Source organism: Anopheles funestus, chromosome 3RL (genome assembly GCF_943734845.2).
Source record: "Anopheles funestus chromosome 3RL, idAnoFuneDA-416_04, whole genome shotgun sequence".
Taxonomy (NCBI): domain Eukaryota; kingdom Metazoa; phylum Arthropoda; class Insecta; order Diptera; family Culicidae; genus Anopheles; species Anopheles funestus.
In genome coordinates this window covers 67628287-67769727 of record NC_064599.1, presented here as the reverse complement: position 1 = coordinate 67769727, position 141441 = coordinate 67628287, and the positions used below count along the sequence as shown (strand labels likewise).

The window sequence follows — 141441 nt, the reverse complement described above, 5'->3', positions numbered from 1 at the left end:
AACGTCGTCTGCCGAACGCCTGCTCCGTAAGAAAACTGTCCATAAAATAGGGTCACCGGCCATCGCCAGATGGAATGGCGGAGGAGGGAGGCGGGCGGGATGAAGAACACGGGAAGAAAATAACTTCAAATAGTGCTGACAAAAAAAAAGCTCAAAAGAGAATGACGCACCAGCAGGAGCTGATATGGAAAAAGCGGGTATTTTCCTTCCAATAAAGGTGCAACACCATTTGTTACCCGCACGCGGCTATTTTACATCCGAAACGGAAATGTTTGCCAGACAGACGGCATACCTTACTTGGGCGTCGTCCGTACACCCACCCACCAAACATCCTGCCAAGGGGTTTGTCCTTTTTTTTTGCTTTTGCTAGGAAGATTTTAATCCATTCATGCACAGTCAGCTCCTTACTGGTTCGCTGTGTTTACTGGTGCCAGCTGTGAAAGCAGTTGTGGCTGCCGGCTAAAGAAAAGAACCACTTTCCTATCCGACCGTGGCATATGCATCGGAAACAGCAGCAGTAACAGCAACAGCATCCTCTTACGGAAGCAAAATGTTGCTTGCCCCTTCCCCCTCCACCACCCATCCCCCATGTCCCCCCCTAACCATCCAGTACAACAGAAGGCAGTACCGACGGCATGCTGGTGCCGTTTGCTATCTTTCCATACGCGACACTGCAGCATCCGGGTGGGTGGCAATAAAAAAGTTTAAGATGTATATAAAATGTCGGCTTTTGTGATGCCAAATGTGAACTGCTTCAAAAACCATTCCCAAAGCACCTATATTGGTCCCTGTTTTTTTTTAGTGTGTATGTGCAGTAAGAACGATGAAAATAGTCCCTTGGAGTGGGATTCCATTTTTTTTTTCTTTGGTACATTCGGCACCATTTTCTTCCGCAGAGCAACACTCTCCGGCAACCACTTGAGCTTGTTGCCCTTTGCCAGAATGTAAGCCAAACGGTACAAATGGGCATGGGGATCTAAAACGTACTACACTGCGACAGTGGTGACTGGGTGAAATTTTCGAGTGGTGAATGTTTATTTCTTTTTGGTCAATGGTGAAAAACGTAATATTGTGCTTCGTTGAATTTATTGACGAATGGTGCAACGGGAGCGCTAAGGAATGAAGCGGTCCCGTGAAGTTCGGAACGTACACGGACAGCAATGAGCAACATGCTTTGCATAAGAATGGATTCCTAAATATGCCCTTCCATTCTAGTTCTACGTATGAAAATGCCAATAACAGCTCAGCGCGTTCCAAACATCCCATTCGCCGGGGCTCTTCAGTACCGAACCGAACCGCACCGCAGTGAAATCGTAAATATTTTGACATTTTCCACGGCACGATCGATCGAACGTGAAACTGCTGGCATGAACGTGAGCGGGATAAGCGTTTCTTTTGCATCCCAAAAAAAAAAAACTTGAGCATAGTTACAATTCAAAGGTCTGTTTTGTATGGGTACTTTAGGCAGCAATCGAACCATTGTTAATAACACGTACGTTACAAAAGTCAAATGCAGGTTAAGGGAGGATTATTTAACATGTTTATAGCCAAAGCATTGCAGTGTCGGTTTCAGGTGGGAAACATAGAGGAAAATGAGTTTTATGTGAAGCTTTAAATTATAATCACTATGGTCATCGGGATAAGTTCAGATATTTACATTACAAATTCAGCCCTGGTCGGTTGGCATTATGTTCATGACATAACTAAGTCATATTCATGATAAAGAAAGTTTTATTCGATTTGAGATTATGAGTCCTCGAAAGAACTGATTGACTCCAACATTGTGAGCTTCCGCTAGTAAATATCTTCAAACAAAATGGTCGTTAGAGAAAGTGTGAATTTTACCTTCAATGAGCATTCTCACAACGGAAGACACCGTCTGGAACTGTATATGCATCCGTGATTGCTGTAAACTCTCTTAAAATCGATATCACCCCTAAACGGAGGTGACAGTCGTAGAATGAAGCTGAATCCGGACTATATCTCTTGCAACGAGCAAGGAGCGACCCTCACCGGAAGGAGAAAGAGATAAGAGCCGCTGGCTTGAACTATAAAAAGCGAGAGTTAGAAATGGTAATGATGGAATGATCACTCTCAGGACCTTTTGCACCCACCAAGATTTTGTATGGGATACGATGGACTAGCTTATCTACTCTTCAACCTAGCGCTAGAAAGGGCCATCCGCGACTCAGAGTTTCGGAGTGGAAGTTTTCAGGACCATTTTCTATTAGTCAATCCAGATGCAGGCTTACACTGATGATACAGACATCTTTTGTTTACGGATCTCGGCTATATGGCAGACTATGGTAGACAAAGGAAGAAAACCTCGTGTTGGAGATTAATAAGGGAAACCCCTAACTGATGGTGACACCACCTGCGGCCCTACACATGGGTAGTAACCGAAGGCGCATTGTTCTGGGAAATCGAGCCAACTACGGGCTCCTACGACAAACACGAAATGCACGAAGTATCACACACTGATACGTCCGGGAGTCCTCTACGGGTACGTGTCCTGGAATCTGCTAACGGAGGGCGTTAATGCACTCGCTATTTTCGAACGACGGCTACTAAGAACTATCTTTGGCGGTTTGTGCGAGCAGGGCATGTGGAGAAGGAGAATCAACCACGAGCTAGCTGAGCTGTTTGGCAATGCAGATATCCTGACGGTTGTCAGGAAAAAGCCGGAAGGATATGATGGAGGAGACACGTGATGAGGATGCCGGACTCATGCCTCATCAAGAAGGTGCTCGTCAGCGATCCGTTCGGCGCGAGACGTGGAGAAGAACAGAGAGCTCGTTGGCTGGATTAGGTGGAGTCAAACCTGTCGGAGATCGGATGCAGCCGTGGATGGCGAACTGCAGCTCTAGACCGTGTTTCCTGAACATTGGCCATGTCCTCGCGACGTGCTCGACAATGACCAGGCCAGGGAAGGAGAAGAATACAGGGGTGGCATACAAATTTGTACAATTTGTACAAATACAAATATAAAAAACTTACATAGTTCCAGTACTCATATACGTCTTTGAGACATGGAAAAATTAACGAAAACCTCTAAGCCGCGTTCGATAGGACGAAGCTCACAAGAATTCTAGGTCTCGTGTAAGTGTTTAAGAATAATGAAGGAATTGCTATACTGACGAGCTCTATGAACTGTACGATGAACTCACAATTGTACAGCGAATTAGTGTTCCCAGGCTCCGGTGGTCTGGTCATGTCATTCGAATCGCACCGGACTACTAACTCCGTATAGTCCTTTAGGATCACCCACATCGACAAAGGAGACTTGGTAGACCAAAACAGAGATGCAGTGATGGGGTTAAATATGGTGTCAAACGACCGTAAGCGGCTTAGAGCACTTCTGTATCAATGGATAAAATCCAAAACGATGAAATCCAAATTTGCGGATTGTAAACCAATTCTTCATTCTTTAAAACTCTCACGAAAACGATAATTCATCCAATATGTTAGTGTTTCTTGCTGTGCAAGATATTCCCTCGTTTAAATGTAAAACATGCTCAATATGTAATTAATTTATCAACCATACTGCCTTCATCGCACCGAGTATACGCATCTATAAGTGTTATTCTATGCACGTGTATCACAAAATCCTTAACATTCTTCCCCGGGCCTCGAAATCGAAATCATATGCTTATGGGTTAAAACCATAGCTATCATGGAAAACATAATCATACCACTCACGGAACACACCCATTAAAACACACCCCATACGGCTCACATTCTACGTGTGCCACAAAACCCGGGCAAAAATCACATACCCGGTAATCCTGCCACTTTTTATTGCCCGTACACAATCATAATTGCTCCCGCGCTGACATAAAGCCCACTCGAACATGCCTAATCCTTCAGGCTGGGAATGTTCGTTTTCCCCGCTCCCCGTTTAGTACCTTGTACCAACAAACGAGGGTATCAAAATCTAAATAACGAGATTTAAATGATGTGCTGCCGTACGTACAACGGCACACGTACAACAAACATCTCACCACGATAAGCATCTTGAACACATGGGTAATGGTAAGAAGGTGATCACCTTTCGGGGTGTGGCGCGTAATAGCACAATCGGCATTAGAATAAAAATGATCGGCGACACATATTTCGGCACAAACCTTCGCGTACATCATCGAACCCAATGCTTTTTTTGGGGGACTTTCCTCAATCATTTGGTATTGCGTTTTATTTGCAGCAAGGGTGTAGCTCTGTTTTAACCACGTTCATATCTTCACACCTGTGGTTCGACTTAAATCCCCAGGCACAGGGAAAAAAGATTTTTGTTGGGCTTCTGGCGCACCCCATTCCTGTGCGTAAATCCACTTATGTGTGAGCCTTGTTTACGGTGCCCAATACGACCTTATTTGCAAAATCACGATCCCTCCAAGAAAACCGATATTTACTTTAGATGGCATAGATGTGGGATTGGATGCCAGGTCATAACTGTCGGCCCACCACCAGCCACAGGAGTTGTCCCTTTTTTTCATTTTTTCCCTCTCTCATGGTGCTGCAAATATTGTGCTTGCTTGAGCAAAATGAAGGAAAAAAAACATCCTCTAACTTTCAACACACGGTTGGTGGAAACGAAAATTTATCGCCCCAAATAAAATCGATCCACAATCCGATCTGTGGTGGAAGACGTTTAGTACTAACGGGTCAAACCTTTTATTGCTGGGGCGTCGCATCATTCGTCTTAATGTAAACAATGCCACATAACAATGGTGCTGTCCCCCAAAAAGCCGCATGCCTCGATGGACCAGATGGGAAGCCCTTCCGGAAATTGATACCTTACACGATACTTACATCAAAGATTGTCTCTGTTGAGGAAAAGGGAGATAAATTTGCCTACACCTACACCCAAACGGTTGATGGCCGATGACGAAAGGTGTTATAACGTTATTCCGATCACAAATACGCAACCACGCTGCCCCTTGTTGGAAGTTTTGGGCGGTGGACATAAATATTGGACCGCTTATTTTCCATCCGAAGAATGGATGGGATCTATTTTAACATCTCTCTTTGCGTTAGGCTCCACACGCAAAAGGATGTTGGATAAACATAACAACGGCCAAAAAATATATCTACGGGAAGATAAATCTCACCAGCATCCCCCATCCCGTACATCGGTGTCCGGCTGTTCGAATGTAATATATTCGATCATTCCACCATCTTGAGAATGGGAAGAAGTAAGCAAATGGGAAAAATATGGCAACAGACACGCATCACACGTTGGAAGCATTTGGAAACGACTAAAGACACCCCAGAAACACACGCACCAGGCCAAAGAAATGCCAGAAATCGTAAATCCAGCCAGAAAGTACTTTCGTTTCATTTGCACAACATGATTTGCATACAGATGGTGCGGTATAAATTTCGCCATCGATTGCTTCTGGTGAAAAACAAATTGATTGTCTATTTTGCTCTTCAGAACCAATTTCGTGCTTAAGACATACGCACAAACCATTAGGAGGTACAAAACAAAAAGTTCGAGCAAAACCAAAAACACGTTGGCGAATAAATGGAACGAACAGAACAATGGCCGCTTAAGGATGGTTTCGATGGGAAGCATTTTATTTTATTTTTTTGTTGTCCCCTGTTGTGACACGCAACAGCAATACCGCAATAAAGCAACAAGACAAATTACACTAAACAGGGGAAAGTAATAAATGGAAAGCGAATCAGCGTACCTCTTCACACACTAATTGACAGTTCTTGTTGTCTTTCGTTTTTGTTGAATGGAGCAAAGAGGCGGTTTAGCTGAAAAATTGTGCTTCCAAACGGTCGTTGCGATAGCGATTTAATATTCCAAACAGGATAGAACACATTGACAGTTTTAAGAAGTGATTGCCGGGGACAAATTTATGGTCCGTAATTAGTTTAACGTCTTAAATCGGACGTGTGCTGTGAAACGATTGAGATATTGGTCTGAAATTGAAAATGAATGCGTTTTACGATGCTTTCCGAAGCAACGATTTGATGTTGCGATTCAAGTATTAAAACATTACTGTTCAATAAATCACTACTTCAATAAATTTGATGTGAACTTTCCCGATACGGCCACTGTATGATGTATTGAGACACATTGTATGCTCTCAATGTTTTTGAATTATTTTATTTCTATAGCAATTATTCCTTTATCATTTTAATATCGACAACTATTAACTCTGGAATAAATGTCTAGTTTAAAAAGCAGTTATTTGGTTATTGCAAAAGAAAATGAAATTTCAAAAAAGATTAATTTTTATAGACAGCATTAGTAGGACAAGGTTATGTTTGAATTTGATAAATTCCCAATGATTGGGGCGGGCTGGTGGTGTATGTGATAAACGGAGCCGGTCCAAACGTCAGGGCAGGGTATCAAATCCCATCCGGACCATAGCTAGGACTGACTATCCGGGTTTCTAGTAAAACAAGTCTAGATAAAAAAATGGCCGACATGACCGTAGCGGTCGTTAAGCCAAGAAAGAATAAGAAGAAAAATTATTCGATATTAATCAGAACCATTCCTATGGGTCAGATTGGATTGGATACATTATTCGAACTCAGTGCACTCTTCATTAGTAATGGTTAGGCCTAAGTAATGGTGACGACCTAACGAACAGTCCCGTATTCTGTAAAGTGAACGTATTATTCATAAGCGATTCATATTTCTCAAACTACTTTTCCATCTTATACGAAGCTTGCCAAACTCATTTTATCGATCGCATAAAATTCATTATCTCCTTCTCCTTTTTTCCTGGGTCTGCTCATGGTCAAGCAAGTCGCGAAAACATGACCTGGTCGCCAATGTTCAGGAAACTCGGTCTAGAGCTGCAGTCCTCCATTAACGGCTGCATCCGATCTCCGACAGGTTCAACTCCACCTGATCCAGCCAATGAACTCGCTGTGCTCCTCTCCGCCTTGTGCCGAACGGATCGCTGATGTACAACTTCCTGGCGTTGCATGACTCCGGCATCCTCATCACGTGCCCAAGCCATCGTAACCTTCCGGCTTTGACCACCGTCAGGATATCTGCATTGCCAATAATTTATTTTAAGTATAATTTTGGGCTGGCGGTGAAGTTTGTCGCAATTGTAATACGTTCGGATTAAGTGATCTTACACCGTTAGCTTTCCCTTTGCTACCGTTTATTCTATCGTCCTAATTGTTAATTACAAATTGTTCATGTTGAGTTCATTTTTAGTTCGAGTAGCTATAACCCTTTAATTAATTTGCCCTACATTTGTGTTGTCTACATATATAAAACTATACTTGTCAAGAATTCTACATATAAACAAGCAAAACAAAACAAAACAAATTCGTGAAACGTTAAATTAATCCACGAAACCTAACAGAGTCTTTAAACGGTTGTCTGTTTTACATACTTATTCATTTCAATAAAATAAATTGAACTATCAATAATTAGACATGCAAATAATGAGACAAAACCCCTTCCCAACTTAGTTCAATCAAACACAATTGAAACTCCGAATCAATCGTCTAAATTTTGCACATTTGTCCATTCTCTTGCCATTAAAATTTGAAATTCATGTGTTGTTTACATGTTTATCTGTTGCACCCTGTTCCTTTTGCGTTCTATCCTATGTTTTGCTTCTGTTATGTGTCTTTTTGTTTCAAAGTTATTCCTTGCTACAATCCTTTGGACAATCGGCTTGTTCGCAGACGTCACAAGCATCTTTGCTATCAACTTCGTACGATTTAATGGCATTCAAATCTAATCAAATAAAAAATATAAATAGAAAATAAATTTCGTTGACGGAATGTTACGATAACAAGTATCATAAATACTCACTGGGATCGTAGTAATCATACACGACCACATATGCTGGACGCTTCAGAGCCACCTTCAACCGTCTGTAAGCCGTCACGGTGAAGCAGTTCCGTTCGATGCCCATACTGTTGTAATACACAACAACGGATGTGCCGCCGTACCTAATCTCGGTGTGCTGTAAATGGTTGCATTGGTTAGAAGGGTTTTCTTACATATTTAAAAATGTATAATTATCTCACCTGTATCGGATTGAAGGAAGTCTGCTCGCTGATCGGATTCTGATCGACAACGAACCCGCTAGGGAAGGTCACCTCGATCAACGCCAAGTGGGAACGTTCATTGGACCCTTTCGTAATGAAGTTAGCACAAACCGTTAGTCGAAGTTCGTCGTCAGAGGTCGTTTTCTGTTTCTCCAGATCCAGGTTGAAACGGTTCTCGAAGTTCACGAGATTTAAACTGTACTGATAGATCACCTGCAAAAATCCGGTCCCGACACCTTCGACGTTGGTCTCTATTAACTTTGTGTCCCCCGGTATGTCCTCGAAGTTGACAATTTTGTTGTCTTCGGAGTTTACGTGGAGTTTTTGGGTTTCGTTGCTGAATTTCAAGTGTATGGTGTAGTTGTTCCGCGAGGGAGAGATTTTTTCCGCCAACTTTGTCAGTGCCGTCAATCCCACGAAGGTGTCCTGAGCATGTGCAAAGCTTCCGGTAATGTAGCGTTGATTCATCAGCCATCGCATTACCGAAATACCTTCATAGTAATGTTGCGCCGTTACAAATGACAACAAAGCGTAAGCGGTTGTCTCTATACTGTTGTTCGTGTTCCAGTTCTGTACACGATATATATCGTTACCGTAATTTCTGCGAGTAGAAAGATCGATGAGTTTTTCTAACGCTGTAGTCTTCTTTTCATGTCCGTACAACATTAACGCGTAGGTCGCAATGGACAGATCGTAAGGATTTTGGATGTCTTCCAAGTTCGAACTTAGATAATTCATTGCCTTTTGGATCACTGCCGTGTGCTTTTCTCCAGCTTTCTCGTGTTCTAGAAGCGCTGTTACCACAAAAGATGTCAGTGAAATGCCATTTCGCAGACCGCCTTGCATTTCTTGATGAATCACAGCACCAACCTCATCGAATCTTCCCGAGCTGTGCTGCTTCGAAGCAAGCCAATCATAAGCTTTCTCGACCATAGCCACATCAACCTCGCTTATATATTTCGACGCAGTTTGCATCGATTTAGCGACGAAAGCGGTAAGGAAGACGCTGCCACCCTTTTCTTGCCATACACCAAATGATCCATCTGTCTGACGATAACGCATCTGATTTTGGTACCCTTGGCGCAACAAACTGGTAGCTTTATCGATGATATTCTGTTCCTTCGAACAAATAGCATGTAAGTAGTCGAGCACAACGATGTTTGGGGCAAGTTTAATCATGTTTTCCACTCCATTACCAACCGGGACAGTAAGCAGATCATCCAAGATTTTAATAGTAAATATTTCAAACAGATTTGCTAGAAGTACAACAAATATTTCAATGCCATCAATAGAAAAAACAATTTCTTTATGCTTTCTGCTACTCACGATTTAGTCGGAACTCAACCTTTTTCGAATCCATGTCAGCTTTTTTGACGATGTTTAAATAAATGCGGAAGGTTTCATTGCTGTATGTGTCGAAGTGGAAGAACCGCGATTCCATCTTTCGTTGTACCAAACTTTCTGGCGTAACTCGAATTACTTTCTCTAGCCCTTCCCTTTCGTGAATGGATTTGATCGTAGCTTCAATCCGTACAGTTATCTCTCCGAGCGATCGTGCCTTCACCAGAAATGAGATCGGTACACCAATCTTTGGAGGAACGCTCACGGATTTCGTGAAGCTTTCATCTGTAGACAGGAGACTGTTATGTACTGAAATGGAATAGATTACTTCAAGAGAATAAAGACACTTACCTTCCAGAGGACGTCCAATCAATTCCATCTGATTGAACACATTATACAGGGTGACATCAGCGTTGTACTCTCTTTCAAGATTGTTAAACAGTGTAAACTGCAACTCGACGACTTCACCTCGTTTGATGGAGTACGGAAGATTCTCCACGATGTAGAATGGTTGGATCGTTGTGAACTGAATGGGCTTTTTGATGATGCCCAAACCATACTCCGGATCAATCGAGAATCCCGTCAAGTACCAAGATGTGATTGTATCCGGTACTGCCTCGATCATCGTGTTCGTTCCAGACCCTCCAATGGTCACATTCTTCCATAACCACGATTCTGGAAAGTTTGTCCGGTACGAGGCTAATTTGGCTATGGAATTGTATGTATACAATCCTGTTCGTGCCGAAATATCGTGGACTTCATTAAACTTGATGTCACCCAACGTCTTCGCGAAAAGTCCTGTGCTCTGTAAAGTGAACATACTAATAATATGTTTTCACGTTTCCGAAATAACTTCAAAACCTTACATGAAACTTGTCAAACTCATTCTCTTCGATCGCATGAAATCCTTCAAACAACTGCATGACGTCCTCCCAGAATATATCATGGTTCGCGTTGTAGTACAGCAAACTTTTGTCGTATGCAGCCAATCCCACGTACGCTCCCGGTCGTCCAGACATTCGGAGTTCGATTTGCTGTCCCGGCTTAACATGCTGCTTATCTATGCTCAACTCGAACTATTTTTTAAGAGAAACAATTAAGAGTCTGCGTACTTTGTTGGTAAAAAGTATAATAGATTGAAGTTTTACTTACACTGTTACGTAACCCTACGAAATCCATGTCCAAAAAGTCGTACACCAATATGCGGTTCACTACAGTCGCTACGATAACTTTCGCCTTCGGCAGCATCATCTCCGTGGCGTTCAATTGTAAGACGTATTTGTTCGGATTTTGCATCCTCAAGAAACCGGAATCAATGATGTTGCCCTTCGACACAATGTAGTACACGAAGAATTCAACACGATTGCTACATGTAACCAGAAATTGCAACATACTATGCAAATGTATACTGCAGGTGAAAGAGCAAAAGATGTTACTCATAATCATTTGATTTTATAACGACTTCTTTAAACACGTGGTACTCACGGAGATTTTAGTTCTAGTTTGATGAACGCATTTGTGTCGAATCTCGCCTTGCTCACTTGTTCGTTAAAGAAAACATCATGTACATCGTTAGAAAACTGTAAAATTCGTTAAAACATCACGGAGTTTTTCATTTCATGACCATTAATACACTCTGCTTCACTGTTTTCGAAACCACTTACGCTTATGTCCATTCCGTCGATACTGTCGATTGGATTCAGCTCCAATTTGATCAAACCTTCATCATCACTTGTGGCAGTTGTTTCGTATCCGATCTCCATCACTTCCACCTTACCGGTGATACCTTTAGCAGGGGTTCCATCGTGATAACGGAACTGAAGCGCACACTTGAAGGGAAGTCCCGGTTGAAAGTAAGGAATATCTTTTAACAATTCCATTCGGTACGGATATTTGTACACAGTGACTTGAGTTTCTTTCACCACAGTCCGATCTACACCAGAGATAATAGAGAATCATTAGCAATTCCAAAACCCAATGTTGTACACATTCCTTACTTGTGTCCTGCTCGATGAAGGTCGTCTTTACAAGTACATCTTGTTGATCGTTGAACAGTTCCAGTTCTTCATTGAAACGGAGAGTCACCTGTCCTATCCCGGACATTTCGAACTCTTTCACCTGATCTCGCTTATCGTCCTCCAAATACAGCTCCACCTTGACATGCCCTTTCACTGGTTTTCCAAAGTGATAGTTGGCTGCTATCGTCAGACTCAAGCTTTGGTGCTCCTCCAGAGGAATAACGGTTGGTACCACCTCTACGTCAAACGAGGACAACACATACTCCTTCACCTCGAATGTCTTGGACACGAGTACTTCTCCGTCGACCAATACCGAGATGTTCCATATACCGAGCATTGGAGTTGGGGCGATTTGAAGGTTATTCTCAAACACTCCGGCGTACAATCTTGCCGAGGACCACTGCCGAACCACATTGTTTTGAGGATCGCGGATCGTCACTTGAACTGTTTCGATCCGTGTAGAAGGTTTCAGCTCAGTGTCTAGCACTATTACACGAAATTGAACCGTATCGCCTGGTTTGAACACGGGCTTATTGATCTGTATTAAACCAGATTCGGAGTTCCCTAAATACACCAATTCCGCTTCCTGGTGAAAGCTGAAGCCACGCAGTCCGTCAATGGTAATTTTGTAGTTTGCATCGGATAAGTTCTCTGGCATCTACGATATATCACATGTTAGACTTACATATACTCACTGGTCTGTTCGAATGCGTTTGTGCTTACCTTGAATGTAACTAACCGGTTCATGCTTTGCCGCACGTCAAAATTCTTCGATATATTAAGAACGTTCATACCGTCCTCTGCAACGCCTTCGATCCGTAACATCAGGTCTACCTTGCCCTGGTTGGTGTTAACATTGCTGAACGCAACCGAGTAGTCTTGATTGGGCCGAATGAATTTAGGACCCACAACCAACATGCTTAAAAAGTTACAATACATTCGATGTGTTAATCACCAAAATACATAATATGCCAAAGCGTTAGTTCCTACCCATGAGCAGCACCGATGGCTATTATCAACGTTAATATTTGCGATCTCACGAACTGCAACATTGCGCGTTGTGCGATTTTACGTCCACTCAAGATGGGGTCTACGATTGAACTGAATCATAAGCAGCTGGCATTCCTATCGGGACAGCTGTTTTGCAGATAGGGAATTCCGACTAAGGTTACTTTAAATAAACATGCTGCAACAATACCGGGTAATGATAAGAACTAACCGTGATGTTAGGGTGACCTCAACTCCACTATCAAATAGCATTGAAAGTATGATACAATACGATTGCACATCTTCCAGTACTATTTCTAACTTTCTTAAAGGTCAAGCCAAGTTGTGATCAGTAACATTGATGGATTCATTTATTTTATTTATACCAACAAATGAGAATAGTGCACTGAAAGTGTGTAGGGATCATTCGCTACTATGCACCGTGAATCAGTTACTTTGTAAGAACCATTACGAACCGAGTGAGACAACTGCTTTCCTATGATTTGTTTGAACTATCCATACCACTTTGTAACTAGGTCATTGTAGTTCGTGTCGGTTATGTATAGTTGTTCCTTCTTTCTTGGCCTGCTCGCGGTCAAGTTCGTCGCAAGGACACGGCCTGGTCGTCAATCCGTTTCCAGGAAACTCGGTCTAGGGCTGCAGTTCGCCATCCACCGCTGCATCTGATTTAAGAACAGGTTCGACACCAACCAACGAGATCACTGTTCTCCTCTACGTCTCGTGCCGAACGGCGTTGCATGAGTCCGGCATCCTCATCACGTGCCCCAGCCATTCTATCCTTCCGGCTTTGACCACCGTCAGGATATCTGCATTGCCAAACAGCTCAGCTAGCTCGTGATTCTTTCTTCTTCTCCACACGCTATTCGAAAACGGTTGCTGGAGTCTTCTGGATTGCAATAGTTGGTCGCAGGAGCCCGTAGTAAGCACGATGAGTCTTGATGCGCCTTCGTATTTCGCCGCTCGCGAAGTTACGATCGTACCAAGGAAGCAGAACTCCTCTACCACGTCGAGATCGTCGCCGTCAACTGATACTATGCTTTCGGGTCGGGCTCTATCACGGTCAGAGCTTCTGGCAAGCAGGTACTTTGTCTTCGTCGCATTGATCCTCAATCCAATGCTATCGGCCTCGCGTTTCAGTCGGGTGTACACGTCGCAGACCGCCGCAGATGCCCGTCCGATGTTGTCGATGTCATCCGCGATGCCTAGAAATTGGAGACAACGGGTGAAAATCGTGCCGATTTTCCTGAGCGGAAGACAGTATAACTTCTTTTACGGAGTATGACAGATCTCCGATATCTTAGAGATCCTGATTTCTGTCTTGAATGGTCTATTACGTTCTTGCTTTCTTTACTTCAAGCCTTAAGGTATAGTTACTTGTGGCATTGTGGTACAGTCTAGCTGTGTTAATTTCTATTCAATTTGTTTAAAAATTTAAGCCTAATTAAAACAATCTGGCGAGCAACAATGCAACCATAGTCGGGCTATTTATTAGATTCCTGCTATTTGTCTGCCTTCGGTTCCGGTATAATTCATCAGCCAATTTTGCAGGCCGGTTTTATTGTTCCGTTCTAGCGGCGGGTCGATTTGCTTGCAACTAAATTATTATACTTCCCCGCCTTCCCACAATTTTTCCATTCCAATTCACAAAGCGCTCCGAATCACAACCACCGCCAAAGTAAGTACTCGAGTTTCGCATTTCTAGCCCAAAATCCTCACCACATACCGTACGATGTTTCCAAACCCGAAACATGAAAACCAAGTCTCGCATTGAACTGGTTTTTGCCAGATTGTTTTCTATGGGTATTATACACTTTACGAAAACTTCACTTTGGAAGAATCCAGTTGCAGCGGGAACGCGAGCAGAAAAACCACGACGTTCATGCTAACCTGCCTCCCAACAATACCACGTAATTTTCACTGTGCTGTGTTTCCATATCGGGAATGGTGGGATGGAAGATGGTAAATGGTATGGCATTCTACGCTGCCATAACTTCGACACCCGGCCATAACAGAAAAAAAATACCAAAGCCAACAACTTTCTATCCATTATGTCCGCAAATACCCGGACCCGCACCACTTGAGGATATTTATGTTTCGGACTGCAAAAGTTTTGAATAATATGCTGTTGCAAAACCCGCAGAACAACTGTTTCCCCGGCCAACCGGGAGGGGCTGCGTCCGAACTTTTTCCGGTACGGTTCTTTGAGTTGTTAATTTTTCTTTCTATTTTTTGTTGTTGTGCTAAATAACCAATCCTAGCATTAGCAGCAAATATGAGACTGGAACGTTCATCAAGCAAAAAATATTTGATCCCAAATTTGTTCACATCAATTGGCTAGCATTAAATTGCAAATCTGATTTTAAGTGTAATGTAACACACTAAAGCACAACTTGCAGCAAGCATAACATCAACTATTTATCGTCGATTTTATTAATTCAAATTGCTAACATGATCAATTACGAAGCAACACACGTAACAGGATTAGCCGTGGTTGTAAAATTCAAATATTTCGTCCCATTTTTAACACAATACCCTCACACTTCCACACGTTGCGTTCGTGTGCGGTGTAGGGCGGTAGCGCATCAACAAAAAGTGTTTATTGCTTCCGGCGTTCGGTGCACGTGTTAGCGTTGTTGCCCGCGTAATAAAACAGTTTGTTCGAAGCAAAATTTGCTCTTCAACGCAGATTGTTTCGAATTTCGTTGGTGTAACGTAAAAGCAACAGCAGCAAAAGAAAGGTAAAATAAAAAATTACAACAACCAAACAAGGATTGCGTGAGCTGTACGGGTAAGGGAAAAGCGCTTTTACTAGTTTTACTTGCACGAACTTGTGCTCAGTGCCGTTGGATAAGCTTTCGCTCTCTATTAACGCTGGTTCACACTAAACCAAACATCAGGAATTGCCCCGGCACAACCATTTCCCAGAGCATTTTCCCTAACGAACTCGCGTCTTTCTATCACATTTTTCTCTGTTCGGAAATTTTCCACACTTGCAAAAACGCACCCGGAAAAGGATAAACTTTTTCTTTTGCCAGAAACACCGAAGCGCTTCAGTGAGTTTAAGCGCACACTTGCCCACTCGGCTAAATGCTGAATGTGGCCGATGTTCTCCTTTCTAATAAGCCGTTCTTCTCAAACATCCGAAAACCCCGAAAAACCCCGTTTTCCTTGGTCCTACGCAGCACTCCAGTTGCGAGTTGTTATTTTAAGTGAGTTCACTTTTTTTCCTCCTCTCTTCTATCGGTACACACACAGAGCTGCCGCAGGTTCAAAGCCTTAAAGTAACTGGACCTGAAGCTTTACGCTGTGGTCGCTCTTGTTTTTTTTCCACCCCACACAGCACACGAGCATTTTCTACGAACGGCCAAAACTACGCCACTGTGCTAATTGCCTTTCGCCACTCAAAAACCAAGACCCCAAGACCTGCAGCGAGTGTGGGGAGAGTGTGAGAATATTTTCCAAAACTTTTGCCAGAAACCAGCCAAGCCAATCGTAAGCTCGCACCCGTACCAACCGGAACCTTTTGTGACTCGAAAGCTCTAGCGCAAACCCTTGTACTACGGACGACCTTACAACACAAGCACACTCCAAACAGGTACGAAGACGCTCAGGTAGGTTTTGGGGAGTTGGGAGCTCATTTTGTATCCCTCTTGGCACACCTCCACACCCCATACACCTTCCTTCCCTGTAATACAGGGGGAAGGAATTTAATTTATACTTTCGATTTGCCTAGTGCTGGTGTAGCTCACAGACTAGGGGAAGATTTGCTGCAGGCGCAACCCAACGAGTTGGTTACGCTCTTCAACGCCTCCCATTAGGTTGAAATGAATTTTGATGATGTCGATACGCGGGGATGCGTAACCGGGCTTTTCGTATGGTGGAACTTCCCAAACTCACGCCACTTGATACGGATAGACACGCTAGTTAATGAATTTGGAACAAGTGACAGTCTGTCAATACTCCATGAGCCAGATCAAAATTGGTACGATGTGGGAGGGGTATGCACGTAAGAAGCTCACGTTCGATTACTTGTGCATCGTTTCCACGAGTCTTCGATAAGGGTTGCAAAGTGTGCAGAAGTGCGCTAGATGATACCGAGGCGGCTGGCGTTACCAACGTAATGTGAGTGTAATTTCGTACGTTGAGCAAAAGATCTTTTGAGGTAATGCGCACTTAATACGACAAATTGTGGAGTGTTGTTAACATGGCAAGTTTCACGAACTTAGAAGTTTTCTTCTTGTATAAGATATCGATGGATTTAAACGGGAAAATTTTAGTTTATTGTACTAAAAAATTTAATTGTATTTATGCTTTGTTTTTAGAACAAAAGAAAATGTAATTAATACTGCCAAAGTTCCATAAAAGGATTAAATTTTGTAATTTTTGTGTTAGTCACTCTGTAGTTTTTACAGAGTAAGTGTAAGAGTGTATTTTTTTCACATAAAAAATTTAAATTTAAATTTGATAGTTCAACCTTATGTTAAATTATTTTCTAATCTTAATCAGTTCGTTAAAGAGGGTTGCTGTAGAAGTATATAAACTGTTTATAACCATAAAGTACTACAAAACCATATTCTGGAGTTGTACTCCCAATGAAGTCTCATATTTGCCTGTGGACCTTCGATTCAGAACTGCGAAAAAGAAATTAATAAAGTTTTTTATACTATCCATCTGTGGATTCCATCTTGGCTAACATTTAAAAGATTCTTCTGCAAGTAGTAAAATATGAACAACTGTGTTATATAACCTCAACGCAAGGTGTCCAGTATCAGCCTGGAAAACATGGCTACTCAAACCAGCAAAACCTCGAGATACGATTATTATTATTCTGATAACCAGCAAACTCAAGCTTCCTTTTTCAATGAAATTTTTCCAGATTTCATTAGAATTTTTGCAAACTAACTGCCAAGTGCACTGCATCAAGCAATTTGCTGATGGGTAATGATATTTTATTTACCTGATGGATTTCTTCAGAAAAAAGGCAAAAGTATCTTTGCCTGCTTGGTGTAACGACCTCGTAGCTCACGCCAGCCATTTCCCGGCTTACTTTACTGGTGTTTACCACTAAGCCAGATAGTCGGCATTTGTTACGGTGAAGACGGTCCGGATTTGATATATGGAATTGAAACAAAGAATATTTTATGAACGTTCAATTCTTAGTAAAATGTCTTGATGTCTTGATCAACAGCCTTGTTGAGAGCACACATTAGTCTTGATTTTAGTTGCTAAGTGCAACGAGCATAAGATAAGTATTTCTAAAGAAATTAGTATTCTTCAGAAAATGTTTGTTCACTCCACAACGATCGTAGAAAAAAATTCTTCTTTTGCCATTTTGTAACCTGTTTTAATAAAGAAAATTTCTTCCAATGCACAATATTTTGTTTGTACAATAAAAGAATTGTACTGAAAAAACATATAACTAAACCTGGCAGTTATATAACTTCATTCTTAACCTAAAAAATGGACTGTTGTAGAAACATTTTCATTCCACTTTCAACCAAGTTACGTATGCCAATCATCGAATAGGTAGAAAGTAATATCATTCTCTATGACTTTGTTCACTGATAAATTAAACACATAAACATTCAAAGGAATGTACAGAGCATGGGTAGGGCCGATGCATGGTTTGCCTAGTCTGCCTTTATGTCTAGCAATAGAAGTTGCCATTTTTCAACAACTTTCTAGTTACGAACTGTATAAAAATGTTCACCAACCTCCACCGCTTTCTGTCTCTTGTGAGCTTTTAACTACTTGTTTTTATTCTCCTTTTTTTTTGGTGGTGAAAAACTCTTTCCAACGCTTTTGCCAGCTTACTCCGCTTTTTATCATTTCAATATGCTGCGAAATTTGTGTAACTGGCTGGGTGCAAGATAAGGGCAAGTATCACACACACACCAACAAAAAAAATGAATTACTAGACGTACTTGCGCCGAGCCAGCTTTCATCGGTGGGAACTTTTTCAATTTGGTTCAATTTTTGGTCCTTGTTTGGTACCGCCATTGGTTCATCGCCGCACTCGTCTGTCAGCACTCCACCACCGGCACCATCATCATCATCATCATCGTCGTCCACGACTGACGTCGTCACCGTGGCCGCAATCAAACGAACTCACATAAAAGTGTACGGTTATGAACATCAACATATTCCTACCGCCGGCCATTGTTGTCAGTTAATTTTGGTGCCCGTGTTCATACTTCTATTGCTGCTTTATTGCAGCGTGCTGGTTTGGATGGCTAGAGAGAAAAAGAGAGAAAGAGAATGGGAGAAAAGAGAAAGGGAGCTTTCACGTTCTCTTTCCAGAAAAACTGGATACCTTTCAATAGCGAAACTCCCAACGGTGCTATAGTCCAGGCTTTTTGGGGGGGCCTTCACAATACCCGGGAAGCAGCGATGCGGATGAGACTCGGCTTGGAAACTCAGTTATCTAAGGTGTCTTCTTTGCACACACACACGTGCCACCACCGCGACTCTCTCTCACCCTCTTTCATGTTCCCGAAACCGAAAAAGGCAACAAAACTTCCTGCACCGCATAACGATGGAAAACTTTTGTTGAGGTTCGTAACCGGATCCGAAATCTTTCCGATTGCAGCAATCGAATTGGGTGTTCCATACCCGTTCCCTAATCTCCACCACCCGCACCACTTTTCCCTCTCGACCACTCAGTTGAGTGAACAAACAGAAAAAGAAAGGCTACCAGAAGCAGAGCGATCCAAAGCTCGGCACCACGGAAGGACTTCGGCGACGACCGTGGCCGAAGTTCGGTAAAAGGGCGTAGCTGTTACCCGCTCAATAACAATCTAATTTTATGTTTAATGTTGCTATAAACGTTTTCATTTTATTCAATTTCTGTCTGCCCGAAACGATGATGCCAGTGGATGGTCTCGTACGGCATTTGGCTCGCTTCCAGCAGCGAGGTTCATAACGCGCCGTCAACCGTTCCGTTACCCCTTTACGCTTTCGCACAAATGGCCGGGAACTGGTTGGTAGGGGCACGGTGGCTTGGGTGAAATTTTTCGCCTCACCCTTGTCTTCCCGCTGGGAAAAACCCCCCTAAGGTACTCGAGTGCTTTCGCTACTTTCGATTGCTTCGCTTAACGATTTATGATTTCAATCGATTAAACAACTACATTCTCCTTCGTTAGGGTGGTTGGCAGCAGCAGAAAAGGGGTAAAACCTTTCATCATGCTTTAGCGCCTTCAACCGGTATGGGAACCGGTTCGCACTAAACTGGGGCAAACTGTACTTCAACCAGTCGGATAAGTGCTTAACGTTTAAAGGCTTTATGTACGTACGTACTGTGAAGAAAAGATGAAACGAACACATTTTTCATCCTGGGGACGTTTAGTGGATGGCAGTAGTGGGAGAATAATGGTAAGAAGAAAGGGAAAGGGAAGGGAATAAATGGACAGATTGTCCTTTAATCCAGTCCGTAGTAAATTACCGCACTTCCTGTATTTTCTCCGCTTTTTTAACTACAATTATAAGGCATCATTATAAAGCTGCTTCAACCTTTTGCCCTTTAGTTACACAACTGCTTCACAACATTTTTTTATTCTTTATCCACATTTGTTCATTTGTCGTCGAGTTTGCTCTTTAGCCGCTTTTTAAAACTATGCTCAAAAGTATAGCAGATCAAGAGGGACAGCAAATTTGCATATACATCGGGTGTACTTAATTATGCCAAGGTCACACTGGTGTTCGAACCAACGCTTTTCTACGATGCAAACCACTCTACTTAAGCCAAAGTATTTAAATCATCTATTTTTTTTAATGTAAATTAATAAGATTAATTTTTCAGTTTGAAATTTATTTTAAATTTATTTTTAAAATGTATAATTATAGTTGGTATAATTACACTATATGTGAATATAGTGTAACGGCATATTCGACTGAAGAACTGTGTCCACCTGACCTCTACGGACTATAATCCTGACATCTATGGACTTCTAGGCTCGTCCGAAAACGCTCTCTTTAGCCGCTTTTTAAAACTATGCTCAAAAGTATAGCAGATCAAGAGGGACAGCAAATTTGCATATACATCGGGTGTACTTAATTATGCCAAGGTCACACTGGTGTTCGAACCAACGCTTTTCTACGATGCAAACCACTCTACTTAAGCCAAAGTATTTAAATCATCTATTTTTTTTAATGTAAATTAATAAGATTAATTTTTCAGTTTGAAATTTATTTTAAATTTATTTTTAAAATGTATAATTATAGTTGGTATAATTACACTATATGTGAATATAGTGTAACGGCATATTCGACTGAAGAACTGTGTCCACCTGACCTCTACGGACTATAATCCTGACATCTATGGACTTCTAGGCTCGTCCGAAAACGCTCTCTTTAGCCGCTTTTTAAAACTATGCTCAAAAGTATAGCAGATCAAGAGGGACAGCAAATTTGCATATACATCGGGTGTACTTAATTATGCCAAGGTCACACTGGTGTTCGAACCAACGCTTTTCTACGATGCAAACCACTCTACTTAAGCCAAAGTATTTAAATCATCTATTTTTTTTAATGTAAATTAATAAGATTAATTTTTCAGTTTGAAATTTATTTTAAATTTATTTTTAAAATGTATAATTATAGTTGGTATAATTACACTATATGTGAATATAGTGTAACGGCATATTCGACTGAAGAACTGTGTCCACCTGACCTCTACGGACTATAATCCTGACATCTATGGACTTCTAGGCTCGTCCGAAAACGCTCTCTTTAACTCCAGAACTGATGAAATAAAGACGTGTTAAGTATCACGGGAGAACCAGGATTTCTTATTAATGTATAATATTTTTTGTTTTGCTTTTAACATGATACCTCAATTTTTTGCTTATAACATGATACCTCAACAATAAAAATAAATTACTTAATGATAAGTTTAAGTCACTGGTGGCCCGGTGGTGTATGTGATAAACGGCGCCAGTCCACACGGCGGGACCGAGTTCAAATCCCATCCGGACCGTCCTCCCGTAGCAAGGACTGACTATCCGGCTACGTGGTAAAATAAGTCTAGTAAGCCAAAAATGGCCGGCGTGACCTATAAGGTCGTTAAGCCAAGAAGAAGAAGAAGAAGTTTAAGTCATTAAACTTATCATTATGTCATGAAACAAGAAAACAAAAACCACTGTTCTATTTCTCTTCTTAAACATCGAACAGCAAATACTTAAAACCGAAACATTTTAAAATAAAAAGTAACTCGAATGCTAAAACTGATGCGCATTTATCGCTTGTTAATGTTTATACAAAAATATTCTATATTAAATAATTAATTAATTACAGTAATAGCCCACGGCTTATAAAGCTTAAGAAACTCTAGCCCCAATTTGTACGCCTAAATGTATGCAATCAAATGTAAGGGAAACTGTTTCGTGCTTTTAAATGTTCTATGAAAATAAAATGTGTTTCTATCAAACTTCTGTAAAACGAACGAACGATAAGATACTAGTGTGACAAAGGTTTAATTTTAAATCTCTCTCACTTTTAATTACTAGCTAGCGGACGACTTAAACGACCATCATTTTGTACACCATTGTACATAAATTAATGATGGAACAAAAAAAAAACTCAGCGTGAAAACAGAAATTAAAGGACAAAAGGTTTCGCAAGGGTTGAAATGGAAAATCCACATAAGCATCAAATAATTTAAAACAAACCAAAAAAAGGAAAAAAACGCTTCACCAAGTGCACACATTTGTACACCATTTCCGCCATTTCGAGCTGTAATTTGTCTCGCCTGCAAACCACAAAATTGTATTTAGCGCGCTTGCCCGGTTACTGCTTGCCTTACGGTCACTGCACGGCAATTGCATTTTACTGCACGAGATGCAATTCTCGCACACACACACACACACACAGTCTGGCACGTGGAAGCGGGACTGCTCCGAAGTGCAGCGGAACATCAAACGGAAAATGCCACCACACTACAACACCACCATCACGCGGGCACTACAACAAAGCACAGTCCAAACGGCCAAACGAAGTAATTCAAACAATTAAAAGGCATTGCTTTCATCTCTCGTTAGCGACACTCTCTCTTTTTTCCCCCGTCTAGCACTTCCTCGCACTACTTTCCCTTTTCCATGTTCTTCCCCTTTTCCCTTACCCATTCATCTCATGTACCATTTCAATCAAGCAATCGGAAGCAAGGGAAATGTGCTTAAGCGCTTGGGGTTTGTGTGTTGTGTCCTTTTTTTTCGCTTTCCTTTTACCACTTTTTGTCCCTTCAATTTCCCTTGATCACAAACACAGATACACACCCAGCCATACAAACACACGCGTCGCCTGGGCCTAACACCGAAAGCTCTCTTTTGTTTCGCTAACAAAAAATCCAGCCACTTGAGCTTTCGTTTTACTTCCCACCTCTCCGACACAACCATTTTCTAACGCTTGCAATTTAAAAACTTTTTTTTCTCCCGAAACCATTTTCTTCTACATTGTGATTTCCTTCTTTTTTTTGTATGTTGCTTTGCGTGCCTGCCGGCTGTGATTCGTTAGCTACCTTTGTTTTTTGTTTTTTTTTTATTTGTCGTGGTAAGCAAAGATTTACGGTACGGCTTCGGGAAAGTATGTAAGAAAACACGACAGCAATTAACGTTTACGGTGAGCCTGCTCAAAAAGGCGTGTTGTGAAAGTGGTTCGTGATTAGGAAAGTTAAAAGTCAATACAATAGCGCAGCGGTAAGACAGGTTTGGGAAAAAGGTACGCTGGCCGGGGGTGGGGGCTTTAAATTCAGCTAATTTTTGTAAGAAACAATTTAAAAACTTTGAAGTTTTCGCTTTGAAGCTGTGCCGGAACAATCTACTTAAATGAATCAAAGGAATTAATTATCGTTTGTAGCATTTTTATTTCATTGCAGCAAATCTATTCATTATTTATTTGAATTAATAAACATTTTTACTTTAATAACTAAGAGAGAGTTAAAATGGAAAAATAACTAAACCTATACAGTGTTTTTAGATGATAGGATAACGCAGACACCTATTTTAATAATCAAAGTCAACCCTCAACGCGTTTATAGTCGCGATCGTACTTAGTACGATAGTAAGATCGTACTTTACCGATGCCTTCATACTGAAGTTATCATAAAATGCGCATGACTTATAATATCATGTGCTTCCATTTCATTATAGCCAATGCCACTTCCTTGTCATCTAATGCCCTTTGTATGCCATGTTCTGCGATTATTGTAACAGTCGCTTGGATTATCCTGTCATCTAAAAAAACCCTTGTAAAAAGCAAACGACCTTGTACCTCGCAATCAATTAGATAATGCTCGACTTGGTGTAGCAAAAAACAAAACAATTCATCAGACTTGCAAGAAACCGTGTGAAGTGGAAAATGAAGCACATTCTTATTTAACGTTCGTCTCAATCGTCATTAATTGCTATCCTTGGAAAAACGCTTCATTTCCGACCCCGGGTAACAGAAAGCAGCGGGTAGTCACCGAACTCCACAACCACTCGAACCCGAATCAGGTTCATCTAAAAGCAATTAGAAACTCATCGCGGTTCACCACCGCACGACCGTACGAGTGCTGCTACAACAAATTAATCGCTTGTACTCTCCGGTGTCCCATCGATACTATTCCACTTAAGGTCCCATTAATCATCGGGAAAATTAGTGCCCGGACCGTGTCGGCCGGTGTCGTTTCGCCCTACCCAAAACGTTGCGGCATTTTGTTTTGCATACCGATTCTTGATGAGTAGGTGCCGATGTTATCCTTAGCGTTCCCGAGGGGCAATGAGCCCCAAACTTCGATTGCTATCTGATTAACACGATTCTCTTGAAATTCGATACCATTTGCTTTGTGGCTGCCCATTCGACCTGGAATGGGACACATCTGTTACCGGTGAGTTGTGGCTGTCGTCTAGCGGTTTGTCGATTTTTATCAGCAAACCCATATCGATGGATTCGATCACATTACGTGTACAATTAATTATTTACGTTAGGGTATGTTAGTTGCGGAGAGGTGGTATGAAACGGGCCCTCAAGTGGAAGAAATCTGATCAATCGTTGTTTGCAGTGTTGAGATGGAAAATGTGACACCTGGCCACAATTTGTGCCAATCGGTGGAAAATGCGCCAAGGCAAAATTAAATACGTGTCATTAATATGTGATACATGATAAGAAAACAAGCACATGAAAAAAAAATAAAGTAGAATCATGCAAAAAAATTGCTTGAAATTTTATTGAATCATTAAAAAGAATATGTTTTAAAAATAATCTTTTAGAATTCTTCTACAATTCCGATTAATTTGGTAACAAATGCTCCTTTTTCTTAATTTATGATTTCTTTTCTTCTCTTATCGATTGATTGATTGATTTTGTGTTTATTTTTTCATTATTCTTATAGTATTTTCGACACTGTTTTAGTTTTCACATTGTTGATTGAAATCTTTTATCTGTTTTTTTATTTTTCGTAGATTTTATTATGTTCTAATTCATTTTTTTTTCATTTTTTAAATTTATTTTTTTTAAATTATTTTATCAAGAATTGTCATGTCAGCAAGCAAATTTGAAACAATTCCATGTGAAGATATCAAATAAAAATAAATAAATAAAATATTTATATATGTGGCATAAAATAAATGAATTACACAAATTAAAGTTCCTTTTCCAGATGGTTTAAATCACGTTTTAACTAACCCAAACTTAATCGAATATTTAGTCAAGTAGTAAGACAGACTGGAAATATTCGATTTTTACAAACATTTAAAGTTCAGCTTACTTATATCAAACTTATAGAGACAGATCTTCAAAACTCGGTTTGAAGAAAACGTATAATGTTATGAATTTTAATAAAAAATGTTTGAAATATTTGAAGAAAAAAATAAATTAAAGTGTTTTGCTAAAGATAGAAATTAAAAGTTGAGGTAAAATAAAACAAAATCTCCCACAGTCTGGAAAATGGGCACTCAAAATGACAATGAGATAAATGAAGAAACAAATAGAACTAAACATGTTTAACTAGTTGATTCAATCACAAAGTGAACATGAGCAAACCAGTTAGACATTACCAGTTTGTACCAGAGCGTTCAGTTCTCGACAGCTACTCCCCTTTTTTTGCACAACCATTTCAAGCTAATGGACGTTCGCCTTTTGTACGTTTGCAAATTGCCGTACGCCATTCTCATGCTGCTTCTGCTCATCCATGCCGTAGGAGAAAGGAACACGATGGAAAGTTATACAATTGTCATTAAAACTTGCATAAGATTAGCCGTACGCATCGCGTTTCTTCTCACCGCTGGTTCACCATTCCCCCGGTCCGAAACGGTACCCATGCACGTTATTATCAAAGGCGACAATAATGTGTCGGAACGGGTGAAGATACATCATTGGCTTATTAGCATTCCGAAGCGCACCAACTGCTTCAACAGTAGTCAGCAGCGGTGAACGTCAGCAGCATTGGTTGCGTTTAATATTTCCTACAATGTTATCGAATGGAAATGGTGATAGTGGTGAAGATTGTCCCCCCCTCGATAAAATGAGAGTTTGTTCCCTCGTTGCACTCGCACTTGCGCTGAGCGATTGCAGCATACAAGATGAGCAAGTTTTTAATGCAATTGAGCGAGCGCTACCAGTCGCACCCGACGCCATTGTGCGGCATTCAAATTGAGTGCCTTCACAGTGGAAGACCTCCTTTGGATGGATTTTCCAGCACACAGTACGAGTTACGGAGTGGATTGGAAGCTGCCAGCTTACGACGATTCATCTGGATGGGAGTGCTTATTCACGGCCATTTGTGTATACACCACCAAGGACACACTTCGGAGCAGTCTTCAGTGCTACACACTCACGCCACACTTGACACTTTCGTTGCGAGAGCTCTAACAACAAAACACAACGTGTCCGTGTTGTTGGTCGAGATTTCCCACAGTTACACTATCTTGCTCTACTAGCCGGTGATGTTCCTTTCTCCACCCTACGACCACCGATGGCAAACCCTTATCGACCACCATCAACCGTCCGTGGCCACGGATAAAAGGGACAAAGGAAAAGGGGTCTCACACACACCGAACGGGTACAACGGGCTTCACGAGTACATTATGTTATCACTGCTAAGGGAAAGGGATAAGATTTATTTGCATAATTTAACATTAAATGTTTTGTACACCGAAGAATAATGGCGAACATGACTTTTCGGTTACATTTAAGTGGTAGTGGTGGGGATCACCATCACAGCCCACCGCCACATGCCGGGTTTTTGGCTGAAATCGGGTTTTCCGCCAAAGGTTTGACACACTTTCGTACCCGTTTGGACCAGCCGGACATGTTCGACAACGTGTCCGGTGGTGGTGGTGGTGGTGGTAGTTGAGCTACCCCCATCGTGGCCATTTCGGTTGCCTTGTGGTGGTTTCGCTATCATCGCTCCGAGGTTAATGCAAATGCACTGTTGACAGGCAAATGGTGATCCACCGTTTCCACCCTATTTCCACGAAGGAAAAACATCCCATGTCGAAGCGTTAGTGGTAGTCAGCTCACTCCCACTATCATTAATTGTAGTGTGAGAACATCGGGGATGAGGGTGGAAACCAATCCTACATTACTTTGTGTTTTGTCCCACATACAACTGATCGCCTTGAACTCTTCTGTCCTTTATGGGGTGTCCCATTATCGGAAGACAAACACTTCTGCTGATGAGCACTGGCCCCGATCGCCTATGGACCGTGTACGTGTGTGTGTGATAGCATTGAATTTGCTTCATAAATATGTACATGTGCTTGAAGATGTGCTCAAGAAGCAGCTCCATTTTTTTTGCTTCTTCTTCTGCCATCTTCTTTAACAAAACCAAAAATATTCTGCACAAAAGTGGACAAAGAACAAGGTGCTGTCGTACGGAAGTGCAGCTCTATCTTCGATGCAACCGGTTAAGGATGCGCCACTATTCTTACTTTGCATACACTCAAACGATAACCCTCGAACCCCCCGGGGGGAGGGCAAGAAGGATTCGAATGTGTCACATATTTGCAAATCGTTAGAAACGATGGTACCATGAAAAATTCATGGCTAAATTGCACCACACGTCAGTGCAGCTAGGAGGAGATCGAAAGAGAGGGAGCGGAAGAGGGAGAGGGAGAGAGAGAGAGAGTGAGAGTGAGAGAAAGTGGAAACACTTATCCTTTTCCTCCTTACGATGGTTCTGTTCGAAAAACCTATCGGACAAAAAACCCCATTTTCTCACCCATCTCCACCCATCAACATGCCCATTATGCTTTAGAAATGGGGACAAAGCGATCAAAAAGATGGTTCCCGAAATTCTCACGAGTAAAATTTCTTCAAACAATGACACTTCACAGATCTGCATATGTTCTCCATAAAATAAAAAAAAACACACACACCGGAAACTATCCCGTTTTCCATCGTCGGTCACACATTCTCTAGAAAGGAAAGAATTAAAGTTCCATTCGTGAAACACAAACGTAACCGAAATTAAAGAAATATTTCCAGCAAAGAAAAGAAATAAAATCCACGATGCTCGACATAATGGAGGCGCCCCGTACTTGGTGAAGAGTTTATTAAAAAATCATACAATATGATTTGTGACATAACCGATACGTCAAGCTAAACCGTTAGACGTCCTTTTATTACCCAATTGACATTGTGCTAAAATAAACGCTATAATTTATGAAAAAAGGATAGAAACTGCTAGAGAAATGCTCGAATCATGGACCACCGGGTTGCTGTGATCATAGCAATTCGTCTTTGACATTCTATCGACGCTGGTGTTAGCCATCGGACGTGTCTTTGCTGGTGATGTTTTTACAAGTGTTATCACAGTTTAAACCGGTGAAAATAAGTGAAGAGAAGCCAAAAAGTGACGATTCGTGCAAATAAGATGCGCGGCTTTGGATTCCATGCATTTTCGCGAACAAAACATCCACGCGGAAGCTCCAGGACTCATCCGGATGGTGCCTCAATGGAGCGGCATGTTTTTCTCTGCCTTCATTCCTTGGCGTCGCGCGTTTTGTGTGTGGCATGTTCCGGTCAAAATTGTGCATAAATCGGGCCGTAATGTGTGTTACGAATTACATGGTGAATAAAGTGGTATTTTTTACCATAAATTGTAACAATTATCAAACCAGACTACTGCGATTATTGTTTTGATTCGTGCCCTTGGCATTTGACAGCTTGGATGACAAACTCGAATGATATAAAGAACTGCATGAAAGCAAGCGTTTCGTTGTACTAAACGTCCCTTAAACCTTTGGAGTTTAAGGGACGTTTAAGGGTCCAGTTTAAGGGACCGATAGCTCGAAAAACGCTTGAAATCCGCTATAAAATGTCAATTGGGTATCCCTTTGGTGTTTGTACTTTGTTTGTAATGCTATTAGGAACGAAGTCGTAAAGAAAACCCCCGTCTACACGAACCTTGGGTTGTTTAAAATGACAGTTCTTGGGGTGGTGGAGAGGAGTATTTTGTTCCACGAATCGTTTTTTCCCCTCCATTGCATGGTAATAGCGAATAATACCTATAAATTAAAACAGTAGATCGATTTTCTTTCTATAGTTTTCTGGTCTTGTGTTCGTGTTGCAAGAATTTAAAATTGTAACTAAATTCTAATTATAAATTGTAGTTCAAATATTTACGAAAATACCCATTTTAATGAAAAATCTCAAAAAACAAGCAATTTTCACATATTCGTTGGTGCAGCGAAAATATTGAAAAAGCTTTAACTTGAAACGGAATATACAGAAGTTCCTGAGCTCTATGCCACCATGGAACCCGCAGTTAATGAACTTGAAACATAGCATTTTAAATTAAAATTGAAAATTGAATACAATAAATTCGAAGAGTTGTAACGAAGAGTTCTAAGATTTTTATCGAAGCACAGTGAAGACCGCTTCTCTGGATAACTTATGGAGTTACTGATGTCAAGGGAAAAGTTACCGGAGGACCCGATATATAAAATTTTCAGTCAACCAAAGATGTTTAGAAGCTTTTCTGAGAGATTTATCTTGTCGAACATCGTCTTGATGGTTGATTGCCATTCATTTTTGATTAATATTAAAACAATGCCAAGAACTATCGGCTGTCACGAAAGATCGTTACTTTGTACGGAATATTTTAACTTTGACACTAAATTGTTTAAAAAAAAGAACTTCCCAAACAGGAACTATGCCTAAATGGGCAAACAAATGCTAAACGTAATTTCTACACCCTAATGCATATTTCGGAGAAAATTTTATTATTCAACGAAACAACAATTCTGCATTAGTATGGTCAGAAGAAAAAAATAGCAACAAACTGCAAGCCACAATTCTAATCCATTCCATTGATTAGTAACACACAATCACATGCATAATTGCACAGCACTCTGCAGCAATTAATCACGACCATCATCATCAATTTAGCCGGAATGTCAACCAAACGCGTGGCCTATCTTCATAATCCAGCCGGAATTTATTTGCCTCTCGCCTCTCCACCTCTCTCCTTCCGCCAAACTTGCCACTTTGTGGTAATTGAACACAAGGGCTGCTTTTTTAGCCTTCATTTCCATTTGCCACAATTACCACCCACTTGATGAGCCCTGCTGGCCGGTTCTCCGAAATCATTTGCTCGCAATTCGCTGGAAAACAAAGCAACACAACATTCCACGCACGTTCAATTGAGTTTCCTTTGGGGTTGAATAAAACATACCACAACTGTCTGTGTGTCTTCCTTGCATCAGTCGACCGTTAGGTTGCAGCCAAACTGCAAAAAGGAAACCGATCCTGTCCCGTCAGTTCATCGAAATGAACAATACATGTACGCTTCATTATAGAACAATGTGGCCCGGGTGGAAGCCGTATCTCAACATCCAGCAGAGAGAAGAAGTAAAACAAAAAAAACAGCAACCCCTTTATTTTTTATTCATCCCCATCCGGACAGCATAAGGGAAGCGAAGTGGAGGAATTGGGACTCAAACATGCACTATTATCAAAAACGCAACAGCAAATGTAAATAAAACGTATTGTATCGATAATTGCTGGGGCAAGGTGTGTCCTGATATGGAAAAAGGATGGATTCGTGTGGTGGAAAAAAGGAGGCGATGGGAATGGGGTTGTGGTGGTTTGCAATGTATCCGATAATGGCTATCGACTAAATCAGCGCTGATGCACTCGATTACAATGCGGTGTGTAATAAATAATTAGCCATAAAAATTTAAACCATTGTCGTCGAGAATGGTCCGAACTAAATTACCACATTTTGCAGGGATACTCAAGCGGCCAGGTGGGAAGAAAGGAACGAAGGGAACGTATAGGAATACAGCATTAAAAAAAAACTCACACACACTCAAAACGTATGAGTGCCACATAAATTGATCCCCGTACCCGTCCCAAACCCGAATCGCATGTTCATAAATAAATGTATTACGTCGCCCGGAAATGCCATGTTGTTTTATTATCAATGGCTTTTACAGTCAGCCGTTCGCTCTCCGATACAGCGGTTCACTCTCGAAGGTTAAGGTAGGGACGACGCTTACACATACGGCTGGCAGGTGCATGAAAGCAAAAATGCAATTATGCCATTAATTACCTGCATGAGGATTTAATGGACAGCTCGGGCAAAAAAAGGGCCATTGCGTGCACTTTGATATGCGTATGGGGTGGGTCCGGATGTACGACCGGCTGCTTCGTGCTGTCGACGAGATGATGGTACGCCACCGTCCAGTGACACTGCAGACCGGCCTTCGTGGCAATGCGCGAACTGTGGGATAAGGTTAGGAGAACAAAAAAATAATAAAAAATAAGGGAACATTTATGTGGCGGATCAGCGGAGGAGAAAATGGACTGTAAAGTGTGTATTTGGGGACTCTTTTTTATTGGACGGGGTGGGGGCGGGGGGAAAGGGGAAGGTGTCATCATCATACCTGTACTCGCAAGTGCAGTTCATCCGTGCGAAGTGAAAACCCAAATCCCGGGCCAGCCGAAGTGAATGCAACGTCAAGCACAATCCAATTCCTTGCCGCTGCATTTCGCTGGCCGTCACGAGAAATGCAATCTGCGCGGAATGGGATAGATGTACAGTTTGAACTTTTCCATTTTGTCAGTATCTGGCGGGGCTAAAAATCCACACTTACCTCAAACAGGCAGCGTGTGCAAAAGTGCTGATGCAGGTTCGGTTCCGACTCGACGATGGACCAGATGTAAAGCAGCTTACGAAGCTGATCGCAACGGGTTCGATCCGCCCGTTCGATCAGCTGCTTACCGTCCCAGCTGCAGCTACGCCGGCTTATTACCAACCCAACGATTCGACCCGCCGACGCTCCATCACCGATCGCTAGCAGCGTGAAGCTATCGCGCAGCAGCTGCCGGATGTAGTCGAGCAATGGTTCACCGGCCAAAATCTCGCGTACGTTCAGCGAACGCACCAGCGGCTCGTGGTGCAGTAAATTTTGCCTCACAAACGCCACTACAGCCCGGATGTCCGTTTCGTTCGCCAGCCGTATGCGGCAGGGACAGGAAGGCTAAGCAAACGATGAAACGGAACCAGCAAAAGCTCGACTGTCGAGACGAATTATGCAGCGTAAGAGTACCGCACCAAAGGTACTTACGGTGGACGATAATGTATTCGGCAAGCGGTTGTCCTTGCTGTCGTACCGTTCGACGGTGCATGCCTTGGGAATGGGTAATGCGTCGCGTTTCGATTTTAAATTCGACAGCAGCGTGCTGCAACGAAATTTTCTCATCCACCGATGCATATTCGCGTTTGACAACGGGCAGCGTTTATCACGTTCAAATCGATGGCTTCTTCGATTGCTGGCATTGATTTTGCAATCGAATGATGTAATAAACCAACTAAACTAACAAAAATGTACGAAAAATACAAAGTTACTTGCTGATATGATTTTATTATAAAACTGGATTAGTGCTGGTCGCAGGAAATAAAGGAAGTAGCCTCTGTGGCTTTCCATTCGTGCACTAAAATATGTTTTTAAAAAAATACAGAGTTTTCGAGGGCATAATTTGAGATGTTGTTGAGTTCAGACAATTGACGAACTCCTTAAGTTATTGTATTTCACGGTAGATGGCGTTAACATGTTCAACAAAACTATTGAGCGTCGGTTGAATGTTGTTCCTGGCAACAAGGTTTTAAGGATGCTGCTCACTATACATTTTGCCTTCAGCAGTGTTGCCAGCCAATACCTTGCTCAACAGTTCTGCTGAAACAAATAACGTCATCAACGTCTTCCCAATCCCAACGAACATGTTAGTAATACCATCGAAAACCCTGTATTCTTGTGTAACTTAAAGACCACTTGAAACCATTTTCTTTTTGTTTAGCTGTCTGTAAAGTTGCATTCACTCTGCTGGTCCAACTGATGATGTTTCATTTGAATTTGTTGGGTTATCCTCTTCATCCACTTCGTACATTTTGATGGCATTCAATTCTTGAAAAAAAAGGAAAAAAATAAATTTCTAGTGCACAATATAACATACGTAATTAAACACACTCACGTGGTTTGAAATGATCGTACACAACCACATATGCTGGACGTTTCAGCGTCACCTCGGCCCGTTTATAAGCCGTCACTGTGAAGCAGTTCCGCTCGATGCCCATATTTCTATAATACACAACAACGGTTGTGCCGCCGTACCTAATATCGGTTTTCTGTAAATGGTTGCATTGGTTAGAGGTCTTGGTTATATTTTCTTTATCAAAGATCATCTCACCTGTATCGGATTGAAGGTAGTCTGTTCGCTGATCGGATTCTGATCGACAGCGTATCCGTTGGGCAAGTTCACCTCAATCATTGCCACCTCACATGCACTGTTCAACGCGGTCGGAATGAAGCTAACACACAACTTCTGCCGTAGTTCGTCGCTAGAGTTGTTGATCTGTTGTTCCAGATCCAGCTTGAAGCGTTGCTCGAAATGCACAAGACTTAAACTATACTCATAGATCACCTCCATCAAACCGACTCCGGTGCCAACAATATTGATCTCCAATGACTCGGTATCTGGCGGTAGCTTACGATCGTAAATGCGGTAGTTGTACTCCGAGTTTATGTGAGAATGTTGCGTTAAATTCTTCACCTTCAGATTTAAATCGTATTCGTTACGCGAGGATGATATTTTTTCCGCCAGCTTTGTCAGTGCCATCAGTCCCACGAAGGTGTCCTGAGTGTACTCGAAGCTTGCAGTAGTGTGGCGTTGATTCACCAGCCAATCCATCACCGGAATTGCGTCCACATACCTCTCCGCTATCACAAATGATAACAACGCGTAAGCGGTTGTCTCTATACTATAATCTGAGTCCCAGTACTGGTGCCTGCCGTCATGCATGAATTTAGACATATTGAGGAGCTTGTTAAATGCTGTATCCTTCATGCTGTGTCCGCTTAACATTAGCGCATAGGTCACTATGGACAGCTCGTAAGGGTCGTGGAGTGAATCTACCTGACTGCTTAGATAGCTCATTGCCTTTTGGATCACTTCCGCGTGAATCACTTTGGCCTTCTCGTTCTCTAGAAACGCTGTCACCACAAAGGAGGTCAATGTAATGCCGTCCCTCAAACCGCCTTTCATACGTTTGTTAAGCACGGAACCAACCTCATCGAACCTTCCAGAGCTGTTCTGCTTCGTAGCAAGCCAATCGTAGGCATGCTCGATCACAGCCTCCTCAACTCCGTTTATGTACTTCGACGCTGTGTGCAACGATTTTACAACGAAGGCGGTGAGGAACATGCTGCCTATATCCTTTTCTTGCCACACAGCAAACGAACCATCCCATCGTCGAAAACGTATCTGAAAGCGATAGCCCTCTCCCGATTCATGCGTTGCTTCATCAATTAGCACATTGTCCACTGAGCCAATAGCGTGCATGTAGTCGAGCACCATTAAGTTGCGCGAAAACTTTACCATATTCCGCTCTCCATCACCGCCAGATTCGGCTACCAGCTCATCCAAGTCCTCGATTACTGTGGTTAGGAGATTAGCTACAAACACAAACAAACAATTCATTCATGTCAATATCAAAGCAATTGTTGCTTTTTTGTCATTCTATTCCATACTCACGATTCAGCTGGAACTCAAGCTTTAGCGAACCATTGTCAGCATTTGGGATCTTGTCTAAGACCTTCAAGAAAGTTTGATTGTTGCACGTATCTAGGCGGAAGAACCAGGAATCCTTCTTTTTCTGTACCAAACTTTCCGGCATGACTCGGAGCAACTTCTCCAGTGCGTCTGTTACCTGTCCGCCCAAAATCCTAGCCTTAACCCGTACAGTTATCTCTCCGAGCGATCGTGCCCTCACAAGAAATGAGATCGGTACACCAATCTTTGGAGGAACGCTCACGGATTTCGTGTAGCTTTCATCTGTAGACAGGAGACTGTTGTAACAGATTATTTCAAGAGGTTAAGAACACTCACCTTCCAGAGATCGTCCAATCAATTCAATCTGATTGAACACATTATACAAGGTGACTTCAGCGTTGTACTCTTCTCCAAGATTGTTAAATAGTGTAAACTGCAACTCGACGACTTCACCTCGTTTGATGGAGTACGGAAGATTCTCCACGATGTAGAACGGTAGGATCGTTGTGAACTCAATGGGGTTTTTGATAATACCCAAACCATACTCCGGATCAATGGAGAATCCCGTCAAGTACCAGGATGCGCTCGTATCCGGTACTGCCTCGATCATCGTGTGCGTTCCAGACCTTCCAATTGTCACATTCTTCCATAACCACGATTCTGGAATGTTTGTGCTGTTTGATTCTTGTTTCGTAATCGGATTGTTTATCTGCGACTCATAACGTGTCGCCATATCGTGAGCTTCATTAAACTTGATGCCACCCAACGTCGACACGAACAGTCCCATGTTCTGAAATACAACCATGTAAATACACGCGCTCTCCTCAAAGTTTTCCATCATCTTTTTCATCTTACATGAAACTTATCAAACTCCTTCTCGTCGTACGATCCGAATCCATTGTACATTCGCATAAGGTCCTCCCAGAACAGATCATGGTTTTTGTTGGATGCAGCCAATCCCACATACGCTCCCGCATGTGTGGACATACGAAGCTCGATTTGTGTTTCCGGTTGTGCTTTCTGCTTGACTATGCTCAAATCGAACTGTTTGTAAAGAGATTCATTTATAAGAACCTATGTTCCTCTTCCCGTGAAAATGATAAAAAAACATGCTCACATTGTTGCGAAGATCTTTGAAATCGATGTCCACAAAGTCGTACACCAGTGTTGTAGTCGTTTCAGACACTACGATAATTTTCGCCTTCGGTATCATCTCCTTTGAGGCCATCAATCGGAAGGGATATTTCATCTGACTGTTCGGTCTAATGATTCCTGAATCAATGATGTTCCCTTTTGATACTACATAGTACACGAAGGAAGTCATAGCTTCGTTGGACGTAACCATGAATTGCATCAAACGATTCAATTTAATGCTGAAAGTAAAGGTGAAGTCGTTTGTTAATAGCCACGAGATATATTCATACTCCCTAACGTGGTACTCACGGAGATTTTAATTCCAGTTTGATGTAACTATTTGTCTTGACATACTCTTTTTCCACACGTTCGTAAAAGTAGAATCCATCATCATCGTTAGTAAACTGTAAAATTCAATCAAAATTCATCATAATTCAAAGTATGCGATTATCCATATAACGATTGACACAAGATAAACTTACGGTTATGTACATATAACTTAGGGGATTTGGGGAATCGATTGGAATTAGCTCCAATTTAATTAAACCATCATGATCACTTGTTGCAGTAGTTTCGAAGTCGATGTCAATAATGGCTATCTTACCGGTGATACCTTTAGCAGGTGTTCCATCATGGTATCGGAACTGAAGCGCACACTTGAAGGGAAGCCCTGGTCGAAACGGTGGGCTTTCTTTTATTAACTGCACACGGTACGGATATTTGTAGACAGTGATTTGAGATTCTTTCACCACAGTGTGATCTATAACAAAAAAAAATTGAAAATTATCACGATCTTCACTATCTAATCACGCGACTTTTTCTTACTTGTGCTCTGCTCGGTAAAGGTTGTCTTTACAAGCACATCTTTCTGATCCTCATGCATCTTAAAGGGCTCAACGAATTGCAGCTCCATCTGTTTCATGCCGTACACTTCGAACTCTTTCATCTGGTCCAGCTTGTAATTGTCCAAGTATAGCTCAATTTTGGCCAAACCCTTCACCGGTTTCCGAACATGGTAGTTAGCTGCTATCGTCAGATTCAGTCCTTGATGTTCTTCCAGAGGAATAGCTGGTGGTATCAACTCTACATTAAACGATGACAGCATACTCTCGTTCACCTCGAACGTCTTTGATACGAGATCTTCCCCGTCCACCAGTACCGAGATGTTCCACACTCCAAGCATTGAAGTTGGCGCAATCTGAAGATTATTCTCGAACACTCCGGTTTGCAGTTTTGCCGAGGACCACTCTCGAATCGTATTATTTTGAGAATCACGGACAACCACGTGTATTGATTGCACTCCAACAGGTGGCTTCAATTCAGTGTCCAGCACAATCACACGCAATTTTACCGTATCGCCTAGTTTGAACACGGTCCTATCGATCTGTATTAGCCCGTACACGGTCTTGCTGAGATACACCAAATTCTCATCCATGTAAAAGTTAAAGTCACCCTGACCATCGATTGTGATTTTGTATTTTCCAGCTGGTAAGTCCTTGGGCATCTGCAAGAGAACAAACCTTCAATATCAATGAACTTTAATTTCCCTGAAAGCGCTCAACTTACATTGAAGTTGACCACTTTATTCAGATGCCGTCCCACATCAGTTGACTTTGTTAGGTTTAGTACGTTTCTACCGTCAACGGTGTAGCCTTTCATCCGTAACGTAACGTTCGCATTGGAGCGAGGTGCTAGAAAGTTACTAACTACAACCGTATAGTTTTGGTTGGGTCGAATGAATTTAGGACCCACGACCAGTATTCTGAAACAGAATAACCGAACACATGTTACTCTTACAGCAATATTAATCACTAAACCACCAGTACTTTAGAACCTACCCATGAGCAGTTCCTATGAAGATTATCACCGCTAATATTGGTGACCTTATGAACTGCCACATGTTGTTCTAGAGTTGTACGAATTCGCCTCCGCTGAAGATGATGTCTACAATTCAACTGAATCATGGGCAGCATACATGGCTATCGGAGAAGCTGTACCGTAAATGAGAAGTCTTGTCAAATGTCACTGTTTGCGTAAGACCTACACCAATACCGAATGATAAGAATAAATCTGCTTGGTTAGAAGATTAACGTTAATCTCACATTTCGCCAGCTTCTACCAAAAAAACACAGTGTGTCTCAACCTACTACTACGACCCCTAATCAACTAAAGAGAGCGAAAGAATTATTTTTAACAAAAATGGCTCCTGGAGAATAGCAATCTTTTCTTCTTCCGATAAATGTGAACAACACGAATAAAACAAACAGTATGCGATTGTGAGACAAAACAAAAGTTTCGTTTCTTAGCTAATGAGCTGTGAGAAACCAAATTATTATTAGGGGGGTTCGTTGCAGGAATTTATTGTGTGAGTAAAAAAAAATTTTTTCAATATTTGTCGTGTGAAACCAAAACTCTACCACATACTTCGAAAGCTTACCAAATTGCCTATTATTGATGCGCACGTTTGTGAAAATTTATTAAATAAATAGTAATTCGGAAACTAGAATACAATTATCAAGTAACAGTAAGTTTTTCCTTGCAATATTCCACTCGGCTGCGTGGTGAAGGTCAATTGCTTGCTGCTCGGCAAGAAGTTTCTCACCTTGACATTCCAAGAGTATCAGATTTTATGCTGATGCTTGTAAGCCACATTCAACGCGGGACCAAAGTTTCTGATACATCTCGCCGTGCCTTACCAATCTAAGGTTAGTACCCAGGTGAAGCCTTTATAATATCGCGAAAGGCATGGCTCAACCATACTGGGCGTCTACAACAAGTGGTCTCGGGTAGCCGCGATCATTTTATTAGACCCATCTGACATCAATATATCATCCTTCACAGGATTTTCTGTTTTTCGCAATTCTTCAGTATTTCTCAGCGCGCTTTTAAGTTCCAGTTGTGCGAAGTAAAGAATTGCATCGCAATTATCATAACAGGACAGCTCAGAACAGCGAGTCAAGAAGATCTCAGTAAATACTTCTTCATATCATGCTTCCAAATTTTATCTAACACTTCTCAAACATTCCATAGAGGATCCGAAAGACCCCAAGGACACTTTAAGGGGATGCAAAATTCTGGAAGACGTCGATGAAAGAAGAGACGGAATGGGACTTTCAAAGAAAGCATGCAGAAGACAGTGTAAACCGACATAAAGAGAAACCTTTTCACCGGTGGTACGTTACGGTTCGTTTCGGTTGATGATCGCTGAAGCTTCTCAAATATGCGCACCCTGCATATTGATCGCATGAATGCAGTTACAGCGTATCTTCAAGAAAGCGTGGGCTATTAAATCTTTCTAACGCATCCTGAAGAACTCGAATACGATGCTGGCAGAGTGTGTGGGCTGAATATGGCCAAGTATGGCCGAAAACAGAGCGGGCATTGTTGGACCGGTTCCGTTAATGTAGCCCTCATATCGTCTGAACTCAAAGATTTCATCTCTGCCATGAAGAAGATGTGATTAGTGTTGACCAAAGCAACTACGCAGCAGAGACACTTCATTGAAGTATAATGTACCTAAGGCAACTCAGTTTTTTCACTGTGTGATGTTACACATATACTAATCGTACTTTCTGAAGAAATAGTAGGTTATATACCGAATCTTGAAGTAGTAGGAGATCTACTAGGAACTAGTAGACAAGTAACGTGAGTCGATACGATGACCGCCACGATAAAACTCATCGGTTACCGGTGAACCGAATTCGCTGTTATCTCAAACGGACCATTAACTACAAGATCATTTACAGACGTAGGTCGAACGAATTCATCAGCGGAATCAAGGAGGCAATTTGGTTGATTCGTCCCATGAACCAAGACAATCAAGTTATATTATGATAATCTGACCACGATTGTTATGGCAGAGAGAGCTGCTCATAGTCCACGCACCTTTCGATGTAGGCCAGTTGCCTGTTAATACACGACCATGTTAGCAGTAGTCTGGCAAATTTTGAATACGTTCCATCCGCGAATAATATAGCAGAATGTGCGCAGTGCAGTAATAAATCCGTTCCGAGACGTGGTGTTGAAATTATAACAACTCCACAACTAACAAGTGAAAGTAAAAACTCTATTTGTAAATCGCGTTAACTTATGCTCAAAGTAATACAACATGTTTTCTTGAGCGCAATACTGTCAGCTGGTTTATGGTTTATTCATTTTCAACTTTCAATCTTAATGCAGATTTATTGAACTCGGTGGAAAAACAGGTTTACGGCAATCATCTCAAGTGATTTTAATCTTACCGTTGCATGTTGAATGTTTACCTTAACATTTGGGGAAATACCCTATAATAATTCCTCCGCAGGGATGTTAACTGCTCTTGATTCAATTCCTTTCGTAAACACTGTCTTAAGCGGACGCGCAACGATCAATCAGTATGAACCTGTGCGTCAGGTCAACAATATTTATAATGATAATCTTCATGGCAGCTGCTCATGGGTAAGAAAAACCGTTCTGGTGGTCAGTATTTAGTGATTAATATGGTTCTAAGAAAAATTAGCATGTGGATATTTTGTTTCAGTTTACTGATCGTGGGTCCCAAATTCATTCGACCCAATCGAGACTACTCGGTTGTGATCAGCAATGTTAACACCAACCAGAGTAAGGTAGACCTGATGTTACGGATCGAAGGCGTTGCAGCGGACGGTATGAACGTTCTTAATATATCGAAGAATTTTGACGTGCGGCAAAGCATGAACCGGTTAGTTACATTCAAGGTAAGCACCAACGTGTTCGAACAAACCAGTGAGTATATGTAAGTCTAACATGTGATATATCGTAGATGCCAGAGAACTTATCCGATGCCAACTACAAAATTACCATTGACGGACTGCGTGGCTTCAGCTTTCACCAGGAAGCGGAATTGGTGTACCTAGGGAACTCCGAATCTGGTTTAATACAGATCAATAAGCCCGTGTTCAAACCAGGCGATACGGTTCAATTTCGTGTAATAGTGCTGGACGCTGAGCTGAAACCTTCTACACGGATCGAAACAGTACAAGTGATGATCCGCGATCCTCAAAACAATTTGGTTAGGCAGTGGTCCTCGGCAAGATTGTACGCAGGAGTATTTGAGAATAATCTTCAGATCGCGCCTACTCCAATGCTCGGTATATGGAACATCTCGGTATTGGTCGACGGAGAAGTACTCGTGTCCAAGACATTTGAGGTGAAGGAGTATGTGTTGTCCTCGTTTGACGTAGAGGTGGTACCAACCGTCATTCCTCTGGTGGAGCACCAAGGACTGAATCTGACGATAGCAGCCAACTATCAATTCGGAAAACCAGTGAAAGGGCATGTCAAGGTGGAGCTGTACTTGGAGGACGATAAGCGAGATCAGGTGAAAGAGTTTGAAATGTCCGGGATAGGACAGGTGACTCTCCGTTTCAATGAAAAACTGGAACTGTACAACGATCAACAAGATGTGACTGTAAAGACGACCTTCGTGGAGCAGTTTACAAGTAAGAAATGTGAACAACATTGATTTTTGGAAATGCTAATGATTCTCAATTGTCTGTGGTGTAGATCGGACTGTGGTGAAAGAATCTCAAATCACTGTGTACAAACATCCGTACCGCGTGGAACTGATCAAGGAAAGTCCTCAATTCCGTCCAGGTCTTCCCTTTAAATGTACGCTTCAGTTCCGATACCACGATGGAACACCTGCTAAAGGTGTCACCGGTAAGGTGGAAGTGATGGAGATTGGATACGAAACAACTGCAACAAGTGACGATGAAGGTTTGATCAAATTGGAGCTGAATCCAATCGACAGTATCGACGGAATGGACATAAACGTAAGTGGTTTCTAATACAGTGAAGCAGAGTGTATTAATGGTCAAGATATGAAAAATTCCATGCGGTTTTAACGAATTTTACAGTTTTCTAACGATGTACATGATGTTTTCTTTAACGAACAAGTGAGCAAGGCGAGAGTCGACGCAAATGCGTTCATCAAACTAGAATTAAAATCTCCGTGAGTACCACGTGTTTAAAGAAGACGTTACAAAATCAAATGATTATGAGTTACATCCTTTGCTCTTTCACCTGCAGTATACATTTGCATAGTATGTTACAATTTCTGGTTACATGTAGCGATCGTGCTGAATTCTTCGTGTACTACATTGTGTCGAAGTGCAACATCATTGATTCCGGTTTCTTGAGGATGCAAAATCCGAACAAATACGTCTTACAATTGAATGCCACGGAGATGATGCTGCCGAAGGCGAAAGTTATCGTAGCGACTGTAGTGAACCGCACATTGGTGTACGACTTTTTGGAAATGGATTTCGTAGGGCTACGTAACAGTGTAAGTAAAACTTCAATCTGTTATACTTTTCACCAACAAAGTACGCAGACTCTTAATTGTTTCTCTTAAAAAATAGTTCGAGTTGAGCATAGATAAGCAGCATGTTAAGCCGGGACAGCAAATCGAACTCCGAATGTCTGGACGGCCGGGAGCGTACGTGGGATTGGCTGCATACGACAAAAGTTTGCTGTACTACAACGCGAACCATGATATATCCTGGGAGGACGTTATGCAGTTGTTTGAAGGATTTCATGCGATCGATGAGAATGAGTTTGACATGTTTCATGTAAGATTTAGAAGTTATTTTGGAAACGTGAAAACCTATTATTAGTATGTTCACTTCACAGAGTACAGGACTGTTCCTTAGAACGTTGGATGACATCAAGTTTAATGAAGTCCACGATATGTCGGCACGACATGGACTGCAGACAAGCAATCCCATAACTAAATTAACCTCGTACCGGACAAATTTTCCAGAATCGTGGTTATGGAAGAATGTGACCATTGGAGGGTCTGGAACGAACAAGATGATCGAGGCAGTACCGGATACAATCACATCTTGGTATTTGACGGGATTCTCGATTGATCCGGAGTATGGTTTGGGTATTATCAAAACCCCCATTGAGTTCACAACGATCCTACCGTTCTACATTGGGGAGAGCCTTCCGGACTCCATCAAACGAGGTGAAGTCGTCGAGTTGCAGTTTACGCTGTTTAACAATCTTGAAAGAGAGTACAACGCTGATGTGATGCTCTACAACGTGTTTAATCAGATCGAATTTGTTGGACGACCTCTGGAAGGTAAGGTGTCCTTATTCTCTTGAAGTAATCTATTATAACAGTCTCCTGTCAACAGATGAAAGCTACACGAAATCCGTAAGCGTTCCTCCAAAGATTGGTGTGCCGATCTCATTTCTGGTGAAGGCACGATCACTCGGAGAGATAACTGTACGCATTGAAGCTACGATCAAGTCCACTGAAGCAAAGGACGCACTGGAGAAGGTAGTCAAAGTCATGCCGGAAAGTTTGGTACAGTCTATGAAGGAAAACCTTTTTCTCTGCCATGGGAAATATATTAATCAAACGTTGTCGTTTAAATTAAACTACAACGAATATGCTGACAAAGGTTCGAACAAAATAGGGTTCCGATTGAATCGTGAGTATAGAGCAAAAATATTATATTTTTCACGATGGTGATGATTTTTTTTCGATTATGTTTGTAGCCAATACGCTTGTTTCATATATCATAAATAATTTGCTTGAGCTGGTTGTCGAATCGGTTGGTAATGGAGAGCAGAATATGGTCAAGTTTGGAACAAACTCAATGGTGCTCGACTACATGCACGCTATTGGTTCGAAGGATCAAATTCTGATTGATAAAGTAAGAAATCTGGCACTCCAAGGCTATCAAAATCAGATGCGTTATCGTCAGACAGATGGTTCATTTGGTGTGTGGCAAAATGAAAGTGGCAGCATGTTTCTTACCGCTTTCTTCGCTAAATCGATGCAAACTGCGTCGAAATACATAGCCGAGGTTGATGTGGCTATGGTCGAGAAGGCTTATGATTGGCTTGCTTCGAAGCAACACAGCTCTGGAAGGTTCGATGAGGTCGGTTCGATGATCAACAAAGATATGCAAGGTGGTCTGGGTAACGGCATTACATTGACCTCGTTTGTGGTGACAGCGTTTCTAGAGAACGAGAAGGCCAAAATGATTCACGCGGAAGCGATCCAAAAGGCAATGAAGTATCTAAATTTGAATTTGGAAGACATCAACAAGCCTTACGATCTGTCCATGGTTACTTATGCTCTTCTGTTGTACGGACACAGCATGAAGTTCAGTATGTTTTATAGGCTCGAGTCTATGTCTATCCTTGCGAATTACGGCGAAGAACGATACTGGAACACGACCAACAGCATAGAGACTACCGCTTACGCTTTGTTGTCATTTGTAACGGCGCAGCAATATTATAATGGTATTGCGGTGATGCGTTGGTTGGTAAATCAACACTACGGTACCGGAAGCTTTGCACATGCGCAGGAGGTCTTTATGGGGCTGACGGCAATGACAAAATTGATGGAAAAAATATCTCCCTCACAAAACGACTACACCATACAGCTACAGTATGGAACGACAACGGAACTTTTTCGCGTATACTCGCAGGATAGCCAAAATATAGACTACGAACTGTCGGAATCCCCAAATCTATTAGAAGTCCTCTTTACTGGTAAAGGTACTGGATCACTGGAGTTGAGCTATCAGTACAGTTTAAATCTATTGAATTTCCCACACCGTTTCAAACTGGATCTGGAGAAACAGAATGCAACATCTGACGACGAATTAAGGCTGAAGGTGTGTGTTAGCTTCATTCCGAGCTCGAGAATCGGAGTATCTGAGATGGCAATGATCGAGGTGACTTTCCCTAGCGGGTTCGTTGTCGATCAGAATCCCATCAGCGAGCAGACTTCCATTAATCCCATACAGGTGAGATGATTATACATTTTTAAATATGCACGAAAACTCCTCTAAGTAATGCAACCATTTACAGAACACCGAAATTAGGTACGGCGGCACAACCGTTGTTGTGTATTACAACAACATGGGCATCGAGTGGAACTGCTTCACCGTGACGGCTTACAGACGGTTGAAGGTATCGATGAAGCGTCCAGCATATGTGGTCGTGTATGATTACTACAAACCAAGTGAGTATTTATAATACTTGTTATCGTAACATTGCGTCAAAGAAATTTATTTTCTATTTACATTTTTTATTTGATTAGAATTGAATGCCATTAAGTCGTACGAAGTGGATGGCAAGGATGCATGTGTTGTCTGCGAACAAACCGATTGTGCAAAGGATTGTTGGAAAGAATAAAATTTTAACAATTAAAAATGAATTCCCGAGCAAAAATCAAACATAAGATAAAATGCCAAAGCTACAGGATAGAACAGATCAGAACATGAAGAACAGAACAGAAGAACATGAGCAACATGTAAACAACACTTGAGTTTCAAATTTTAAGGACAAGAGAATGGATAAAAAACAAAAGAGAGAAAATCAGAAGTAAGTTGGGAAGAGAGTTTAGCATATGATTTGATTGTTTAATTATTAATCATCCAATCTTTTCTACCGAATTGAATAAGTATGCAAAACAGGCAGCCGTTTAAAGACTCAATGGCGTTGACTCTCAGTCGGAACTTGGATTTGTTTTCGATTAATATTTGCTTAGGGAATAATACCCGGTCCTGTCGTGTGGAACCAGCGCCGTTTATCACATACACCACCGGATCGCCCTTAAAGGCACCAAAGTCTCTATCTCTCTAAGCCATCATACCATAAAGTTACAGGCGGAATTTTTTTCTGTTTAATTCTGTTGCCGAATAATCATGTGACATCATCAAACATGTGAAAATGCTCCTCTCGGAAGCGTTTGGTTTTGTTTTTGTTTCATTTTTTAAGAATTCCCCTTTCTTGTGCGCATCACAGGAAACTATTGTTGGTTCATTTCTGGTTTCAGGTTTACGTCAAGTGAATTTAACACTAGAACTACCAAGCGTTTTAAGCGTTTTTCCTTATAGGTTAATTTTTAAACAATTTCGAAGAGTTTTAGTATATTTTATTGTTTATTGAAGATCGTACTATAGAATATACTTGTAATACTCATGGTTTAACTACCTTAGGATTATTTAATCCAAAAAAATAATGTGATGAAAATGAAGCGTTCCAGTCAAAATGACTGGTCCGGTAGTTCTAGTGTTAATCTTATCATTAACCAACGTTGTTACAAGTTGAATGTTTACTTTAACATGTGGGGTGAATACCCAATAATGCTACAGCTTCCCTGATAGAGATGTATGCTGCCCATGATTCAGTTGAATTGTAGACATCATCTTAAGCGGACGCGAATTCGTGCAACTGTAGAACAACATGTGGCAGTTCATAAGGTCACCAATATTAGCGGTGATAATCTTCATAGGAGCTGCTCATGGGTAGGAACTAAAGTTCTGGTGGTTTCAGTGTTTAGTGATTAATATGGTTTTAAGAATAATTTGTATGCGGTTTTTCGGTTTCAGAATACTGGTTGTGGGTCCTAAATTCATTCGGGCCAACCAGGGCTATACGGTTGTGATCACTAACTTTAACACCAAACTCGACAAGGTGGATCTGATGTTACGAATCGAAGGACACACGGATGATGGTCAAAATGTTCTTAACATAACGAAGTCGGTTGACGTTCGGAAACAAATGAACAGAATGATCAACTTTTATGTATGATGAGAACTTTAGAAAAATAAATGTGTCGATGTTAAACCAGTACTTTCTTGCAGATACCTAAGGATTTAGCAATTGGAAACTACAAAATTACCATTGACGGACTGCATGGTTTTACCTTTCACAAGGAAATCGATTTGGTGTACCTCAGCAAAGCCATATCAGGTTTAATACAGATTGATAAGCCCGTGTTCAAACCAGGTGATTGGGTTCAATTTCGTGTAATAGTGCTAGACACTAAGTTGAAACCTTCTACACGGATCGAAACAGTACAAGTGATGATCCACGATCCTCAAAACAATGTGGTTCGGAAGTGGTCCTCGGCAGAACTGCATGTCGGAGTGTTTGAGAATGAACTTCAAATCGGATCAACTCCAATACTCGGTATATGGAACATCTCGGTATTGGTGCACGGAGAAGTGCTCGTGTCCAAGACATTCGAGGTAAAGGAGTATGTGTTGTCCTCGTTTGACGTGGAGGTGGTACCAACCGTCATTCCTCTGGTGGAGCACGAAGGACTGAATCTGACGATAGCAGCCAACTATCACTTCCGAAAACCAGTGAAGGGGTTGGCCAAAGTGGAACTGTTATTTCAAGACGATCAACTTAATCAGGTGAAAGAGTTTGAAATGTCCGGGATAGGACAGGTGACTCTCCGTTTCAATGAAAAACTGGAACTGTTCAACGATCAACAGGATGTACTTGTAAAGACGACCTTCATCGAGCAGGGCACAAGTAAGAAATGTGAACAACACTGGTTTTTGGAAATGCTAATGATTCTCAATTGTCTGTGGTGTAGATCGGACTGTGGTGCTTGTATCTCAACCCACTGTGTACAAATATCCGTACCGCGTGGAATTGATCAAGGAAAGTCCTCAATTCCGTCCAGGCCTTCCCTTTAAGTGTGCGCTGCAGTTCCGACATCACGATGGAACACCCGCCAGAGGTATCACCGGTAAGGTGGAAGTGATGGAGATCGAGATCGATAAAACTGTAACAAGTGATGATGATGGTTTGATTCAACTGGAGTTAGAACCAATTGACGATATACAAGAAATGTATATAAGCGTAAGTGTATTTCCACCTTGTTCAGTATATGAAGATCATGCATTGAAATGATTTCTTTAGTTTTCCAACGATGATGGATTCTACTTTTATGAAAAAGTGGACAAAGTGGATGTCGTGACGAAAGCGTTCATCAAACTGGAATTAAAATCTCCGTGAGTAGTAAATGGTAAGGCAAGAATCTTAATGCATTCCAACAAGCTTCTTTTATTATGCTTCTAGTGTGAAAATAAATCGATTATTGCAATTCCTGGTCACGTGTAACGATCGTATGACTTTCTTCGTGTACTACATTGTGTCGAAGGGCAATGTACTTGAATCCGGTTACATGGCACCTAACAATCAGAACAAATATCCCTTTCGTTTGAACGCATCCGAGAAGATGATTCCGAAGGTGAAAATTGTCGTAGCGACTGTAGTGAACCACACATTGGTGTACGACTGTTTGGACATCGATTTTGTTGGGCTTCATGTACGTGGAACATACTTTATTTTTATCTTCCTTCACAAAAAAAATATACAAAATTTACATATTCTTTTACAAACAGTTTGATTTCAGCATCGACAAGCAAGAAGCAAGGCCAGGGCAGCAAATCGAGCTACGCTTATCTGGACGATCAGGAGCGTACGTTGGATTGGCCGCTTACGAGAAAAGTAAGCTGTACTACAATCAGCATCATGATCTGTTCTGGGAGGACCTTACACGACTGTACAATGGATTCGGATCGTACAACGAAAAGGAATTTGACATGTTTCATGTAAGATGAGAAAAATGATCGAAAACTTTGAGGAGAGCGCGTGTATTTACATGGATACATTTCAGAATACGGGACTGTTCGTGTCGACGTTGGATAGCATCAAGTTTAATGAAGCTCACGATATGGCGACACGTTATGAGTCGCAGACAAACAATCGAATCATCGAACAAGAATCAAACCGCTCAAACGTTCCAGAATCGTGGTTATGGAAGAATGTGACCATTGGAGGGTCTGGAAGGCACACGATGATCGAAGCAGTGCCGGGTACGAGCCCATCCTGGTACTTGACGGGGTTCTCCATTGATCCGGTGTACGGTTTGGGCATCATCAAAAACCCCATTGAGTTCATGACGATTCTACCGTTCTACATTGGGGAGAGCCTTCCGGACTCCATAAAAAGAGGTGAAGTCGTCGAGTTGCAGTTTACACTGTTTAACAACCTTGAAGGAGAGTACATCGCTGAAGTGACCCTGTATAATGTGTTCAATCAGATGGAATTGATTGGACGATCTCTGGAAGGTGAGTGTTCTTAACCTCTTGAAATAATCTATTATAACAGTCTCTTGTCTACAGATGAAAGCTACACGAAATCCGTGAGCGTTCCTCCGAAGGTTGGTGTGCCGATCTCATTTCTGGTGAAGGCACGAAAGCTCGGCGCGATGGCGATACGCGTGAAGGCCTCTATCATGCTTGGAAGGGAAACCGATGCACTGGAAAAAGTTATCCAAGTTGAACCAGAAAGTTTGGTACAACCAAAGATGGTAACTTGGTTCTTCTGCTTCGATACGTACAAAAATCAAACTTTCCGCATTCCTTTAGACATCCACAATAAGGCAGACAATGGTTCCTTAAAGATTACATTACGATTGACAAGTAAGCATTAAGTAAAAAAAGAATATCTTTACAATTTGTTGTGTAGTACTGATATTAAATTGTATGTTTGTTTTTGTAGCCAATCTGCTAACCACTGTCATCAATGTATTGGATAATTTGCTTGCTGTCCCATCTGGCAGTGGAGAGGGGAATATGATCAAGTTTGCACCAAACATCCTTGTGCTCGATTACTTGCATGCTATTGGTTCGAAGGATCAAATTCTGATTGATAAAGCAAGAAATCTGGCACTCCAAGGCTATCAACATCAGATGCGTTATCGTCAGACAGATGGTTCATTTGGGGTGGAGCAAAATATGGGTGGCAGCGTTTTCCTTACCGCTTTCGTCGCAAAATCAATGCAAACTGCGTCGAAGTACATCAGCGAGGTCGATATGACTTTGGTCGAGAAGGCTTATGATTGGCTTGCTTCAAAGCAACACAGGTCGGGAAAATTCGATGAGGTTGGATTCATGATCTTCGAAGAAATGCAAGGCGGTCTGCGTAATGGCACAAGGCTGACATCTTTCGTGGTGTCAGCATTTCTAGAGAATGACAACGCCAAAGTGAAGCACCCGGAAGTGATCCAAAAGGCAATCAGCTATCTAAGCAGTCAGGTGGATTCACTCGATGACCCTTACGATCTGTCCATAGTGACCTATGCCTTGATGTTGAATGAACACAGCATGAGAGACAAGGCATTTAGTAGATTATTAACCATGTCTACCTTTACGAATAATGCAACGGAACAGTACTGGAACACAGATCATAGCATAGAAGCGACCGGTTACGCGTTGATGTCATTTGTAATAGGGGAGAAGTATGTGGACGGAATTCCGGTGATGCGTTGGTTGGTGAAGCAACGCTACGTTACCGGAGTATTCTCGCGCGCTCAAGACATCTTCGTGGGGCTGACGGCACTAACAAGGTTTACAACAAAAACTTCTCCTTCGCGTAACAATTACACTGTGTGGCTAAACTATGGCAAATCTCCGGCATATTTCCACATCAGCCCGCAAGCCAGTAACATCATCATCTACGAGAACATACCAGAGGACATAAAACTACTGGAGGTCAACGTCGAAGGTATCGGGGTTGGATTACTGCAGGTGACCTATCAGTACAGTTTAAATCTATTGAATTTCGAGAATCGTTTCATGTTGGATCTGGAGAAACAGAATACGACCTCTGACGACGATCTTCGACTAGCGGTGTGTGCTAACTTCATTCCGAAAGGGTCCAATGAACGTTCCCACTTGGCGTTGATCGAGGTGAACTTCCCTAGTGGATACGTTGTCGATCAGAATCCGATCAGCGAGCAGACTTCCTTCAATCCAATACAGGTGAGATGATTACACATTTTTAAAGTTGTAAGAAAAACCCTCTAACCAATGCAACCATTTACAGAACATCGAATTTAGGTACGGCGGTACATCCGTTGTTGTGTATTACAACAACATGGGCATCGAGCGGAACTGCTTCACCGTGACGGCTTACAGACGGTTGAAGGTGGCTCTGAAGCATCCAGCATATGTGGTCGTGTATGATTTCTACGACCCAAGTAAGTATATAAGACCAAGAGAGTATATTGCACGAAATTACATACTAAATTTCTTTTTCTTGTTCATTTAGATTTGAATGCCATTCAATCGTACGAAGTGGATAAGTAGAATGTTTGCAAAATCTGCAATTAAAACGATTGTTATCGAAAAGAGCTGCTTTTTAATGATTCATAATAAAATGCTTCACATATTCTATATGTCCTTGTAGACAGTTAGAAACAAGTGCGTTTGTCTATAAAAAGAGAAAACGAATGAAAAAGACGATCAGAAAGTCAAACCTTTTTTTTTACTCTAAATTAGTTATTTTTGATTAAATTAAATTTGGATTAGATTGTGTCCTTATTATATTGTAGATAATTATAATTTTAAATTAGATTTGAAATGTAACACAAGGAAAAAATTTAACGAATTTGCAAAACGCACAACAAATTACAGGCTTTTACAAAAGTACAATAATATGCTCATGGACGGTCAAAATTTGTACTGTCTTTCAATTTCTCAATTCATATTCATATCATAAAATGGCTTATTAATTCATCCTAGTTACATATACCTCCTTCACTTTAATTATCATGCCTCTTTCTCTACCTCATATTACAAATCGTTTTATCGATGGATCATCATTATTCGATTACTGATACGATCAATTAAATATTATCGCATTTGACATTCATAGTTTGGCGTATATTTCCATCAAGTTTGAATAATTTAAACTTACATAAAATTCAATACCGTTTATCATCCTAACGTCTCTATTTGATACGACTTGCTGTAATGTTCAGCGAATCGTTCGCTTTTCTGACTTTCCATGGAAAAGCAAACATATTTGGTAAATAATGCAATTTTAACTTCGTTTCGCTCCGTCCATTTCCGTGGTTGGCTTTCGCCTTAGCTTCAACCTCACATACCATCACGCACGTAGACAATCACTATCGGCACACCTGATACCGGTCCGGTCGAAAATGGATTCTTCGTTTCCCCTATCGCTCGCGCCACGCTTCCAATCGTACCGCGGGCAGCTCCGTACAGGGTACCGGCGGGTTCTTGTCATCGGGGAGCAAGAACGCATTGTGCTGCATTCGCGCGAGTCCTTCCGTGTTGTCGCACAGTAACCGTGCAATCGTCGCTTTCCGTACCTCCCGCAGCTGATCCGCGTCGAACCCATGGTCGGCGCCATTTTCGAAGAAAAATCTATCGCCAGTACGCGTACGCTGGAACTGGTCGAGCAGGATGCACAGAAACGTTGGACCAACGGTTGCGCCCGGGTGGTGCGTTTCAAGTGCACCGGCGACGGCCAGCTCAACATCGTCCACCGTATCGTACCACCGTGCCAGCCGCTCGACCGTACCGCGTGGAATGCTCACATACAGATCCTCCCACCGGGTGGCCCGTTCCTGTCCACATCGTTCGCGATACTCGTTGTAGCTTGCGAGCCCGTGGTCTCGGGCCCGGTGAATATCGATCGCCTTCAGGTCGGCACCGTACCGATGCGCGTTGCGGAAGAGAAAGTGTTTCGCTTCAGGCGTCAGCTGGTCGTTGGCGGAATCGTGCGGTTGGGTGGTCATGCCCCTCGTCAGCAGTTCCCGGTTGTTGCGCTCCTCCAGCACGCCCGGACGTCGCAACCAGTCCGAAAGCCGGATGGAACCATTCCGTTTCCGATGGTTCACCGACTCGTTGTACAAACTGAAATACAAAAGGGAAACACTTGCTCCGGTTAGCTAAATGCTTCGCGCCACCATTACCGCCCCGCGAACACTCAACTCGAGCTGGCCGACTATCATGTTGTGAAAGTAGCGAAATGCAGCCGTTCCGAAGGCATTGCTTACGGTCGGATCCTCCAGGGGATTGTAGTCCCGTACGTATCCATCCGCACCGGCAACCGTGTGCAGCAGTCCCTGCTTCAGCATATTCTCACGACCGAGGTAGATCGGTAGCCAGTCGTTGTACACTATCGACTGGTATTTGCCAACGTTGATACGACGTGCTTCCTGAAACAGTCGTTCATCGTCCCAGCAGGGATTCAGCATCGAAAGTTCGCTCGCCAGCCGGTTATGTTCGAGCAGGTGAGCTAGCTGCAGTATCGCTAGATGGGGGCTCTGGTTGGAACGCAAGTCTCCGGTGAGATAGCACACGTCCGTTGCTTCCCGCATCTGGCAGAGTCTGCTAGCGTTTGGGTTGTGCGGTGGCCAATCTTGACCGTGTCGGTGCACTACCGCCATCAGTCCTCCGCGATGCTGTCGCAAACCAGCGGTCTGCTCCCGATTGTTACCGTACACGATGGATAGGTCGAGGAATGCCGTGACGGAGGAAAGTTGTTCGGCTGTACCGTAGTTGGTAGCGCAAGGATATTCTAGCGTAGTTTTGGTGCGTAACATACTCATACACTGAATGTCTTCGTGCGGTAGAACTGGATCATCCGTGGGCACTTCCAGTGGCATACAGCGCGGTGGTAGCAAATCTGGTGGAATTCTTTTCCCATTTGGGCAACACTTTACTCCAAACACTGGAACGAAGGATTAAACATGAGAAGCTTTTACGTAAAGATCCAGTAAATCCAAACAAATCCAATAAATCGATAAGGTAGTCAAGGATAATACGCTAAAAAGTCGGCAAATGTAATTAAGAAATGAAGAAACCTTTGGTGAGTTATTTTTTAAATTTCCGAAAATTTTCACATTATTAATTGAACAAGTTATGTCTGATACGTTCTCTGTAATATTTAAAAAAATAATTTTTAGTGTATATTTTAAGCGATAATCTATTTTCTATTTACTTGGCATATTGACATATCAATAGTTATTGCATTCAAAAAATACTTTACAATTCTTTAGGACTAATTCATAGAATAATCATTGAATATATCTTGTAATTAGTGTTAAGTCAAGTAGCTCTCGCTCTCTAAAGTGTGCGGTGCGCTTGAGGTAGCTCCACACGGAGCGCTGCACACAGGAGCGATTGTACGATGCGCTCCCAGGAGCGAAGTTTCGCACCACAAGGAGCGCTAAATCAATTTAAATTTTTTTGCAAAATTTCACAAAAAAACGTAACGCAACAGCCTTACAAAATTTTCAAATTTTTTGATTTTTTAATTTTTTTTTTGTTTTTTATTCTTTCTTTTATTTTGAGCATTTTTTAAGTGAAAAGAAACTTATTTGAACCAATTGGCATTAAAATAAAACAATTTTTTTAAATTTTGCTAAATTGCTCAAAAAAATGGTAAGGGGTAAGCCTTATGAAATTTTCGAGATAATTTTTTTTTTTAATTTTTTTCTGATTTTTTATTCTTTTTTTAATTTAAAGCATTATTTGAGTGAAAAGAAACTTATTGCAACAAATTCGCATTCAAATATATCACATTTATAAATTTTGCTACATTGCTCAAAAATGAGGAAAATTTTACATTTTCTCAAACAGGGTAAGGAACTTGGTTCCTCGCATAACTTCTGGCACAGACATCTGAGAGCATGGCCGTCCAAGAAGAAAATGTAGCCATTGGTACCATCTATCGACCACAGGTTGAAGATTGGCGATCCGTTTGATATAGATCGAGTTATAGGCAAAAGTTGGTGCAAAAATGAGCCTTAAGAAATTTTCAAGTTATTAGAATTTTTTTAATTTTTTATTATTTTTCAATCTTTTTTTATTTAAAGCATTATTTGAGGTAAAAGAAACTTATTTCAACCGATTGGCATTAAAATAAAACAATTTTTTAAATTTTGCTAAATTGCTCAAAAAAATGGTAAGGGGTAAGCCTTATGAAATTTTCGAGATAATTTTTTTTTTTAATTTTTTTCTGATTTTTTATTCTTTTTTTAATTTAAAGCACTATTTAAGTGAAAAGAAACTTATTGTAACAAATTCCCATTAAAATATATCACATTTTTCAATTTTGCTACATTGGTGAAAAATGAGGAAAATTTTACATTTTCTCAAACAGGGTATGGAACTTGGCTCCTTGAATAACTTTTGGCACAGACATCCAAGAGCATGGCCGTCCAAGAAGAAAATGTTGCCATTGTTGCCATCTATCGACCACAGGTTAAAGATTGGCGATGCGTTGGATATAGATCGAGATATAAGCAAAACTTCGTGCAAAAATGAGCCTTATGAAATTTTCAAATTATTTAAATTTTTTTAATTTTTTATTTTTTTTTACTCTTTTTTTTCAAAGCATTATTTGAGTGAAAAGAAACTCATTGCAACCAATTGGCAATAAAATAAATCAATTTGATTTTTTTTGCAAAATTTCTCAAAAAAATGGAAAGGGGTAAGCCTTATGAAATTCGAGTTGATGTTTTTTAAATGTTTTTGTTATTTTTTATTCATTTCTTCTTTTAAAGCATTATTTGAGTAAAAATAAACTTGTTACAACCGATTCGCATTAAAATAAATCAATTTAAAAATGTTTGCAAAATTTCCCAAAAGCGCATTGCACAATCGCTCCTGTGTGTAGCGCTCCGTACGGAGCTGCTTCTTTTTCGCGAGGGCTGTGCGGAAGCGCGCACAATAAGATGAGTGGAGCGATTGAGGTACCTCTATCGCTCTTGACCCAACACTACTTGCAAGGTTTTAACAATGATTCTAGAACCGGTTATTTGTCTTATTCCGCTTTGGTAACTTCAATTTGTTCCGTGTTTTTCAAAATAATTTTTGCTTATGTACGCTTTTTTGAAGACAAATGGAACAACTTGTTGGTTTTTATCGGAATATAAAAAAAAATCTGAATAAATATAAAATTATTAGTTCACGTGAAAGTATCTATTTCCAGTTTTTTGACATTGGCAAAAATAGTTTATAAAAAATGTTAAATTTAAGTTAAAGTGAAGCTGTGGATTTATTTGAGTACTGTAATTATTTGCTTTTTTTATCGTTTATTATTCAAATTACACATTACCTTCTGTTTCTGTAAAATTTGTTTCTAATTATTTTTTTTAAATAGCAATTGCTGCTATTTAGAACTGAAAGCACTGCTTATACAAGAGCACCCGAGCATGTATCTCGCTATACACTTCTTATCGCTTATACATACAAAAAATGGATGAAATATTGGAAAAGATCATTCAAGCGAACTGTAACTTGTTCTACTCCAACGAGCTCACATTCAAAGTCTTTCACATCATTTATAAAAAAAACCAAATACATTCAACCAACTCACCATCCGCGGTAAAGCTCATGTCATGGGCAACCAATTGCCCAAACTGCATGTTAATGATGGTGCTGCGTCGATCCGGCACTTCCTGCTCCCCGAACAGATCCAGCGAAAGCTGACGCGCATTCGGCATTGGCCTGCCGGAAGACATACGGGCCGGTTCGAAGACTCCGTCATCGTACTTTGCCGGCAGCAGTCGCCGGTACGGGCGATACGGTGTACCGTACAGTGGATTGTACAGACTGTTGCACGACCCATCCATGGTACGGTAGGGTGTGTTACCCTCATCGCAGGATGCAACCACCGGACAAACCCCTAGCACCGTACGGATCACTGAACACAAAATTAAACAGACCAAAAATCGCTTCCACCTCATACAGTGCTGCACGATTGCATACATTCGGGCGCACTCGCGTATAATTCGTTTGCACAGCGAGAGAGGGCAAAAAAAAACGAAACAAAATCACTTCAAACTAATAAAGAAACCATAAAAAAAAGAACCGTACCACTCATGTTTTTCCAAACCGGTTGATGCAACTGGTGGCAAATTATCATAGAATGTGCCAAACGCAGCACAAATTATGCTGCACAATATTTACAACGCTATAATTTATACTACCCAAACCGAATCAAACTCACCGAAAACACCCCAACGAGATCGCCCCCCGTTGTTTGGTCGGTTACGACCATGAAGGGAGGGAAATACGATATCAAAACAAGGAAAATGGGGAAATAAGAATGTAATTGATACCCGGTTGGCTTTCATCGGTACAACAAAGCGGCCTAATGTGACGCTGATGCGATAAATGCTTTGTGTGCGCGTGGCACGCGCTTTTAAAAACACTCACACTAACCTTAACCACAGCTTCTTTCCCGTGCCCTATTTGGGGAGCGGGGTTCAGCACGAGGGATATGTATGCAGTTCGCGTTACTGCCGGAACAAACAATACAGGGTGCTCTCCATTAGGGTGGCGGCTGTTGTTGCACGTACAATATTAACCGTAAGCTGCAAATTAAACCCTATCAGGCACCATTAGCGCACACTTCCGCTCATGGGAAAGGATGGTAAACTGTTTAGATTGTTTAGAAAATATTGCACCTCATTTTGCATGCCATTGTTTCCAGGGTGCACTATATCGATAACATGGCTAATGTACCCGGCTGATTGATGAACTGGTCCACCAATCGTACCGGTTCGCGGGGTATCAGATAAATCACAGCAACAAATGCCCACGTTAACAAGCGAACCGAATGGTGGTGATTTAGGTTACGGTTTGTTAGCTGACCAGTCGCATCTGATCGGGCCTGTTGTGAAGCTTTAGACGCATGGGAATAAACAAACATCGAATGTAGGTAGAATGGGTTTGGGCTATACTAATAAAAGGACCATTTAAAAGAGTAGTAATTTGGGAACAAAGTACTTTGTTCCTTTCCATAGGATAGAATGATACAGTTTGTAGTTGACTAGTGATTTTAAATTATAAATAGAGCAATTTTTTTTAATTTAATTGAAAAGTATCGCTAACAATGGTTCATAACATTTTACTAAAAGGTACTCTCTTTCAGTGCTTAAAAGAGGAACAAATTAGTTAATCAGTTAATTAGTTCTGAATAGCATTATTAGATAGAGATTACGTATAAAAGGTGATCTCCCATTATTCAATTAAAGTGATAGGGCATTTTATTTTAATAATTTTACATAATTACTCTGTTTGACTGTACAAATATGCATTGATTTTTTGCAAATTTCTTTTCTTGTGGACCTACAACCTCAAGAGGTTTTGGTCTTGCCATTATTGGTTTTCTCTGATTTTTTTTCTTACCCGAGTCTTACTTACGGTAGTGCGGTCCGGATGGGATTTGATACCCGGTTCTGCCGTATAATACTGACGCCTTTAACATCTACACCCCTAAAAGACCGTACAGAAGACCGACAGACCGAGAAGATCCAGCGCAGAAACGTCGAATTCAACATACAACCTGAGGATGAGTGTTCGATTTTAAGGAATCGGCCTCTACAACTACCAATCTTGGAGTTCAATATTAACACTGAAGATGTACATTGATCGCTCAATGGTTCGAATATTTTTTTGGACATGGGTATACGGACGGCTAAATAGAACACCGTACGACGATCGTGACATAGAGATTTATGTCGCTAGTTCTTCCTCTTCTCACATGCACTGGAAATGGAAAATATAAAAGAGACTTTCTCTTCTTCTCTTCTTCTCGAACATGGACAGGTCTCCAATACGTTTCCGGGAAACTCGGTCTAGATCTGCAGTCCTCCATCCTGACTCTGTGCTCCTCTACGTCTCATATAAAACAGTGTGGTTGAAAAAAATTCTATTCTGTTAAAATAAGATTGCTATTCTGCCAAAAAAAATTGCCACTCTTCAACAATTTGCTCCTTCCTTGAATCACTGTTATATAAAATACAGGGTTTGGAGAATTGAGTTCCAGATTATTAGGAAATGAACAGTCACTTTAGCTACATACATTTAGCCCACCTCCGAGATGAATGTCTTGGTGAGAAATTAATAGTTATAGAGAGATCCATTCTTATATACAAAATTAGTGAAAGTAGCTCATCATTAACATCACTTTTAGATGAAAGCTTTACAATTTATTAAGTGGAATTAGTATATTCAGCAGACGGATATGAATGTTTTATAGCCACCGGTTCAAATTTACCTCTGAAAGCCGATCACATGAAACTATCGGATTTTCGTCACTGACCAGGAAGAACGCTTGTTGCTGTATTTCCTTCAGTCCGTGAGTATTATCACACAACACCTTCGCCATGGTTGCTTTCCGAAGTTCGTGCAGTTGTCGCGTATTAAACATACCGTCATTTTCAAAATAGAATCGATCACCAACACGAGTGCGACGGAACTGATCAAGCAAGATGCAATCGAACGTTTCCCCAGGCATTCCATCGCCATAGTGCCGTTCCAGAGCTCCCGCTACTGTCAGCTCCACGTCATCCACTGATTCGTACTGTTGCGGCAACAAGGATGCCGATACAGGTCTCAGCAGATCGTTAAACTCTTCCCAACTGGTAACCCGCGTTAAACCACAAAACTCCCGATAATCGTTGTAGGAAGCGAGTCCATGATCGCGGGCACGTTGGATGTCGATGGCTTTTAGATCCACACCGACGCTGCCACCGTTACGGAAAAGAAAGTGCTTTACCTCGGGTGTAACATGTATATTTGGACGATCGTGCGGTTGGTAGATCATTCCTCGTGAAAGTAACGCGTAATTTTCATCGTTATCTAGTACCGACGGATTGTTGATCCAATCGGAGAGTCTTATCGATCCGGTAGGTTGTTTAGATTCTGCTACCAAGCTGAAATTGATACAAGAATTTTTTAAATCAACCATGCCTTTAGCACCCCACGATGACCCCAAACTTACTCCAAATGGCCGGCAATTAAATTGTGGAAGAATCGAAATGCAGCCGTTGCAAACGCATTATCCACAGTAGGATCGACGGTGTTGTTATAATCCCTGGCAAAGTTTCGCTCATCCAGCTCAGGCAATACACCGGCCGCCATCATGTTTTGTCGTCCCATGTAGATTGGCAACCACTCGTAGTAGACGATCCGTTGGTACTGCGCTATATTAATCTTACGTGCCTGTCCGAACAGCGCCTCATCATCCGAGTCTGGGTTAAGCTCAGCCAGCTCCCTTGCCAATCGGTTATGCTCTAGCAAGAATGCCTGATGAATCAACGTCAGGTGAGGACTTTGGTTGGAGCGCCCATCTCCACTAAGATAGCACGCTTCGGAATCATCTTTTACATTACAAGCTGTTGTTCTGTTTGGATGTGGTGGAAGCCACTGATGACCATTTCGTTCCTGAGTCCGCATCTGTCCTTTGCTGAAGGTGCGCAAATTGTTGCACTGTTCGACAGAGTTCCCATACACTACCGACAGATCCAGAAATGCGGTAACGGAGGATAATTGTTCTGCTACTTCAACTTCCTGAGGAAGGCAAGAATCCTCCAGTGTCGTTTTAGTGCGTACCATGTTCATACACTCGATACCTTCCTCGCTCATGACCGGATCATCCTTCGCCACTTCGATGGGTAAACATCTTGAGGAGGTAAGTTCTTTTGGGACTATTTTACCATCTGCACAGCACTGCATACCAAAAGCTATATACGAAGATTTCAAACAGAAAAAAACACAACACCAGTACAAAATGTTTCAATGCCTAACGGCAATTCAATCTGCACCGAATGCATACGTACCATCCGCTGTGAAGCTCATGTCGTGTGCAACAAACTGTCCGAACTGCATACTAACGAGCGTATTTCTTGGATGTTGCAATTCCGTTTCACCGAAGAGATTTAACGACAGTTTCCGTGCATTCGGTAGTGAGCGTCCCGATCTGGTGTGGGCCGGTTCCCAAATGCCATCTGCATAGTTGGCCGGTACAAAACGTGCATGCGGTCGATTAGCTGTGCCCAAGACGGGATTCAGCAGATTGTTACAAGAACCATCGAGCTTGTAGGTCTGGCCGTCGTCGCATACGGGTGCGTCGGGACACACGGTTTGTGATAGGGTGTAGCTTGATTGAAGGATGACGAAAAGGAAGCAACCTTGGACGATGTTCATCCTGGACAATAAAATGTTGTATTATTAATACACTTTAGCGTTAACAGAAGTTTAAAATACTTATTTTTTAACAAATAAAAATATATATTTTTTGAATTCTTGTAAGAACGGTCATTCCGTACATGTATTTGTATACTTATTAAGATTAATTAGAAGACAATTTATTATGATTACAACACATTAACTACAACTAAACTGAGTCATTGAAATTTGAACAATATTTTCTTGTTTTCTTCCTGAATAAAATTTTTTTTTTGTAAAATAAAACAATGTTAGATTAAAAGAACCCCTGATTTTTTTAATAACCAATTCAGTAAAGTAATTAAATTGTACAGCACATCATGTTCTGAAGGCTTGTTGTTTGAATGTAGCAATTAGAAAAGTAAGTTTCAACCCTCTTATACACCGATTACAAGTAAAATTTTGAACAAACGTACGACACATCACATATATTGTTTCTTTTTTTGAAGATAACAATAATGTCTACGTTTATCATCAGCTTTTAATAGTAAACGCCTATTAATAATGTTTGATTGCCTTATTCACTTGTTCGCCTAAATCAAACACTTGCTACCGGTCTTTCTTTTCTCACAATGTGTCTGATTATTCACAGCAACAAGCACCGAAATCAATAAACACCTTCACCACACTAATTCTTCGAATCAAAAACCCTTACCTGGCGCAACTTCTCGACAAGCAGAAAAGCGGGATTTGCTACTGAATTCGTTACACTTCACGCCCGGCTCATTTATACTGGAGGCGTGAGCTTGCGAAAAAAAAACCATTGCTCAACACACGGAACGCAAATGGCACTAAATTGTCGCTAGCTACATTAAAAGTGGTTGTTATCGCTGCCGTAATTTTTATCAGCGAACCGACTCTGTTGCATTCCGCGCATCGTTCACTTCGGGTGGGTGACTGTTTGGTTTATCAATTTCTAGGCAGACAATTCATATGCCAATAATGATGCCAAGGTAATTGTCCAGCGTGGTCTAGCAGCTGGTCAAGTGCAGTTCGCTAATCGTTTTATTTTTTTTTTTAAAGTTCGGATGTTCCCAGCCTTATCAGGATGGCGCTGTCTAAAAGCTAAATATAATCGACATTGGATTGGGGGATGAATTTCAAGTATGTGTGATAAAGGAATTGTTGATTCGTATGAAGAGTTTAATTATACAATGTTGGTAATATTTGTTTATAGATAACATTATGAATATTATCTGCTATGTAACACCGGAAAAAAGGAGCTTTTCTCGTTAGTCAGCTTAGCTGATATGGTTTTGGAAGCTTTTTGTCAGTTGTAAGCTTTGGTTCGGATTGTAAGTTCGTTGTTTTAGCAGCGTAGAAATTTTTCTTAAAAGTTAAAAAAAATAACCGTCACTTTTAAAAGCACTTAAAAAACAAATTAAATCTGCAAAACTAATGAACTTTGTAAAGTTTTTAGGTTTTTCTCTACGTCTCTAGTGGAATTCCCTCCCGAGCGTTTATGCCGTAGGTGAAGCAACATTTCCTCCCAAGGGAATTCCATCACCAGCTGACCAGTAAGATGCAAAGATGCAAGTCGACATCGGCCGCGACACAATTCGATACCGTAGCGATGCCAAAGGCGCAAGACCCGCGTTCCACCTGAGTGAGTATTTTGGTTAGTCGCCCCCCAAAACTAATATCGGCTAGATGGAACCATTCGGCCCACTCCAGATCTAACTTTTTGGTGGTTGGGGAGAAGGGTTTTGCATCGATTACTGGGACAATGGGTCGCTGGTATATTGCACAATTGCGGTGGCGAACGCAAGGTAGGGAACTAACCACATTCCTGCTATAAATCACACCTCACCGAACCGAACACCATACATTTGCATACCGTGCGTTGAATGCGAAGGTGAAACAAAGTGATATCGGAAAAAATTGCTTTACAAACGGAAGTTGTCCCCATAGTGTGTTAGAGTGCCCCCCCCCGTCCCCCGTGTTTTGCAATGTGTCGTGTGGAAAACTTCATTCTCGTTGCAGTGCTGCTGGTAGAATGTTCCGGCTTGCACATGTACCCGGAAATATTCGACCCGTCGAAGTACCTGCAGCGGCCATTGCCGCTGAAAAGGGTTGATAGTCGTGCGATACCCGAGGCCGAGTTTCATTCCGATGGTGGGTTTAAGGATGGTGAGGTTGGATTCGTACGTTCGACGAGTGAGTCCGGCAAGGGTGGATACCGGCACAAGGAGAACTTCCACAAGAAGGATGGTAACAAGTATGGACACGAGCGACAAACGGGATTCGGAGAATCGAAACGTACCGGAGACGACCAAGCGAAGGAACACGGACGACTGATTGTGGACACGCATCACTACCGTCCTGAGCCAACGTACGAAGTCATCGAGGAACATGAGAGGTTAGTATGGGGAAGAAGAAATCCTTCCACAAGTCCTTACCTCACCTATTTAACCATTTATCCTTCCAGTGATGTCGAGAATCCAGACAAAAACAAAAAGTACGGCCTCACTTCCAACAAGAACAAGAAAAAAGCTAGCGAGCAAAAGCCCAAGTCTGTCAAATCTTCGCGTCAAACTGCTCCGGGGAAGGTTCCGTCGAAACATCAGAAAAACCACAGCGGATATGAATCGATCGTGTACCATGAGAACGAACACGACAGTACGGAGCATGGTTACGGCCAGAAGAAGGTGGTCGGTAAGATCCCCGACCAGAAACCTGCTAAACAGATTGCCCATGACGATGGTGACGGGTACGATGAGGATGAGCTGGAGTCGGCAGAGCGGCAAACGGACGGTGACTATGCGCACGAATACGACAGTGACTCTGAGGATGCTGACACTGGACGGGAATCGGATTTTGCCGACAACTACGACGCGGTACGGTTCGACAGTGACTTCGAGCGATCCTTTGGCAGTGAGGAAGACCACACGGAGGGTGGTGAAAATGGACGACCGACGGGGAAGAATGAAGATTACGACTACGCCGACGATGATCGGGATGAGGACGATGATTCGGCTGATGAGGACAAGTACCGGGGTGATGATGATTCTGGCGAGGAAGAGGAAGGCGAAGGTTCGGAGAAAGGTGATGAAGATCGGCAGTACGAGTATGCCAGTGAGGCCGATGGCGATGCGGAAGACTATTGAAAGGAGTTTGGTTCATTACATGAAGAGCCGTAGGTGATTAAGATTAGAAGAAGAACGATACCGATAGGAAGCTGCTAGCGACCGGCTAGTTAACGAGATACCTCGATCCGTAGTGCAAATATGTCGTAATAAATCCAACTAATGATACTGTTATTACATTGAACTTGTGATGTTTGATGAACTCTTCTTGGGCGTAATTCTTGTAAATAAACATTTTATGAGATTATAGTTAATCAAGCTATTCTCATATGAATAAGATTGGTTAAAATCCTAGAAATTATTAATGTTGCAACAAAAAACATAAAACTCCCATTTAAATCTCCACCTGTTCTTCATTTCAGTCCAAGATCAAGTTTTGCTATAAAACGGAGTTCATTTTGTAAGCTTTTTCTAAAGCTTCAACAACTAGCATTCATTCCAAACGTTCATGCTCAGGGTGCTTTATTTGAGTAAAAATGCAGGGGTGATCAATCGACTTTGATTTTTGTTGCAGAATGTTTCAGATGCATGAAATAAAAATAAATTAAAAAAATGTATTGAGTAATTTTGGCAAATATTATAAATTGATTTATTTTAATGCCAATTGATTAAAATAAGTTTCTTTTCACTCAAATAATGCTTTCAATAAAAAAAAGAATAAAAAATAATAAAAAATCGCACATTTTCGTTCAACTCACCCGCACATTTTCGTTTCAACTCACGTATTTACTCTTTTTGCAACTCGACTCACCACGGCTACATGCTTACACTCATGAGTGAGTAGGTGGAAAAAGAGTCGCTAAAACTCCTCGTGGTGAGTGAACGAAACTCGTTCTATACAACGTTTCAACTCACTATCTCACTCTTACTCATTTTGCACAAGCGCGAACACACACACATACATACGGAGCACTTGGGACCGAGCACATTGACATCGCATTCCTCGCCACATGGGCATTTGTTATGGGCTGGTTTGTGGTAGATGGTTGGATGGTTGGGGTTGTTTTGTTCGCTTTCCTTCATTCTCTCTATCTTCCACCCGAGGACAAGTCACGAAGCCATCCAAAGCGCACGTTTCCCGGCACGGGGTGGCAGCAGAAGGAACGTTTCCACTTTCGGTGTGCACAGTGACGCAAAAGGTGGTCAGAAAAGGTATGAAATGTATCAAAGTTATGGAGCCCTTCAAATCAAAATACATTTCATTTATTCTAAAAAGATATGTTAACTGACTAAAGTAAATATTTGAACTAATTATCATCAATACAAGCGCAATTTAAAGCGCCAATCATTTAATTCGATAAAGTGAGTAAAACATTCTTAAACTCTTAAATTCTAAAACAAAAATATAAAATTCAATCAAAAACCATTATCATTAACTATGACTGCTTTATTTAGTTTTACTTTCATAAATAAATATAATTTGAATTCTTAATAAAAACAAAATAATTCAAACATATCTCGCTGCGTTATGCCATCAGCTCAGCATCAGCGTGCCGCTTCGTTGCGCTCACAACAGGCATCTCCCATCGGAAACGTTGTTGTTGAAATATTATAGAGACTTTAATCCCATCGGAAACGATCACAAGATCAGCCTGGTCGGCTCCACTGGCTGATCGGGTCGGCGATCTACAGCTGGGGCTACACGCAGCACGTCTAACCGAAACGTGCCTCAGTCTTCGGCTGTGCCTTCGAAGGCAAACATCACCTGTTCGGTCCGGTGACGGTCGTGGTTAGAAAAAGTAATAACAAAAAAACGAACAACGAACGACGAACCCCCCGAGGCTTGGGTGGAATACAAAGCCCCACCGCACCCACACAAACGCGCGCGCGCTCAATCACGCAGTTTTGCCCTTCTGCAGCAGGGCAGCAAATCACCTAGGGCGAGAAAAAAAAGGAAGCCGAATTAAGCCATATTCGACCGGCATGCAGCATTAGCATTAGTGCGAGTGAAATTCGTTTTTTTTTCGTCGGTTTTTTTTTTGATATTGTGCCACACGATACACCAAATCAGTGCGAAGGAAAGAAAAAAATCACGCGCGTTCGGGTGACGTTAAGACGGTTCACCCGCCAAAAAACGTCTTCTACCGCACCCATCCCATTCTTGGCTTTGGTATTTTAACTATTTTCGATTGCCTGTTTTTTTTTTTTTGAGTGCAAAAGTGGTGTCACGCCAGCAAAGAGTGTCGTTTCAGTGCTTTATCACATTTCGGTTCGATTCGCGCGAATGTCTACACGCGGATTAAGGCGCTGAAGTATATTTTGTGTTGTTTTGCACGAATGAATCTAAACCCCCAGGCATCAAATGGAAAGCATAGACAGATAATAAAAAAAAAGTTTCAGTAAATTCGATACGGTTGAGCGTGTGTGCCGAGAACGGAGAAAAAAGGGGATTAAAAAAGTGAGGCGCGCGCGCGCGAATTTCCACACCGAATGATTAGAAAAACGGCAATGGGAAGGTGTTGAAAATTGATCTAGTGAAGCTTATCTCGTGAAGGCTTACCCATCGGAAGGATTTAGTGCGCGAGTGAACAAAATATTCTACGTAAAATCACACAATGCTCGGATGGGTGTGTATGCAAATTTAGTCACAGAAAAGTGGTAACAAACCAGCGTAGGTTGGTTGGTGTGTTTTTTTTTGGTGTAAAAAATAAAGTTAAATTCTACTGCGTATAGTGCGGTCGATCGTACACAACATTACACCACTGTGCTAGAAGGTATGTGGAAGAGATATTCCAATTTAGCCACTACTAAGAATTGAATATTTTACCATAAATACGCTCTGCGGAAGAATGATTCTATAAATTTTTTTTAATTGACTCAAATTCAATTTCGAATTTCAAGTTAAAGATTTAAAAAATTTAACTTGTTCCAAGAAAAAAAAATTTAATTATTTCGTGTGATGATTTAATATTCATTAGTGAGATAAAATGCACGACCTAGTAAATAAGATAAAAATGATTAAATTCACTCATTTTCCTAGCAAATGATTTTAATTTAATAAAATATTTTCTGTTTTATTGTCCTATCTGGAAATGAACACCGGCACAGGACACTGAATGCTCAATTACAGCTCAATAAATGAAAATTCCATTCCATTGAAAGTTGGAAACACTGGATGCACACACATTTCGTAGAACACAGATGTTAGCATCCTTTTGATGCACTCCTGTGTGTATGGGTAAACACTATAAAACAATACCGTATTGAAGAGTTCCGTCCGTTAAATAAAAGTTCCTTATTAAAAATCTCATCCGCAGGGTGATTTTTAAGGTGAAGCTTATTCAAACAATTTTCCCATATGCTTCTCTTCAACGTTTCCTTTTTTCTTTCCCTGAATGAAGCTCGAGCTATGCCGAAATAGAGCCCGCCGTAAAGCAATAAAAGAAATCAGATCAAACATCAGCCCTCTCGTAGGGTGGGTACCGAAACAACCACCGTCGGTTGTAAAACAGCCCCCCAAAAAAAAGCGGAGACTCCCTGGCGCTTGCCAAAAGCTGCGAAACTACATGAACTAATCGATTTGCCATAATTGCAAAAGGTTCAATCGCTCATTTAACGACTCGGAATGCAAGCTTGTGGCGTTAGTGTCTTAGGTCGCACATAAAAAAATCACACACACCCACTTAGGACGCCGTTAGATAGGACAAAAAATATATATATAAATCGCTCAAATACGCACCCCGTGCTTTCCTTCACAACGCCACGCGCTTTTTAGCTTCGGAGGTGAATTTATGCGCACGAGTGCTTAAATTCGCGCTTTGCTGATTCGTAGCTAGCGGTGGTTTTGCCTCTCGGTGTCTCTTGCCTCACACATGCTAGCCAGGCTGCTCCATTTCGGACAGTTTATAGCCACCACCAATTCTGACACAAGCCCTCCCGTTGTGTTTTTTTTTGTTTGGTGCCTTGTGTAGTATAAAATTCACTCTATCTATCAACCGCAAGTTAGTGGCTGGTTTTTGTATGTTTTTTCCCTCTTCTCTTCTCTCTCTCTTTCTACAGTATTTTAACATAATTTTCCGTACTTCTTTACGGGTAGATTTTCGTTTTCGTAACCCTCATCGACCGTCCCGGTAGGGATGGGGGCGTCATAGACATCAACCTCTCCTCAAAACGCGTAACCGATAAGTCGCCATGCTTGTGGATGGAAATTTAATCTTTTTCTTTTTGTTTAAAAAAAAAGCTTTATACCCAAAGTTCCACACACACGGGGCGTAAAAATCGCACGTTTGTCGGTTCGAAAAACCGATCTATAGCGATAGCCCGATGCCGGGTACGGAAGCGCTCAGTGTTCGCGCTTGATGTGGCATTTCGTTTGCTGCTGCTTTTGTGCTGCACAGCGATAAACTGTGATGAATTTTCATGATCTCGAACGGTAATGGTACACGGATACCACAGTGAGGCACAGTTATCGACAATAAATAGAAATAAATTAAAGCTTTACAGCAACGACAAAAAAAATCGCTTCTTCCCTCGCTTCAAAATTGTGGATGGGCTTGTAAATTTTTATCGTTTTATAATTTGAATCGATTTTTCCATCAAATATTATCATGCTAATAATCACGATTGTGGCTTTTAAATATTTATAGCAAAATTGTTTTAAAAGAAGTAGTAACTTTGTTGGATTTTTATTTGTTAACCTAAATTTCGGTTATAGCCGTTGCTCGGTATTCCTGGTCACGGCACCAAGAAAGCAAATTAAGCTGTGTAAGCTCTCTTACTAATAAGCTTTATTTATAAAATTTATTTGAAAAAAAGTAACTGAGTGCATATAAATACTTCAGCTTACGCAAAGAATAATTAAATTTCTGAATAATAACAATTGAATTTCTATATAGCGAAAATATTGCGAACAAAATAACAGCAAAATAACAAAATGTTCTAAATCACACGTGTCCTCGATCTATTTACATCACCTTAATATATAAATCTTTTTTTTTTGCTTCACAAACTTTTAACTCATAACAATCAGCCAAGAATAACCGTTCCCGTTATGGGTTAGAAACAACAGCGTAACAAATCGCCCCAAACTTGTCTTGTAGTTAATTCTAGGAGTTTTCCTTTTCAACACAACCCTATCATCTAGGCAATCACATCATCAAACCTAATCAACTGTTGAAAACCTTCACCCAACCCCCAAAAAAAAAACCCCGCCCGATCGCTTCCGTTTTGCCTGTACCATTCCAAGAATTAACCGCTGCAAACCCGTTCCCATCGCCGAAATCAACGAACGGCTCGAGAAACTGATAGAGAAACTTCACCGCGTAACAAATCATCAGTTGAATAACCCGTGCGATACACCGGAATGGGAGATGATTTACGTATCGTTTCCCTTCACCTTGAAGTCCCTTGCTCGGTGGCAGAGTGCCGCTGCTTGCTTAGTCTGTTTTCCTTCTTGGGGAGGGTTTTTGGCGGTAAGCAAGACCCACATCTTCAAGCTCGGGCTACAGTTACAAATGTGATAATTAGTGGTAAAACGGTTTATCTTTTATTACCCTTCTCGTAAACGTAACTTCTGGCCAGTTTTCGCGACGCCCGCCGCACGGCGTTACCTACATTCGTTTGTATTGGGCACCGTTTTGCCTGTGCGTTGCCTTTTGACCGCAGGTCCCAGCTATTTCTGGCCAGGCCGAAAACGGTTTACCGCCTCCCACCATCCGGCCGGCTATAAGTCAGCCGTCTTACCGTACGTGGACAATGCGGCAAAAACCTCCATCCATCCGACTTCTAGGTCAGCTGGAACGGGCACTCTTTGGCGGATGGGTTTTATGTGTTTTGTCTGCTACCGACTCCTCTTTTGCGTCTAATCTGACGTCCACTTCTCAAGGAAGCCGGTGTCGGATTAGAAGGCATTCAGCATAGGTACAAATCCGCCATCCGACCACTAACGCTGCCACATGTGTCTATGTGCGATTATTTTCCGCTTTGTATGTGTAGCTCGACGAAGGACGAAAGCATTTCGGGGATGATTGGGTCAAGCTGCGGAGTGTTGCAGCCATGCATTTTATCACGAGTTTGCACACGCCAATCGCTTCCCTCCACATGAGAGCGGATTTGGTAGAACGTCACTACTCTAGAATCCGCCGTGTGTGGTTGGATTTGTGTGTGTGTGTCTGTGGCAGAGGAAGGTAAAATAGAACTTGAGGATAGAAGTTACTCGCCCTTGTGGATGATGGAGGCGGCGAGTGTGTTGAGGATAGGAAAGGTTGAAAAGTGAACAACAAATGCAGTCGACGAGCACGACTAATCCAATTAGTTCGGTGTCCGGAGCTGCAGTTCGACGCTAAAACTGCACACGAGATACTCGTGCCAACTCCACACGGGTCTCATATTACAATACCCCTAAGTGCTGGTGAGCAAGACCTCGGACCTCGGGAAATGGAAGTTGCAGCAATCGGAACACGGGCACGGGTTGGCGGCCCTTTCCAGAGATTGATGATTTAGTGAAAGAAATTGGTACACCGACCAATGGATAAGGTGTGCCCGATCGAGTACCGAGTTACGGACATTTGATCCATCCAAATTATTGCGATTGCTAATGGTAAACCGGACCGCTTCTTACTCGGACTCTGTTCTGGGCAAAGGTGGTCACTTTTGAAAATGTATCATCCAACCCCCGGGGGGGATTTCCACCAAACGACTGTGGAGGAGTTTTGGGCTATATTCGAATGGTGTGTGTAGCTTTACACATTAGCCCACAACACATGACTGTAAATCCCACCGTATCGAAGTCGGTATGATTTATGCATCCTGACCGAACCATTTTACCAAACCGACAAAGAAAGTAATGCACAATGGTGGTACCAATTGTAACGAGATTAATACCTTCTAATGCTTCGATGCTTCCAATATCTCTTCTCCGCTGGTTGTACCATTTAAATCGAGAACGATTCCCAATTTTTCCAATTGCTATTGCCAAGCCTTCTCTTCTCTCTTTCTCTTTACATCTCATACCGCCTGTGGGTTATTGCAATATTTTGCATCCAACAAGCGGCAATCCTTACAATGTTCGTGCTTTTTTTTTTATTCGAATCCTGAACAGTATCACTTCGATATGAAAATGCGTACCTCAGGTTTGCCCTACGGCTTCTTTTTTTGCATTTGAGTTAATGGACAATTCAGTATCTGTAGGTTCTTGTGGGCTTAAGTGCAATAATTTAGCAGTTTCCGAGTGGTTCTGTCCTGGGAAATTGTTACCCCATTTCGCCCATTTTCCACCATATTGGAGGGGATTCTTCATAAACGCACCCACACGCTCATACCATTAATGTGTGCGCAATTATTTATTGGACAGTTGTGCACAAGTGTTGTGGGTGTCGTCGTTGGGAACTTTTAGGATGCTCTCGGCGCCGCAACTATACGTTTGGATCCTGCTAGCAAACACTTTCTCATCGATCATTATTTTCCAACCATGGTCAAGGTATGGGAAGGTTGCAGTAATTGTTCAATTAAAGTGCTAAAGCATCAACTTCAACCCGTTACCACTAACCGGATGTCACAAGGAACTTTCCGGCACTCTTCTTCTTCCAGCTCTGTCATCCATGTTTGTGCAAAAGCAATGAATAAATTATGTCATAATTAAGTGAGTCCATCGCCAATGACGGAGCTGTGCGGAACTCCTTTTCCCATACCAAGCCCACAAAAAAACCTTAAGGCTTCTAAGGTTTGCTCCGTTATTCATTATCATCATTCATCAAAAGTGAACTTTTCCGTATCGACGCCCATCACCCTCCTCCCCCTTTGTTCGCTTATGCCTTCGTTTCACCTGTCTTCAGATTCGCTATCGAGAGGAAAACTTAACGATTCCCATATGCCCTAACCCTGATGAAATCGATAGACACTTTCTAATTATGGTTAACGAACCCATTTCTTTCACCACTATCATCACGGTACGGTTCCGCATTCGATCATTCCACTATCATCCATGGCCGTGATATCAAGAGCGAATAAACGAGAGAGAGAGAGGGAAAAAAGCTACAACCCGTTTGCTGAATTTAGGTACATATTGATTGGTAAGTGACGAGATAGGAAAGACACACGTACGTGTTCGAATATATTTCGCATCTGGGTTTTTCCTTTCTTTCTGCATCACTGCATACTGCACACTTTCTGGTACATGTGACAGATCACTTTTTATACTACAGCGAATGGTTGGCGTGCGAAAATTCAAACTCTCATCGTCCTAGCAATCGAACGATCCACACCCGGGTCGTAGTTTCAAACCGATTCTTATTTTGGTATAGCAAGAGCAACAAAAAACAGCGATACAAATCGGCCACAAAACCGACCGAATGGTGAGTGTGAAACATTTACCGGATTATTAGTACGGGTTTGGGGGAAAGTCCCAGTATGCGTGTTTCGCTTCCTTGTTGTTTCGTATTAATATTAACGCAGCTTTTATTTTTCCGCACACACATTTTGCACCCACGTGCAACAAGTTTGATCCATTTCCTACGGTTTATAACATGTTCGATGCGTGTGATGTATCTATTTTGCCATTACGTATGGCTGAAGGTTTTGCAATAATCGAAGCGTAATTAAGATGAGATAAGCAGTTTATTTTCTTCTTTTATTGGTGCAATTATTTAAATTAAAATATTAATGCGTACTTATTAAAGTTGATAGGAGTTAAAATATGTTTTGTATTCTCTTTGCGACTAAAATGTCAAAAGTATTTTCCTCAAACTACGTGTGAATACTCCAACAAAATGCGAAATAATAGCCAAGAGTGCGACGTGTTGGGCAACAACACTTCAAATTGGCTTCCAGAGTTTGTCTGAGAACCAATCAACTTAATATTTTTTCAGTAGCTCTTTAATTAACTTAATTTTAAACTCAATTCTTAAAATTGAGCATATTTCGTAACCAGAACAAGGACAACTTTGCTCACAAAAATCATTTTTTTAATTTTAAAGTCAAGTAATATTTTTGAAGACATAAAATTCATTAGTAGCTCCGTTTACTTATGTATTATGTGTTATGTTATGATTCACGATTATTATTCAGTTTTTTAATAAAAAATGACTGTTATTAGAGCTTTTCAGGGTTTGACACCACTGAAATATTCATGAGAATAATATGAAAAGGAATTTGTTGTTATTCAAAATAAAAAAAGAAATAAATACAAATAATATTTAAAAATAGGTGGAAAATTTATATTTTTTTACTATTCCGACATCACCAAGCCGTGTAAAACAAATATTCTTTAATTATACAACAAATATCCAAGCGACAAATGTATGAAAGACATACCTCATCACAAACCAATTAATATTTTAAAGGAAATGAGCTATTAAAAAGAAGAATTCAAGTACCATTAATACACTCTTCAATATTTCTGAGGCTACTGTGCAAAGGTCTAAACAAGCGATGATGAAGTCATTATCACTCGTTAACGCCGAACAGTGATCGGAAAACAAATTGCACCGACCGGACCGGATAACCTTTCCCGACGCAAAACCGTTCGACATCTGCTTTAAAATTTGTCCGACCCCAAAAGCACCCAAAAAACCCTCGAACCGAAACTATCAATCAACTCGCAGTCTCAACCCTCTTCAACAGATGTTCTTTCGGGCTGGTGGAAAATCATCACCACAAAGCGCATCATGATCATCAGGACCGTTCGGCGCACGTTTCCGAACGCCAACAGCAGCAAGAAAGGATCCACCAAAAAACCACCCCGTCGTACGTCGTTGATTGATTTGTTTTCCCCAAAAATATTTTGCCCACGTCCACCCGTAAGCAGACGGTGGTATGGTGACCGTTTTCCATGCGTCCCTTCATCACACCTCGCACCCTTTTGCCAAAAGATCGCAATAACTTCGGCAAATAGCGCATGTTTAATCACGCCTAGTGTTTCAACGCAAAACACACAAACATATTCCCGTTGTGCCCCGGTGGCGTTGATTGTGGACCAATCAGCTGTCCCTGCCTTTCTCTCGGATCTTACGCCCGGTGCTCGACTCTCGCTCAGCGTCCGGACGTGGTGCCCGCAAATTGGCGCTGAAAAGTGAAAACAATTCAATTAACGGTTCGACATGGAAATGCACCAAAGATCCACCACGCAACGTACGATATGCTCTACGTGCTTATGCTCGTGCCACGGCCACCGGCTGATAGTGCCGATGCACGGGGAAAACGGACCAAAACGAAGGTGAGAAAAGATCACTTCACCAGACCGCTGGCTGGTCGGAAGCAGTATGGAAGCTGGTTGGAAGTGAACGATTGATTGGTTAGAGACGGAAACAACACAGTTGAGCTTATCACATGACGTGTGTGTGTGTGTTCCTATATTGGAGAAAACAGCTCACTTCAAATAGTGAAATGCGCAGAATGAGGTGGAAGTGTATGTTTACCACCCCATCGCCCGTGCAGATGCAGCGAGAAAGCTGGTTCTTCTACCAGCGCGTGCACACACGTCACATACCGAACCCAAGTGCTCAAGGTCAACCCAACATGGCTTGTGGTCAGTTTGTAAGGATGGGTGAAGGAAGCGAAACATTTCGGATTTAAGACACGCCACACGCCCGGCTGGTGGTGGTTACGTTAAATTGCTTCAATTTCACCAGAACTCACTCGAAAGGAAAGCTTTACCACTTGGGTTTGGAACGTTAAAATTGTATGCATTCCATCACGGCAACATAAGCGTGTAATTTTCTGTTTGGTTTATTATTTTTTTCTCTCGAAAGTGGAGAGTAAATTCGAAAGAGCTGATTTTACTAAAGAGCCTAAAGAACGCTTTATGCCTCGTTATCAGATGACTTGAAATAAACCACAAATACGTGAAAAGAATGTAACCCTATAGACTCATAAGTGCATCAAATTGTTGGGGTATATTTTAAAGCAATCCAAGAATTCCTTTAAATTAACAGTTCAGGTATTCAATGGAAACTAAACGTGAGAAACGCACCAAGCTGACTGGGTTATTGATAGAAATGATTATATGTAACATCGTGGTGTAAATGTAATTTCTTATAGATGTTTCATTCAACACACCTTTTTAGATTTCTTATGGCGTTGCCAATTATTGGAGATTGTTTGAGATTTCGATTGAGGTTTGCTCTGTCACCCGCATCACCCATTCTGCAGTCTGTGAGGCATTGGTGTTGGTACGGGAATCCAGCTTTCTGGGCCTTTCCTTAGTAATCTCCATTAATAATCCTAAAGTCCTCAATATTACATATTAGACTAGCCACTCATGCCCCATTTCCTATCACTCTCATCTGTCACATCTTAGCGACATTAACAGAGTCTTTAATTTAATACTTGTTGGCATAAAAGTGGTATCATTCGGTATATATTTGATGACCATATTGCAAAATTTCATGAATCCTGAAGGAAAGAACGTTTGAAGGTCGACGATATAGACCCTAAGTTTCTAATCTCCAAGTCCAGCGGACCAGTAAGAGAAGGTCCAACAAGCTTGATTCTTATGCAGTCTCACCGAAGTGCCTTAAAAATTGAAGTATAATACCATATCTCATATATCCTGAAGAACTGAATGCCAAAAACAGAATAAGTCTATTTTGTACACACGGTGTAAATGTCATTAACACGTATCACATGTCGATGTGGTTCACTTTCAAGTAGAACTCATCATCAAAAATAAAGCGAAGATATTCAAAACCAAGACCAGAACCTACACATACTTCTTCAAAGAGACAATCATTAATGCAGTCTGTCCTTGACTGACGTTTTACTGGAATTACTTGAAGATAGGAATGTCTTGCATTTAGCATTTAGTATAATGTCTGCTGTTGGAAGACCGGATCTAAACTGCTATTCGAGACTCTGGCCATTCTCCAGAAAATATTTTACTCGGCCTTATTCTGGAAGGCAACTATCTGGAGATTTTTTTAATCCTCTATTTATCGAGACGCATTTATCTCGTAATGATTACTTTTGCAATATTGTATCCTTTATGAATTGTAAATTTTCAAACTCTTGTTACACAAAATTTAGTGATGATGTACTTCTGTTAATCCATCTTACTTTACAAATTGCGAGAACTTTCATATGAGATATCTCTTGTACATTGTCCATCCATCCATTCTGCAGTCGAGAATAAATATCATTGTATGTTTAACTACTACCAGCTTAGCAAACTTGTATCTTATCTTTCTACAAAGCAAAAACAAAAACCTGGAAAAAAAGCAATCGTACAGCTTCATCTAGGAACAAAACAAAAACATAACGCGAACAAATTAAGCTCCTCATCGCAAGGGGAGGGAAAACATGCTAGAACAAAATGAGGCAAAAAAAAAGTTTCACGATAAACTCAACAAGAAATGGTTACGCGGTGCAGAGATGCCAAAGCCATGCGTCTTATGATAGGTTCGCTACACGCGTACCATTATTACCACTCGCTCGTTCTTGCTTTACTGATGGTCGGAGCGCAAAAAAAAACCGGTTCGTCCCATTCTACTGTGCGGCGAGTCTGCAAGCCAGCCAGCCGACCATCCGCATAGCATCGAGGCAACCGTGTCCGTGGACGAATTGAAAGTCATCAATGTTTAATCAAAATTGCTCGCCATCCCAAAGCAGTTGCCTTTTATTGGTGCGGTTTTTTCTACGCTGCGACCGCCGTGCTGGTGATCTGATAATGGATTTTTACAACCCCACGGGAGGAGTTGGCACACACGGAATGGCAACTTCCGAAGTGTAGCATTTAGAAGCTTTCGTTCGGTTTTTTACTTCATCCTTGTAGCGCTAGAAATAGCTCACACCAATAAGAAAGACGCACTAATGAACAATTCTACTTCTACTATTGGTGGAGTTCGTGGGAGAGAGCAAAAAAAATATATAGGAACCATCTCTAAATTGAGGATAGCAATAAAAGCACACAAAAGTGCAACGGTGCGGTAACAGGTTTGGGAAGTGAGGAAAGCCACCCTTCAGTTGCAAATTGCAACCCCCAGCGCCAACAACGCCAAACCAAGTGGTAGTGCTCGCGAGCACACGCTCTTGTTGTCGGTCGTCAAAGAATGTGACAGAAAATTATGCTAACGATCTTCAGCGATGGAGTTTTTTTTTCTCTTGCCTTTCCTTTATTGCCTCTCACTCGTACCAGAACTCATCTTGCGTCAATTCTATCTGGCTTCCCCATTCGGTGGAGACTGTGTGTGTGTGTGTTTTTTTTTTGCTTCCAACATCTTTTCCACGTTCGGTCACTTAATCCGCGAAGGAATGGCTTTGGCACAAGCGATGAGATGATACGAGCTAAAGTTCCACTCGTCATCGTCAGCTGCAATGGATGGACGGGGATGATTTCAAGATTCCATCATCACAACCAAATGCTACTCTCTTTCTACTGCAAAGTCCTTTCCTTGTCTGTACCATAGAACTTCTAGTCAAACTGGTAAAATAGCAAAAATGGCCCAGCTTTCTTCCAAGCAATTCCCGCCAACGGCACAAAAAGTTCTAAGGTCGATAATCAACCTGCGATGTACCGGGCACGACACAACAAGATGCTCTCGATCGTAATAGTTGCCATTATGATGATTATAATTAGTGCTATAATTATTACGATTACCGAGCGGTTTGCCCACCAACACCACGACGTCCTCAAGTCTCATCCCCCTCACAAGTCACAAGCAATTCAACTGGCGACAGTTTTGTGGCACCCTTCCATACCCACACTACCATCGGTGCCATTGTCTTTTATGGTACCTAATTATGCGAGCAAAAGTTGTGTCCTTAAGGAAAATGCGTTCCCATCATGGCGCGGCGGCGGAGGAAATTGTCTGGTTCCCCGAGTTCGTGTTAGCTTCACTTTTGGGGGGCGTTATTTTGCCACCGTCACCCGCGGGGGAAAGGAAAATGTTCAGAAAACCGGCACACTAAACCACCCATTACCAACACCCGAACCTGTGCCGAATATCAATTGTCATCGTACCGTCCGGTGGGCGTTAAGCTTTTAGCAAATAAATGGACTATTACTTTCGAATCGCGAGAGAATTCTACACCGGGGAAACTGATCTGATATGGAAGCGCACTGCACAGGTACGGACGTAGGACATCGAATTTTGATTACACCAAACCAACCGAAGCCATGGGTCACCATCAATGGAGGAACGCAATGAAACTGATTGGTGCAAAGAGCGAAAAAGGAAGAAAAAAAAATCTGTGATAAAACTGCTTCTCCTTTCCTTTGGGACGATGATGGTTCAAAGATTACGGCTATGACATCATCACGATCGGACAACAGTGCCTTAAGACATCGAGAGACGATCTCGGCGTGCTTCTTTAAATAACCAAAAAAAAAAGGCTCCAACATTTTCAAGTTTCGCCGCCGTAAGAAGAAGGTGAGACAAATTTAAAAGTAATGCACACACACACACGCACTCGTATTATCGCAGCAGGTTTTTTTTTGGTGAAAAATTACGAAACACCAAAAACCTGTTACCCGTTGGGATTGTTTTGTTGCGCCCAGCCCAGTCCTAATGGCGTCAGGCCGTCCAGACCCCCAGTTTGAAGTGCTCGGAACGGATTAAAGGCGGTGATCTACTGCTTTGATGATCGTGCGCTCATCCGGTGGCAGATTATCGCATCGTGCTGTGCAAACCCGTGCAATGCAGTAATTGGATCAGGGATGACGATTGCCGCGCGTAGGGTAAACATGAAATCAATTTAAAATCGAAAGCGCAAACCGATCAATCTGATGAAGAAGAGCTTATTGGCTGTATTTATTCGCTTTTGAATTGGTACCGTTTCTCGTTTCAATCTAATCTGAGGGAGGAAATAATTTTATTATGATATTAGGATTTCACTTGCCTTTTTTTCTGGTTAGTAGTAAAATTGGTGTTTTAATTTCTTGTTTTTTTTATTTTAATTTCAACTATTTAAACTTTAAACTTTAATTTAACTTTCATTAAAGTTTTAAAAAACTTAAACTCCATTTTTGCTGTACTTATTTTCTAATATTTGTAATATATGTATGTAACCATAAGAACGTTTTGAAGCTTCTTCTGAGATTTAAATTTAAAACGTTTAATTAAGTTATCAAGCTTTAACTTATAGTAAAGTTAATAGACACGATTCAGAGACGAATAAATTAAATAAATACAGCTGCATTATGGTAATGATGAAAACTATTTCTAAGCGCGCTCACGAATGATCATGAAGGAAAGCGAACTTTGTGGCTCCCATTAATATTTTGACACTTACTGCTTGCTGCAAACAGGTCATAATTTATTTTCTGAGAATTTTCAATGTTTCCCAATGCGCTTAACTAATCTTATGAAAAAAGTCATGAAAAACTGAGTCGATTCTCAAAATATTAATCAATCCTCAAAGATGAATTAAGAATCTGTAGAGAATTATGATTTTATTTATTTTTATGTGCATGACTACAAACAAAAATTAACATTCTTTTGTAGATGAATCCACAGAAACTTAAGAAAAATTAGATTTACACAAATTCCAGCAGTAGAACCCACCCTTGCAAGCATTGAAACTTCGCAAAGAACGTCAGAAAGGAAACAAATCACCCGTGCCACAAAAAAAGGGTAGAAACAAAAAAGCAACAACATCAAATCTGTTTGATTTATGATCGATCTTGGAGGCCACTCCTGTAGGGAACATGTGAACATTCGCCGGTCGAAGCAAAACTTGCCGACAACCTGATGGGATGCCGGTTTCGGTCAATATTTGCGCAGCATCTCATACAGCCCGCAATTAGACCTTAATGGAGTTTGACATTTCACATTAGTTTTCACACCAAAAACCCTGCCGGTGCTTCCTTGCCATCCCTTTTCCACTTTTATTTCTTCTCCCTGCACTTCGACAGTGAGAAATTACAAAACTTCATCCAGCGATTTAGTAACACTCTTCAATTTAAATCCTCTGTGCAACAATCGGTTTTTGTTGTCCGTAACGGACGAAGACGAAGTGAGATGAAGGAAAGTCGCACCTTTCCTTATGCAGCAGGTGCTAAACATGTGCAGTTTTTCTTTTTCCCCCCCGCCTGTAACAACACACAAACATGCATCGCTCAAGGCAATAAGGGTTAAGAGAGAAAATCGAAAGTTTCCCTTCTCTGTTGGCTGTGTTTCGGTGGCTGCAAATGAGTTGAGCTAAGTACCGCGGGCACACACTGTTTTGCCATGCATCGATCACCCGTTTCGTAACAGCTACTACAGTGCGGCTGTCATTATCATCATACTCATCTGTCATTATTTCACTCGGTTGTAGATGATTCGGGTAGGCAAGGGCAATCTCTGCACACAGCCACTGAACGCCACTTGTCGAGTTCAGTTTCGTGTACCATCGACAATGGGCATGAAGATGGGTAATGATTGGTAAAGCGGTACCTTAATAGTACATCCGGTACTGACGAATGGGTAAGAAAGGGTATTGAAATATTGTAAGATATTTATCTTAACTATTAGACTAATTTTGAGCGGGACGGGGTGCTTTATTCGTGGAATTATGTAAGGAGTTTGATTTTATAAGTAATACGAACTCATACAGTGAATACAGGGACTCGCGAGAGTTTTTGACAGATTCCCTGATATTTTTAAATCCATCCTATTGTTTAAAAACTCCTTCCCAGATATTTCGTAATTCTTTCCAAAGTATTTTGACAGATTTTCGAGGTTTTGGAGAATGTTTTTCAATTGTCTTCTATATGGAGTGAATTTTTCGAATATCCAGCAGTCTCAAGGGCTGAGGGCTGTTGAACTAGGAATAGATGAAAATGTATCAAAAATTAAGCATAAATTTAAAACTATATTTTCGCAATACGGGATGGCTTCATGTTCAAAATAAACTAACAAGAACGCGTGGAAAATAATTTTCCAAGGCTTTGGTTTCAAACACCGATAATACAGCGTGATTCTAAAACAGACTTCCTATCTCACTTTTATGTCCAAAAATAGTAATCAAAATTATATTACTTCTCAATTTTTCCCTTCTCTGTTACGGTTATTATATTTCTGCATATCTTGACGCTACTGTATCATTCACGAAAAATCTTGGAACGGATTCAAATGTATCTGGGACTTTGCGGAAAAAGCCCCTGGGAATTTGTTAAAATTCTATATAATTTATGTAGCTAAAAATAATTTTAAACTTTACAGCCCGCAATGTTGTTTCTGTTGACCACTCAAAGGTACTGCTTTGCTGCTATTGGGAGTTAGACAAGTACAGTTTAGAGCTTCCATTAGTTTCTCTTTCTCTGCATTTGATCCGTTTCAATCTAACCACTCAGGTTCATTTCAAAACCAAACACTTTGCGATAGCCCTCTTAAGTATGATTTTAAAAACTAACTACCATAAACAATCCTCAAGAGACCACACGACCCACCACACCAGAGCATTCTACCAACGAGAACCACCATTTTTGTTTCATAAAAGCACTTTCTCTACGTGCTGTTTCATTTGCAATCCGTGTTTCGACAAAACTCACCATCGGCAAGGCTTTCATCATGATCCGTACAGCATCACAGGTCGTCCCTTTTCCGACTCTAGGGGTTACGCGTTGACTAACATCATCAACTTCATAATAGTAATAATAATGGCGGCCGAAGTGGTTTCAAAACTAGTCGCTCAACTCAATCTGCCCCGTGTATGCAGCTCAAGTGCACCACAAACACATCCTAACGGTCAGTATGCATGGGCTGGAAAGCAAAATATTTAACGATAACTTCACCGACACCGATCGTCAACCTCGGGCTAATGATTTCGGACTTTGATCGAGCGTCCATTAACGAGCTAATAGGTCGACGGTGGGTTTTGCGTACGGAGTAGTACAGCCTAAGCGCTCGGCTCTTCCCGGTATGGACCAACTTTATGAGCAGCCACTCATTAGGGTCACACAGAAAGTCTGTAATTCGTCCCGACCTAGAGAGCGCGCTCGTGTTGATGATGAGGAGCACTACTGGTTACCACAATGAGCAAGTTACTTTAATCGCTTTAAAAACACATCCAACTCCACTGCTGGTGGTGTTTTGTCGTTCTCTAATAATCACCAAATAAAACATTATTTATCGCTTGCAAAATGTTTCTGCAAAAAAGAGGTTTTTTGTTGTTGCCCTCCTTATTGCTTTAACGGTAGCATTAACAAGGGCAACCACGTCAAGTGGAGGATTTAAAATAATTTATTAACAGGGTTCTCCTTAAAGAAGCCTGCAAAAAAAATTGGGTACCATATGTTTCCTTTCCTTTTTTTTAAAGGTACTTTGCTTGTTAACAAAGAACGAAGAAAAGACAGTCATTCTTTGCGTTTGTGATCTCTCGCTGGCTCACACACTGGTACAGCATGAGACCAATTATGCATCCCTAATAGGCTTAAATTAATTGCCAAAGATAATTCTGCCCAAGCGTAAATGTGAACCTTACCACCGTCTAATGTTCCTGGCCAAAAAAAGGGATGAAGTCTTAAAGGTTTGGGGAGGGTCTTTTTTTTCTTTTCTTTAATTCATTCCCATTTCGGGGTGCTTTTTACCATTTTCGCTTGAGCGCACGGAAATGAGACATGACATTTGCGGGAGAAATTATATACTTTATATAATCCCGACCTGCAACACGATCGTGTGTCCCATATGTTGCCCTTCGCGTTTTTTTTCTTTCATCTCGCTTGTCCCCTTTGCTTTACTTGCAAGCAGCGATGTACCATTAGCAGAGAAAGCAGAACCGTCAGTGAACCGGAAAGAAAATTATAGATCACGACACCGGGCACAGTACGGTTTTTGGCGGGGGGCTCAAGTACATCCAACCGTGGATTACTGTTTGAAGGCGGTTCGGTATGAACCGGGTACGCTAGCGTACGCTCTAGCTAATATACACGTTGATAAAATGCGTGCCATAAAGTTTGCAGCAAAATAAGTAACCTAATGTGCGTTAAGTAGTTTGTGGCTTACGATCGATACGGATGTGAAACGTGGCTGAAAACCGTTCCCCTTTTCAATTAGCAAAAGGCCACATTTACTAAACCGGCTATGTGGGTTTGGATGGGAGGGCTTTATTGCCGTGATCTTACACTTGCACACTCGGTAAGATATTGGCAAGCGAATGGATTATACGAGCAGAATCTACTTGACGGGGAACTGTTTAATGTGATATTTATGGTACAATACAGTTGAAAGGTTTTAATTGGAGATTTAAATAATGTGTGCTATGTTAAATAGGCAAATAAATATTTTTGATAGAAATATGTTAATTATGTTTCATTTTCACAAAGAATGACAAAGAAATAATTATTACACACATACACATTTTTCGATATTTTAGAAACGTTGAAGGAATTTTGAATTTCTATTGCTCTTCAACTTCCCAGAAAAAAATCATTTAAAGTGGTTTTTTTGCGCAAACTTTGGTAATGCAAATCAAACAAATTACTCAAGTTTTATTTCACAAAACAATTAAATTAAAAATAACATTAAAACACCGTTAATTTAAACCCCGGACACGTGGTAAATTTTATAGCAACTCTACTATTGATTTTATATCTAACATTTTGACAGCAGTTTGTTATTCTTTGATCACATATTTTTAGTATTGTAGCAGTTTTTGCATTTATGTTGTTGTCATCGATTACCATTTACGATGGAAGTATGGCGTGAAAAAAAAAATTTGGTTAAACCTTGGATGGCGGTATTTGGTACACGAAAGTTATAATTCTAAAATATCATCAATGAAGGTCGCATTCAAATACCATTCATTTGATGTTAAAATCATTATTCTACGTATTTTGTAAATATACAAGGGAAGAAAAAGACATAACATAATAATACAGTAAAAACATAATAAAAATTATTTTAGTGTAGAATTAAAATCCTAAAAATAATGCGCTTCTTAATGATTGAATTAAAAAAAAACGAACATGTATAATGTAATCGCGCAAAATGGTTTCCGAATAAATTAGTCTTGCTTGTTTATTTTTCAAGAACCTCCATTTCGGTTAACTTCTCTAAGCATGAGCTAGAAGCATTTAAATTAATTTTAAAAACGTTTTCCAAAGTTCACATTAAGCTGATTTATTATGCCCATACATTTCGTTCCCGCCCCCGTTCTCGTTGTACGAGTTGCAACGCCGCAGAACTTCAAACGTATTTAAAAACAAACGAACAATGAATATTCCATTAAACGAAAAATGTTTATTTTGCACATTTTCATTCCATGCACAAAGTGTTTCGAAAACCCATCGACTAGAACCATCCGCGCAATAAGGAAGCTGACAAAAAGAGTGTCAAAGTCGGACGAAACCGAAATGTTAAATAAATTTTCAATCAAACAACACTGCCCGGGCGAAGGAATGCACTCGTAAATCGATTGTCCAAAAAGGCTCATTCGCTAAACATAATAACTTCCTGAGCGATGCCCTCCATAAATAATAATTCAATCCGAACAGCCAACCGCCAGATAATTGTCGGTCGTTTGTGGCCGTGAATCGCGAAGAAATCGCTGGGTGACAAAATTATCACCAATCGCGAGCCCATTTCGAAATGCACGGCAAACCGGCAAAGCGTAGTTCCGTGGGCACCGTACACAAACAATAAAGGCATTCAAAGCATCGGCACGGCCGTAAAACAATTCCTAGACGAAACAAAACGCGCACACTTTTCTGTGCCATTTTGAGTGGAAATGTATTTTTTTTTTATTCGTCTTTACGGTGGCATACGCGGAAACGCGTAACCGTATGGGGTTGGTGTTATGATCACTAAGAAGCCTATAAACGGGGTTGACGTAATGATAGCAAGCGGCTGCTTAGACGCCTGTAAGCTCAAGGTGCCGCATCGTTGCCACAACAACAAAAAAAAAACTTTAATCCTTTGCGTGAACAAAAACCCCTGAATAAACAACAATCGCACAAGCGATTGTTAATAATTTCGATCCAGCTCGTTAGGTTTTCCTTCGCGTTCAAGGTTTTGTTTTTGCTGCTTGGAAAAGTGTTCGAAAGCTTGTGCGAGGTGTGCGAAATTATATACCGACTTGGGGCCCCGAGGGCGGATATAGCATCTTCCGGGGCGTGTTTTGTTTTGGATGCCGCTTCACACTTGGGCGGGTTGTGATGGAGATCAACTGAAGCGAGCTTCGTTAAGTAACACGTGGCCGTAGTGTCCTTCGATACATTCCTTTTCTCTCCGCTAGAGGGCGTTACTAATGTACTAATCTTGTGTGTTTTTTTTTCTATTTGTAGATTTCTTTCCAATTTCCGATGGCCAAATGGACCGAACCGGTTAAACAGATTTCTTCTTTGAGCGTCCCGCTGGATGATCGTTTTGAACATTCGGGACAATAAGGCACTCCAGAAGTGAGCTTCCTGTGCACCGTCTCACCTAATAACATGCGCTTGTTTAAGGCGAAAAAACTGCTCGACGGACCGCAAGCGTTGGCACGGGGAGGTAGTTCGTCTCCCGTGCCAGTTCTTTCACCTGCCGAGGTGGCTAATAACGCCACCTATAATGACATTATCGTACTGGCCAGCTCAGCACCTCAATCAGCCCAATCGAACGCACTGCTGCTGTTGGGAGCTGCCACCAAATTTGAAGCCGAACTACCGTCCCTGGTAGGCGAAGAAGTGTCCGGAGGGCAGATCGAAACACTTTCGCCCTTTCCTGTCACAGATGCAACTGCTGCCGGAAGCATATTTGTACCATCCGACGGCAATCAGACGACCACAGATCCACCGATGGCACCGATACCGCACGCAGCATCGACCGATAACGTTTGCAGTATTAATAACGCTTCATCAGCCGAGTCGTCGCACGTACGCAATCAAGGTGTCGAGGTTAGGCTGATGCGGGAGCAACTGCGACCTAGAACACCGCCACCCGGTACCGGTTATGGTCAACCGACTGCAACAATCGCCCGCAACGGTATCGGTAAGTTTCGGGATGAATTTGTTTTGCTTTAGTGTTCAGTGTCCCATTTGTAAACTCTTTCCCCTGGGTCGTACTCTCATACCTGTCCCAATAACCTGAAGAAATAGTGATGCTAATAGTGACCTTAATTCACAAATTTGATCGCAGAGGAAGGGGCGATTGGAGTATATTCTAGTGTGTATATTTTTAGTACTGGAATAATTAATTAGAGTTTTATCCTGAGACGAATCAATATCGACTTGAGTCTTTTCCTTCCTTTTATTCCCCGGTAATTTTAAAATAGACTCAAATGAGTAGAATTAGATATCCAATGAAACTAACAGTAGCACTAGATGTTTACTAAAGACAAATTACATTAATTCGTTTAATAGTCGCTCCGGTACAAGTTCAAGGTCAAAACTATATCTATTGTCAAGAATTCTAATATAAAACTCACAAAACTAAATTTTGTTTGAGGTTCTATTTAAAACTCACATCTTCTTACAAGTTTTATGGGTATTCCTTTGTAAAAACTTTGTATTTCTCAGTTTAATCGTGAATTTAGGGAAAAGTCATGAGTTTTGTTAATTCATGCAATAATTCTTAAAACCATCTTGGAATTCTTGAACATTTGTTAAAGTTACAAATTTTTTAGGTTCCTCAAGGGAGTGTCTTTCACCCAGTTTTTTTTACCCAGTATTTTTTTAGGATGATCTCAAAATCTTCCTTCCAGTGAGCTCGTCTTCTAAATGTTGCTCCCTCCAAGTTATCCTTAATACTTTCTCCGTTTGATGTAGTAATATTGAAAAATTTCTGTGTTTTCAAAAATGTTGTATCATCTCGTTTAGGAGATCTGATAAGATTCCATACTGCAACACTCTTCATGACACCGGCATATGTCGAGTGACTTCTGTTAAGTACTTCGGAATGTGGTTGGATGAAAGGCTCTTTTTCGATGTCCATGTAGAACATGTTTCATCAAAGACTAAAAAATCTAAATGTCTGATTGTTGGGCTATGGTTTGAACTCAGAGATCTCCACTGCCTGAGGTCTTTTTATTGTTCCATGTCCATGTAGAGCATATTTGAGCAAAGATTAATAAATCTTAATGACGGGTTATTAGGATATCGTTTGAACTCAGAGATGCTTTCTGCCTGAAGTATTTTTATTGTAGTGCGATTCGATTCGTCTAAGTCACGTCTTTGGTGTTTGGTCTCCTTCAGGTTCGAGTGTCGAGTCTGGGTCAGACAAAGTTTAAAAATCCCTCAATCCTTGTATGCGTTTGTCATCATTTACTTAACAATTGAACAAATGAAAACCAGTAATAAACACAATAATTAGCAAAAATTTCAAGAAAAACCTTATTGTTCCAATCGGGAGCACATCGCGGACATTAAACAAACACTTTAGTTTTATTCCCTGAACGTTCATAATTAAATGATGGTACCTATAATGCGTGCAAGCACTCTTTCATGCCTTATTTTCCATGAACAAATCAATTAGCTTCACTTTAATTAATGGAACGTAACATGGATATCAATTTTATTTGATTGATAAATATTACTGGAACCATTTGAGGACCAATAAATCCATACATAAATCTATTTTACAGTAAAAGAAAACCAAATCTCAGTGATTGCAATCTATTTTTGATCAAATCTAATAAATATCTAAATCAGTTTGTTTCACACAACAACAAAAACATTACCACGAACTGCTTAAACATAATCCACCCAAAATGTGAAGACAGATAACGATTGTAGCAGGGATTAATTAGCAGAAACACGATCCAATAGATTGAGTCCAATCAATGTCCTAATAACGTTCAGCAGCATTATTTTTCCGACCATCTAATACAACACCCTTACCAAGAAGGAAGCATCCAAACACTTAGTTGCGCACTTTGTCTTGTGTGGCAGCAGCGAAACAGATTAGCCACTGACCATCGGTCGTTTCCGGCAAACGGCCGCACAGTGCGGCCTGCGAAAGACACCTTGGCAAATATGTGTACAAATTAATCCGCAATCACATTGCACATATCCCGTGACGATGGGTGGGGTGGCCCGATGTCCGGGTCCGTTCAACCCACCCGATGAACGGCGATTCTCATGTACGTTCTAATTAAGGAACGATTATAGCAATCGCCTGACCGTTCCTCCACCTTGCGTACTCTTGTGAAGATACGTCAGCAGAAGCAACAACCAAAGACACACACCAATTATTATGGAAGGAATACGGAACTCGGAACTCGGCACCGTATCGCCGGTTTGATGTGTTTCCTTCGGGAAAGGCTTTGCGTTGGCTGTGTGTACCCCCGTCCCCCGAAAAAGGATGGGTTTTGGGGAGGTTTTTCGGTCGGTTGCGGTTAAGAACACCATATCCCATACGTTATCGGGCGCACCTGGTAGCGGTACTTTTAACGATGATGATGATACCGAGATCAATCTTATCATGCCCATCGGCGCTCCCGGTTCATATATGTATACATTATATCACACCCCGTACCGTATGATCATTCGCATCCGCATCCTCTCGCATTGCTCATGGCTTCTGTGCGAATTCGGGGGGGGGGGGGGGGGGGGGGGGGGTGGAAAAGCTAGGAAGCGTTACGATTAGGCATGGCAAGGGTTGATTCATACGTTAGATTACGTTCCAACCGGGTGCACAATAATGGGATGGACGGTTGCATAAAATGGTGATGGCGAAGAGATTTTAGTCTCTTGGCTCTTAATCGTACGCCTGCTAGCAGCCATTTCCGTTATGTGAGTGAAGAAAATCCAATTATTTGTGCGGAATAAGCCCGAAAGAGGAAATGCTCACGAGACGCTGGCCGAAGAATGGCAGCTTGTGTCAAAAGATAACTCAGAAGCTGTACCGTGTGTTACACTGTCGGAAGGAAGGATGTTTATTGTTCGAATCGTTTGAATTGAACGATATCGGAAAGGTATTAAGATGATTACAAATGTGTGGCGATCTGCTTAGACATGAAAGCTGTTACGTTCCGCATTACCTGGAACGAAACTTTATTTTTCGTAAGGAAAGGTTTCCACTCATCCTGGGAAGAAAAAAATAGTTTTTTTTATAATTGAAAAAAAAAATCAAATTAGTTATTTTCATTTAAAAAAAAAAAAACAAAAAAGGACCGATTTTTTAACATAAACTAATTTAGGATTTTTTTTTAGTCATTTCTGGACTCATATCAAGTTGAATTGGAATAATTATAAGAAAATGTTGAATTTTTCTCAACACATTTCTAAACCATCTTCGAAATTAGATTGATTCTGTTGAAAGCTCTCTTAATTGACATATGCAAAAAGCTTTGAAAATTGAGGAAAATTTTACAAAAAAAAAATAATTCTAAGAAAATCGCTTTTCTACAACTATCTTAAAATTTTCACTTTAAATTGAAAAATATTAAATAATGTTTCATCTAAAACCCCACCGGAAAAAAGATCAAAAACGAAACATAAATGTATTGCATTTGATTTGAAAATTTATAAATAAATCACATAAGCTAAATCGATTATCGAATGAAATTATGAAATGTTCCTACGATTATTCATTAGGGGAAGCTCATTGATTTAATCTACCCCACCTTCATTTTCTTCGCTCCTTTAAGTTAGCAATTTTCCAACTGAATTAATTACCCACTACGACTACATAAAATAGCAATTACATCACAAATTGATGCTAACCCATCGTTAATGCGTTACCCAAAATCCCACAGCTAAACCATCCTAAACAATCCGTAGGCCAAAACCATAAGTGGGTTGGTTTGGTAGCGAAAACATTAACGCATCCATGCCGCTTTGAAGTGGTATGAAAATGATGCTCACTCCCAAAAAACTCCACGACCAACAACAAAACGCCGACTGGGAAAACTGTGTCCGGATGGAAAATGAAATCGAAAATCGAACGATAGTCGAACACCTTTTGCGGACCGATTTTCTTTTGGCAATTAAGATGCACCGGAGGGGGTGAAGAAAGGGGAACAATGGGGATAAAGGAAAGGAGAAAAAGTGAAGCACTACTTAATGGTCACGAATCGTCCGACCGTTCCGTTGTGGATGATTTATTTTCCATCACGTGTAAACGCTGCATCACACCAAAAACCTCGGAGCGTCCTTTTTTTCTGTTAATGTGCTCTAGTTGAATGCACAATTTCCAATTCCAATTACCCATCAGCTGAGAGGGTGATGAGTGGCGAGAGGAAGTGATGGTTGCTACACTCGTCACCATAAGCAGCAGAAGTAGCATTATTATCATTATCATCGTCATCATCATCTTCGCTCGGGCTCATTATTATTATCGCCAATCGGTGATCAGTAGTAACGGAGATATGGTTTTCGATCAAGCACGGTCACTTTTCCTATCTCTCGATGTTGATTTGCCACCATCCATAACCGTAACACGCCTCTTCAGCAGCAGGTCATTGACGTCGTTGCCGACAGGGAGTCGGTCAGTCAGTCAGAAAATGGAAAACTGCAACCATGGTGAAGTAAAACGACTCGCTCGCTCATTGACACCATGGCGCATGCAATTGTCCGGACGCACACAGAGCAATGAGGACAAATTTTTCCTTACGTCCTACCGTCACCTTTCACTCTCCACCCTAACTGTGCCCTGTTGGTTTTTGCGCCTCTCTCGCTCTTCTTTAATTTCCATTTTTCACTCCACCGAACATCTTTGTGGGAGATGGGCAAGATGAATGGGATTATTTGCAAAACGATCCGATGCTTTCCACGACCGTTCGGCCATTTCCACAGGTGTTTGTGTGCGTTAAAAATGGCATAGCAACGCAGCTGTTTGGGAGCACACCAACGATCCAATTGAACTTGGACTTGAAAGACAAATGAAGCTATCATTCGACTGGGATGGAAAGTAGCGCCGACCACCAGCCACTTTCCATTTCGTTTCTTTCAATCTCACCTTCCTACCGGAACAGGTTGAAAAGCGAAATTCAAAAAGTGGAAGTGGAGTTGGTTTTGTTTCTTTTCAAGTGCATATTTGAACGATCAATTTTAATCCCGAGCTCCATTGTTAACCACCGCGATGAAACGTGTTATCATGGTGTGTTGACTAACTGAAAAAGATTATTAAAATATAAATCTTTTAAGACTAACGGAAGAAGAGATAATTTTAAAACAAATAAGACCTTTTAACAAAGGTATTTTAAATTTAAGATAATCCTAAAGTTGACGTTGATGTACACTTAAAATTAAACAAATCTCACTCAAGTTAATGAAGTCAAACATCCTGATATAATAGCCACCATCTCCTCAAGGAGAATTGGAAGAAAGCAACAAATTTCCTCCAATTCGCAGGGAAGATCTTTAATAAATCCATCGCCGAATGCAAAATATTGATGGAAAGTGAAGTTATTCATAAACTCTGGCAATTGAAGTTCAAGAAGTACAACTAAAAGCCATTCGCCGTAGTACTTCGCTGATCGGTAAGTTTTAAGAGACAGAAATGCTTTTCAGCAATCAAAGTGTTAGAATGGATAGTTAAATACCCTGGACATATAGTAAATATAGCCATTTGCTCTCAACTGCGTATATCTGAACTCAAGGTACAGCAACTGCTTACATTAAGTCCTGTTTATATTTAAGTTTATACTGCCTAGTATCTGGAGGCCTCTATGGCACCTCAAAGTGTGCCTGCTACAAACAATACTTGACAGTTCCTTTGCCTATTAGCTTGAGATTCTAATCGGAGCGAAGCGTAAAGTGACCAGTTAAGTGGTAAATTATTCAAAGTCTCTCCAGATTAAATGTCGAATTGCGAACTTAATGAACTTGTGTTGGAAAGATTCTATTCCTTTTTTCCATTTTTCTGCGTACGTAAGATACCATTGAGATATATTCTAATACCGGTCTGACTAGTGCGCAGTAAAATGATTTTATGCATTGAGGATCATTCAAATGCCGCTTGATTTCAAATATTAATTACACCGATTTAAGATTCAACAATGTCGCAAAGGACAACTTGCCGCCGCAAACAAATGCAAAACTTAAATATGTCAAAGTTTCTCAAGGTTTTCAGACACTTCGGATGTACTAGGCCGAATGTTCGAAGACGAGGACATGAAGCTGCTCTCGACGCAAAGAATCCTTGCATTCTTCCTCTTTTGTGGCCCTATCTCCAGAGATTTTGACCTCCATTTCTGGCATTCGTTGAGTTGATTTACCCGTACTCTGTTCTATATACCGGATGGGATTCGATACACGGTTGTGTCGTGTAGAGTCTGGCGCCACTTTCAAGTCAAGACGATCGTACTGATTTGAATGATCGAAACTGAATTTCGATCATCGAGGATCATCAAGTAAGTGGTGACTTCGAAATGCATGTTGAAGAGTCCATCGAGCTCATTTCACTGACAACTTCCTGAAAATTCTAGATAGCTTTTATCACTAGATGACTTCCCATATCTAGATGATTTCTGATAGTCTGAAGCTGTTTGCAATCATTTAAATCTTTCTGCTTCGTTGCTTCTCCTTGATTACATTGTGATTATGCTGCAGCTTTCAACTATTCTGCGTTGCTGACAGTTACAAAGCGAGAGCTCGATGTTCTCTAGTTATCGACTTGCTACAAAGCAATAAGCCAAACCACTTTACTCAACTCTATAAAAAACACCACCCCACCAACCTATAAACACCTGCAATCAACGAGCTAATAAACCTCCGCACATAATAAGCTAAAGCGGCACGTTTGCACATCGACGGTTTCATCTTCGTTCTCTACAGCCATAGCTAGAAAATTGCGCTGCTCATTCTACCGCACTTCCGAACCCGATTATGCAACTCCTATTTCCTCCCCACTCCAATGCCTCCAATGCACCTCACAATCATCCTCTTACCCTGTTAAGAGATCGGCCTAAGTAGATGTAGTTTGTTTTAAAATAACCTCCCGTAGCTAAAATAATCGCCTTTCAGTAGAACTGCCTTTGCCTTTCCATTTTCCAAACGGATAACCCTGAACGATAGCCACCTTCCCCGTACAAATGCATATACATAGCCACACACACACACACACATGTTCAAACACCTGCACACCTGTCCCTTCGATGCACTTCACGCGCTCACCGGACCTCACTTCGCTTCATTTCACCCTCTACAACCGGTGTCTAGGTACGCTCGCGGGCTTTCGGATGGTGACCGCCGTACCGGCGATGGTTCTCGAGGACGATCCGCCCCTGAGGACCGCCAAGGAGAGCAAGAACGGTAAGTACGGAAGCGAACCATCACCACCACCACCACCACCATCCAAGGTCGATTGTGTGGACCCATCCATCCGTCCAGCAGTCTGCGCCCGTTCAGCAGTTTCGAAATCGAATTCAGATCGAATCAGCACCGTTCGATTTGACTGCAACCGGTTTCACCGGTGATTGCGAGACGCGCGCTTGGAATGTTGGCCCGCAATCATCCATTCGGCAGCGAAAGAGAGCTTCTGCCGTACATTGTTGCCCTCGGTGCCGGCTTCACTTTCCAGCAACATTGTCTATTCCGGTTATTTTTATGAAACGAAGCCAGCGTTAACACTTGGTCGAACCGTGGCAAACACGGTCATCATATTTTAATCTTTCAAGGCACTTTAAATTTCTCAGCGCAGTCATCCTTTCGAAGCACCCTGGTGTAAGGATAGGGACGATCACGTCTTTCTTTTAATGTGTGGTTGGTTAAAATGTCAAATATGCCATTGCTTAATGTAACCGATTTCAGCACTTTACTTCTCCATTCTATTGGCCTGCAGGTTTCATCAACTCCACACTCAGTTTGAAGTCTGTTTTATACGTTTAACAAACCGTTCAGCAGTTCAATGTACGCGTAAAGTTGTGGTTTGGAGATAGCAGATCGATTCAATCGGATTGATTTCAGCTCAAGTTTTTTTATATGAACATGCATTTATTTGGTTTTATTCACTTTCAAAAAAATGTTAACAAAAAAAACACCACTTATGACACATTTGGGTCAAGTTCGGGCGAGACGAGACTGACACGACGGTCCAACCTTTTATGGTCGCCCCTAATTTGCATAATAAAATCCCCTTTTGAAGCATATACGCGGTTCAGATGATGTTCGATATAATCGGCTTAATCGGGAATAAAATAGCTAAATTAAAACTAATTAGCCTATTATGTCGTGTTGTGGTGGGTTGATTTTTTTTTTGCTCACGCTTTCATAAAGTCCACTATCGATTGGACGCGTTTTAGTGTCAATCATAGAGGTGATTTTATTGTAATTCGTTTAATGGTGAATTTGAAACGTGCTGCAGCTTCGCAATAAAGTTTCTGGGTGTTCTAACACAGTTGTCTCTTAATCAAAAATAAATAACTTAATAATGCAATGGGATTGAAGGAAATAAATTATCCTCAAATTTTGGTAATTTTTTTTATTATTTTGCCTCTTATTCTTGTCTGATTTCTTCAATCAATGTCTCAAAATCTTTGCCGGGTCAATACCTCAAAAGCATGACATTATTGCCCTTATGTGATCTTAACTAGGCCCACTCTGGAGTCCGAAGAAAATTTTCACAACAAGGCCAATTGAAATAGAGTCAAAGTTATTAATTTCTTGTACTTTGTGAACCTACACACTCACTAGACCTAGATTGTTTTTACTTCATTTAGCTCAAATTTTGCAATGCGAGAAACCAGTGCAGTTTCCTCTGCTCCACAATCGGAAATATCGACTCCAATAAGATAAATCTCTTTTACAAATCTCGAGCTAATTTTTTATTGTCATAAAAGGGCCATATTTTGTTAATAACTTGTAACTCCATCGCTTCCATACGATGGAACCGGGGGATCAATCCCCATCCGGAGCGTTCCTTTGTAGCAAAGACTGGCAATCCGGTTACGTGGTAAAAATAAGTCTAGTAAGCCAGAAACGAAAGACGTGACCTTAGAGGCCAAGAAAAAAAAACTTCTTCAAAATCACAAAATCACTTATTTGAGAGATATCTCATATTTTAAAGGCACCTTATCCCCAAGACATAGCGTGAAAAGCTAGTTAATATACCACCTAGTTTTATAGTTTAAACATCCAAAGTTCTGCATACATCATCAGGAGAACCCACAAGGCGGTTTAAAGCGAGACTTGAACCTTGAACGAAGGCGTCGCGTTTCACTGTACGCTACCGTCAAGACTATCTGACCAGTTCTAATCCACTGTAGTTGAAAGCGCATAAAAAAGATTTGGCACCTTTGATAGAAGAAAATTTCTTCCATTGTTATAGTACCACATAAGTTAAACTATAATCCCTCTTTTATATTCTAATTCGCATAGCAAGTAAAAAAAAAAACAAGCTTTATAGCATAGTGTGGGAACAATTAATTCATATGTCGGAAGCAGTCTTTTCTTATAATCCCCATATGATGGCATTTAATCAAAGCCCACCATCCGAAGGAAGAAAGGTGTACAAAGCACACGGCTTCTTCAAACGGCTCGGCCTTCATCGTTAAGCTTCGAGGCGTTTCTGTTGTCAACAGTCTGGTCACCAGACAAGTGTGCACGGCGTTAGTGTGCCCGGTCACAATCAAACACAAGTTTAAAAATGATTTCCGATTACCCCGAGATATAGGATAATGAAAATTACTCAACCGAGTTGTGTGCAACCTGGGTTTAGTGCCTGGCAGGAATCGGTCGGTACGTAGCATACAGAACTAACTCCACACAAAACGGTTCTCCGCATCATCAACGCCACATGCTTTTGTTGGCAATACGGCAATACGCTTGCGACAATATTTCCAAGATATTCTTCCGACCGTACGCAACTGCATTCCAACTGCTAACGTGCACGTTGCATAATCATCGGCCTGTTTCTGTACGGACATGCGGAAAACCGCACCGTACCCGCACATCTTAACCGACCAGGGAACCCTTCCACCTTCGACATTTACATGCACAGTCCACGGGCAAAGCAGCATGGTTTCGAGAGATGAAATACCACAAACGAAACGGACACGGACAGCCTATCGATCGAACATGCCCGAATGGTCGGTGTTGCTAGCAGAAATAGAGCATCCTGTGGCTGTGAGCCTGTACCCCGGCATGCTTGCATCCTTTACCAAGAAAGGAAGCGCGTGTGTGTGTGTGTAAAATTATACAATCTAACTTAATGAAATCATGATCGAACAGGACAAGCCTTTCTTCCGAGAGCAAGGGAAGGGTAAAATTTAAAATAAAGCCAAACCAATCTATCCACTCTCCGGGAACGGTTCAATTGCTAGGAACTGCACATGGGATCACAAAGCCCTTTTGGAAGCATTTCCCTAATCATCGATAATATCTGATGGCTCTTTTGTTCTTTGCATCATGAGAGCTTTCCGGGAGGATGTTCGCAACGAAATTGCACGTATCGAATGGCTTTGTCGGTACGGCTGATGCATGTAATCGACCCGGAAACATCTTCTATTTTTTTTTTGCCTCCATCATGTTATGTAGAGAAATTTGATATTATTTTAAACATGTTTTTTTATCTGCTCTCGGAAAATTAAACAAGCTACAAGTGTTGCTGCAGCGTCAAGCTAGCAACAAATTATCGGTGTCGCGTTTAAATTTAGCCCCTTTATTTAATTACATGTCAGCCGATCGGAAGGCAAAGAATGTTGCAAAAACGCTTCAACCCTATCCCTGCTAAAGCTAAAGCCGGTTGGCTAATTCTATTTTTCTGCCTTTGCAACCAAGTGTGGGTTGGCTAATCGATTGCCCTACGAAGCACAGCGTTTGACATCATCAACTTTCAGCTAATTTGTACACTTCACAAATGTCGTATCGAAGGAAAAAAAACACCTCGCCGAAAGTTTAGAAAATGAAGAAAAACTACAACCAAACCAGCTTCACCCAAAACCCACGTGGTGCCATTTTCAACTTCAACTTCGGCCAATTAAAACTGGCCCACCTTCTCGCCGTAGACGCTGTTGACCTTCGCACGCTTCTACCGCACCAGGGTTTTTGTCACGGCGCTCCCGGTGAACATCCCACGGTCACAAGCGCAGGTTGTGCTTGTTTAGATGTCGAACGCATGAAGCCATTTAACGTCTTAATTACTTTACGCTCAAACCACAATCGGCAAAACGTTGGCCGATTGATTACGTTGGCGGCTGATCGTACAGACAACGACTTCGCGCGACTGATGATTTGCATTTGCCGATCGGGGTAGAGAGATTGTCTTTTGGGGATTTTTTTTTTATTGGAGGAACCAATCATCTTCCGGACGGACAGCCAAAAATGTCAATGTTTTGGAATGTGGTGTCCTCGATTTCGTTTGCGTGTGAAGGAGTCTCGATTTGTGTAGGCTAAGTATCTGGTCTAAGTACACATCCGGCGTGTGGCTTAAAGCAAGCTAGTGTACATATAAATAGATTTATTGATTGATTTTTTTTTTTGCAAACAAACTAACCGTAAAGAAACACAACTTGAGCAGCTTAAAAGCTTGAAATCGCCTTCCGCAAAACGCACCACATGTTAGGGAGAAAACCCGATAACCTCCTACACGGCCCGTTGGGCCATGTTTCATACCGTGACGTGAAAGAATATTCCTGTCCGATCGTACATTACACAATGCACATCAGGTTCATAATAGGAAAACGACTCTATGCGCCATCATGTAAGTTGGTTGAACAGCACACTCCATGTCGGCATGAAGTGGCAACAACATCAAGCACAAAACCGGCGGGGGCCAGGAAATGATCAACCCGGTTGCTGATGTACGAGGTGCTCGTACAACCACGGTTTCGACCTCGAACACCGGCAACACCGGTGCATGAAAATGAAAGTAATAACAGCTATTTTGTAATACCTTTACTTTCGATTTCCCGATCGGGTAACGAAAATTTTGTGGTCGGTCTAACACGATGTCTAGAGTGTACGCCAGACACGTTTCTCAAAACCCAACGCTGGAGAGAGAGATACCTGCCTGAAGAACCAAAAACCTCCCGGAGGAAGAGGAATTACAGCTCCATGTACCGGTGGGGCAAGGGTGCGAAGTACTTTCTCCCAGAAAGTTGAAGAACTTGCAAATGGTTTTTGGGCGATGTGCATGCGGGACAACGTGGCACGGTAGGGGTTATGCAATGAAGGGCGCGAAGGGGCGTGTAAATTGTCGGGAATAGATTGGGATAATTTATGGTTTTATGAAGTCACGGGGGTGAACATTTTCACTTCGCCGAGAACGTTGTACAGAGATGGTGTCGCGTTTTTCAAATGCCACCCCGTTCCGTTCCCCAGGAGGAAGTACCGGTGGTGCAGTTTTTAAGATAATTGTAGGGAATTTTGTTTTATCTTCAGGGAAAAAGGTTAAACGTTAGCCACTCATGGAACTTTCACAATTCATAATTTATATCTAAAATAAGACGAAACGTGGAAGGTTTCGTTGAAAACGGCGCGATAGAAAAAGGAAATAATTACTCACCGTGTCCTAGTCACGGCACCAGAACGTTAGTTTGCTATAATTTTTTATAGTAAACTATTACTATTTTTTTGTGGATATTAAAATTTTCAAAGAGAAACCCCCAGAAAATGATATATTAATAGCATTACGAAAACAGTAGAGCAATCACGTGAATGAAATCTGAGATCCTCTTGTAAATGTAAATAAGTCAATAAACTATGTTTAAACAATCACGTTTGATACAATCATCTATGGAATGGGATTTGTTTGCTTAATGGCACAGTATCAAAACAGACATCTATGGTAGCACAGCTACCTTTAATAAAATATTCCAAACCACGATACGATGACGGGAAAATGTTAAAAAAGACCATCGTTTAACACCACCTCGGGGTGAAAGTAAAACGATTATTATATGTTTGTGTCAACTGGACACACACAAAAAAAAACAAATTTCCCCCCCTTTTGACACACACAATACATTCGAGATGAAAGGAAACGGAAGGCTTTTTGGATTTGTGTTTCCCAGTTTTCCCGCCCCTCTTTATTTTTCCATCTCGCTTGGTTTGGTTCCACAATTGTTACTAAATATGGCGACTAAACAAACACAAACAGTTTCAAGGGTTTTTTGGGGAGGAGGGGGGGGGGGGGGTTGGTTCAATAGTTTGGTAGCTCATATCATGCGTATATTGAATGTCCATTATGTCGAACAAAAATGCCCTCCAGTCGATGCACCTGCAACAAAGGGTGACATTCCATTGGCATCACGCTGGGCACAGACACACAAACGCAAAGGGATGACGTCAAAGATGAAATATTATTTTCCACCCAATCGCACCCGGTACGAACATATTGTTGGGAGTTTGTTTTCTTTTTTTATCTTCGGAAAAGTGTATCGATGCATTTGCGCTCGGATGCATTTATGCTTCGAGTCAGGTGCATCTCGTTCAATATCAACTAATCAGCATAATCCCATCAATGGTAAACTAGTTTTGTTATTTTTCGCATCTCATCACCACAGCTCCACAGCAAGTTCCCCGTTTTTGCTTCGAAAGGCCAGCTTTCTAATCACTGACTAATAGGCAACTGACAGTGGTTTGTCCGATTGCACAACACCGGATGGTTCTCGGGGGGTTGAGAGCTGCGAGTGTCTGGAGGAGCGGGTTTTTGTTGATGGTTCCGAATGCACACCGGTGTTTTGCGGGAAAGTTTTGAAAACTTGTGGAAATAGAGCCGGCTTTCCTTCGCCGGACAGGCTCATACAAGCATGGGCATGCCAATCTTTTAATAATTGACCGCATCACTGATCAATCTGCATAGTCTCAAATCAAGCAATGATTAGGCCTTTCACCGGCTGGCAAGAGCTGGTTTCGGTGAGATGCCCGAATGCCGACGAGATGGGCTCCTAATTGGGCTCCAGTGTGCTTGTGTGTGTGTCTCGGATGCCTTTTTTTACCTTCTTCTACTCACCATCAGCTCTTGCTTTCCGCCTGATGCCGTTGGGTTGTATTTTCTAACCGGTTGCTTCATTCGATCTGCAGCAATAATAATTGGCCCTCCTCTTTTTTGCCAATGAGAGTCACCATCTGCACGCTTAACAATCGCACTTGCTGTACGGTGTTATGCATGAGCACACTTAGTACAGCTTCTTTTCAATGGTTTTGATGAGGAGGGAATGTTTTCGATTATTTTTAGCAATTCAAGCAGAATGGACATTTGGGGACATTCTATATCATCTTAGAATTTTTAACCATTTCTAAACTCCGCATTGCAATTCAAGTAGATAGGACGTTGATGAGATATATGTTTTTTCTCAGTAGAAGATTCAAAGCTCAAGGTTTCAATGACATGTGTAAAAAAAAAATCTTGTTTAAACTGATTTTTTTCAATAAATAATATTTTGAAAATATATAAATAATATTTTGAACAAGAATTTCTCCAAAACCAGGGAATGTATTGAACACGATTTCCCAATACTTTACGAGATTTTTTTACTAATTATGTGCCTAGTGAATCTTTTGATAATCTAACCACTTTTGAGAAATAAGCATCGTTAATCTCACTCTATTCTCAAGATCAGCGATTCTTTGAAGATGTTCGTGAAATTCGCAAAGATGAATATTCAAAGCAACATCTTCAATAACATTCGGTTTTAAAAATAATTCAAATTAATTATTGTATTTTTCAATGTAAGATATTATTTTCACTTTGAATGCAATTTTGCCTATTTAAAATTATATTAGTTTAAAAAAATGCTTATAAATTTTAAGCTCAATTTCTGTTGACATACTTTTGACATACTCATGAAAATATTCTCAATCCAATATTCGATTACTTGAGCTACTTATGGTATATAACCCTCCTCAGAAGATACGTTCGACGAAGTATTAAAATTTAAACAAACATTAACACTTAACTAGACCAACGTTACACCTCAAGCCTAACACATTTACCATCCCCGTGCTAATCATTGTTCGGATGCTTTCCATGCAACTGCACAACAAATTGCACTTTCTTGCTGATTAGAGCTAGAGATGCATACACCATGCTCCATTCCACAACCACCAATGATTGCATTTCAATAATTTCACTTTTCTCCCGCAACTAATAGGACAGCGCGCGCACACACACACAAAGACCGCACCATTAGACAGCCGTACATGCATCGGTGCACCAGCGTACCGTGTGGGTGCACCTGAGCACCGTTTCGATGCACTTGCACCATGCTTCTGCATACAAACCTTACAACATACACACCTACCCGTAAGCACCCCGTGCACAGTAGTGGCACGACGTAGTGTAGCAGTAAAAAGGGAAAACGGAAAACGTGGTCGGTGGTGGTGGTGGTGGCGGTTTTTGGTCGACTTTGGAGGCCGATTTCCATATCGAACATGGCGTTGTTGAAGAACTTGATTAACATTCCAAAACCACAACGGCAAAAATACTCCTACCCGTTACACCCAATGTCTCTCACTCTCTTCTGCATCGCGTCTCACCTGGTTTGAACATTGGTGGACATGGACCCGATAGTTAGTCCGGTTTCTTTCGGTCGGTTAAGCGGAACTTTCGCATCGGTTTCGGAACGAGCCGCGCGCGCAATTCGATCCGTTTCGATCGAATCCACCCATTGCTGACCAGCCAGTCGGTGTCCGCACACCGTACGAATGGGATTTTCCCGCTCGACGGAACCATTCGGTGGGGTTTTCTTTTTTTTGTGGTTGTTGTGCGCCTTACACATTGTGGGACAAGTAAATGTGAAGCAAAAAAAAAAACCCCAAAATACACGTGCGTTGAAGATTCAGTTCCGGCGGGGGGTCCAAAACTAATGCTAATCGGGTGCATCGAAAGTGTTTCCGCGGGAAGAACGCACGTCCGGGTTTGGTTCTCTTCCGGCTGGTGAATGTTTGTGGACAGTGTAGAAGACACCGACAGTTAGTACAATCCGATTAGTTCCCGAGTTCATCCAGTGATACACAAAACACACCCTCAGGGCCACGGGTTCGAAATTGGCTGCTGGTGAGCTGGGAAAACGACCCGAGGCAATGTTCCCAGAGCGGCGGTCGCACGTGGCAAAGGTTCGTAGTGCTTAGTACGCCGAATAAGACCAGCACACCCGAAAGGTCACGGGATACACTCGTACCCAACAATCATAACAACTTCTGATGAGCTTCTTCGGCAAGTAGTGCCATCAGCCCAGTCAGCATCGCAAACCAATTATCACCCTTAACTATCCGATCCAATTAGTGCGTGCGAGTTGCGACGATTCCGTTGCCTATCGGCGAGAGGTCAAGTTGCCAAAATCGTTTAATACCGTTTGCTTGTGTGCACGGCCCGGAGCACGGCTTAAGTTCGCGCCAACTTTTCAGAACAAGTCGCGTGCGTGCCGCGAATGCGACCAGGGATAAGATTAATGCGGTGTTTGGGCGGATGGCCGCCCTGGAGCGACGTCCACAGACGTGCCCATCCATAATGGCACGTACGGTGGTGTGGTTGTGCGTTTTTGTCGGGGCGGGCCTAAACCAAACCTTGCAACTCGTGACAAACCTGTCGCCGAAAGTGGTCGCCCCCCCGACTTTAGATAGTGGCTTACTGGATTATGACAGTGTGGTGCCGCCGCAAGCATGACAACGTGAGGTGTTTGTAAGAAATGGGGAGAAAAAAGCGGATAGAGATGGAGAAGAATGTAAACATTACACACGCGGATGTACACGTTGATAAATGTGGCCAGAACGGTTGGGATGGATTTCGAGTCTGGGAGAAGACAAAAAGTGTTTCGAGTGCTACATCTAGTTGGCAAATATTTACACTTAGCTTTAATACACTCGAACAATGCTTTCTTCATAGTGGCTTTAGTGCTTGTGTTATTTTTTACATCTAAAAAAATAGTTTAATATTACTCATTTTGTCGTCAAATTAATGTGCGGATTAAATGTACTTCAGCTTTCAATTTTACTTTAAACTAAAGCGCCTGAATGTATGTAATTTCAACTCAAACAAACTCCCAACAGTCTCCGTATAGAGCATGAGAAGCGATCCATTACATGAAGAATGCATACCTTCAGGCGCAGTGAAGCTATTCTAAATACTTTCTAAAGAGGATTAATTACAAGGATAGGGTGGTGAATTACTACCTCTGTTTGCATTTTAATTGGCCTGGACGAAAAAGAGCAGAACTATAAATGGTGAAATTTAAACCGAACTCTCGCTCAGCTGCAAACCCAAAAAAATCCATAACAGTGTTCCGTTTAGTGTAAACAAACGTAATAATGGAAAATAAACTAGCCAAAAAATTGCATTACAAGCTATATACAGCATGGGTGCGTAGCACGTGCATAATTACTTAAAGACCGAAACGTTGCAAATTTAGTTGCAAAAATAGTTATCCACATTTTACACTTCTCACATTTTACACGCCACAATGCGTTAGAACGTGCCTGTGGGGTGCTTTATTTATTTTTTTTTGTTCGCAACATGAACCATCATTACCCTTAACCTACGTCCCCAATTGGGAACAGCATGCAGAAGATGCATTCCATGGTGCAGTGCAATTAATTAACCCTCTGCCTCCAACCCAATTCACGAGCGAGTTGGCTCGTGCGAGAAGCATTTAAAATTATTGCGCTTCGACACATCTCTTGTGCCCTTGTGGCCTTGCCTGTTTACCTACCTGGCTTTTCTCCGGCTCAGCACTTCACCAATCGCTGGTGCAATGGTGTACACTTCAGGCATCAAACATTCCGGAAAACACATCAATTAGCCGCATCAAAAGAAAGCATCCGGCTCGTCAAGCCACCACCACCACCGGGTCTCGGAGCGTTTAAACGCAATCCCGGGAAAGCAGCCAAAGATGTTCGTCCACATCGGTCTTCACAACCGATGAGTTGGGGGGTGGTCTTTGGTAAGAGTGGGCATCAAGCGTGTGGATATTTGCTGGAAGCGCAACACAATTCCCCACGTCTAATTGCTCGGATCGATGTGCACGGTTTGGCACCGTCAGCCTACCTCAGGTATCGCAATAATGGCCACTTGTATCTGGCGAAACAATTCGCTTCCTAATTATCAATTAAACTACTACCGTTCGGGGTATTGCCATTACAGCTGAAACCTGAACGTGTGTTCAGCATTCCGGTGGTTATGATGTGTGTGATGGGAAGATCTCGCGGAGATCACCAAACCCTCTCGTCTACATTGGTGACAAGAGGTCGTCTACTAATGGTAGCGCCATCTGGTAGTAACTTTGCAAATGGGCTCAAATGGACAATGGAGAACAATCGCGTGTGTATGTGTGTGTTTTCCTCATGCGTTAGTTCAACAGAAGTCATCAGAACCGTGCGTGCCACATTATAGCAACCCATCCATAGAGAATTGGATCTGTTCCAGACCATTAGCTTTAGCTTTTTGCTCTTCCTGTGAGAGGAAGCGTTGATGAATTTCTTTTTTTTTTCGTTTTGTTTCTGGCCTCTACCATGCCGCGAGTTGATTCCGATGCATACGACCTACCAACTATCAGCGTAAACCACCCAGCAGACGGATCATCATGTGGCTGACGTACATCAAACATCCCATTCCTAATATGTGTGGGGCTGTGTGTTAACGGCACTAACACTCAGGAGAACGATGTTTTGAAATAATGTCCGGAAGAAAAAAAAACAATGCTCAGCCACACTGCATCCATCCCGTAGGAGATTTGAGTAAAAGCTAATGAACCGTACCGAATTTTCACCCCGTTACGAGCAAAACTAGCCCACGGAAACGATTCGTTGTAACAAAGACACACTAATGTCCGGCTGGATAGGGTTTAGAAATATCCCACCATTGGCGTATAATTTTGCTGGAGTGCATCATCCGTGGTGTAGGAAGGTTGTCCACTCCCACTGGAGAATAACGTGTGGTGCATATTGGGAATAACAACAACACCAGACATGCAGACATTGGACCGGAAAAGGTTAGATCCGGTTCTACCGGCTCTGTTGTTTCTCTAGGCCCCAGTCAAGCACGCATCAAACATTCTTTTGGGTAGGTTTGTATTTTTTTTTTTGGTTCGTATGTCTACCACTCTCAAGTACGAAACGGTGTGTTTTGATGCTCTTTCGTCAGCAGTTTCCGGTTTTTAGCCTCCACACTACTCGGGCCACTTTTTGGGGGCGAATGGTATTTGGAGTGGATGTTTTTTTTTTGACCCTCCCTTTTTTCCACGTACTGAAGGAAGGCATGTTGGTGTACTTGCTGCTTTTTTTTTCGTGATGTACAATTCGATTCGGTACGTGGTCACCGCCACCTATAAGCTATAACATGAGCCCAACACGCTTCACACCTCGTCTCTAGTCTCTAGTTGCAGTGTTGAGCCGGCCCAAAACATGGACACACTTTTTCCACTTTGAAACAACAGCACATTCCAGCGGCGCGTTTTTTTTAACCGATCACCTCGATACCGAGGATAACAAAAGCAGCAACAGCAAAAAAAAACACAGAAAAGATCACACAGCAAGAACGCCAAAACGGTGCTGACATTCGGTATGTTTTGCGGCAGTTTGCGCATCCGCTGCGCATTGATGAAGTGCTGTGCCAGTGTGAGGTGAAATCGTTTCACCGTGATAAACAAAAATTGTGCCCTTCGTACAGGGAAATGAACTTTGATGCCCTTTCCATTCTAATGTCTGGCGGACGCTTTTGTTCTTGTTACGATTCGGTGGGCCGTATTGCGAAATATTGGGGCTGGATCGGAACTTGTTATTGAGTTTCTAAAATTAAAGCCTTTTACGGTCGAAATCTTTCATGATTTCAAATCAAATTGGGTTTTTGCAATAATAGTTGCGTTGAAATTCCATATCCCCAATACATGATCAGTCGTCTATATTGGAACAAAAATCGCTCCAACCATTCATCTAATTGCAGCGCTATTAAAGATGATAGCGCGTCCTATTAAATGGTTTACAAACAGATTAAGGTAAAACAAATAGATCTTCCACTCACATTTGTTACTGAGCACAGTTGCCAACCCATGTCCACACGAAGATTCCCCAAGCAAAGCTTCCCTTCATCGATGCAACAACCAGCAACGTAACGTGTACCCCATCGATCTGGTGATGAATCCGGTCCGTCCACATTTTACCTACAGCGACCTAAATCATAATTAAACCCAGCATCTCCAATAAAATCAATCGCCTAATTGCACTTAACGTTCTGCTGCCTCACCGGCCCCAATAAAGTCCCCAATCCCCGAGTCCGAGGGGACCTGCACGACGGCAATCCATCGTCCGGCCGGACATTCTACATCGCCGCAAGGCCATAAATTCAAACCGAGCGACCAACTGCCGGGAAATAATTATTCTATTCTTGGTAATCAGCCCAAAAACCGGTCCCCAGCAATCGATCGGGAGTCGCACGGCGGGACACCACAACAAAACAGCATCCAGCATGACCGGGAGCGTGGACATTCAGCCCGAGATCGTTAACAGATTTTACTTTCCGTGTGCCGGTCTGGTACACGACCATCCGTAGTGCGTGATACTATTTTGACAGGATCATTAACCTTGTGTGAGCCGTTACGCACCAGCAGGGTGGAAAAAATGCGTGGTCAGCAGCGACAACTATTCGTCGCGCGCATTCCCACCATTCCCACCCCACTCGGCAGGAAGATCAGAAATTTGTCATCCGATCTTTTGCCCGATCGTTGTTGCGCTTCTAACGCGACACAATGTTGAACGATGGCTCTTCGTTTCTACTGCTTTTGCTTGAATAGCTTGGATATTTAGCCCGGGAATGATTTATTGGAACGCATCCAGTTTCCGTCCCAGCTTCCTTCGGCGATCTATATAAGGAGATGGGGTACGTTAACGGTGCTCTCGAGGTTGCACGTCAAACCATCGAAGAAGCACCTTCGTGGAAGTGGACCGAGCTCGTTTAGGATAGATGACAGCAACGTAAGTCGCACTCGATTGTGAACGGTGCTACAGCTCGCAGCTCCTTATCGATCAAGTTGCACCTATTAGGTCTAATAGGCGGTGCGTAATGGGTACAATACTTGATTTTCCAAACTGGTCAATTTCATCAACCGGTATGGTTCTTTAGGCCAAACAGACAAGAAACCGTTATACGTTACAAGATCGCTACTTGCTATAATATATAAATGTAGGGTTTAGTATACCTGAATGTGTTATTATCTAATTAATGGAGTGTAAATAATATCTTCTAATGGTGAAGATAAAACCACTACTAAAAATTATTTATTGCTGTAATTCTGTGTATATTAAGTTTTCTAAAAATTCTTTCGAGGATCTCTTGGTTGACTTCATGGAAATTTGGACAAAACTTTAAACAAGATTTTATACAAAGATGAAGTAAATTTTTCAGATCTTTTGACTTCATTTTGAAAAATTCAAAAATAAGTCTTTCAAAAACAGCCCAAGAAATGTTTGGAGAATATTCTCTATGTCAGGATCGCCCTTTTTCTATTAATTGCGTGCTAGAGATCATCTCCTCACATAAAGAACCGAAGTTAATTTTAACTAATTTGTACTTTCCAATAATAGTCAACCATAGACAATCTGCTTGATAACTTTAAGTACTTGGTGTGACATTTACCTCACCTTATCCTTGATATTAACACTTGCCTTGGCTTACCAACATTTTGAGGATGTCAAGTACGCGATTCTCCATCAATCGATGTTGTCCTGGGTCAAGTAGGACTTATATTCCATTCTGGCCACAACTTCTTCTACTCTTATTAACGAGCTCTTATTAACCTATCGATACTCGGTTTCACAAAACAAATTCCATTACGTCCGGGAACTTCTTTACGATTTGAGCAATTGTTGTGGTCTCTCTCGGCGAAATGAGAAGGAACCTTGTCTTTGGTCTAGATCGTTTGGAAATTTCTGCACCTCACGTAACACGCTGTTGAACGGTCGAAATCAGAATTCTGTTAGTCACTATCACTGCAAATGGCATATTTGCTACATCTTGTGGATATGAAGAACCTCAAGAATTCATAGGATACGAAGTATCACATACTACAAAACACTCATTCATGCACTATCAAATGGTTACATTTATTTTGAGTATTAACAATACCTAAAGATTGAAAAAAAACTCTAATTAAATGAAGTCTCTAGCAAGGCGTATCGCGGCAAATAAAAATAAAGTAACAATGATAGTAATCACAGATTACTACACACTCCCTTAAGCACGTGAGTAACTCTAATTAAAAGGCTTCATTTCGACGTCGTTAATGAAGAATTCAATTGCACTGCACTGGGAGCTTTACGCTACCCTACCGTACAAAGTAAAACGAGAGTAAATTTATGTCCTTGATTCCATTCCATTGCCATCCCAATTTATCTCAAGTTACTTTGGGGAACGGTTTTGCCAATATTCGTTTTCTTACGAGAACGTACAGTTGCGTTGATTTTTTTTTGTTGCCACTTTTACTGGAACCATAATCAACCTTTAGATCCTGCGTGCTGCTGCTGCTGTGTGTGTGAAGCAACTTCCACATGCCGTGCAGTATGTTTTCATTGTTGCATGAGTTCTCAATTTTCCATCCCCTGTGACCCTTGTACGGCACATACATATTCCATTCCCCAACGTTACAAATAGGTGAACGAAATACGATCGTACGACGTCTCTCGGTACCACGGCGAAATAAAACTAAAACCGAAACATTTTTCCGCATGTCTGCGCGCATTAGGAACTCGACACCTTACGATTGCAACGGCTTGGCATCGTCTGGTGCGCGATGCAGTATACAGTGTTTCTCCCCAAGCCCCACCTACATGGTTCAATCGCACAAAACGCCCGTACGGTGGTTTGCTCGATGCCTTTTATGCCTGCTTCAGAGTGTGTCGTCATCTCGAATATCCCAACACCACCAACAGCACCAACAGCAGCCAACAGCCAGTCTGCCAAATGGCGCCCCAGGAATATAAGGTTACACGGCCGCCTCCATCTGCATGCGCCAATAATCTTCCCGATCATTAAATGCATCATTCCGGGCCGTGGTTCAAGGTCCCCAGCATACGGATAGGCGGTAGGAATGGCTCGCGCGAAAGTATTTTTTTTCCCTTCATCTTCCTTCCCCTCTTTTTATTCTTCAAAAAAAAACTGCACACATCGATTGCATCCAAATGATGCAGCAAGTTGATGCAGTGAGCATCGCGGACGTCTTTGTGCACCCAGGGGTAGGGCAAACAATATCCTTAGCCGTAGGAATCCGGCCGTTTTTTTTTTGTTATTTACAATTCTTCCACCATTTTTATTCCTGCTTCAGTTGCAATCCATTTGTAGGAGATACGGAGTGGTGGAGTATAGCCGCCATAAAGCATCGGAATTGAAGCTGCAAGCAACCAGAGTTGGATCGGCACGATGCAGAACTTTAAATCACAAATCGACAAATGATTACCCAGAGCGAATTGGATAAAGCACAATGTGCCATGTGCGATGGGCTCCAACACAATAGAGCTTTTATCTTTATCCCCCCCGGAAAACGCGGAAGAGATCGTGGCACAAAAAAAAAGCGCAACGAGCAAAATAAAACGAAACGATGCGCTTTGTGTAGTTTTTACAATGTTATTATTCGGGATTCGCTGGAATGCTGGGTCGTATGCAAAACGGCGTTCCAGCTATTGCATTTTGTTGCACAATTGTGTTGCATTTTACTTTCAACATATTTATAACCTCTTTCGTTTCCCGAAAAATTGGTGATATATCGTGCCTGGAAGTTCAAATGCGTGACGACTTTCTCCGAAATTTAAATGTTGCTTATACAGTGATTGATATACGGGTTTCGGTTAAATAAAAGTTTTTGAAAGAATTCCCATGAATTTATGGCGAATATGAGAAGGACTTGGGAGAGAACTTCCAATAATTACAGTTTTAAAAATTATTCTTATCTAAAAGCATTCGAGAGAATTCAATCATTTCAATGTGATTGATATACGGATTTCGGTTAAATAAAAGTTTTTGAAAGAATTCCCATGAAATTGTGGCAAATATGAAAAGGATTTGGGAGAGAACTTCCAATAATTACAGTTTTAAAAATTATTCTTGTCTAAAAGCATTCGAGAGAATTCAATCATTTCAATGTGATTGATGTACGGATTTCGATTAAATAAAAGTTTTTGAAAGAATTCCCATGAATTTATGGCGAATAGGAAAAGGACTTGGGAGAGAACTTTCAACTATTACAGTTTTAAAAATTATTCTTGTCTAAAAGCATTCGAGAGAATTCAATCATTTCAATGTGATTGATATACGGATTTCGGTTGAATAAAAGTTTTTAAAAGGATTTCCATGAATTTGTTGCAAATATGAAAAGGACTTGGGAGAGAACTTCCAATTATTACAGTTTTAAAAATTATTCTTGTCTAAAAGCATTCATTTACTCACATGTATCTTCATATCCTTTCATTCACAGTGTTCACATGGGGTCGCAAAATGGGCAAAAAGTTCGATCTACTTCGCCGTGGTAGCGATGCCCACAAGCTAGCCGGACCGGGTAGTGTGGCGCTCGTTTCAGTCGCTCCACCAGTAGTGCCACCATCCTCCACAGCCGCAACATCAATGTCCGGCATCGGTACAGCAACACCAATCTCCTCATCTTCGGAACCGTGCATCAGTTCGATCTGCGGTGAACAGGAGAGTGGACGGAAGGGAAAGTCCCCGCTGAAGGCACACCAAAGTCACCGTACCACGAACGGTTCCACCATCAACGGGCACGATCCACTGGTGAAGCTCAACTCGGAACGTTCGTCTGGTACGTTCCGGAACTTCTTCTACCGAATGGGTTCGACCGGTATGCTGAATCACAAATCGAACCATTACCAGAAACAACAGTTTCTGCAACAGCAGCAACAGCAACATCAGCAACAGCATCAGCAACAGAACCAACAGCAACAACCTCACCAATTGTTGCAACATATGTCTCTCGCCCAAACCCAAGCGGACCTGAGCAAGATGGAGCAACATCATCAGCAGATGCTTTATCGTAGCAGTTCGACCAGTCAGCTTAATACCTCCTCGTACGTCAAGTGTGATGATCCTACCGACGGTGTTAATCTTGCTAACGGGCACACGAAGACAACCGTCGGTAATTCCTCCTCATCGTCACAACTTCATCTGACGGGTTTGCGTGATGAACACTCCAACAGATCGGGGACGAGTTCCAACTCTACCCAAGAAACAACCAGCTCACCAACGTCCTGTACAGCCACCACAAAATCTTCCAGCTGTGACGATATTGCACGTGTCGGTCAACAGTCAAGCCCCGCGGAAGGTTCACTGTCGAAGAAAAATCACTTCCCGTACGCATTCCTGCGCTCGAAACTTTCGGTACTGCCGGAAGAGAATGGTGGTTCGGTTATTAACTACAGCCGCATTAAGGAGAATCTGTTGCGTACCGGGAACCGTGGTTCTATAGTGAGTCTTCGGTCGGATATTGACAGCGTTTCGATTACCGACTCGCAGCTTAACATCTCCGGCGAGAGTGGTAGTGATGTGTTTCTGGCGGCTTCTACCACCGACAGTAAGTCTATTGGTGCGAGCAGCGATGCTGGAATAATGTCACGCAATAACTCGATCAAGACACTCACCGACACGGAGCATAGCTTTGTGCTGAATTATCAGCGGCTGAGCAGTTGCCTGAGCAGCAACGAGTCTGGCTATGATAGTGATGGTCGACATGCAGAGGATAAGATCGATGATGCTAGTAATGCGTCACTTAATAGTAGTGTGAGCTCATCGCACCACCACCAACATCATCACCAACAGCAGCAACATCTGTCCGGAGGACTTTCGACCTCGTCCTTTAATGGTGGTGATGCATATGTGGACGCGATCAGAACGAAGGATCAATCGTACGTTTTCGGTAGCCGGAGACGTCTATCCTCGTCCTCTTCGTCGATCGTTTCCGGTGTTGGACCGGGCGGTGGTTTCGACTGTGGTACGATCCGCCGACGATTCCGCCAGATTAAGCTGGTCAAACAGCAGGGAGACGAAACGATCGGCATCGAGCTGACACCGCAAACAATCGGGCTGGACGAAGGCGAGTGTGAGACGCGCTATCTGGTCACCGAAATCGATCCGGAAGGGATTGCTTACAAGTGAGTAGTAGCTCTTTCATAACTAAATCACATCTCAGAGATAGCAACCTAACTTTGCCAAGTTCCTTCTCATTATGTAATCTTCGTACCTTTTATGAAGACGACCAAATTTCAAACAAGTCCATCGATATTGAGCTAAAGTAAACACATTCCACCCCTATTTGCTATACACCGGACACACACCAGACCTAATCTGGCTGATCCTCACAAAAATGGTGCTCGTGCAAACGTGCTTGCCATATACAAAAAAAAAACTTATGCGAAAACAAACAAAACGGCCCGCATTATATCACGCAACTTAACTCATTACGAATCGCTTTTGTTGTTTTTTTTATCGTTTCTTCCAAGGGATGGCCGATTGCGCATCGGCGACGAGATTGTGAACGTAAACGGGCATCATTTACGTGGCCTGCAGTCTCCCAGCACTGTCCAGCGTATCCTATCGACATTTGTCAACAATGTCGTAGATCTTGTCATTGCACATGACGAGTTAACTACGTTCAACTCTGACGCGAATCGAAAGATTAAGATCGATTCCCGGCCGAACGGTTCCCCCATTACCGCATCCGGTACGATCTCGATCTCGACCGACGGTTCGTCGGCGTCCTCGTCATCTTCATCCTCACCGACGCGCGCACCATCCAAATCGTCCGTAACGGCGGTCGGTGGTCCGTCCAAACCATTCCCACTGACACCGATCTACGCACCGTCCGATTATGTGCCGGTGTACGCAAACCGCATCTCGATCTCGAACACAATCTGTGACGATGAAAAGTGGCAAATGATAAGCAAGCAGCGGTGTGAAGCACTGGCCAAGAATGGGTACTCACAGATACTCGGTTCGAAGCGGCTCATCAAGGACAGTGACGAAGAGATGGTACCGAACGGTACAGTACATCCGTCGCAACCGAAGCATCTAATCGATTCGAACGAAACGGGCCTGTACTCACTCTATCGGCCCGTGTCGCACGGTAGCATCAATCAATCGATCCGCCATCTAACGGGCAGTGGGGAAGGCAATGGTTCACGTGCGTCCATTGCGGAAGGACATCCAACCGTGCTGGTGCAGGTAATCTCCGACACGATACGTCGCAACGTTCCGATCGGTACGTCCCGGACAGCGCAGCTCGACAGCTACCGTGGAGCGAACGGTCCAAAAAGTGAGGAAGACATCCCTCGATCGGTGCAGCGCATACGGCTCAAATCGGACGACGGTGAGCTGGAGGGCAAACCGGATGGAAATGTGCCGCTGCAGCGATCGAAGACGGAAAACAACATAAGCGGTACGCGGGATGAGCTTGATTGCTCGCTTGATGGTACAAAGTTTGAGGCCGGCGTACGGATCCTCATCAACGAGGAGGGATCGTCCTATATCGAGGGTAACATACATTATTGTCGGGGGTTTCGTTTTTTCCAGAACCAACGTCCTTAATGAACGCTTTTTCCCCTTTGATTAGGAATACACAAGTGCACCTATCTGACTGTCACCTTCTACAAGGGAGCTGGGATGAAATCGCTCGGATTCAGCATTGTCGGTGGGCGTGATTCACCGCGTGGCAATATGGGTATCTACGTGAAGACCGTCTTTCCGAGCGGACAGGCTGCGCTCGATGGAACGCTAATGGCGGGTAGGTACCGGGTCGGCATTCACGGCCTCACGAACACGGTAACCCATTAAAGCCGCATTGTTTCCAAGCAGGAGATGAAATTCTTTCCATCAACGATGTCGCCGTGCAGGGTATGAGCCACTGCGAAACGATCGCACTGTTCAAGAATGTCAAAGAAGGACCGGTTGTGCTGAAGCTGGCCCGAAGAAGGTAACGGCAAAGTGTTACTCTGCAAAATGGAGTAAACATTTCTAACACAATCTTCCATTCCCATCGCAGGTATCATCGGGCTAAGTCAGTAGATAATCTACCGAACTGAGTGATTTCATTGCGTTTCCCCCCAAAAAACCAAATCGCAATAGGAACGGGGAATCGCGCAGCTCCACAAAACGCTATATTATTTATTCCACCCACGAAAACCCCACGGACACTTCAATTCTAGTCACCTGTTCTGTATAGTGCTCTTGGTGTGACCGTGCTCCGCGGCACAATGCGCGTGGCGTTTTTTTTAGACGAGTGCAAGCGACCTATCTGTAAGATTTCAGCAAAAGAGCAAAGCAAAACCTTCAACTATCCCAAAACCGATCGCACTGATCATCGAACAAAGAGAGAGAGAGAGAGAGAGAGAAAGAGAGAGGGGGTTGGAGAAGGTGGACGGATTCGTACAGCACTAATGGCATACTAATTCGCACGCACATACACGTATATCTTCCATTACGATTCTTCACCATCCCCACGACATTGACATTGCGGCATGTGAAACAGTGCCGTAAAGTAAGGAGATAAGCGAGATAGCTTGTCTCGTGCGTGGAACGAATTTGCTCCGAATCGGACGGTAAAGCTGTTAGTGTGTAAGACCAAGCGTCCTACATGTAGGTTAAGGGTTTTCATTTCATTCCCTCTCTATCTCGCTGTTTGTACAAATCTCATAACCATATCGCGTAAAGTCAATAAAAATAAAACATTCATAACAAAACAACTGCGGTGTTTGCTAGGCTAGCTAATTCTCTATTCTCGTCACACTGTGATCTACATAAGCGTCATTATTGATGCCTTCATCGTGTTGCACCGGTTCGTCGCTTCCGTCCGCATTGCTGTCGTTTGATTTAATGCTAACCTCGATGCGTCGCTTCTTGGCATAGTGTTTGATGCAATTCTCTAGGCTATCTGAAAGTTTATGTGAAAGAAAAAGAGAATATAAATATTAGTAAACAATATGGTAATAAATAATGCTAACGCAATATTATAGGATAGTAATCCAACACCATGTCTATTAGCTTACCACATTGTTGTCGTTAAAGTAAAGGGCAAAATTTCTTTCTACACCTTCCCTCGAAAGTACTGCTTGATAAGAAATGGGACGATCTCCCACGTATTTATCTTGCAACGTTTTAGCAGTCGTCGGTATTGATGCCTTCACCTTGCTGGATTGGTTCATTACTTCCGCCCGCGTTACTGTCGTTTGATTTAACGATAATCTCGATGCGTCGCTTCTTGGCATAGTGTTCGATGCGGTTCTCCAGGCTTTCTGTAAGTTTATGCGAAAGAAAACCAGAATATAAATAATGTATTTTATTACCTAGTAAATGATATGTTAATATTATGTGTGTTGAGTGAACTATAACGCTCTCGATCGCTCCTTGTAAACGCGCACGCTCTACTCATCGAGCGTGTGACGTAAACAAGATGAGAGCCAACGGATCAAAGTATACATGAAATAAAGAGTTCAGTTGCTTACAAAGATTCGAAGAACACGCAATTTAAGTGTTTTCGTAAAACTTAGACCTACATTTTGAGAAATCAGTGTTCTACACTACATTTGGTCCTTCGAACCGGATACGTATAAAAGAGAGAACGGCTTGCATGGCGACATACATTGCCGGCGTGTTAAAGGTTTCAAACATGATTAGCGTCATGTTTTCACGATTGGCCTTGGGATTTAATGGGGCCTCCATTAACAGCATCGGATGTTCTTCTGGTGCGATACGAACATCGTTGTAGAAGGTGCAGTGACAGTTGGTGATGATTCCGTGCTCAATTGGATATTTCAAAGTCAGGATACCACGCTTGCTCTGCGTAAGAATCTTTTTCAGTTGTGTTCCTACTCTTGAAGAGGTAGAACACACTCGACCACCAATCCCATTGGGACTAGTCCAAGTGACAACACATACCTAGTGATTTATAAACGGGAATTCCCCCGAAATCTATAAGCTAACTTATAAAGGCCGGCAGGCTAAACGCGCATAGTGCGACCATGTACAAACCACTGTGGTGTATCGTAAAGCTGAAACCGTGAAAAATGGGAGTGAACAACCAAGACTTCTTGGAAGCAACGTTTTTGAATATGCGAGTTTGAACGAACATAGGAGGATATAGCCTTTCTCGTAAAATAGAAGAAGATGACGGGTGCCTCCCAAAATCGATGGGAAGATGGCACGTGGTACCGGATCTGTTATCGACTACCAGTGCAGAACAATTCACTTCAGCAAACCGGTTACCAATGCTGTCGTTTAGTAATAGAATGTCCTTGCAATGACTTGTACACCAGTACTGATAACTCCTCTTGGTGTTCATCCCAACGTTGTTTTGATTATAATTTGAAGATTGTCTCCCATCTTCAACTGATTTGGTTCTATCAAATCCCAAAACCATTCCGAACCAATCAATAAATCGACCTTTTATCAATACGACCAGGCCGTAAAAACTTATCCACTTATGTTGAAAGTCGGATCCGCTAAGTCGATCAAAACTTCCACATCGTCGCTAGTGAATTGTTGCTAAGTGTGCGAGGAAGAAACGATGATCAAGTATATGAACTTCCTGTACTCCGAATGCAAACAGTTGGTAGCGAATGAAAAAAGCACTGATTTGAGAAATCTGTACATCCTTCTCAAACCGTTAACGGACGGTTTGAAGCGGCTGATCGAGGAGTTCCTGGAGCGCAGTAATAATTATGTATGCCGTAGTGCCGAGGGCGAAATCGACCAGAATGCTGACACGCAGCATTATCATCTTAAAGTACACATCGAGGACAAGGATGTGTACCAAAAGGTTTACATCCGCATGCTGACAAAACGATTGATTAACGAACAGTCGCAAACGATGGACGCCAAAGAGTTAATCATCAACAAGTTGAAGCAAGCTTCTGGTTACGAATTTATAGGATGTTTACTGACATTACGTCAGTGGCACTGCTCTCCGCAATTGACATTTACGCCCTGGCAAGATCGCTCCGTGCTAGAACACTACTTGATATAGGGGAGTGTCGTACTAGATCGGAAGCAATATGATCTCAACAATATGAAAACGTAAAATTATAGGATTGAAATAAAAAAAGCTTACCACATCGTTTTCGTTGAAGTAAAGGACAATATTCTTTACTTCTTACACCTTCCGTTAAAAGTACAGCTTGATCCGAAATTGGACGATGTCCTGCGCATTTATCTTGCAACGTCTTCAACATCTCCCGAATCATTGTTGCTCTAGAAGTAGAAAGAATGAAACATAAATAGTGCGAAAGAACTCAAAGCCCGTTACTATTCTCATACTTCACACTTTGTTTCGTCCACAACCCCTGTAACTCGGATATTGTTCGTCGCAAATTTTCATCATTGTAGATCCATTCCCGTAAGTCGCTTCCACCATCTGATGCCACCTGTTCCTCACCGGTAGATTGAATGCTTTTCTCGTTAAACAGACATTCGTACAGATTTAACGGCACATAATTTGCCATACTGTACTGTGGTTTGCAGGGATTTTTCTGAACATCTAGCAATTCTTTAACTACCGACGGTTCTTCCTTTCCCTCTCCTACCAGCAACAACACAGCCATAATACATCGTACCTGATGCCATAGGAATGCTTTACCTTTTAGCTCGACGTACAACATGTCATAACTTGCATCGCTCTTACCATCCACCTGGCACGACCGTATGCAAACTGTATCGATGCTTCTCACGAAGTTAACTACTCCATTTCCAACGTCCATTTTGCATAGATTTCGGAAATCATTTGCTCCCACCAGATAGCGAGTGGCTTCCTCCATCGCAGCTATATTCAGATTTCCTCGCGGAAAGAAATATCGGTACGTCCTCGAACGACAATCGAAGCGTGCACTGTACGCAGGATTTACCATCGGCATCCAGGCAAGGCAACGAATATCGTTCGGCAACACCCGGTTAAGCATCGAACAGTAATCAAGCTCGGCCGCTAGGCAGCTCTCCTGTAGCTGCTCTTCCGGTCGAAACTTTGAGCGAACATCCAAACTTATCACCTGATGAAAGGCGCTTACACCCTTATCGGTACGTCCGCAGCGATTATAGTTCGAAGTTTCACGACTCTCGATCAGACATACTTTCTTCAGTGCAGCAAACAAGTGATACTCTGGTGATTACAAATAAAAAATTAGATGTCTTATAAAGTAACATATTTCTAACAAACTTACCTATCGTTTCAATGGAATCTTCCTGCGTTGCAAAACCCTGATAGTCCCAACCGAGATAATAAAATCGTAACATAATGTGCCGTTTGTAGCACTTGCTAAAATCGAACGGTCGATTTTTCTTTTTCTGCTTGCCTTCATTATCTTCTATAAGAGTTTGTTGAAATCTGCTTAGAATATGTTTTAGTTGTGTTTTGTGTAATTCAAGCTGTTTGATTTTATCTATTAACTCCTATAAAAAGAAATGAAAACAGAGAAAGGTCATTAGTTCGGCATGCAGTTCAGCATCACGTAGGATCTTTATTTTTCGATTTGTCTGCGTCTGTTGCAACGTGCGCCCGCTGCTTATAACAAATTGCGGACAAAACGAAAAGCAGTACAGAATTGCCGTCCACGTGTTAAGCAGCAGCATTTATCGTTATGATAATTACTTCTTTAGAAAGCGATTGTAGTTCATCTTCTGTTGTGCATTTCTCTTTTTTATTCACTTTTACTTCCATATTTCTTGCAGAAAACAGGCCAAATAAAAGCAAGTGCGATTGCAACGAGAGCGAATGTTTACGAAACAAACCACATAAACAATCTACATGCCGGTTTGACACGTGTCAAACGGGACACATTTGGCTGCGTTCGGAAAAAATGGCTAAAATTGAAAGAACGCAGCCAAATTCATTGCTGCTTCTAGTACTGCAAATTTGAATATATTGTTGAGAATAACACGTGAATGAGTGGAGAAATAAAAACAGATTACTAGTAACTAAATTATTCCTTTAAAATTGATTTAAATTATTCGATTTCATTGGCATAATTACAACTGTTAATTAATAGAAAAATTGTAAATACCATAACATTCTTGTATGAGAATAGTATGGTCGAAATTCTCCATAGCAAATTAAATTCTTTCAGGATTTCTTCACCTATACACATCACAAAACTACTTCTATGGAAATGAAACACCATGCGTTTTTCATTATATATTTCATTCAATTTTCGTTACCGTTTTTTTTTACTTAGATTTTGCCAGCTTCACCACGTGGCGTGTACACCATTCACTAATCTGTTCGCATATTCGCTAGCCGATCCACTGACATGTAATACATTGGTGACATACTAGGGTCGCCCTGTTTCCGCAGACGATTTTCCTAAACTGGGGTTTTCTTTTTCATTTTTTTTTGTATCATTTTTCTTTTTAGCTAGGTTTTCCTGCATCCGGTTGTTCACTGCTTCACGTGGTATATGGAGTATATCGGTATATATGCGTTATCATGTAACGGTACAATAATTGTGATAAGGATGAATAAAATGGAAATCAATTGTATTGATGTAGTCGTAACCGAGCGTAAAACACATCGACGTCATGCGTTCGGACGCGGATTGCACTGTCCCTTCTCACATATAGCTACCATCTTATAACTATGAATATTGGATTTTGCGTTCAGATTACCGTTACTATTTATATTATTGTATTTGGGATTAATGGCTTTTATCGTGCCGCCCGACATGCTAATAGCACCACCACCACCGCCACCCCCATTACCTCCGTACCGGTTGCTGCCTCCTCCGCCACGATCGTAATCCTTGATTCTGCCGCCGCCTCCACCCACGTCGCCCCCATTTCTGCCGCCCTCGCCGGGCAACATACCACCGTGCGAGGAACCACCGTCAGTGTTCTTACCATTAAAGTAGTTGAACGTGTCGTACGGGTTGAAGTGATCGTGCATGCCGTTGTTATCGTTGATGCTCGAGATTTGATTGCCCTCGAGAAAGTTGAGCGAGAATATGGTCGGAAACAGGTAGAACACCAGAAAGATGAGCGCATACAGCACGAAATGTAGCACAAAGCAGGTCCACACTAGCTTGATCTGAAACGAACGGAATTCCAGCTTAAAGGGTACACTCCGACGAAGAACTCCGTGCGACAAACCTACCTTGCCTTTCCTACTGTACTTGGTGAAGCTGAGGTATGGGGTGAGAGCGAGGGTGAAGGTGATACCGAACAGCAGCCCCGATATCAAGCCGGTAAAGTTTTGCTGCCATGGCAAGGTGCCCATACCGAAAAGCAAACAGCCTAGGAAGAGCATCTTCAACATTGCGTACTGTGGTTTCTTCAAATTTCGCCAGTGACACAGAATAAGTAGCACCAGCAGCGAGGATAGAGTTCCCGCCAAAGATGGTAAAGGACCAACCTACAACGAAAGCAATGTTATGTAAAATAACTGTAGATTGAAAGTGACCCAGAAACTGCATCAGATCAGCTGTCCGTACCTCTGCCTTGTAGGGCATGAAGATGGCACTGGTCAGGTTGCCAACGATACCCGAACCGATGTAAACTATCGCCGTTCGCAGTGATCCCAACAGACGCTCCAGATCCGCGAGGAGTATGTGTTGAAAGGCAACAGTGATTATGAGATGAACGATACCAGCGTGTATGTAGAGTGACGTGAACAGCCTATAGAACTGATCGGGAAGATCGGTCACGATGAACGGAAACATACCGCACACGTCATTCAAGCAGGAAACCTACGCAAAAAAAGACGGAGAAACCTCATTTGGGGTTATGTTCATGCATGCCCAACCCCCCCGGGCCAAACTATCTAACCTGTGAACACAGGGATGCTTCATCGTGAAAGTAACCACGCACAAAGTCGCAGTACTCGCGCGTCGTAATGCGACATTCGCCCGATATTCCCATACAGCACGGATGGCCAATCACCTCGCAGACCATGTGCTCGGCAGTGTGATCCTTAAAGCGGAAGCGTTGCGTAAACTGATTGTTTTTCCGACAGATAGGCCACTTGGTGATGTCATCCGGCCATTCGTGCGGTGCAACCGAGGCCGGCGCATCGCAGTACTTCGGATCGAGACCGCAGACGCTGCCCGAGATGCGTCCACCCGGTCCAGAATCACCCGGGGACCATTTCTTCCACGTCGAGATGGTCTGAAGATGGGAGAGGTTAGACGAGTGAATAAAGGGCATGCCCAACGTTTGCAGCGGCAATGGTGCCAATACCGTAGGCCATAGCCCTCGCACGGAACAGTCGGCCTGTGAACTCTGCACACAGCCGGAATCATCGTTTCGTATGCAGCAGGCTGTTTCGCGCTCCTGTTTTCTTGTCTTCGATATGAGATCCATGATTTTGCCATCTCTGCGCATGCAGGGCGCATATTTGGATCCCAGGTGCACTAAGTCATCTCTTCGTGGTCCTATCCAAATGTTTCGTGGCTCGTAGTGTTGTACCTGAGGGCGTGAAGAACAAAATGTTATCCAAGGAAAACCTCACCCCAAAGGTGTAACTTACCGTTTGCAAGCTCAAACTAGTCACCAGCACCTGACTGCTTTTCTGCTCAAATCCGATCCCGATCGGACCAACGCCGTAACACAGCAGTGTTAACAGCAGCACCAGTATCTGCGTTGTATTGATCCAGTAAGTAAAGAATGGCCGGTAGTCATACCGATCGTCTAGCGCGTTTGGGCGCAACAGCTTAATGCAGTGGCGCGATGGACGTCTCGAGTTGTCCAGTACACTCTCCAGTATTGAGCCCGGTATACGCTGGCCGTAGAAAAACTGGAACATTGCATTATTACGCTCGGCCCGAGCAGCGGGATCCTGTAGATGAAGTTGCTCTTCAGCTGTTCGCGTCCGCCATCCATTGCTCACCAACGCCCGGTCCGTCTCGAGCATGTATATCTGATGGGAATTATCCTGAACCGCAGCGCCAAGGTCTTGCTCCGGTCCCGGAGGACCTCCAGCACCGTTCCCATTCTGAGCACCACCGCCCGGGATGTCGAAAAACATCTCATCCTCCTGTACCGGCGTTAACCCATCGTAGATATCATTGTCATCATTGTTCAACGCCACGTGTGCCGGCGCAAAGCTACGTGACCACTGCTTCTGTCTGCGTGGAATCCTGTTACGGAGGCTCTGCACCACAAACACAATCCCGTTCAGCATCATCCGCGAAACGGACGGTTTCCGCTCGACCAGGAACTCTTCACTACCCTCGTGACGGTAGTATGGGTTGAACCGCTGTCGGCGATTCTGTTCCGTTTCCGGTTCATCCTGACTTTGTGCAGGTAGTATGTCCGGTCGATCACTGTGCGTAAGATGGTCGTTCATCACATCCGCACTCGGTTCGTTGGGCCGTGCATTTGCCGGTAGTTCGTCCTTAAGGGAACCGAACCGCCGGATAGCGAAACGCTTCTGCCGGTCTTCCCACTTTTGCTGCTCGTAATCTTCGTGCAGTTGATCGACACCGAAGAATTGTGATGTGCTGCGACGCAGATACTCCTTAATGCGCTGTTTGTGCGTCAACCGTTGTTGGCGTATCGCCTGTACGTTTCGCTGCAGGGTGGAAGGCGTAGAATCGGGTTGAAGTCTGGGAAGATGCATATGCTGCAGCTGTTGCTGCTGCTGTTGTTGCTGCTGCTGAGCCTGAACCTGCTGAGCTTGTTGTTGAGCTTGTTGTTGTGCTTGCTGATGTTGCAACTGTAGCTGTTGCTGGTGATGATGTTGTTGCTGCTGCTGCTGCTGCTGAGCATGTTGCTGCTGTAGCTGCTGAAGCTGTTGATAAAGCGGCTGCTGTTGAATCTGCTGATGCGCCTGAATGTGCTGCTGATGTTGATACTGGATGATTATCGATGGGTTGCTACACGCACTGCTCAGTGCGTGCGATTGCGCGATAATAAGCGACTGCTGTGCGTTTCGTCCATCGTCAGCGGGAGTGGCGAGTGTGTAATGCTGCTGCTGCTGTTGCTGATGATGATGATGATGGTGATGATGGTGATGATGGTGGGCGTACGATGCATGCGACACAAGTGACGGTGGGCTGAGGGGCGATTGGCGCTCCATGTCAGACATCGATACGGACGAGATCGAGAGCGGTTGCGGACTGATCGGACCGGACGTTTGAGTCGTCTGATGTACTCCGGTCGCTTGTCGGAGACTGTTGCACTGGTAGCATTGCTCCTCGTCCGACGATGGTTGATGACCGATCACCATCGGTTCGCTCATGATGCTTACCGGAGTGGCTGCCCGCAACATTGAGTAATCTGGCTGTAGCGTCTGACGACCGAGTGTACCACCTCCGGAGGTTTGTTGGGTGAATGTACAGATCGGTTGCTGACATTTGCTACCGACCGGTCGTGCTCTTGGTGGTGTAGCGTAATGATCCGTCGTATCCTCTCCCATTCCGGACCCATCCGCTTTCGGCACCTTTAGACGGTATGGTAGCGACTTGAGAAGCGATCCCGTCCCATTGCCAGCTTGCGGATGGTTGATGATGTTGATACCTCCACCGGATGCCATCAGACCGGCCATCAGACTAGCGCCTAGGCCACCCGCCGTCGGCTCATGCTGGAAGTTCTCTGGAGGCGGTGGTGTCGGTATGTATCGCTTGACCGGTGTATGTACAGTCGAGGTGAGATAGTTGTAACTTTCGGAGGTCGTTATCAGTGGTGCATTGCTGATGAGATAGTTGCCAAACTGGTCCAGCTTCGGTTGTGTCGTTTGCTGCGGAGGTGCCGAAGCAGGCGGATCTCGGAACCGTTCCGGAACGGGATATCTTGTGCTGGAGGAGAGGGAGTAGAAATAAGGGAACGTCAAGAATATTACTGATCTGTGAAGAAACTTTAGAACTCCGAAAAAAGGACTCGGTATCTCTTACCGTGATCCAGGTGACATGGAACGGTGATGTGGTCCATTGCGCGTTTCCGGATAGATGATGGAGTTTGGTGCAGAACTCGTCGAGAATCGGTCACTGGATACGTTACTCCCGGCATGACTGCTGTTTGTGACCGGAGCGGCCGGAGAGATGCAACACGGTCTCAGTGACTCCTCGGCGGCGGCACCATATCGATCAGTCATGGAGGAAACCGAAGATGCGGACGACGGTGGAAGGGTGGGCTGTGATGGTGGCTGTGGAGCGTGTGGCGATTGGGCGACATACGCGGTCAGGCGGGATCCCAGGTTCGAGTAGGATGAGTCGCTAAACCGCGACGGTGAAGATGTTGTGCCGCCGGTTGGGACCAGCCCAGGACCGCTGGTACCATCGCACAACCCATCGTCGTAGTTGATAGTGGATGTGACGGTAAACTGCTGCTGATAGTGCTGGTGGCCAAACGATGACCGGCGGCTACGGCTCATACCTTCCGAATGCGTAGCAGGTTACGCCAACCGTACCGAACCGTTCCACTGTGCTGTGCCTGTTTTTACGCATCAATTCCTCCGCTCCTTAGCTCCGTAACGTTTGCTGGGATGTGTTGCTAGGCAGATTCTATTACTCATATAGCTCTTCGATGGGCTACTCTATGATGGCGAGATTGTTCGTCGTAACTCTCTAATAATTATGGCAAGTTTTCCTTCTGCTGTTGTGTTCTAGAAGCGGAAGTATCGTGTATGGCTCATACGAACCCGAAGCGAATTGAAGCGAGAAGAGGAACAAAAATCGATCCTACAGCTGCTGCATACTGCTCACTGTGACTAGCCCACCCAGTTAGCCGAGAAAAAATTTGTGCTATCCTATTCGACGACGGGCAACCCTCTTTCGGGTAAGTTACCGCAAAATTTGACTAACGAAAAATTTCACTAAAACACCATCGTCACTGGTCTAACCACACTATCCATCATCCGCAGACGCCTGTGCCCGTCTGGGGCAATGTGGTGCCATCGTCGTTTGTTAGATTTTCACGCTGGCTACTTACTACCCCATGCACTCCGCACACACAAACACCCGTATAGCACACACCCGTATGGTACACACGTACGTTCTCCAAAACCCCAACCCAGCCAAGGCTACTGCGATTTACGTTTTTGCGTGAATGCACGAGCTTCCGACAGTGGTTGTTAAGCTTTAGCACTGGTTCGCGATCGCACGTACTGGTTGGAATTACTTTCCAAAATGGCTGAGTTTGCTAAAATAAACACACCCCAACGCACCAGGACACGGTCGCGTACTGTTGCTGGGTGGTGCGATGATACGAATTCTGCCCGTACCGTCACTATCCATCCTTTCTATCTCGCCACAAAGGATACCCGCGTAATCCCTAGCGAGACACAAGGAAAATCTTCGGCACGAAAATCCCGTCACATTCGCCTTGAAAATTGCACACAATCGAGTCCGAATCCTACGTGTGGTGTGTATACCTTCCAGTATCTCCCGTCTGTGTCGACTGCTGGCCAAGTGATGGAGCAGAAAAATCCTTCACACACTCTGTCTCTCACACACTCTGCCGGACAGGACTCGCGACAAATACAGCGAAACGCACGCTCGCACAACACGGCACGCACACACACAGCTTTCCTCACACGCCCAACTTCTCTGGTCGGGAACGATGGAGGCCCCTAAGTTCACGGTTCACGGAAACTGTGATGCACTGTCCCTATTTTCACAGCTTTACGCATCGATCCGAAGCTTTTCTTCATTTTCCTTCGCTGCACCACATCCTACCAGCGGTCAATTGCCTTATTTTACCATCCCACGGTATAGTTTTCCATTCCAAAATTCCGAACATTAACGCTCACCGTTAGCGGAACGGCACTCCGAATTTTCCAACGCAACACACATCGACTATCGATTTTTCCTGCTTCACTGTTGGTAGCGCTCACTTTTGACTGAAGAACCGTGTGATTGCAAAAAGAAGGGGCATACTAAAAAATCACAACAAATTTTCCCCACGCAGTAGGCGCTTACATGTGTGCGGTGTATTGTTTTCCACCGTGTGCGCATGTGCGTAAAGCCGTATTGCATTTTATCCTTAACCGTTCCTTCTTATCGTTACCGTTTTTCCTTGTTCCACACAGTCACGCAATGTGTTTTCCCCGTTTTGTTGTTGTTGTTGTTGCTGTGGAGTGTGAGTGGGGTGGCTTTTTGATGGAGGCGCAGTTATTATTGCACAAACAAGTGGTTAACTGTGGTTGATCCGATGGAAGGAGAATAATATGTGTTTTTTATTATTTCTATCACCTTGTATGTTTGGTAGTATTTTGGACATATGAAATGTTTTTTTTTGTTCTTTTATTATTCATAACGGTCTGTATTTTTTTGTTTGTATTTTATGACTTGTTTTACAATTTGTTTATTGTTGTTGTGTATCAGTTTGTACTTGTTTTTCTCTTTAATTTCTTTCTTTATTGTTATTTGGTTATTGAATCATTCAACTTTTTTTATTATTTTATTATTTATTATATTATTTTACTTACTTAAGCTTGTTTCGTCATTAATTTGTGTATTGTTATGCTTCCAACACTTATATTTATACATTCTTTATTTCATATTTGCATCCGAGCATATCTTATACATCTTCCAAATTCGAAAATGTTTTCATCAATTGTTTAAAAGCGTCTTAAGCTTTTTAATAAAAGACTTTTAAGAATTTCGTTTTAAAATATATATCAGCATTTATTTCGATCATACACATTCCAGGCAACTGCAAACAATTTTTTTAAATAGCAAAGCTGGAAGCTTCCGGCTTTTAGCGTACATTTGTTTTTTAATTCTATAGCCAAAGCAAATCTGCCCCGTTAGCTTCGTTTGAACCCGGCACAGCGTCTGACTGTTAACGTTCGTCCTTAAACTTAACATTAAATAACAATCTTCCCTTCTTTTTCACGTCCTTTACATCCGTGGATGCTTAATAATGCACTTGTTTCTTTTTTTTATATAAGTCCTAGCTAATGGTAAGATTATAAGAGCGCTTGCGTTTTCCGTCAAAGTCCATCGTCAGTGGGTCTCTATGTCCCCGTTTCGTTTTGGTACTTGTACTTGTGCGTATAGATGTGTGTTTGTGCGTATTTGGGTAGCCTCCAATGAAAATGAAAGCCTCCAGCTGAGACAGAGAAATAAACTTTACTCTTTCTTTTCCGGCTTTGGTACGGAGGTGGACGGTCTTGCCGGTAAGGTCGGTGTATCCTTGAGGCTAACGTTTACGGCACTGGTTGGGGTTGAGGTGTGTACTGCGGCCAACTCTATCGGTGTGTGCACGGGCGAATGCTGATGCTGTGAGGCCGCTTCCGCCATCTGAAGCCCAATGGTGGCACCAATCTTAGCACTGGCCTGGCGGAAGCTATCGCTTAACTTCAGCTGTACCACATTGATGCACATCGACGTAAGGGCGAGACCGAAGATGAGATACAGTATGCTGCACATCATGTAGATCGGATGCTGTGGTACGTAATCACCGAACCCGATCGTTGAGATCGAGATGAAGACAAAGTAGAACGCCTCGAAGAAGCTCCAATTTTCCCACCGACAGTAGATGTTAGCGCCGAACAGCATGTACGCAACCAAAATGACGATCGCCACCGAAATTGGCAGGTTGAACTCGTCGTCTATTTCGAACGTTTCCGGCACGGGTGTTGTTGGTGTATCCGGCATGGGGATTGTCTCGATACCGGTGCCTCCAGCCGGTTGCGGTTCTGATGGTGGTCTTTGAGATGCTTGCGGCTGTGGAGGTTGAGCTGGTGCAGGAAGCGGAGGCTGTTGTGGCTGTTGTGTTGGGACAGCTGTTGTAGTCGTTGCCCCTTGCAGTTCATTGTCTGTACTGGGTCGTCTAACCATATCGTACACAACATTCAAACCTTTCATCACTTCCTAAAATTTAGAAAAATAAAACTAAGTACATTCCTCCCACACAAGACAAAGGACGAAACTTACCTGCACCTGTGCCGTCTTTCGGACCTTGCGGAACGATCCGGTATAGTATAGCCGTCGCACATAGGCCCACATAAACTTGATACCCCTCGTGAACAGCTTGCCAAAGTCGGCCAGCACTATAAGGAAGATCGGTATACCGATAATGGCGTACAAAATTGTCAGCGCTCGACCCGTAGTCGTTGATGGTGAAATGTGTCCATAGCCTAAAATGAAACCAAAGTAAAAAAAAATCTATCATTAAAAAGTAATTTAAAATCGAGCATGTTAGCAGTTAAATGAAACACCATAAAAATCACAAAAAAGATATAATTTATTTGCAAAATATTATTTCTTATCCTTCTAGAATGTTGCTTTACCAATCGTTGACACCACCGTAAGCGAGTAGATCACGCCATTAACAAAGTTCCACGCCGTATTACCGCTGTACGACTTCATGCCTGCTTCGAAAGCAATTTGCAATTCTTCCTCAAACTTGCGCAAACGATTCCGTGCCGATAACTTCCAGTCCTCTTCTCTGTTGGGGAAGAATTTCAAGGTGTAAATTCCTGATACTCCTCACATATACTCCTCTTGTTTTACCTTTGATTGTGACTAGAAAGCCAAAGCTGATCGATGAATTCTCGTTTGACGCGCTTAACTCCACACTTGTACTGCGACTCGAACGTGCCCTCGGTCAATCGGAACGCAATGCCTCCGAGACCACACAGTAGAACCATTACCGCAAAGTAGAACAAACAGTGGTTCACCTGAATACGCATCCGGACGATCTCTGCTGGCTGATCGTCCAGGAAGTCTTGCCACATTTCATACCACTCTTGGACGATCTGTCTCCAGGTGAAGACTTCGTCAGGTTGCTCGACGTATAGCACAAGAGGCCTACGGCGTTGACGTACCTCTAGACCATTTTCCTCAACAGTCACTTCCTTATCCGCTTCAACCTCTTTCTTTTCCTCACTCTTTGCTTCAAAAGCATCTTCAATTTTTGAATCCTCCACGAGAGATGCTTTTGGTGGTTCAATCTCTAACTCCTTCTTTTCTTCCTCCTGCCCAACAACTCGCCTATGTGTGATCACCATTTCGGGTTCCTTCAGCTCCGGAGAATCATGGCGATTCACTATCTCTGGCTCTTCCGGTTGATAATCTGATGGCAATTCCGATTCGGGTGATGTTATCCCATCCGTACGAGACTGTGCCCGTCTCGCACCTGATTCAAGCTTTGCCGATCGTGGTCGTTTCGGTTTTCGGGGTGAAAACCGACGCCGGATCGTTTGCTTCTTTCCTTCGTCGGACGATAAGCGTCCTTCATCTTCGCTGGTCGATGCAGACCGGCTCGATGAGCGAGCTTTCGGTACGATCAGTATCTTCTTCTTGCCAACGGCGGGTGACAAACTGTCGGCCGGCCGCGTTGGTGTACGACTTCGATGAGCAACGGACGGTGCCAGCGGTGGCATCGGTGTTGCTTCAATGCTTTTCGCACGCTCCTCTTGCAATTTCACCTTTAACTTGCGACTTTGCTCCTCTAGCAGTTCCTCGCGATACTTCTCAAAGCGTCTTAACCGCATTCGATCGAGTTCGCGCTTTTCCTGTAGGAATTTCAACTTTTCCAGCTCAAACTTGCGTCTCTCCTCGTTGAACCGCTGCAGATTCGCTTGCAAGGGAGCGGTTGCATTTCCGTCGGCATTTTCACGCGATCGTTCACTCTGGAAGCGTTCGATACGTTCGCGTCGTTTGCGAACTTCCGTATCGGAGATACGACCGCCATCGCTGGAATCGTCCGTTTTTGGTTTACTAAAAGGAAATAATTGCACAGAATCATATTAGAGAAATCATGAAGGATACCTAAAAATATAAATCGCAATTCAATTTCGTTTGATCTCGCCTTCGTATCTTCAATAGAGTGTTGTTTGAAACTATTTTAGTCACCCTAAAAAATTCCCATGTATCGCAGCTATGGGCATCAATCACTGTTCGCACCAATAACCTCCCATGCTCACAATCCAATTATTTAAATTCGAACAAAAAGAGATATCTTGAAACCGATGCCAAACTTACCGTGCCGCCGATAGACTCCGCTTGGCTCGCCGCAGTAGTGAGAATATTTCCGGACTGCTCGGTACATCGCCCTCATCTCGTGGCACTGATCGACTCCGCTGTCCCACAGCACTGGATAGCTTTTTCTCCTTGCGGGCCAGAATTTTGTTCCGATGCGAGCTACCATACTCGATCGCACGCTCGATCAAACTCTTCTTCGAAGAGGACGGACTGCTATCGACCGTGCTACGGCCACGGGCCGATTCGGACCCGCTCTGATCGTCGCAGGAGTTTGACTGACTACCAACGCTACCGTCGCGCGTCGGATCCGGCGTTGATTCACGCAACTGTCTAGCTGCCCTACGACGCCGTCTCGCCACTACCGGAACTGCATTGCTCCCGGACGCTTCCATCGGGGACGAATTTATTCAACCAATAAACTAAACACCACACTGCCACGTTCCCGATGGCAACTGTCCCACACTGAACTGGCGCACTGAACAACGGGACGGGTAAAAATAATTTTTCCACGCTCACGCTCGCTCGGATTTCTTGCTCGCTCCCAAATTTTCACTCCACAACTTGTCACATACTGCTCACGAAATATGACCCCGTTTCGTACCGGATCCGGTGAACATTTCGAACAATTATCGCAACACAATTAACGAACAATTTTTCCAACAATTAAACACTCAAACGCGCAAATGAATCATTACGATGGAAAACTGATCACTTTCCTAGGCGAAAAACGTCAGGTGGAAAAGCGGGCCGTATCCGGTGGAAACATTCTCTCACACTAACGTCACGGGCGAGCACGCTGCACAACGATTGGAACCGTTCGGGACGGCCGCTCGAAGTGTTCTGCGGTTCGGTATGGGGCTAAAAATAAGCGAAACCATACCGAAAAACTGTACCACTACGCGGAGAACGTTTGGCCACCGGTTTTTGAGGGTGTTTTTTTTTCGTGTGTTTTGTGTCACGCAGCAAGTGAGGTTTTCGCTCACTTTTCCCGTTTTTCCCTTTCGCTAGAGCAAATTGTTTGTACGATGAGGATGAGTGAAAAACCCACCGTATAGTGAATTCCTCTTAACATGTGCTCCCCGAACAGAGGATTTGGTGATGACGGCAGAACATCAGCTGTTTCAAGATTGTGCACTTCAAATGCAATCAATGAATCATGACCAAAGCTCGTTTTGTTTTATTGCTTAAACTCATCGGCTACAAATAACCTTCAAGAGCAACCTCAGTTCAAAAGCGTGTCCATGACATTGGTAAATAATGGATTTAAATGAAGGTACGATATTTAAATAAACACAAACACAGATTTCGTCATCACTGCAGTATGTTACGTTTAATGCGCATCTCTGGAAATGTACGCATCGCACGGATATGCATCAAACACGGTTTGAACGTGGAAACAAGTTTACCGAAGGAAAATTTCCAATGGATGACTTAATTAGGAAAAAAAGCATAAAATATAAATATTCTAAGCAATTTAAAGTTTCATTAAAATGGAAAAGTGATAGTTTTGTATGGGTTGAAACAAAATAAAACTTTCCAGTCCCGAAAATGCTGAATGCGTCGAAAGCGTTACGAAGCGTTACACAAACTTCGGAAAATCGTACAGTGTTCGGGTGCAACAAACAAACGACGCAACGTGACGATGCTTGCGACATCGCAACAGGTTTTACAGTGCGTTCCGTTGTTTTAAGTGGGATGTTCCGTTTTTTAATTTAAATTTATTTTTTTTAGTTTTATTAAAAAATGACCTAATTTTGAATGGCTACGGAAAACTATTAAAGATATTGCAATTAAACAAATTTTGGTTAACTGCTACGTTTAATAAGTCTTCTGTAAAAAATCGTTTACGTTCTACCAACCCGTACATCAGCTACAACCTTAGCAATAAATATGACCGATTGCTGGCATTTGTTCTAGCATTTTTCCTGGCTTTGGTGATCAATTGTCATCCCTTTTTTCATGGAAATTGTTGGGTTTGATCTTTCGTTTGGGAAATTCCCGGAAAAGCTCTTTCTGACGGATCAAAATGCCGTTGGAAGATAGACGATTTTTGGTAAATCGTTATCCTTAACTATTCGAAAAGAAATTAGATCCTTCAGTCGCTCTTTCTTGGAACCGCCAAATTGGCCTCGACGGATACTTCCGCACAACAAGGTTCATCTTGTCCTTTCTATGAATCACTTTGCTCTCGAACTTCATCTTCAGATTCTGCTGCACTTTATGGTGCTATCTGGTGGTTGTCGGACTGCCAGAACATGATTACTATTAAACTCCCTTTCCTTTCTGAAGCAAAATGGTGGACAGATTAAACAGAAATATTATCCATAGTCATGGGAGTGTTAGACCAAACGTACAGTCCCTTTTCACCTTAAATAAATTGAATTACACTAAGGAGGTAAAAGATCAACTTCGACAAATTCCCTAAAAAAAATCATAAATTTCTTATTACGTTTTTTTATTGACTTAATGTTGAGTTAATAGTTTTGTGATAAATTCGTTGACAGAATGTTATTGAAAATTCGAGTTCGAGTAACAAAATACTTACCGATAGTAGTGTAGATCGTACCACAGTAGAAGACCGCATTCCAAAAGGACCAGGTCTTTTTATTTTGCTTGTTTTCAAACGACCCTTCCTTGTACGATTGGTACAGCACGGCACTATACTCCTCGACCAGATTTATCGCTCGTCCTTCCCAGATGTCCGGATCCGGATTCTGCCGGTAGTAAAAATAAAAACAAAAGTAAACGGCACACATTAATTTGTCTTGCCATTTTATTGCTTTAAACATTACTAATTATCCAGTGCTGGTCGAAAACATACCTCCAGCTTCTCGCGATCTAGTGCCAGTATGCGTAGGTTTTTCGCCAGCATACGCTTCGCATGGTTCACGTTCGTTTCCATCTTTTTTTCGTGCGTTCCTGCATCCCGACCGGCCAGTTAGGAGACGAATGGGTGTGTATGTGTATTTTTGCAGCAGTCAAAAAATTACCCCGGGGGAAAAAAGTCCAGAGGGAAACAATAAACAAGAGTAGAGATTGAATTAATATTTCCGCGAGACGACATAGAAGAGACAACATCAACAAGGCTACCGATTTTTGGCGTAAATAAACATTTCTAATCGGTCGCTCTGTACCGCGGTCTGTAAACTTCTTCCGAAGTCGATCGATCGGTGTGGATCGGTGTCGAGGCGAGGATCGCGGTCGAACGCATTTCCACCAGGCGCTTTCCACCATGGTTCGGCTTTGTACTATTTGTTTAACAATAAAGCCGGAACCGAGCTCGTAAACCCAAAAGCAATCAAACTCCCACCGACGCATAATGACGTAATGATATTGACCTGGTAGGTAGGGTTGATCGTATGAATCAAAGGAAGCAAGAAAATGCAGACACACACACACGAAATAACAATAAAACACCCTCCCGTAGTCAACCATATTAACTTCTTTACTGAAAACAAAGTTTTCCATCAGCTGTCTTCCACCGCTGGGAAATTTCTCCTCAATGAACAAACACACAACAAGGGTTAAGAAAACAACCTGCGCGTAGAAAAGGGATGGCAATGGAAATCAACCGCCCAAAAACACACATATATTCTCATTATTTCTCTCTCTCTCTCTCTTTCTATGTCTTCGAGTCTGTCTAGGCGATCGTGAAAAATACTGAAAATGAACATCACTTGGCCGAGAGTCTGGGGACCATTGAATCGATGACGTATTCGAAGTCATTTTTCCTCACGTCAGATGTAGGTCCCGGCGTTTAGAGGTTGAGAATTTATTTTTAAGCCATCGCCACCCCATAAACAAATCAAAAAACCATCCAACCGCGATCGCGATGAAATTTGAGCCTGGCTCTGCCGGTTTGAAGCAGGTGGTGATCTCGCTGTTCGTTGATACGGTTGAGCAGGGATAGGAAATTATTGAGAAACGGATTTCCACCTCGTAATCGTTTAATTTTTTTCCTTTGCACCCTGCCATAAAGAACGGTTCGTGACCTGGAGGATAAATAATTAGCGTAATCTTTGGAGAAAAGCAGACCCACCATCGAGTACCCTTATGTTTTAGTGGGTTAGTTAAAGCGGGGGTTGTAACACATATAGATCTATACCAAACCTCCCCAAAAAACTCACTCCAAACAAAACCAGCGGGTTAATGAAAATAAAGCAGCAGTCGGGAAATGATCACGATCAAACACGCGTACCGATGTGCCGATTCGTTTGCGTTTCTCATTTATCAACCCCTTACGAAAGGGGCATATCGAACGTGAGCAAGGGTGCGCATCGATTAACGATCGATAAACAATTTCTAATGTCCTTCGAACCGAACCAGAACCGGAAGCAGGGAATAATTCGCCACCGCGGTAGGATGTGGAAGCGTGTGGATGTGATAAACTTACCAGATACACTAGTCGGTACGGTCAGCATAAGGCTGACATTAGCAGCGGCAGCATCAGCAGCAGCAGCAGTAGTAGTAGTAGTAGCGGAGAAGGCATCGACAGAATCGTTGAATTCATTACTAGCAACATCAACTTCCGACAGATTATCGGCATCGCCTAAAGCCGGCATCGCCACGGATGATGAGCATTAACATTGCAATAATCAATATTTAGTAGGCAAAATTCGTATGCAGAAGCACGATTTATTTGGCGAAGCACGTCATTACGCATTTGCACACGTCATTCCTGACCTCAGGCATGGGATGAAGATTTTAAAATGTCGTAACAAGCAATCAAACGAGGAGGGAACGTGGTTTACGATACGAAGCAAATTAAACTGTCTGCGTTCGGTGGAGGCGATGGCGTTTCGCGTTGAATAAACGATCAAGTGAATTTTGTTAGCGGAATGGGTGACTGTGTGCTTATAGCACGGGGAAAGCCCGTACGATCTAGCGGCAGTGAAATGTGATGAAAGGAAATGTGATAAAAAGTATGCAATTAAATCATATTTATCCATTTGAAATTATTTAACTTTGCGCATTGCTTTTGAAGACGGTTTCGTCGCTTGTTTAGTACGTTGTGAGCAGTAGCATTTTTGTAAAGTTTCCCCAAACTTAATTCATTTGCGATGTAATTTATGTATTTCCATCTAATTCGTTCACGCAAGCTGGCTTCTATAGCTGTTAAGCATTAAAACACATGTAACAACCAAATTGCGTGGCTGATTGCATACTTTTAGGCGCCCGTGTAATTATATACAACGAAGGAGGAATTTTTATATATTGTTTTAATTAAAACTAATTTATTACATAATTTACTGTAAATAATGGTAACATCATACTGTTACATCAACTATTCAATAGTTTATTCAATATTATTTCGGTGGCGAAGAAAGTTTTAAGCTTAAATTAAACATTCTGGAACATTACGTTAGGAATGTGATTATTCGCTACAAAATTATTGAAACGAGATTTTTTTTTCTATTCACACTTCAATATGGCTTCGTAATAATTTTTAAGTAAAAGAACTTGTCTTATTAAATCTAACTTTACTGATAATTGCTCAACGTTTTGACGATAGTATTTTTGGAAAACTTAGAAAAAACATTGCAAGTTCTTAAAATATGTTTTAAAAAGTTGTATAAAATCCATAACAACTCAAAACTAGTAAAAAAGACTTTTATCTATGAAAAACAATATATTTTTAGCAATTAAAAATTCATTAAAACACTTTTAATGTCATGTACTTCGAATTTAATGTAAAAGCATGTTTATTTGCTTTTACTAAGCTGGCTGATGTAGTATTCTCGCATCTACAAGAGTACACGTGTTCAACAACCATTAAAATTAATGTCTTCTCGACTGTTTTCAGAAATCTATTTTCAAATTATGTTTCACCATCATTAGTGATCTTGAAGCATAATCCCTTGATAATCCTGTTCATTGTTTTGTGGCAATACTTAATTTGCTGTCCTAATGAGAAACCTGTCTAAAAAGTAGAACAAACCGACGTTTTGCTTTTGAGTCACATTGTTTTCTATTTTTTTGAGGAGGTTACCGAAAATGCAAACCACCTGCAAGCCATGTTTCATGCGATCGTTTGTCAGCGGATCGTTCGTCATCGACCGCATGATGACATTTGACAGCGTTGACATCTTCTCGAAAATATAAAAGCAGGTCACCACTCGATGAAGATGAACAACTCAAACATCGGTGGCTGGTTTTCGTCCCTCCTTCGGCAAAGGAAAAAACCCCACCAAAATCTTTAGCACGCTTTGTAGCTTCGTGCTGAAATCGAAACGCACTGTTTTCTGTAAGGAAAAAGTTTAACCAGCGGTGCGTTTTGCCCTCCCGAAACCCTCCCGAAACAAAAAAACCACAAACACAGACCAAAGGCCCCAATGGGAGATAATTTTAGCGGATGATTAACGGAAAATTATTAGGCAAAATAAAAATAAATAAATGTGTGACCGCGTGCACACTGCGCCAACGACAGCCGATGTCGAGTGACGAGTGTTTCGCACCATCTGTTCCTATACCAAAAAACCAATGCACACAAACCTTTTGCTGTGGTGCGTTAAATGATTGGATGGAGCATTCAAAGGGTGAAGGAAGGCCGCCGCGTGGTCGTGGCAATGATGGAAAATCGAGACAAAATAACAAAATAAAGCATAATGTCTGCAAAAGACCACCGGTAACAAAATGGTTCGTATGGCTATGGCTAGCAGCACTGCAAATGCTGCGGCAGATGATAATGTCCGAATGATGGTCGGAATGACATCAAATTCGTACTGTGCGTGTGTCGTCACGGATTTTGTGTGTTTTAAATATATGGGTTCCTGGGGCAAAAGGGCAGACTGAGGAGAAAAACGGATTGTTTTTTTTATGGATGTTTAGTGCGTTGTCTAAATCGTTCTTCCTTTTGCAAGCAACAGAGCAGACAACGTGCTCAATAAAAATCACATACAAAAAGCATTAAATGCGACGTTGAAAAGTCTGATTATAGTGTGACATTGAGAGGATTTTAAAATTAATTTTATATATCTCTCTATTTACTTCGTGGTCAGCAAGATGTGGTAGTTAAGGAGATGTTATTAAATTTAAATTATTTTATAGAATGAGACTTAAACTTTTATTTGAATCTATTTGGAGATTTGAAGTTGATTTACAATAATAAAAGACAAGATCTAGAAATCTGCAGGATTTAATGAAGTACAGTAGGTAATATTATTAAAAGATTCTTTTAAATAAAACAATAATTTGATATTAAAGATAAAAATTGATTTTTAAAAATTTGTTAAAAATTTCGGGATGAATATTGAAACATAGAAAGGATTTTATATTTTATGTAAAATTTTCTTCTTGAAATAAAAATAATTAATATTCATTCAACTATTTCAAGGAGGAATTCGTGACCTGGGCAAAAAATAGAACAGAATTTAGAAAAGGTAATAATCAACAAACGATGTGGCTTGAATTTCTTGATCAATAATTTCATCCGTTTAGTAATTTTTCATTCAAATTCGTTTCCAAAAGATTCAATATTTATAGAAATACTCATATTCTTATATGAGTAATAAAATTTCTTTACTAGAGATTGAAATGCTAAATGTACCCAGAAGTTGGGTGCATTTATGGAGACGATGTCTAGAAACCCAGCTTTACCCAATACTCCTCAATCCTTTTGTTCCAACCATATATTTTGAAGCGACATCTTCATGTCATGAGGGAGATTCTTTAGGAACGATCCCTCCCATCACCCAATACATACCTTCAACAGCGATAAATAGTGCTGCACCGGCCACCGAGTACAGGAACAGTATGAGGAAGAGAAAGAAATGGGTAAACCAACTCCTGGACCATCTGGTGATCTTGGTGTACATCCAGAAGACGGACTTTTCACCCACCCCGAGCCCGGATTTGGCCGTGTTGACGGTAAAGTCCCGGAAGCCTTCGAACTGCTTGAACATAAACTCGCCCGCCTTGGCCGGATACATCGAGTAGTAGTCGGTGTAGTCGGGCTGTTCGGTTACCGTACCGTCGGCACCGAGCGAGATCCTTGTCGGAGAACCGGGCGTTACCGGTATACCCGGCTGATAGAGTGGATTCTGAAGCATCTGATGCTGTTGCTGTTGCTGGTGCAGTTGTTGGAAGTAATGGGCCGGCGAATATTTGGCCGGTGTATGTTGCGGGGGCGCCACGTAGACTGGCGGCATGGTGAGATTAATCCGCGGCCGGGATCCAGCCGCATTTGTGGAGGCCTTCGGATCTGTACCTTGCGTCATGGTTGATGTCTACTCTAGACGTGCTACAGGACACTTTTGCCCAAAGTTTTAATATCTTCAACTCTTCAACCCCAAAAAAATCGGCCACTAACGCGAATATTATGTCGCTTTCATGTGGCGTAAAATTCCGTCACTCTTTTAGCACTTTCTCTTGCAATTCTTAACTTTCAAGGTGTTCTGAGAGCTCGTACAAAACACACACACACAGGAAAAAAATCGCTTGTTTTCTAAAATTATCACCTCCCTAAAAGAAAAACCTTCACTTTCTTCTGACGAGACAAACGCCACGTTTTCTTTAACACTTGAACACAGTTTTCCGTCGTAGCTTCATCGCGAATACAGCTCGTTTGCACTCCAGCGACATTTTCAGGTCACCGGCCCGTGGTAGAATGGTGAACGGTTGTGCTCATTCTCAACAAAACGCCGTATGTCACCAGACCGGGGAAGGTCTATATTAAGGGACACTTTCGCCACTGCGGCGACACACTGTGTACACCTTTGCCCGAAGCTCGGTCAGGTCGATGGGGTCGTTTTTTTGGAGTCGACCACAGTACACACTTGCACACTTGCTCACTATCTATCAATAACGATCGCACGCCGGAACGATCGTCGCGTCCCACACACGTGACAGAAGAACTGCTGGCTTTTCATTAACGGCTCGCACTAAAGTAACCTGGCGGGGAAATACGAAACACCAACGTGAGGAAAATGCATCAACCTGGGAGCAAAAGTTTTCACATCCACGAGAACCATGGAATGCGTGTACAATTAACGCAACTGTCAAATAACGTCCGCACGAACGGTTAATGGGAATTTATTATCGAACAGTACGAAGCACGCGCGTGCTTTACGCTTTGTGGTCTCGTTTTTTGTTGTTGTGTGTTCTTCAACTTTTCCTACGCAAGTTATTAATATATCCTTTTGAATCACTCATATTGCAACGTGTTAAGAAATTGGTTCTTTCGCCCCCGTTTTTGTTTTTGGGAGGCGTTTTTCTTTTTGTTTTGGATGTGTCTCTGACGGTTTTGTTTGGTGGAGTATATGTTTGTTCCTCATGCAGATAGATAATTCGTCCATTTCGAATGCTCATTTTTCAAATCATTTCGCTGCATGACAGCGAAATGACCTCGGGTAGAATGGTTACAAATATTTACAAACGTTAAATCGTTCTGTTTATAAACTTGCTGTGACATGTAGGGATTCTTTTGCTTGTTAAACCAATGTTTTGTTTGTTTTTCTTGTTTGCTTTAGCATAGGAACAATTGTTCTATAATTACTAAACACTGTTATGCTTCATTATGTTTTGATGGATGTTTTGTTAGTGTTTAGTGGATTTTGTTCGTTGTTACTATTAATCTCTTTCATCTTTTCGCAGTTTATTTGTGTTTTATATTTAATAATTTCACAAATAGTTTAGAAGATAACTTCGCAAAACTATTAAAAGCATGTTTTGAAAGCGTTATAAAAAAATTCGAGAAAATATTTTGTTTAAATAACTATTTATCTTTGGAGTAAACAATGGTACATTGAAATAATGAGCTTTGAATTGTTGAATTTTTTCCTCACAAATCAAAAGTTATTTTTAATAGGAAAACTGAAAGAATTATGTTTATTATAATAAAAATTGATCGATTTACTTTAACTTTCATATAAAAAACGCTCCAATATATACATTTTTAAAATTTTTATTCAAAAAATTTAAATTTTCAATCTTATAAAACAACTTTTAAAAAATGCCTTTTAAAATCAATATAAAAAAACTTACAAAAAATTTTTTTTCTATCACTTTTGTTTGAATATCTTGGAACTATCAAGTAGTAAAGCCTTTCCAATGCACTATTCAACAGCAAGTCCGTTAGGGGAGGCCGAGTTCCATGCCAGGTCTAACAACAGTTAAACAGAAGCATAGATGACGAACTTATTTTTATTATTACAACCACCGCACAGCACTTGTTGGTGCAGGAAGTCCTGTCAAAAGGTCGCATACCTTCACTATGTTTGTAAACTAGTAACTTGCGTCTGAGTCACATCCCATTTGTATCACTAGCAAAAGGTTCCACTGTTAATTACGGCGTACTTCATTTATGGCAATGCCATCGGCAGCTTATCTAATTATGGTGATCGCTTTGTTTTTTTTACAGCGATCATCTTCACCAGATGATGTCGGTTTGATGCGACTTGTCTGTGTGGCTGTCAGACGTACGTCTGAACGATCTTACGAGCAGCATCCTCGATCGGGACTCCATCACACAGACACTAAACTTCAGCAAAGCGAATAAAATTTCTACAAGCCGCTTATGGAACTACCTGCACACGTGCACACAATCGTATCGCATCAAAATTCCACCACATTCACTGCACAGCATCCACTCGAGCGTACACGTTTCACTTTCCACTGTGGACGCCAATAGCCACCAGACGCCGAAAAGGTGCCACAGGGCAAAATAAAAAGCGGATCTCCAAAAACGGTTCCGTCCACCGTGCCGGTCAATCGTTAACTGGTGTGGTGCGTAGTGTGAGCGCGAACACGTTGCGCTCGTGAGTAGACGATCGGAGCGATGCGAGATGAAAATATTCACGTTGCGTGTAAATTTCGCTGACGCAATAAATGCAGCTTTCTCATTCTCACTCATACCCACTTTTACTTGCCGCCGTTCCGCTAGACTTCCGAGACTCCACTCGTTACCCTTTCACCCTTTTTTTGCAGGACTATTCGGTGTCTCACCGACTTCAACAAAACAATCGTACAAAATATTAACGCAATGTTCAATGAAAAAGGAAGCTGCTTGAAGTGGAAAAAAGGAAACCCCTTCAGAAAAGGGTTGTCTCAGGAAGGGAGCAATACAACCACAATAAGAAGATGATAATCGTAACCTTCTCTTGCATTCAGCTGCCGTGTTTGTGAGGTCGCGAATTCAGCAACGAATACGGAAAACGACGGAAGCAAAACGGTTGCCTTAGTTACAGCGAAAGGGTGTAGTTCTACTGTGCAAAAGGAGAAAATAAAGCTTTATGATCGAGTTATATTATAGACATGATTGTAATGCAAAATTGAATTAGAATTTTAAAATTGTATTAAAATTTTATAAAAAAATCATATTTTATTTTATTTTTTCCATGTATTATTTATGTTTTTGAATTTTCATTTCATTTATGGTGATGTCTGTACAATATTCAAAAGGCATTTTCTTCTTGTGTTTTTGTTTTATTTCTTATTTTTTCTTATTTTTTCCTATTTCTGTGACATAATTTAAATTTTTTACATTTTGTTAATATTTACATCAATTTTTGAAACGTAAATTAAAATAAATAAATTTAATTATAACTTTTTAAATATATTTTTCACTACGGTGCAAAGAATTATTAATTGCATAAATAGCAAAATAATAAAAATTTCCACAAAAAAAAACTGACAATATTCAAACAATGTAATGCTTACATCCAATCTTCATTCGCTCATAAGAGAAGTAAAAGTAAAAACATAAACTGATGCATTTCATCCGTAACGTTCACTGGCAAACGTCCAACGTGAAATGGATCCTTCCTGTACCTATCCGCTGCTTGTACAAACTTTGTCCCATCGATGAAAATGTTTTCATCTGCAACGGACTAATGTAAAAACACACATTGCCTGCTATCAATGTGTGAAATTGTTTTCCCAGAAAATAATGAAAATGGTTATTAAAATTTCGGATTCCGCGTTGAATCACCACCGGTAATGGAATATATATTTAACAGACTGAATAATCGATCTCATCCTTTCGAACTTGGGAAATTTAATTCTCTTGCAAGTGACACAGCTTCGCGAATTAGCGAATCTAATCACCATATGTTTTTTTTAAATGACTTTAACGCTGTCCTCGACTTATGCTTACTCATTTGTGGCAGCAAAAATAGAATGCTCCATTAAGTTTACTAAATACTGTACCAATCCACTGGAAACCGGCGATGAACTCACCCTTCCACAAATAGTGTGTCCGAATCCTTGTTTTAAGGCAGCACATTGCCTGTCTACTGTTCACGGTAAAGCTGTAAATTTCACCCTGCCCGCGTGGTCCATCCTTTTTTCAGTGGATGACTCAGCCGTCCGGTCCGGTTTTTTGTCCGGTACGTCATCAGGGGTGGAAAATGTCGCGAAAAATGGCAATCGCAGTGATGCAGTTAGTGGGATCATATTTTCTTAGAATACAGCACTGGGTGTCGCTGTTCATCACTAGACGGTCTTTGAAACTCTGCGCAAGATGTGATCATAGCCTGGCGATGCACCGATGAAGGGAAACGACCGAAGGTGGGAACAAGCGCTACGCACTAATTACCATGCGGACATGTCATCGGGGTGGGAAAAATGTCATCGAGAAGTGTTCGTGTGGATGGAAAAAACCAAAGCGAAGTGAATAT

General features: G+C 42.0%; 12 protein-coding genes across 18 annotated transcripts; 4 read left to right on the top strand and 8 right to left on the bottom strand.

Annotated features, from left to right (window-relative positions):
- Nucleotides 1-7116: 7116 nt before the first annotated feature.
- Nucleotides 7117-12676, bottom strand: LOC125769010 (CD109 antigen-like). Its single transcript, XM_049437374.1, has 12 exons — nt 12387-12676; nt 12120-12315; nt 11376-12054; nt 11043-11311; nt 10864-10958; nt 10531-10786; nt 10245-10454; nt 9730-10183; nt 9364-9663; nt 8017-9293; nt 7799-7952; nt 7117-7720 (listed from the first exon to the last, which is right to left on the bottom strand). Exons 1-12 carry the CDS (start codon nt 12446-12448, stop codon nt 7626-7628), a joined length of 4047 nt encoding a protein of 1348 aa, XP_049293331.1. The 5' UTR covers nt 12449-12676; the 3' UTR covers nt 7117-7625.
- An 18091-nt stretch (nt 12677-30767) lies between these two features.
- On the bottom strand, nt 30768-32137 carry LOC125769035 (uncharacterized). Its single transcript, XM_049437435.1, has 4 exons — nt 31952-32137; nt 31478-31864; nt 31268-31398; nt 30768-31104 (listed from the first exon to the last, which is right to left on the bottom strand). Exons 1-4 carry the CDS (start codon nt 32096-32098, stop codon nt 30930-30932), a joined length of 840 nt encoding a protein of 279 aa, XP_049293392.1. The 5' UTR covers nt 32099-32137; the 3' UTR covers nt 30768-30929.
- Nucleotides 32138-32680: 543 nt separating this feature from the next.
- On the bottom strand, nt 32681-38045 carry LOC125769013 (CD109 antigen-like). The gene is made up of 12 exons (XM_049437378.1): nt 37406-38045; nt 37134-37329; nt 36393-37071; nt 36050-36327; nt 35877-35971; nt 35551-35806; nt 35289-35477; nt 34770-35223; nt 34416-34715; nt 33072-34336; nt 32856-33009; nt 32681-32788 (listed from the first exon to the last, which is right to left on the bottom strand). The coding sequence occupies exons 1-12, from the start codon at nt 37465-37467 to the stop codon at nt 32700-32702; spliced, it is 4017 nt and encodes a 1338-aa protein (XP_049293335.1). The 5' UTR covers nt 37468-38045; the 3' UTR covers nt 32681-32699.
- A 1108-nt stretch (nt 38046-39153) lies between these two features.
- Nucleotides 39154-45404, top strand: LOC125772255 (murinoglobulin-1-like). Its single transcript, XM_049443755.1, has 11 exons — nt 39154-40282; nt 40348-41026; nt 41091-41359; nt 41444-41538; nt 41616-41871; nt 41948-42157; nt 42219-42672; nt 42728-43027; nt 43095-44356; nt 44421-44574; nt 44653-45404. The coding sequence occupies exons 1-11, from the start codon at nt 40001-40003 to the stop codon at nt 44745-44747; spliced, it is 4056 nt and encodes a 1351-aa protein (XP_049299712.1). The 5' UTR covers nt 39154-40000; the 3' UTR covers nt 44748-45404.
- Nucleotides 45405-45458: 54 nt separating this feature from the next.
- On the top strand, nt 45459-50868 carry LOC125772256 (CD109 antigen-like). Its single transcript, XM_049443756.1, has 12 exons — nt 45459-45862; nt 45947-46142; nt 46202-46880; nt 46945-47213; nt 47274-47365; nt 47433-47682; nt 47759-47968; nt 48034-48487; nt 48542-48841; nt 48921-50182; nt 50247-50400; nt 50472-50868. The coding sequence occupies exons 1-12, from the start codon at nt 45801-45803 to the stop codon at nt 50507-50509; spliced, it is 3966 nt and encodes a 1321-aa protein (XP_049299713.1). The 5' UTR covers nt 45459-45800; the 3' UTR covers nt 50510-50868.
- A 94-nt stretch (nt 50869-50962) lies between these two features.
- LOC125767720 (peroxidase-like) lies at nt 50963-56981 on the bottom strand. Its single transcript, XM_049434548.1, has 3 exons — nt 55557-56981; nt 52163-52904; nt 50963-52084 (listed from the first exon to the last, which is right to left on the bottom strand). The coding sequence occupies exons 1-3, from the start codon at nt 55948-55950 to the stop codon at nt 51382-51384; spliced, it is 1839 nt and encodes a 612-aa protein (XP_049290505.1). The 5' UTR covers nt 55951-56981; the 3' UTR covers nt 50963-51381.
- A 1157-nt stretch (nt 56982-58138) lies between these two features.
- LOC125766931 (peroxidase-like) lies at nt 58139-60951 on the bottom strand. Its single transcript, XM_049433026.1, has 4 exons — nt 60852-60951; nt 59809-60176; nt 58971-59712; nt 58139-58902 (listed from the first exon to the last, which is right to left on the bottom strand). The coding sequence occupies exons 2-4, from the start codon at nt 60173-60175 to the stop codon at nt 58221-58223; spliced, it is 1791 nt and encodes a 596-aa protein (XP_049288983.1). The 5' UTR covers nt 60176; nt 60852-60951; the 3' UTR covers nt 58139-58220.
- Nucleotides 60952-61574: 623 nt separating this feature from the next.
- LOC125771399 (uncharacterized protein DDB_G0283697-like) lies at nt 61575-63743 on the top strand. Its single transcript, XM_049441973.1, has 3 exons — nt 61575-61802; nt 62180-62555; nt 62625-63743. Exons 1-3 carry the CDS (start codon nt 61727-61729, stop codon nt 63301-63303), a joined length of 1131 nt encoding a protein of 376 aa, XP_049297930.1. The 5' UTR covers nt 61575-61726; the 3' UTR covers nt 63304-63743.
- A 1204-nt stretch (nt 63744-64947) lies between these two features.
- LOC125771588 (probable serine/threonine-protein kinase DDB_G0267686) lies at nt 64948-113662 on the top strand. Of its 3 annotated transcripts, XM_049442350.1 has the most exons (8): nt 64948-65996; nt 84419-85103; nt 92216-92308; nt 109393-111076; nt 111425-112455; nt 112534-112704; nt 112776-112893; nt 112963-113662. In XM_049442350.1, exons 2-8 carry the CDS (start codon nt 84566-84568, stop codon nt 113000-113002), a joined length of 3675 nt encoding a protein of 1224 aa, XP_049298307.1. In that variant the 5' UTR covers nt 64948-65996; nt 84419-84565; the 3' UTR covers nt 113003-113662. The 3 variants fall into 3 exon arrangements, with proteins under 3 accessions (XP_049298307.1, XP_049298308.1, XP_049298309.1); XM_049442351.1 differs by lacking the exon at nt 92216-92308; XM_049442352.1 differs by lacking the exons at nt 64948-65996; nt 84419-85103; nt 92216-92308 and adding an exon at nt 100450-101053.
- A 7-nt stretch (nt 113663-113669) lies between these two features.
- LOC125771589 (tRNA pseudouridine(38/39) synthase) lies at nt 113670-117717 on the bottom strand. Its single transcript, XM_049442353.1, has 6 exons — nt 117556-117717; nt 117128-117356; nt 116232-117066; nt 116026-116165; nt 113966-114211; nt 113670-113850 (listed from the first exon to the last, which is right to left on the bottom strand). Exons 1-5 carry the CDS (start codon nt 117622-117624, stop codon nt 114075-114077), a joined length of 1410 nt encoding a protein of 469 aa, XP_049298310.1. The 5' UTR covers nt 117625-117717; the 3' UTR covers nt 113670-113850; nt 113966-114074.
- A 366-nt stretch (nt 117718-118083) lies between these two features.
- LOC125770757 (inactive rhomboid protein 1-like) lies at nt 118084-123329 on the bottom strand. Of its 2 annotated transcripts, XM_049440710.1 has the most exons (7): nt 122789-123329; nt 120424-122692; nt 120135-120362; nt 119724-120062; nt 119390-119644; nt 119053-119310; nt 118084-118986 (listed from the first exon to the last, which is right to left on the bottom strand). In XM_049440710.1, exons 1-7 carry the CDS (start codon nt 123265-123267, stop codon nt 118480-118482), a joined length of 4335 nt encoding a protein of 1444 aa, XP_049296667.1. In that variant the 5' UTR covers nt 123268-123329; the 3' UTR covers nt 118084-118479. The 2 variants fall into 2 exon arrangements, with proteins under 2 accessions (XP_049296667.1, XP_049296666.1); XM_049440709.1 differs by having other exon boundaries at nt 119724-120362.
- Nucleotides 123330-123443: 114 nt separating this feature from the next.
- LOC125770760 (potassium channel subfamily K member 18) lies at nt 123444-139606 on the bottom strand. Of its 4 annotated transcripts, none has more exons than XM_049440720.1 (7): nt 139121-139606; nt 136530-137716; nt 133221-133376; nt 131649-131746; nt 131373-131541; nt 126776-126978; nt 123444-126712 (listed from the first exon to the last, which is right to left on the bottom strand). In XM_049440720.1, the coding sequence occupies exons 2-7, from the start codon at nt 137041-137043 to the stop codon at nt 125969-125971; spliced, it is 1884 nt and encodes a 627-aa protein (XP_049296677.1). In that variant the 5' UTR covers nt 137044-137716; nt 139121-139606; the 3' UTR covers nt 123444-125968. The 4 variants fall into 4 exon arrangements, with proteins under 4 accessions (XP_049296677.1, XP_049296676.1, XP_049296679.1 ...); XM_049440719.1 differs by having other exon boundaries at nt 139351-139606; XM_049440722.1 differs by lacking the exon at nt 133221-133376 and having other exon boundaries at nt 139351-139602.
- Between the last annotated feature and the right edge of the window lie 1835 nt (nt 139607-141441).

Excerpts from the sequence above, each read along its gene's own strand:
- LOC125771588 (XM_049442350.1), top strand. The coding sequence starts at position 84,566 with ATGCGCTTGTTTAAGGCGAAAAAACTGCTCGACGGACCGCAAGCGTTG. Across the intron at positions 111,077-111,424 it reads CCGGAAGGGATTGCTTACAA|GGATGGCCGATTGCGCATCG; the intron begins GTGAGTAGTAGC and ends GTTTCTTCCAAG. Across the intron at positions 112,894-112,962 it reads CTGAAGCTGGCCCGAAGAAG|GTATCATCGGGCTAAGTCAG; the intron begins GTAACGGCAAAG and ends TTCCCATCGCAG.
- LOC125771589 (XM_049442353.1), bottom strand. The coding sequence starts at position 117,624 with ATGGAAGTAAAAGTGAATAAAAAAGAGAAATGCACAACAGAAGATGAA. Across the intron at positions 117,357-117,555 it reads TACAATCGCTTTCTAAAGAA|GAGTTAATAGATAAAATCAA; the intron begins GTAATTATCATA and ends TTCTTTTTATAG. Across the intron at positions 114,212-116,025 it reads ACTTCAACGAAAACGATGTG|AAAGCCTGGAGAACCGCATC; the intron begins GTAAGCTTTTTT and ends ATAAACTTACAG.
- LOC125770757 (XM_049440709.1), bottom strand. The coding sequence starts at position 123,267 with ATGAGCCGTAGCCGCCGGTCATCGTTTGGCCACCAGCACTATCAGCAG. Across the intron at positions 120,363-120,423 it reads CTAGTTTGAGCTTGCAAACG|GTACAACACTACGAGCCACG; the intron begins GTAAGTTACACC and ends TCACGCCCTCAG. Across the intron at positions 119,645-119,723 it reads AAGCATCCCTGTGTTCACAG|GTTTCCTGCTTGAATGACGT; the intron begins GTTAGATAGTTT and ends TTTTTTGCGTAG.
- LOC125767720 (XM_049434548.1), bottom strand. The coding sequence starts at position 55,950 with ATGTATGCAATCGTGCAGCACTGTATGAGGTGGAAGCGATTTTTGGTC. Across the intron at positions 52,905-55,556 it reads CATGAGCTTTACCGCGGATG|TGTTTGGAGTAAAGTGTTGC; the intron begins GTGAGTTGGTTG and ends CCTTCGTTCCAG. Across the intron at positions 52,085-52,162 it reads ATGATAGTCGGCCAGCTCGA|TTTGTACAACGAGTCGGTGA; the intron begins GTTGAGTGTTCG and ends TTTGTATTTCAG.
- LOC125769035 (XM_049437435.1), bottom strand. The coding sequence starts at position 32,098 with ATGCATCGGTGGATGAGAAAATTTCGTTGCAGCACGCTGCTGTCGAAT. Across the intron at positions 31,399-31,477 it reads GCACACGCTGCCTGTTTGAG|ATTGCATTTCTCGTGACGGC; the intron begins GTAAGTGTGGAT and ends CATTCCGCGCAG. Across the intron at positions 31,105-31,267 it reads AACTGCACTTGCGAGTACAG|TTCGCGCATTGCCACGAAGG; the intron begins GTATGATGATGA and ends CTTATCCCACAG.
- LOC125772256 (XM_049443756.1), top strand. The coding sequence starts at position 45,801 with ATGTGGCAGTTCATAAGGTCACCAATATTAGCGGTGATAATCTTCATA. Across the intron at positions 47,214-47,273 it reads TACAAGAAATGTATATAAGC|TTTTCCAACGATGATGGATT; the intron begins GTAAGTGTATTT and ends TGATTTCTTTAG. Across the intron at positions 48,842-48,920 it reads GATTACATTACGATTGACAA|CCAATCTGCTAACCACTGTC; the intron begins GTAAGCATTAAG and ends TTGTTTTTGTAG.
- LOC125766931 (XM_049433026.1), bottom strand. The coding sequence starts at position 60,175 with ATGAACATCGTCCAAGGTTGCTTCCTTTTCGTCATCCTTCAATCAAGC. Across the intron at positions 59,713-59,808 it reads CATGAGCTTCACAGCGGATG|CTTTTGGTATGCAGTGCTGT; the intron begins GTACGTATGCAT and ends CTTCGTATATAG. Across the intron at positions 58,903-58,970 it reads TTAATTGCCGGCCATTTGGA|CTTGGTAGCAGAATCTAAAC; the intron begins GTAAGTTTGGGG and ends TATCAATTTCAG.
- LOC125769013 (XM_049437378.1), bottom strand. The coding sequence starts at position 37,467 with ATGTGGCAGTTCATAAGGTCACCAATATTAGCGGTGATAATCTTCATA. Across the intron at positions 37,330-37,405 it reads TTCATAGGAACTGCTCATGG|AATACTGGTCGTGGGTCCTA; the intron begins GTAGGTTCTAAA and ends ATTCTGTTTCAG. Across the intron at positions 32,789-32,855 it reads GTACGATCATTTCAAACCAC|AATTGAATGCCATCAAAATG; the intron begins GTGAGTGTGTTT and ends TTTTTTTTCAAG.
- LOC125771399 (XM_049441973.1), top strand. The coding sequence starts at position 61,727 with ATGCAAGTCGACATCGGCCGCGACACAATTCGATACCGTAGCGATGCC. Across the intron at positions 61,803-62,179 it reads AAGACCCGCGTTCCACCTGA|TGCTGCTGGTAGAATGTTCC; the intron begins GTGAGTATTTTG and ends TTCTCGTTGCAG. Across the intron at positions 62,556-62,624 it reads GTCATCGAGGAACATGAGAG|TGATGTCGAGAATCCAGACA; the intron begins GTTAGTATGGGG and ends TTATCCTTCCAG.
- LOC125769010 (XM_049437374.1), bottom strand. The coding sequence starts at position 12,448 with ATGTTGCAGTTCGTGAGATCGCAAATATTAACGTTGATAATAGCCATC. Across the intron at positions 10,959-11,042 it reads TCGACGGAATGGACATAAGC|TTTTCTAACGATGTACATGA; the intron begins GTAAGTGGTTTC and ends CGAATTTTACAG. Across the intron at positions 10,184-10,244 it reads ATGAGTTTGACAAGTTTCAT|AGCACAGGACTTTTCGCGAA; the intron begins GTAAGGTTTTGA and ends TTCACTTTACAG.
- LOC125772255 (XM_049443755.1), top strand. The coding sequence starts at position 40,001 with ATGGGTAAGAAAAACCGTTCTGGTGGTCAGTATTTAGTGATTAATATG. Across the intron at positions 41,539-41,615 it reads AAACTAGAATTAAAATCTCC|TATACATTTGCATAGTATGT; the intron begins GTGAGTACCACG and ends TTTCACCTGCAG. Across the intron at positions 42,673-42,727 it reads TGTTGGACGACCTCTGGAAG|ATGAAAGCTACACGAAATCC; the intron begins GTAAGGTGTCCT and ends TCCTGTCAACAG.
- LOC125770760 (XM_049440718.1), bottom strand. The coding sequence starts at position 129,219 with ATGGAAGCGTCCGGGAGCAATGCAGTTCCGGTAGTGGCGAGACGGCGT. Across the intron at positions 126,979-127,131 it reads TACGGTGGTGTCAACGATTG|GCTATGGACACATTTCACCA; the intron begins GTAAAGCAACAT and ends GTTTCATTTTAG. Across the intron at positions 126,713-126,775 it reads GAAAGACGGCACAGGTGCAG|GAAGTGATGAAAGGTTTGAA; the intron begins GTAAGTTTCGTC and ends TCTAAATTTTAG.